Source organism: Abrus precatorius, unplaced genomic scaffold (genome assembly GCF_003935025.1).
Source record: "Abrus precatorius isolate BTA unplaced genomic scaffold, Abrus_2018 Scaffold2, whole genome shotgun sequence".
Lineage (NCBI taxonomy): Eukaryota > Viridiplantae > Streptophyta > Magnoliopsida > Fabales > Fabaceae > Abrus > Abrus precatorius.
This window is the reverse complement of record NW_020874362.1, coordinates 28,248,530-28,358,913: the sequence shown is the minus strand read 5'-3', so window position 1 is coordinate 28,358,913 and position 110,384 is coordinate 28,248,530. Positions and strand designations below refer to the sequence as shown.

At 31.0% G+C, this 110,384-nt stretch overlaps 15 protein-coding genes across 23 annotated transcripts; 5 read left to right on the top strand and 10 right to left on the bottom strand.

Moving 5' to 3' along the window:
* Positions 1–1,176: 1,176 nt before the first annotated feature.
* LOC113858348 lies at positions 1,177–5,405 on the bottom strand. Of its 2 annotated transcripts, XM_027490958.1 has the most exons (7): positions 5,164–5,405; positions 5,037–5,092; positions 4,048–4,961; positions 3,172–3,370; positions 2,875–3,060; positions 2,342–2,718; positions 1,177–2,126 (listed from the first exon to the last, which is right to left on the bottom strand). In XM_027490958.1, exons 1-7 carry the CDS (start codon positions 5,331–5,333, stop codon positions 1,986–1,988), a joined length of 2,043 nt encoding a protein of 680 aa, XP_027346759.1. In that variant the 5' UTR covers positions 5,334–5,405; the 3' UTR covers positions 1,177–1,985. The 2 variants fall into 2 exon arrangements, with proteins under 2 accessions (XP_027346759.1, XP_027346758.1); XM_027490957.1 differs by having other exon boundaries at positions 1,235–2,126; positions 2,875–3,370.
* Positions 5,406–6,357: 952 nt separating this feature from the next.
* Positions 6,358–12,542, top strand: LOC113857785 (isovaleryl-CoA dehydrogenase, mitochondrial). Its single transcript, XM_027489979.1, has 15 exons — positions 6,358–6,672; positions 7,718–7,801; positions 7,887–7,944; positions 8,156–8,280; positions 8,369–8,413; positions 8,644–8,692; positions 8,776–8,885; positions 9,313–9,389; positions 9,964–10,014; positions 10,110–10,174; positions 10,850–11,004; positions 11,119–11,159; positions 11,240–11,294; positions 11,495–11,551; positions 11,636–12,542. The coding sequence occupies exons 1-15, from the start codon at positions 6,553–6,555 to the stop codon at positions 11,780–11,782; spliced, it is 1,239 nt and encodes a 412-aa protein (XP_027345780.1). The 5' UTR covers positions 6,358–6,552; the 3' UTR covers positions 11,783–12,542.
* On the bottom strand, positions 12,501–19,138 carry LOC113857784 (auxin response factor 4-like). 2 transcript variants are annotated; one of them, XM_027489977.1, is made up of 12 exons: positions 18,298–19,138; positions 18,109–18,165; positions 17,709–17,894; positions 17,491–17,575; positions 17,304–17,394; positions 16,392–16,556; positions 15,314–15,433; positions 15,149–15,227; positions 14,027–14,189; positions 13,188–13,921; positions 12,909–13,099; positions 12,501–12,718 (listed from the first exon to the last, which is right to left on the bottom strand). In XM_027489977.1, exons 1-12 carry the CDS (start codon positions 18,631–18,633, stop codon positions 12,535–12,537), a joined length of 2,391 nt encoding a protein of 796 aa, XP_027345778.1. In that variant the 5' UTR covers positions 18,634–19,138; the 3' UTR covers positions 12,501–12,534. The 2 variants fall into 2 exon arrangements, with proteins under 2 accessions (XP_027345778.1, XP_027345779.1); XM_027489978.1 differs by having other exon boundaries at positions 12,535–12,718; positions 13,188–13,915; positions 18,298–18,633.
* A 17,283-nt stretch (positions 19,139–36,421) lies between these two features.
* On the top strand, positions 36,422–44,970 carry LOC113857459 (MLO-like protein 6). 2 transcript variants are annotated; one of them, XM_027489385.1, is made up of 16 exons: positions 36,437–36,726; positions 36,883–36,940; positions 37,094–37,335; positions 37,762–37,764; positions 39,310–39,426; positions 39,511–39,571; positions 39,706–39,794; positions 41,155–41,229; positions 41,388–41,482; positions 42,659–42,708; positions 42,792–42,832; positions 42,925–43,098; positions 43,603–43,638; positions 43,861–43,928; positions 44,030–44,090; positions 44,313–44,959. In XM_027489385.1, the coding sequence occupies exons 1-16, from the start codon at positions 36,604–36,606 to the stop codon at positions 44,727–44,729; spliced, it is 1,710 nt and encodes a 569-aa protein (XP_027345186.1). In that variant the 5' UTR covers positions 36,437–36,603; the 3' UTR covers positions 44,730–44,959. The 2 variants fall into 2 exon arrangements, with proteins under 2 accessions (XP_027345185.1, XP_027345186.1); XM_027489384.1 differs by lacking the exon at positions 37,762–37,764 and having other exon boundaries at positions 36,422–36,726; positions 44,313–44,970.
* Positions 44,971–45,964: 994 nt separating this feature from the next.
* LOC113857461 (protein transport protein Sec61 subunit beta-like) lies at positions 45,965–46,783 on the top strand. The gene has a single exon (XM_027489386.1). It carries the CDS (start codon positions 46,022–46,024, stop codon positions 46,340–46,342), a length of 321 nt encoding a protein of 106 aa, XP_027345187.1. The 5' UTR covers positions 45,965–46,021; the 3' UTR covers positions 46,343–46,783.
* A 7,524-nt stretch (positions 46,784–54,307) lies between these two features.
* Positions 54,308–57,452, top strand: LOC113857854 (zinc finger protein BALDIBIS-like). 2 transcript variants are annotated; one of them, XM_027490098.1, is made up of 4 exons: positions 54,311–54,382; positions 54,680–54,917; positions 55,065–55,464; positions 55,815–57,447. In XM_027490098.1, the coding sequence occupies exons 2-4, from the start codon at positions 54,761–54,763 to the stop codon at positions 56,830–56,832; spliced, it is 1,575 nt and encodes a 524-aa protein (XP_027345899.1). In that variant the 5' UTR covers positions 54,311–54,382; positions 54,680–54,760; the 3' UTR covers positions 56,833–57,447. The 2 variants fall into 2 exon arrangements, with proteins under 2 accessions (XP_027345898.1, XP_027345899.1); XM_027490097.1 differs by having other exon boundaries at positions 54,308–54,917; positions 55,815–57,452.
* Positions 57,453–62,056: 4,604 nt separating this feature from the next.
* Positions 62,057–63,051, bottom strand: LOC113857857 (fasciclin-like arabinogalactan protein 11). The gene has a single exon (XM_027490100.1). The coding sequence runs from the start codon at positions 63,030–63,032 to the stop codon at positions 62,151–62,153; it is 882 nt and encodes a 293-aa protein (XP_027345901.1). The 5' UTR covers positions 63,033–63,051; the 3' UTR covers positions 62,057–62,150.
* A 3,253-nt stretch (positions 63,052–66,304) lies between these two features.
* Positions 66,305–67,422, bottom strand: LOC113857858 (fasciclin-like arabinogalactan protein 12). Its single transcript, XM_027490101.1, has one exon. It carries the CDS (start codon positions 67,353–67,355, stop codon positions 66,477–66,479), a length of 879 nt encoding a protein of 292 aa, XP_027345902.1. The 5' UTR covers positions 67,356–67,422; the 3' UTR covers positions 66,305–66,476.
* A 1,461-nt stretch (positions 67,423–68,883) lies between these two features.
* Positions 68,884–76,879, bottom strand: LOC113857853 (nucleolar complex protein 3 homolog). 3 transcript variants are annotated; one of them, XM_027490094.1, is made up of 13 exons: positions 76,620–76,879; positions 75,816–75,985; positions 75,519–75,712; positions 74,710–74,918; positions 74,468–74,570; positions 74,055–74,218; positions 72,983–73,121; positions 72,520–72,696; positions 72,308–72,444; positions 71,586–71,915; positions 70,741–70,880; positions 70,508–70,605; positions 68,884–69,753 (listed from the first exon to the last, which is right to left on the bottom strand). In XM_027490094.1, exons 1-13 carry the CDS (start codon positions 76,772–76,774, stop codon positions 69,277–69,279), a joined length of 2,493 nt encoding a protein of 830 aa, XP_027345895.1. In that variant the 5' UTR covers positions 76,775–76,879; the 3' UTR covers positions 68,884–69,276. The 3 variants fall into 3 exon arrangements, with proteins under 3 accessions (XP_027345895.1, XP_027345896.1, XP_027345897.1); XM_027490095.1 differs by having other exon boundaries at positions 68,895–69,753; positions 71,586–71,907; positions 72,291–72,444; XM_027490096.1 differs by having other exon boundaries at positions 68,895–69,753; positions 74,055–74,170.
* Positions 76,880–78,157: 1,278 nt separating this feature from the next.
* On the top strand, positions 78,158–83,625 carry LOC113857856 (fasciclin-like arabinogalactan protein 12). Its single transcript, XM_027490099.1, has 2 exons — positions 78,158–79,085; positions 83,393–83,625. The coding sequence occupies exons 1-2, from the start codon at positions 78,231–78,233 to the stop codon at positions 83,399–83,401; spliced, it is 864 nt and encodes a 287-aa protein (XP_027345900.1). The 5' UTR covers positions 78,158–78,230; the 3' UTR covers positions 83,402–83,625.
* Positions 83,626–85,052: 1,427 nt separating this feature from the next.
* LOC113857650 (fasciclin-like arabinogalactan protein 11) lies at positions 85,053–86,200 on the bottom strand. The gene has a single exon (XM_027489746.1). The coding sequence runs from the start codon at positions 86,127–86,129 to the stop codon at positions 85,251–85,253; it is 879 nt and encodes a 292-aa protein (XP_027345547.1). The 5' UTR covers positions 86,130–86,200; the 3' UTR covers positions 85,053–85,250.
* Positions 86,201–89,284: 3,084 nt separating this feature from the next.
* LOC113857717 (fasciclin-like arabinogalactan protein 12) lies at positions 89,285–90,365 on the bottom strand. Its single transcript, XM_027489871.1, has one exon. The coding sequence runs from the start codon at positions 90,291–90,293 to the stop codon at positions 89,439–89,441; it is 855 nt and encodes a 284-aa protein (XP_027345672.1). The 5' UTR covers positions 90,294–90,365; the 3' UTR covers positions 89,285–89,438.
* Positions 90,366–94,201: 3,836 nt separating this feature from the next.
* Positions 94,202–95,180, bottom strand: LOC113858430 (fasciclin-like arabinogalactan protein 12). The gene has a single exon (XM_027491092.1). The coding sequence runs from the start codon at positions 95,097–95,099 to the stop codon at positions 94,305–94,307; it is 795 nt and encodes a 264-aa protein (XP_027346893.1). The 5' UTR covers positions 95,100–95,180; the 3' UTR covers positions 94,202–94,304.
* Positions 95,181–97,626: 2,446 nt separating this feature from the next.
* Positions 97,627–99,143, bottom strand: LOC113858085 (fasciclin-like arabinogalactan protein 12). The gene has a single exon (XM_027490540.1). The coding sequence runs from the start codon at positions 98,652–98,654 to the stop codon at positions 97,869–97,871; it is 786 nt and encodes a 261-aa protein (XP_027346341.1). The 5' UTR covers positions 98,655–99,143; the 3' UTR covers positions 97,627–97,868.
* Positions 99,144–100,854: 1,711 nt separating this feature from the next.
* LOC113858987 (DNA polymerase epsilon subunit C) lies at positions 100,855–103,556 on the bottom strand. 3 transcript variants are annotated; one of them, XM_027491801.1, is made up of 4 exons: positions 103,199–103,556; positions 103,036–103,120; positions 101,265–101,306; positions 100,855–101,158 (listed from the first exon to the last, which is right to left on the bottom strand). In XM_027491801.1, the coding sequence occupies exons 1-4, from the start codon at positions 103,508–103,510 to the stop codon at positions 101,085–101,087; spliced, it is 513 nt and encodes a 170-aa protein (XP_027347602.1). In that variant the 5' UTR covers positions 103,511–103,556; the 3' UTR covers positions 100,855–101,084. The 3 variants fall into 3 exon arrangements, with proteins under 3 accessions (XP_027347602.1, XP_027347601.1, XP_027347603.1); XM_027491800.1 differs by having other exon boundaries at positions 103,036–103,556; XM_027491802.1 differs by lacking the exons at positions 100,855–101,158; positions 101,265–101,306 and adding an exon at positions 101,767–102,118.
* Between the last annotated feature and the right edge of the window lie 6,828 nt (positions 103,557–110,384).

Below are 110,384 nucleotides of genomic sequence, written 5' to 3'. Positions count from 1 at the left end.
TTTAGTGTATTTTTGTTTAAGCGAATTTAATAAAAAATAATTTTGATTTAAGTCAAAAAAAAATTTTTAGGTGAATTTAGTAAAAAATAATTTTTATTTAAGCTAAAAAATTTGTTCAATTTTGCAAAAATTTTTAATATTTTATTTTATTTCCTCTTTAAACTGTAGAAAATTTTAAAAATTTTTGTTTCTCACTAATGACTATCTAATCACTAAAGACTCTTACATATTTTATTTCACTAAATATTTTAAATATATTGTTTAGTATATTATTTGTGTTAAATATTAGTGAGGTAAAATCATTTAAAATCAAGTTAAATTATTGAGAATGATAATAAAAATTATGAAAATGATAACTATAAGAAATTAGTTGAAAAATAATTGTGATATTACATATTTTAAAACACTTAAGCTTTTATTGTATGATCATAAAGTGTGACTATATGATCTTACACAAATGTTTCTTAACTTTTTTGTTGTTTAAAGAAAAAGATGTTTTAAAAATTTTCGTAATTTTGGCTTAAACGAATTTTTTTAACTTAAGCAAAAATTACTTTTTTACTAAATTCGTTTAAACAAATTTTATTGGCTTAAGTCAAAATCACTTTTTGTTAAATTCACTTAAGAGAATTATTTTATTTTGTTTAAGCAAAAACTCACAGCAGAGCGTAGTTCCTGCCAAAATCACAGAGGATCCAAATCTCAGATTTAGTTGGCAATAAGGTAATTTGGACAAAAAATATTCATTAAAGGTGGTTATAATCAGGTATAAGTTTTAAATTTTAAACCCATAAGTATCTGACTTGACTGAATAAATTTTGATTTATTAGTGTGTTCATATTTTTTAATAATTTTTTATAAAATATTATGCTTAAAAATTTAGTAAAATGATAATAAAATATAATTTTATTTACATAAAAATGACTTATTTAAAATACATTTTTATAATAAAAATAATACATTTTTTATAAAAAAAATTATATTCACATGTTTAAAATAAATTTCTTAAATTAAAAATAAACAAATAATATATATACATAGTGATAATAATAAAAATAAACATTTTAATATATAATAAATAAATCATAATCATCTAATTATGCATATATGAGACATTTTTAACTTATTGTCACACTTGCAAAATTTAAGCTTGACTTATTTAAATAATTAAATTTAATTTTTAAACTTAAATTTATTTATCTAATTAAATAAGTAAACCCACCAAGCATTTCACAAATCCAGAATGAATAGTTCAGAAGTACATCGCTAGAAGTGTGTATTTGGTGTGGTTCTAAATTTTTGAGTGTGGTGATGGTGTTGCCAGGTTGGTTGCAATGGCGTCATGGTTTTGGTTGGCTGCAACTTGCAAGGTTCAAGCCATTTCAACACCCACAAAACTTGCAGAATCCACCATCCATTAACTTCAGATCCAAATGGGTCAAAATACTGACCCAGTCAGTTGCGCTCGGATTGGGTGCTTTGGGCTTCAAACCGATTGATGAACAATCTAGTTGTATTTGAAGAAACGATTTGTTTTATAAAAATATGGTATCAATATCATGTTTATATACAGAATAGACATAAATACGTTAAAATATGAATTAACAAAATATGCTCTGCCTTAGTTTCTGTTTTAGTTTTTACTGACCACAATCAAACGCTGTTTTACCAAAGTATTGACTACATTGCAAACTGCATTTGGGAAAGGAGGGTATTCAAACGCTGTTAATCTTTTGGCATGAGCTAATCAAATTGGATTTTTGATAAAGTGTGACCCAGAGACAGTGATATCTTTGAGCTGGGCATCGTAGAGGCTTTTAGAATACAGGATATAGTCATATCAGCCCTTTGAATCAGGGGGAATTCACCTCCAGCTAGATCTTTCCTGAAATGTCTTAACTATGAGGAATGCGATGTATCGCAGAAATTGATGTCAGCATGCTGAATGCTGATAGAAGCAGAATGGTTAATCAATAATACAGAACTTATTCTTCAGATTCTGCTTCCATCACTGGGAGAATGCTTAAAGCTGAAGCACCTAGATGCATCCCCCTAATAACACCTCCATACCCAACCTTAATCTTGTGGCACAGAAGCAAGATGGAATCCCAGAGAGCTGTTCTTCCCTGACATAAATCCAGAGCTGTTAGCAAACCAACAGAACAATAAAATCGTACTGTCCGATAAGAGATCCATTGACAAATCATGAGTAGTAGTAGCATGCAAGTTCACAATGCACATCAAATACATATTGGAAAATAACAGTACTGAAGGTTTAAAAGAAAGGTTCAAAAGTATTTGATATAAGTTCATAAGCTGGGGATAAAAAGACATAACTGACCTGAAGAGAAAACTGCAGCTTCTTATCCCAGTACAAGGCAAAAATTGGGGGACCCTGCTTTCCAACTGCTAATACACATGCTCCTGGGTGCAGCATGGAAGGGACAGCAGACACTACAGCAATGTATTTCTCGGGAAACCTTTCCTTTGGGGGAAGGACTCCCAAGAACAAGGGGTTTTTGCTAGACTGAACTGCAGCATAGGACATAGCATCCACATGTAACATCCACTTTGGATGTTCTAAGAAAGCACAGAACAGATACAAGAGCAAGTGAGAATCAGAAGGTAGCTCAAGTGTCCACTTTTTATTCTTTTTATCATAAACTTCCCCACTTCCAAGATACTCATAATTCTTCAAGCAGGTTCCTTCTGCAAGCTCTGAAAATTAAGACAAGGTAACTCAAGTTTAGATTACATGGGAAAGTGCTGGCCATGAAACCAATCTCAGATAATGAAGTTCCCCTTCAATTTATTACAGGAAATCTGATGAAGGTTAATGACTAATAAGAGCAATATATCCATAAGTCTGCCTACCTCGGATCCTTTGCACTGTGTAATCTGCACGAACACTGCTTTGAGGTAGCAAACCTTTAACCCACTCTCCTTTAACCAAGGATTGAAGTCTTTGGTGTTCAGTGATAGCATCCACACACTCCTGCATAATAGGAACTAAAGAAGTCTGCTGTGGTGACTGTTGCATATTAGATACAAGCATTTTGGCTGTATACAAATTAAACCAAGCAGAATTTGTCAGAACTGAAAAGCTATCAACAAATATAATCAAATTGGGATAGAAAATCACATTTAATGGACTAATATGAAGCAAAGTACATTTGGAAGCCTCAATGGCCTGCAAAAGAGTAGAATGTAACTGATGAAGTAATCCATCTTCATTGAGAGTCAATGCAGGTTGCCAGTCTTGAGTCTTATCAATAGTTGGCAAGGCAGAAGGGCTTCCGGTAGACAGAATATCATTGCCCACTTGACAAATTGTTATTGAAATACCAAGTTTAGCAGCTGCTTGCATAACCTATGAATATGAAAATCTTAGAATCAGGGAAATGGGTTAAATCTTAACTTTCTTCAATAAAGTTCACAACTTCAGAAAATCTATCTACAAACCATTATGAATAGTATGAGTTAGAGTTTGTTCAGACATGAGGCCAAAGTGAGTTTTATGTCTGGTTTTGCTTACTTCCGGTGGCATGTGCAATCATTATTTTGGACTCCTTAGACTTCATGATCTGATGTTTCAGGAAAAATAAAACTTTTTGAATGTTCAGCCTTGATACTGTATTACCAGCCATATTACTCAAATAATGCAAAATATTTTTTATACTCTTTCTTCTTGGAAATTACATACCAAACCATAAGTAACTTTTCCTAATCAACCCAACAAAACTCATTCTTCTTATAATATTTTAAGATAAACACATCCAAATATATAACTCATTCTCTAAAAAGTAACTTGACCCAAAAAATTAATTCTCTGCAAAACCAATCCTACATCAGTTATTTTAACAGAGTAACACACAAATGAGTAGTCCTGAAACCGTCCATGGAAATTTTACATCAACCACAACTTTGTCATCTTGCCATTGAAAAATATTGTTGCCATCGCATATATAGAGTCACGGTCAATATATTTTTTTTTTTTTGTTTAACCTTGATTTGAACATATAAGAAGAAATGAAGAATATAATGAACCTGAATGTGACTTGTCTCAATCTTGCTAAGCAAAGGACTAAGCAAGACCGAAGAAAACCATTGCCTGAGTCGGTCACGCCACTGTTCAATTTGAGGATAAATGCCCAGATGTTCAAAAGCTTCAATAGATTCTTCCATGGACATTGAAGGAGGAAGGTCACCCTCTCCCTTCTTAGGGGGAGTGTTAAACTTTTGGGAACCCGGAGACATCCTCACTGGCCTCAATGGCGTAAGCCTTGTGGTTCCAGAGGTATTAGCCGAGCCTGTAACCGTATTAGGGCTCACCATGCCAAAACCAGGAACCGTAGGGGGCGGGGTAGACAACTTCCCTGCTGATTCATTGATCCTTTCATCCACTTCAGCTAAGAACTGTTCCAGCTTTTCCTCTGATGTGATCTTATTTCCAGAGGAGGCTCGCCTATTAGACCACGGGCTAGAGACTATTGAATCCACTCCAGTTGAACTCCGAGGGGGCGAAACTAAACCAGGTGCAAGATACAACGATGCTGAACCAGGCGACCTCGAGGACGTGCTAACAGAACGAGCAGCAGCACCCTTATTGGAATTTGAACCATCAGCATCAATGCGAGAAGAACGAGTGGGGCTGGGAATTGGCTGATGAAGGGGAACAAGCAAATCTGAAGAAGGCAAATGAGGTTTAGACTTGGGGGGCTTTTTTGATGATTCAGGTTGAGCCAAATCAACCTTTGGCTTCACTCCTAAAAGCTCTAGTTGATGTTTGGTTAGAAAATTCTCATTTTTATTAACATTGTTAGAATTAGGCACAGTCTTAGCAGCAACTACACCTCCTGCAGTATATCTAGCTCTACGCAAAAACACAACTTTGAGGAGTGCAGAAAGAGTTCCAATGAAGATGAGACCCACCAAAGCTTGTAGCGTCTTGGCAAGCCAATCTGAAGTTAAGGAAATTGAATGAAAAATTACCCTAAAAATTAATAAAGGGGAAATTTTGAGGCAGAGATTCTTACAAGCTGTGACAGGGGAGATAGTTTTGATACTCAACATGTGAATAAAGCCATTTTCCCTACAATTTCAAATACAATGAGTGAATTGAAGGTAATGAGGAAGAAGTGTAAAGAGAGTGTAAGTGAGCACCTGAAGATGATAGCGAGAAAGACGAATGCGGATGCAGAGAAGAAGGAGAGGATTGAGAGGAAAGTGAAATTGGAAGGTTGAAGACTGTTGGAAGTGAGAACTGCGGAGAAAGAAGGGTTTTGATAAACGCTGAACTTCGATTTCGATGGCGAGGAAGAAGCCATAACCATGTCACTAGGGTTTTGATTTGAGGTTTATCACTTCAAACCCACTTCTTGCCTCGCATCGCATCTTTTCATTTTAGCTACCATGAAAATGCCGGTTAATATTATACTATACAATTCAAATTTTAATGAATATTTTTAAATATAAACATTTTTCTATTTTTTCATTATTTAATTCATCGATAAGTTCTTTTAATTATAAGTAAATATTTTAATGTTAATAAAAGTATATCGTTAGAATAAAACATTGAGTTAAAATAATAGTTATACTCACATTTAATTATATAGATTATTGTATCAGTAAAAATTATTAATTTTTATAATAATTAATATAAAATTATATTAATAACATATTTTAATTTATTAACATTGTAAAATTTTTTACATATTAAAATTAAACTCAAATTTATAATATATGTGATAATAATAGACGAAAATCTACATTGGTAAGAGATGTTTTTGTATAGAATTTTCAATTAGTTTGTTGGTATTAGTTTATTGTTTTTATGACGTAAATATTTATATTTATCATTTATATCCTAATATAGATGAGAATCAATTTTTTTTTATTTCTTCGTTTAATTATTAAAATTATTATAAAATAAATTTCATTTCAAAATTATTAATATTTTAAAATTTTCAATCATTAAGATTTTGTTTATTTTCGAAAAAATAGAGAGAGATAATATTTTTAAGGAAATTTTTTTTATCTCTTGCTTAAATTAAGTATTTATCTTTGTAATTGAAATATTTATATGATTTGAAAAAATTCATAATGATTTAAAATATAAAAAAAAAGCTGGATATAATTAAATTTATGTTTGATATAAAGAGATATGTTGAAATAAATAAAAAAGTATTTGAACTCAAAATAAATCACCCCTTTGGTGTAATCAGAAAATACAAAAGAAGAAAAAAAGTAGAAAATTGTGCTGGGAAACGTTGCGTAATAAGATAACTATCTAACTCACTTGTCCGAAGATGATCCACTCTCACTACCACCTCAGTCCTTATCTGAATTCCCATGCCATCAATAGTATTATCATTTTCTTTAGAATTTATTTATATTTTAAAATATTATTCATTTTCTTTGGTTAGGCCAATGCAGCAAAAAAGAATATATAAGCCATATAGCAATGAAGAACTGCAACAGCTAAGAGGAGTGAGAGAAAGCAATAATCGATCCAATTTCATTTTGCAAGTGTGACCCATTCTTTTTGCTGTCATGATGCATAGGATCAACACTGCAAGGTCCATTTTTTCAGCGGTTTTCAGAAGCAAGTCTTACCCTCACTCTGCTGCTGCTTTCTCCACCTCCTTGCTTTTCGATGAAACTCAGATACAGGTTCCCTTCAACACCACCCTAATACTTGGCTTTACTTGTTCTTGATATCCATCGCCTTGAATTGTTTCTATCGCAACTTGGTCAAAATGATTGACCTTTTTTATTGTTTTTAAAAAAAATGATTTCTTTTTACTATTTTGTTAGGATTGAGTTTAAACGTCTAAAAATAATATTTTTTATTAAAAAATATATTTATTTTATTAAAGTTACAAGAATATAATTACTGATTCATTTGTTAATAAAATTTTGTTACTTTAAATCACCATTGCTTCAACTTGGTTGCCCTTTATTCTTCTGTAGAAGAAAGCTTGGATGCATATGACATTTTTTTCTTTGAAAAATTTGGTGGGTGAAATAATTGGTCTTGATGGAAATTATTATATTATCAATGAAGTAAGGAAAAAAAAATGAACTAGTTGTTGTTGAAAAAGTATTGCTTTTTTTTCCTCCTGGTTTCCTTTATGTATCTTTCATGAGAGGCAATTTCGCTTGAGACGTGGGTGAGCAATAAATGTGGGCATTTCTACTAGCTGGGAAGAAATTGTTTTTGGTGTTGAATGTGTAGGGCTTGCTCTGTTTAGGCTAGTCATTGTTGTTCTTCTGATTAGTCATTTCAGTTCATTTGTCAATGATGTAGAAAACGAAAATCCAATGACTTTAAGCATGATGGTTTCCTTTGGTATGTGCTATTTGCCTGGATATGCATACTATTGACGTAAGGTTCCGTATTTTGGGAACCTACTGAAGCTGACTTGAGATTTATCATTTTATGGTTGGCTGAAGACTATCCATTTGGTTTACTAAATTTTCAATTGGGTTCAAAATATTGAGAATCTCCCTCAACCCCAATCTGCATCTAATTGTGTTCAGTTTGTAATAATAGTGACTTAAATGTTTGATTTTACAATTTTATAGTGGGTGGAAAATCGTGGGATCTTTTTCACTTTAAAAAATGCTATGCGTCAAAACATTTTGTGTAATGGCTGCTTAAAAGGTGAACTATGTCGTGCTTCTAATGATTTGAAGGTTTTATTGCATGATAAAGTTTAAAGAAAGTGTTGCTCAGTTTGCAACGGAAAATATTGCTCCTCATGCTTCAAAAATAGACCACACGAATTATTTCCCACAGGTGTGTGATGATCTATCTTTGTCATATCCATGAACTTAACACATAGTGCATTGGACATTGTGATTACATTTTGATGTAATTTTAGGAGTTTAACCTATGGAAAAGCATGGGCGAATTTAATCTCCTTGGGATTACTGCACCAGGTAGTCTACTTTTCTTGCTTTGCTGCTTACATTTTCTGATATGTCGAAAGATTTCTTTTTTAGATTTGTAAGCCATTGCTGTTATCTGCCTTTGTGATTTCCATTTGGTAGTTTTTATTTATTCTCCCCTGTATACCTTGGAATCTTTACAATACATGCATGTCTTGTATGCCAAAAAACATTTTACCATTCTATTTTGGCTTATTTGCAGAGGAATATGGAGGACTTGGCCTAGGTTACTTGTATCACTGTATAGCAATGGAAGAGATTAGCCGTGCTTCAGCATCTGTTGGTCTTTCTTATGGTGCTCATTCTAACCTGTGTATCAATCAGCTGGTAATTGAAGAGAACTTAAGTCTCTTTCAACGTATGCTTTATGATCATCCAATTACTCTTCAGGATTGCTACCCTCTGTTTTGTTTAGGTGAGAAATGGAAGCCCTGCTCAGAAACTGAAATATTTGCCAAAGGTTCTAGTTCTATTCTGTCTAGAAAATCTTATTTGTTTGCAGTGAAATATTTGCTGCCTTGCCCTCTTGCTGACAACGTGTAAGGAAAGGATTAACTTTATCTGCCAAAAATGCTCATAGTTAGCTTTCCCCTCATTTCTTGTGCTCATCAGTAGTCTTGTTTTAATTTTTCTGTATTTATCTATCTATCTATACATGGGCTAAGTTGTTTTTCCTCTTAAATTTTGAAGCTTATCTCAGGGGATCATGTGGGCGCTTTGGCAATGAGTGAGCCAAATTGTAAGATATGTGAATTAAAAAGCAGTATCTTGCAGTTTTAGACATTCCAAGGAGTTTGTTAAGTGAATTGAACTTTTCTGCAGCTGGTTCTGATGTTGTCAGCATGAAATGCAAGGCTGATCGTGTAGATGGGGGCTACGTTCTTAATGGGAACAAGATGTGGTGTACTAATGGGCCAGTTGCTGAAACATTAGTATGTTTCGTTAAATTTCATTGCATTCTCTCATGCTCTTTGCATTGACCTTATTTGTGTTTGATTTGTCTTTACAAAATCATGCTGTGGACCTGATAATGCAAAATAATGAAGAAAAAGATCAATGTCATTAGAATTTATTACATCATGAATGGCTAAAAATGTAGGAAAAATTTGCTAAGCATATTTATAATATTGCCTTCCAGGTAAACCATCTTAGTAGATATTTAATGTGGATCACATATTTTTCCATTTAATATCTGGCAGAGCTAAGATAATCAGTCTGTGTTCTTACCTAATTTCCTTACCTATGGCTTATATAGGGAAACAAGATTCCCACTTAGTATAAAACTAAATCTTGTAGTTGGACATATGCTGAGAATGCATAGCAAATATTTGATTTTTATATTGTGTTGAATTGAATTAGGTTGTATATGCAAAAACAGACATAACTGCTGGGTCAAAAGGAATCTCTGCATTCATCATCGAGAAGGGAATGCCTGGGTAATTGCTCTAAACCTTGAGTAAAAGTTTTATGATATTGAGTTGAGTGTACAAACCTCTGTATATTGAGTTAATTAATTCTTTGACAATAATGTGCTTACATGCTGTGGCCAATACAACCATAGGTTGTTAATCTTTACTGGCATCACATGATTTTAGGCACAATTTCACTTTGACAAGTGATGCTGTTCAAACTAATGGATATTAAATTGTAACCTAAACCAATTTTTTCTCATGTATGACCCAAGTCTTGACTCGTATGGGACTTACCATGTGCTATAGCTTGGTAATGCAAAATTTTAGTAAAAAATAGAAGTACTGGAACCTTTTTGCATCAAATAGTTAAAACTTGAATCCTGAGTCCTATAGTCTGCAAAAATCCTTCTCTAAAAATGATGGGGTAAAAAAAAAACGAATTATGAGCTCATAGAAAACATGCATGAAATATAAGGGAGGAAGAAAAAACAATTCTTACTCAGTTGAAAGGATGGGATCTTGATTAAATGATAAATCATGTGATTACTGTGATAAAATTAAAGATGAAAATCTGACATTTATTTTTGTTTGACTGCAGATTCAGTACTGCCCAGAAATTGGATAAACTCGGGATGCGAGGAAGTGATACGTATGTATGCATGTTTTGTGTGAAAGTTTCTATATATAATCCTTTTGCAACCACTTTTCCTTACTTTTACTAATTAAGTGGAATTCTGTGAGCAGATGTGAGCTTGTCTTTGAGAATTGCTTTGTTCCAGAAGAAAATGTTCTTGGGAAAGAAGGGAAAGGTCTTGCAATTGCTTTTGTAGACTTTCTATTATTTTTAAAAAGAAATAATCTTTATGTTATTTGGTAACAGGCTTGTTTGGAATAGACTTATGAAAAAATAACTTAGAAATAACTTGTTAGAGAAAGTTATTTTGCATAAGGATATAATCTTTAGGAGCACTTGTATTGAAAAACTCTAATACTTCCACTTATGTCAGAAGCTGAGGATCATTAGCTTTTAAAACAAGTGGTAACTCCACTTTTTTTTTTCTTCCCAATGCTAAGAATTTATTTATTTATTGAAGTGAATCCAAACTGGTTCAAATTCCAGTCTGCAAAAGCTTGTTATGAGACTGATTATTCTTACGTAATATGCCCACATTGGTCTATCATATCAGCCTCTCTTTTCTTTACTAATGTAAACATTTAAAGAGATCAATAAAAGAGCATATTTATAATGTTCTTATCTTTGTTACTTCTGAACCAGAATTACATTTGTAGTGGCACCATTTTCCAAGCATACTCAACACATAAATCCGTAAATTAAAAGAAGCTCTCTATTGAAGTAGGGTTATTAGTTTTCCATTTAAATTGTACAATGTAAAAGCTGATAAAAGAAACAATCACTTTTGTTATTCATTGCATCTCAAGTGTCAACGATAGTTTGATAATACCACTCATTCTTTTTGTTTCAGGAGTCTATGTCATGATGTCTGGGCTGGATCTGGAAAGACTTGTTTTGGCAGCTGGTCCTCTGGGTATTATGCAGGCATGCCTTGATGTTGTCCTTCCTTATGTTCGACAAAGAGAGCAGTTTGGTCGTCCCATTGGGGAGTTTCAGTTTATACAGGTTCAATATCATGCACAAACACAGCATAACTTATTTTGTGCAATTATCCTGCATATGTATTTTATGTGAATGTGAATCTTACCCATTGTGCTATCAATTGATCTTTGGTTACAGGGGAAAATTGCTGACATATACACTTCTTTACAGTCCTCAAGGTAGAAGATTCTACTATCATGATGCTCTTTTCTCTTTCTAAACAAGTTTGCGTGGCAGTAGATAACGTTCTTCATTTCAGGTCTTATGTATATTCTGTAGCCCGGGATTGTGACAATGGAAAAATTGATCCAAAGGTGCATCCACATATCTTTTTCTTGTGGTTAATATAGTACTATTAAGCTTCAACCTTGGGTTCTTGAAATGGACTTCTCTGTATTTAACACATTGCATGAAAGGATTACCTTTGTTCTTTGATATTTTTTTTTTCTATTTCTCGCCATGGTTCTTTGCCTATTCATTGTATTGTACAACATGCTGTCTTGACTAATTTCAGGATTGTGCTGGAGCTATACTTTGTGCAGCTGAAAGAGCAACCCAGGTTGCTTTGCAGGTAAACTAAGTTGCTTGCATTGGTTATAGTTGCTGGTGTTCTTTTGTTCACATTTTACAGTGCTTATCTCCACCAAATCTGCAGGCTATACAATGTTTAGGTGGGAATGGCTATGTGAATGAGTATCCTACTGGTCGTCTCCTGAGAGATGCTAAGCTCTATGAGATTGGTGCTGGAACTAGTGAGATCAGAAGAATGATTATTGGTCGTGAGCTCTTCAAGGAGCAATGACATGCCACCATACCTTACATGCTAATGTTCATTGGAGATTCCTTTGCAGATGTTATTAAACTAATGTTCATTCATCAAACGAGAATTATAGTCACGAGAATTGATCATGAGTGCAATAAACAAAAGTTTCCATTTTATAATTTCTATGTACTTCAAAAATCTTCAAAGCTATTCATTCCTCTCTGAAAACTATGCTGGAAAAAAAAAATATAATTCAGGTCTTACGTTCAATAATTTTATGCCTAAGGTAATGTGTGTAGATACCTCTAGCATCTATTGAAATCAGGTTTAGCCTTTTAGGGGCGTGCATTATTTTCTCTTGCAGTTTATGAAAAATTATATTAGTTGATTCATAACTAGAGTGCGTTTATCAAGTTTTTACCATAACAATATTTTGACTACTGTCAGAATCTGGGACTGCAAAACCGGATCACGCCTTAAACAGGTTCCTAAAAGTAGTAGTAATATTACACAAGCATGGCAGGAAATTGGGAAACCATCACCATCACCCTTATTCTAGAGTACGGAACTCATAAGTGGTAATGGCTTATTTCATTATGCCAAGACTAGCCCTTATTTAGCTAGTATAGTGCACTTAATTGTCAGTCTTTCTACAGCTGACCATGCAAGTTTAGGCTGGGCCTACAAGCTCAAAGGGTAGTAACCAAACACAGCATGAAAGCATAAGTATATAACTAGTTTTGTACAGAGACAGGACCAACATGATAAACACTTAAAGACAACACTGAAACTTAGACTCTAACTGCAGTTGGAGAATAATCTGGCTGACCCACCGAGGAAGACTTTGAAGCCTCCATAATCACTGGTGCCTGTTCCAAACAGCTGTTAGTATCATCACTTATCATCCCAATTGTCATCTTTTCCACTTCTTCTTGAGTATATATATGGATCTTGGACACCACATCACAAAACTCACTGCAGCCATACCAAACATGCAAATTTTTTAGTGTCATTTTGAAAGTACAACACATTAACTTGACCCTAGATAGCTATATAGTACAAGAGACATCAGGCACTATCCTATCAGTACATGTTGAGACTGGTAATGATCATATTGATAATTGATTAGAACTGTTTATTTGAGTCCATGAAGACGAATACTTACTGCCAAGGGTCATCCCCAACAACCATTATGTCATTCTCACTGTCAGTGTACAGGATCCTCCATCCTTTATCAGGATCTTTTAGAAGGCCTTCCATGCCAAATAGTCTCTCTAGTTCACTCAGCAGATCATTGTAGCCGCTCAATCTTGAGAGATCAATGGCTCTTCCAACTAAGCTGCCTTGCTTGTGAACCTTCATTTAGTGTATGTTATATGGGTGGGTAAAACATCAAAGAGAAAAAGGCATATCATAACATAATTTTGTTGTTACCATCCCTCACCTTTGTGCAACTCCTTTTAGCACTGTTCTGTGAATTTTGATTAGTAGTTTCCCCAGACAAAGGAAACCCGAATAGTTTGCAGGCATTTACCTTTCCCTGAACATTGTTGTCATTTGGAATCGCCATACTTGCAGCCCCTAATGAAGCAGCAGCAGCAGAAATATTGTCCTGCAGCTTATGCTCATTTGGGAGATCTGATCTTCCAACTTCATTTATAATGATCCCTGCCTTAGTAGATGGACTGTTATATGGGACATTCTCTCTTTGGAAACTGGTGCTTTTTGAGCAAAACAAGCTAGCTTGACCAGTTTGGTGAATATCACCATAAGGAAAATATGGTGATTGAAAGTTTGGTTTGGTTGCCTGATGAAGATTGAAAGTTGTGCAACTTAGGTTGGGTTTTCCCCAAGCACCAAGGTTCAAATCAACCTTTCCTGTCAGGGATTTCAATGGACACATTTCTTGACCTTGCAAGACCCTTGGAAACCTGTTAGTTTCCATGAAGCCTGCATAGCTGAAAGGGTGAACACTACTAAGCTCAGAAGACGGAACCTTTCTTACTCCAGCTGATGCAAGATTTGGATGACTTGGAGAACTCATCTCAAAACCTGGCCGGTTGGTTACGGTGTCACATCCATAGTAGAGTGACACAAAACCTGCATTTTCTTGACCTTGCAAGACCTTAGGTGATCTTACAGACTCCTCAAAGCCCACCAATCCACTGCCTCCTGCTGCTACCCCACAAAACAAGCCAAACATGAAACATGGAAGAGGATGATTGGGATATACAAGGTAACAAGCACTAAAGTTTATGCTACATTACTTTTTAGGATTCATACCAGTGATGAGGTGACTCTGTGAGGCAGCTTGTAGACCTGTCCTCAGTTTCTTCAGTCTTGGGGAAGACTGAATGCTCAAGGGAGGCAAAGGAGCAGAAAGATCAATCTCCCATGGAGACACTCGGTCTTGATGATTAGTCTCAATATCCTCATCCCATCTGACCTGTTGAATGTCACAGCATGCTTACATTATTGAAGAAATCACCATGTTGTCATTGACTAAGTTCATGAATACTGTAGCTTTGTAGGTAGATTACTACTGCAACCTTCATATCAAAGATCTTCTCTGGCTATCACTAAGTGTCAAACGATCTAGAATGAAACATGAAGAATGTGTGCAGGCAAATATTACTTAGAAAAGAATGGGATTAGACTTCTATTTGAGGTTCACAAATAAGTTGCTTAACAATAATTCAGTTTGATGTTGAGAAGAATAATGTAAATTCAATCTCTGCTGTCTTTAAGTAGCATTTTTATAAGAAAAATGTTAACATGACCACACTTTTTAGTACATTTTTTTGTAATTAGTGAATTTTTAAGGAGTCAAAAAGCTCACACTGTAAGTTCATCACCTTTCAAAGATTATTTTGACTATTTTAAAAAAATAACCAATCATAAAAAGTGTATTTAAAAGTGTTACTGATATTTCTCATTCTATATTCTTCCTTCGCTACAGAAATTTTGATGTGTCTCGAGCAGGGATGTTTGTGTTGGGGTGGGGGTGACATATGGCGAACTTCTGAAAAAAGTTAATCACAGTTTAGTTTAATTTATTAAAAAATTGTCAATTTTTAAAGAGAATTTTTTAAAAATAATTATTTTCTAAATAATTTATACCTAAAATGTGCTTAAAATTTCCTTATCCTCAGTTCCTCATATGTTTCTCAAAAACTACAAACAACAATAATTTTTTCATGCATTGGAAAAGGAAATAAGCCAACTAACGGCAATTACAATATGTAGAGTTAAAAACAAAATATACGAACTTAGATTTAAGTGCCTCATTAATAAAATCCGGTTGATAGGGATACACAGTTGGGAAAATCAAAGTAAATCCGACTCCAAATGTAAAAAATATGGCAAAATGTATTGCATAGCAACGAAGCAAAATTGAAAATGTACCATCAAGCACCTCCATTTTGATTTAGGCCATCTATAGGGATCCAAATCACTCGTTCCAATCAAAGTGCCACCACTACACCTGCAAGATAGAAAGATTATGATGTGGTGTAAAGCTTTTTGAAGGAAGACATAGGAGTAAGGATTTTAAATTATGTTGTAGTTTACCTTCTTTCTTGAGATTCGTCCATTTCGAATCTCATTTTGAATCTTGTACCAATGGTCATTGGATTCTTGATGCTTTTAACATATTTTTTGTATGGAACAACAAAATCCGCGTGACTTGCTCTGTATTAAATCAAATTCAAACACACAACAAATTTATTAGTAGTCACATACCCATCAAACATTAGTAGAGGGAAGAAATTACACCCATTGTAAATTAAAGATTATGGTGAAAGGTTTTATTTTTAATAAGGCCCATTAGAGGAATAATCATAATTATTTATTTTAACATGCTATGAGTAGAAGAAGAAACGCATTCGTTTCCTGTATAATATGGTCAAAACTAGAAAGTAAGATTTAAAGATATTTTCATTTGAGTTTCTAGAACGGACATGGACCATTTGTGTCAAAATCAAAGTGTTCCCTATTCTTCCATCCACATCATTGGAGTGTTTCACAAGTCCATTCCTATCAATTGTCATAGACATAGTGCTGCTACCTGCGTACACTTATCAGACACACCTCACATCTATAAAGTTTTTACCATGTGATTAGTTGGTCCCACATCATTTTTTTTGCATACTTCCACTTTGATTGGGCCAACTCACACATGTGAATTGATTTGCTAATTATTCTTATTATGGAAGCCTAGTTGGGAGATCCTAACTCCTAAGAACATATTTGGGTCTATGAAATCAACTGTCACTCCTTCAGATAACTTCATCTAAGGATCCATAACTGCCATTTGGTGTCGCAGCCAAACAAACTGAAGCTAATGTAATTTTATGTGCATCTTACTACTCAATCCATGTACAATTGGAAGTAACATAATTATCCGGTAAATACTGTTAATATGTTGTGTTAACTAAAACATAGTTAAAAGAACTTAAAAAATCCTACTATCTTGAGTTAATTTTTTGGATTGAGTTAAAATATGGCAACGAAGCTAGCTTATTCAATATTGATTAGAATAATTGGAAAGTTAATGTTCAATTCACTTAATTTTTTAAAAATTATTTAATAAAATAAAAAAAACAAGCCAATATTTCCTCAAAATAAGCAAATTAAACACACAGAGTACCTTGGACTGTAGAAAACATGAAACATGCTTTTGGTGGATATTGCATTTGCCACAGAAGAAAGGAAATTGGGATAGCAGTTCTGGCTACCAATAATTGATTCAGGAAGACCATTTCTGGGTCGAACAGCTCTTCTGATTCCCAATCTCAATTCACCATTTTCGCCCCTACAAAGGCATTAATAAGTAGTAAAGATCTGAAAGTTACTATAATGATAAATAAACTCTTCTTTTTCATGCTTTCAAAGTTTGAAAAGACTTAAATTCTCATGAACAAAAAGCTAAGGTATGTTTTGTGAGTACGTATTTTCGCGCACTCTCTTTTTGGTACTTTATGGTCACTAAGACAATGAAGCACCTTAATATTAATAATACAACTCCCAAAAAAAGGCAATTAATTATTCAAATAAAGAGACAATTAATAACATCCTTCATATTAAATTGTTGGAGGAACATTATTAAATATCAATAATAGAGAGATCAATCCACGTTCAGAAACCTTGAGATGCTGCTCCTCCTAGCACATAATATAGGAAATTAATGCCAATTAAAATGTCCAGTTAAACATGAAGGATTATTAGGTGAAGCAAGAGATTTTTAGGTACAATATTTATTAAAAATATGGTTAAAGTGGGAGACGGTCACGTCGACATAGCAGAGGTGATAGAGATGCACAAAAGGAAAAACTTGCTGCGAGAGTCACCAAAAATTTCTCCGTACACGAACTCACGCACATATATATTGATATATTGAATTTTTTTTAAGTTATTTCACGAAATAAATAACTTTATCAGACTAATAAAATTAAGAAATTATATTAACTTTTTATTTAATTTTTTATAAGAAAATATCTCATTAATCAACGTAAAACGAAGTTATTTATGTCATGTAATAACTTATAGACAAATGTGTTACCTTAGAAAGAGCACCGCATCACCAGAAACAAGATTCTTTTGGCTTACAAAAATACTCCACCCAGTAGTGAGTAGATGACGCCTTGGCTGACCTGACATATTACGAAACCCATTTTGTGTACCAATTAGTAAATATAATATAATAAATAAACCTATGAAGCCACACCTTGTTTTTCTAATTACACTACCTCTGTAAATGTGACGAAATTTCCACTCCACACCATGCAGGTCTTTTGCAACAAGCTCTTGTGAGGGTCTCTGCTGCTTATAATCCTGAAGTAAAAAAAATGTTACCATAATTAACATAATAGACTCAAAAGTAAAACTAGTAATTCACCAATTTAAGAGAGAGAGACACAACTAATCAAACTTTATAATTAATATTATGCTATGAAAGATGCCACACCAAAGGAGGAAAACAGTCTTCAGCAGCTCTACGAGGAACTGAGAAGCCCCCATGAGTGCTTGTATCAGAAGCAGTTAGTGTTTTGCAGAACATGTGAGGGGTTGATTTTGTTGGTGATCTTTCATCACTCTCTTCTTCTGCTCCCATTTCCTCAACTTCTTTGCCCTCAGAGTTCATCCCTGACAACTGAAAACAATCCAGTGTACTCAGTGCTACTTAATGAGATGTACCAAAGGAACAATTGGTGCTTACAACATTTAACTTTTAAGCTAGTTCCTACATAGTGACAAATTTTCTTTGTCCTCCTAATTAAACAAAGAAAAAAAGCTTAATGTGGTTCAAGTTTCAAATTATTAATTTAAATAGAAAAAGATTCAAATAACTTCAGGTAAAAACCAACCTCAGACTGAGGAAGCAAAGTAACCTGAGTATAAACCTCATCATTCTCCTTGTTGGCCTGTTCCAGGAAGTGGCAATTCAGCAAAACAAAATGAACAATAGAGCCAATAAAAGGGTCAAGGAAATATGAAGCATCTTACATGAAATTCAGTAAACATAAGACAATCTAAGAGGGGAATTCAGTACTCACAAGTAGTTGGACATTGACAACCCTGCAAAAGATCTGTGGCTGAAGATCATAGGTGGGAATCTCCAATGGTGTGAAAGGAGAGAAAGAGGCAACTTGTTCTAAGTGACCTTGTGGAAAATAGACCACCACATTTCCTTTCTTAGGAAGAGAAGTGAGAGGGCCAGCACAAGCATGCCAAAGCTCAAGGTAAGAGGAAGACACAAGAGCTGAAGAGGAACTAGAAGACGAACAAGTTGAAGAGGACCAACATCTGACACAAGCACCTTTCTCACATTCCCTATCACAGAATGCATTCTTCTCAACCTCAGTCACTTCATGGTTCAGATCAATTTCCATGAACAGCTAGTGCAGTAGGTTCTAGTGAGACTCAAGTGGAAGTAAGAGAGGAAGCCACCAAAAGCAAAATTCACAACTTTAAAGGAGGCAAAGAGTGTGTCACTGAGTGAACTTAAAAAAAGCAAAAACCCCCAGAAAGTGGAAGCTATAATATCATGAAGAAGAGGTCAAATTATGAAAAAGAATTGATATTTGGAGGGGCACCATAGAGTTAACACAAGGAAAGAGTGGAACTTGATGAATAGAAAAGAACAAGAAAGTCATGCTCAGGAGGATACCCAGAGAGGATTTAAAGATAAGAAAAGAAGGAAGAGAGTAGAAAGAGAGAAGAATATTAAATAATAACAAGAAATTCAACGTATGATTCCACCCCCATTTGCAGGTACTGAGAAGAGGGAGCAGAAGTAGCAGACATAGACAATTGCATAGGAAGCACATAAACAAAAGGCAAGAAAAGCCAATGTGGTAGTGGCTTTTGGATTTAGACTGTTAAGACTCGTAGAGATAGAGTGAAAAAGAGAGAAAGAGGGAGAGAGAGTGTGTATGTGTTGGGTGGGGGGGACAGGCTAAGACAGTACAGAACCCACCCTCACTCTCCTTTGCTTTGCCATAGCTTTTATTTTATTTTTTCTTTATTAATAATTCTTTCACTGTGGTTGTGGGGATGATTGATTGAGGCCCTCCCCCTAGACAACATAAGTTAATGTATAAGGTAAATAAACAAACAATCATTAACAAGGTTTCTTTCTTTTTTTAATATTTTCCCTCCTTTAGTGAATTTGCTATCATTTCACCAAAAAAAAAAAAAAAAGACAATTCCAAAGAAAAAACAATCTGACAACTCAACCTAATAACCTATAATATAGCCTTGGTGAATTTTAAGGCATGAATTTTAAGGTAAAATAGTTGGGTGTTGGGTGCATATCATACTTCACTACATAAAATGTGAAATATAATAAGTTAGCAGTTGATTTGATATGATTTGGAGAGGTGTAACATGAATATCCGACAAATAGAGCTATAGCTACAGAGGTTCATTTAATAAAAAGAAAGTGAGAGAAATGAGAGGGTTTGGGTGTGCCCTCCATGGGACTCTGAAAATTCAGCGTGGTGTGGGTTTTGGCAGCAACTGTCGTGGACTCAGTTTAGTTGTTAAAAGCCTAAAGCCACTCGTAACCCTCCTTTCCACTCACCACTGCACCCCTTTACAACCCATCTCAATTCTTAAGTCTTATCACTCTTCCCTTCTTCAAACTATACTAGTTGTGTCACCCTAGCAATGTCAAGTTACAACTTGCAACACTATCGCTTGAATTTTCTTTTTCCTTTTTTTTTTGGGACATATGCACTGTCTCTATTCTCTAGAGGTTGTGCCTTTAGAAGTAGCTTAAGCTTGCTTGGAAAGAAATTGTTAAAAGCTTGATATATAATCTTCAAAAGATTAACCGGTGGCTGTTTATAATTTTATTGACAACTTTAACCCTTATACTTTTTGTATTTTGTTTAATAGGTCTTTAAATTTTACTCAGTAATAACTGTTAGTCCTTTTAACCTTGTTCAACAAAAAAAAAAATTGTTAACTTTCTTTAATTATAAGTTTTATGCAAAAATTGAGATAAATTATAGGAACTTAATTACATATAAAAAAGCACAACTGAAAAGTTTCTTTTATGCTTTAATTAACTTTTTATAATCTCATAAAAATTAATTATATCCTAAATGTTAATTTAAACTTTGTTTGAAATTTGATTTTTAGAAAGAAAAAAAAAGAATATCTGTGTGATAATTATTTTTCTTGAGAGTGTTTAGATAAAAGAAAATTTGTTTATGAACCTTTATAATCGCATATTTTTAAGTTTCTTTAGTTCAAAGAATTTTATATTAATCTTCAAATAATTTCTTTTTCTTTCCTTTTGAACTCTCAAATAAAATTTAATGTTTTTATTAATTTGTGGGCATTACAATTTGATTAAATTGGTTTGGATTCAATGGCCTTCATCTGGCCTTTTAAACTTCAGATGGAGGTAAATGGCAGTTGAAATGATATAACACGAAAGAAAGACTGTTTCAGTATGGAGGCTTGGCTAGTTTTGTTTCTCCTTTTTCTAGCTGACTCCTTTCACATAAATATAACAATGAACCACATGAGATATCTCTGAAAGCGATGTTTATGTATAAATTTAAGATACAAGAGATATCAAAATATGAAAAACCAACGTGTGAAATTTCAATGAAATAGAAGGATTTTTGCCAATTGAACCAGTAAGGCATGCTTAAATACAAGCTCAGTTAGTATGAGTTCTACACTCACACCTGAGAGTGAGACACATTATACATATAAATCATCCTTTCTAAATTACTATAATTGTTTTTAATATATGCATTGTTATGACCTTTTTTAACATACATCCATAAACAATATATATATTATCAAAAAAATATAATAATATTTTATACATTAAAAAATACAATAGCAGGATAGATTGCATTTCAAGTCAAACTCCGACTTTGAATTATTAAAAGCAGTGTGAATAGTGCAAGTTTAAGGAATCTTTTGCATGTGACTATGTTAAGTACTTAAGTGACATTCTTTCACTTTTTAAAAAATCTTTCATTATTAAAATTCAGTTTGTAATTTTTTTTTCAACAGTTACTTCATTTTTATCGTGGATTTCTACCTCATTTCAACTTCCATTTTTATATTCTTAATTTTTCAAAAAAGTTTTTGCTTTCTTTTTAATGATTTGGAACATTCTTCATTTTTTAAATTTTTTTAAAAGAAAGAGGATTGCAAGACACGATATCACATAATTTTATTTAGATTCAACTTTTTATAAGAAGACACAGTTGGAAAGATGAAAACAAATTATTAAAAACTCATGATAAAAAATATTCAACACATTTTTAATAATAAATTTATTAAAATAAAATTATTTATTTTATATAATAATAAAATTATATATTATTATATCAATATTAAATATTTAATTTTTTTTCACTTTATACAACTCAAAACTTTCTAAATAAATCATAATTTATTTTGTTGTAAATTCTGAGTCTTGAAAACTTTATTAGATAGAGAAGTGTAGAAACTAAAAGTGTTAAAATAAGGGTGAAAACTAACATTAGTTAGCAAATGAATGGTGCATGGGTGAGTAAACTTAGTTAAATCATTTGATGTAGTATAAAAAGTATAAAAAGTTGATATTTTTTATTAGTAATTTAATAGCAACAGTTTTTATATATTTATGATTTAATTCTCTTTAAATATTTTTAAAATTACTCTTTAAACCTTTCAAGCTTGTTATGTTATATCTTTATTATTGTTATGGTTGTATTCATAGCCATTTTTTAACATTTTCAAACAAATGATGTATGTATCACATATATAGATTGTGATTTTAAAAATATCTGCATTCATATGCATCGATTGAGTTTCAATTTATATTCAAAAATAATTTTTGAATCAATAGAACTTTAAATGTCATTTTAGATTTGTAAGGTTCACCTTAAATTCTATGTAAGAAGTTCATGATTTTCATATTTAAATATTTTCATCTACTCTTGCAGTTTCAATTCATAATTAAAATCTAATTATGTATTAATTAATTATCAAATGTCATTTCAAATCTTCACCATGCACTGATATGCACAATAACTATTATATTTGCTTAAGCTAAATGTTAAATTGCTCAAACAAAAAATCACAGAGAAAACATAGCTTGTTGGATCAATATCACTTTAGCGTGTAAGACTTAGCTTATGTCACAATTTTTTTTTAACATTTGCTTAAGTCAAATATATATGGCTTAAGTAAAACTGTCACAATATTTATTGGTTCATCACCGTCTAAAGTTAATTCAAGCAAATTTAGTAGGGCTTAAGAGAAAATTACAGAGATTGTGTTTTTTGTATTTTTTAATCTTTCAACCACATATTTTGAATCATTACTCCTGTATCGATTTAACAAAATTATTCACTTCTAAGAGAATTAGATGACTATATGTTTATGTATTTAATTTGTGCCATTTACAAATATCACACTTCCAAATATGATATGCAAAAAGAGTATGGTTACTTAAGTTTTATATTTGTGAAACAGATTTACATGTAATTTGAGAATAAAAAATAAAAAAGAATTGAAGTAAGACAAAGAAGAATTCAACAAAACTTACACAATACTATTCTAAATGGAGATTATCTTATTCTATTCAATTTCTTGTCTTGAATATCTCTTTCAAACTTTTATCGCTTAAATTTCAACCACATCCACATAATATATTGAACTAGAAGTTAGAAACACTGTAAAAATACTTAAACTAGCTTTAGAAACAAAGATAAAAAAGAAATGAGTTTGAGATAATAAAATTAAGTCTCACATTAATGAAAAAGAAATTGATTTTAAGAACTCGTTCTCTAGAGAAGATAGATGATTTTAAAAGAAAATTATAAAAGACCTATTTTAAATATTTAATATTTAAATATCTTTAATTTACAAAATTTATCAAAAAAATCAAATTATAGATACTATAACTTTTAAAACCTAATAAAGGTCATTCTACTTACTTATATATAAGTCACATAACACGCTAACTTATCATATCTTTCATTTAAGATAAGATACATCAATTATATACTTTATTGGGTGGATTCTAATATCCTCCCTTCTTTTGTAAAAAGTGTATTTTTTTGGAAAGCATAACTTTTACATAAGTGATTAATAATTGAAAGTGAGTCGTTGATTGTTGCATTTTAAAATTGGATGGCTAAGATTAAATATTGAAAAGGTAAACAAATGCGGATATGAATGAATAGTGAGCAGAATGAAGAGGGTTAATAACGTAAATGTGACAAGTTGTGTACATAAAATTTGATTAACATGATACGTCCTATACAGCCGATGTAGATATGGTTAACACGACACAGTAAGGAAGTAATTGTCAATAAGAGACATGACAACAAACGTATAAATAGAACAGCCAGATAGCAGGAAGAAAAGAGACAATGGACATTAGAATAAAAATACGTTGTCTGCTTGAACTGATAGTTATTGCGAATCAAGTTTGAGAAAAGATAGTGCCTTGTTCACTCAAAGTTCTTTCTGAAACAAAAGAGAATGGAAAGAAGCAAAAATCGCACCAATCACAGCTTCTTCACCAAGACCTGTGAACAGCGCCTTGAGTAGCCTATATGAAGTAGCGAAATCGGTCTTATAATCGGGAATCAGAACAGGCAACTATGAGAAAACTTTCCCATTGTCCAGAGCAAGTTACTGCGTACCTGAGAATGATTTAAACACAGCAGGAGTGGACGGAAAAATCTATAAGGAAGCCATTGAAATATGGGTAAAGTAGAAGGTGGTTGGATAATGACATCTGTTACACCATTATTTCAAATTTGAAAATGGGTTGTCACTTCTACATCGGTTGAATTGGATGACCGATGCAATATTCCTTATCTATATGGGTTCTGTCATATAACAGATGTAAAAAGTGGCACATAAAGCCAACACAAGTGTTGTGACTTCTACATCGGTTGAATTGGATGACCGATGCAATATTCCTTCTATATGGGTTCTGTCATATAACAGATGTAAAAAGTGGCCACATCAGCCAACACAAATGGTTGCCTGATGACATCAGACTTGCCAGAAAATCGATGCAAAAGGAGTCCTTCACGTATATCTACATGGATTCTCTCATATAACCGATGCAAATACAGTCCATCAACATAATCTAAAACGTAGTTACCAGAAAACTGATGTAAATTGATTACGATCGTCACCTAATGATATTTGTTTTATAACAACAGATGCAAATCCCACTCCTATTTCTTTCACGTATATATTCTACTCTTTCATTTTCACAATAAAAATGGTAAACAGATTCTTTATATCACACTAATAAATATCGATTCTTCTATATGTGGGTTATTGCACAAACTGATGTTCATGTTTAACTTTCTGTAATATTGCCTACAATTTCAAATTGAATTATTTTATAACTTCCATCATTTCATCTACAATCTGTATCTTAAAGGTTGATATAGCAAAGAACGTGTCTGCGTTTCACCACAAACACCATCAAATATTATATATGTCTTTCACAAATGAAGGATAAAAGTGCAACTATAATAAAATATATCACTGTTAAATGTAAGCCTGAAGAGATAATTCTGATACAGTTCCACGTTTACCAGAAAATCAAATGGTATATAATGCGACCCAGTTCCATAATTATGTTGCGATGCGAAAAATTAAAATAACAACATGAGCAAGAAGAAGAAGACGTACAAAATAAGAAGAAAGAATAAAAGTATGAAATTACCAATGTATCCTTTCAGAAATCTAACTAGAATAATCGTTATTTTGTAATTCATTCTTAACCATTCGATTAAAATCAACGGTTCATAATACATTATAACTTTTGCAAAAGATTTCTTTTCTTTTCTTTTTACAAAAGAAGGGAGGATATTAGAAGCCGCCACTTTATTGAAGACGGATGCAAATATCCACTACGTGTATAGTTTTGTAGAAGTACAATGCAAGCAAATTAAGAAAAAAAATATTTCTTTATAAAAGTTGATACATAAATTTATTTAATATATAATACATTAATTTAATTATTTAATATCATGTGTGTCTATGAAACATAAGTACAAAATTATAGTATATAATTCCTTTTTTTATAATCTTGATGAATTAGGTATATGTTTTTTATAAATATGATTAAAGGTAGTAAATTATTTTATCATTTTTTTATTTATGAAATATTATACAATATAAAGAATTCATTAATAATTTTTATTGAAATTATAATATTTAATAGTCCTAATGTATTGAATTATACTGAATGCCAATTTTTAATTAAAAAAAACTATATATAAATTTGTATTCTGTAATATTTAAAAAATTATTATATTATTAATTTTGATCAATAATATTTATAAAAATCATTTTATTATTTGTAAATAAACTGAGTTATATCAATGAAGATAAATCAAATAATTAATTGTTAGCGCGTGATTTTTTTTAATTGATGAGATCGACATTCTCTTCCTAGCTTATCTATAGAACAAAAATATAATATTGTAAGACAAGTGTTAATTAATGTTATAAAGGTATCAAGAATTTTAAACATATATAAAAATATTAATATATTTTTAACATATCTTAAAATAGTTTTAAAAAAAATATTTAAAATTTCTAACTCCTCGTGTCTTTAAAACATTGTTTAACAATATTCATATAATTTCAAGAGTTTTATTATATTTGTCTATAATTTTTGATAATTTTTATTATTTATTAAATAAAATAATATTTTGTATCTGATAATTAAAAGTAAGAAAAATAAAAAAATAAAAGAATAAAAGAATAAAAGAAAGGGCAGATAATTACAAAGTTGATTAATGATTTGGTGAACTTTATTTGATTTTTCACGAAAAATAAGGATGTTTGTTGTGAATGGAGATGCACGTGGGAGGAGGGGCAGTAAAATTCCTTTGCTTAGTTGGTTCCACCAATCCCCCGTGGTTTTCTCTGAAGGCTTTTTGGGGTTAGAAACCATAAAAGCTGGTAAGACAATGACATCTATAATCACTTTATTAAAGTCACTCACACAACTCTCTTTTACATCAGAGAAAGCGTTTTGTCTCTCTGTCCGTTTATGTTCTGCATATACACTATCTCTCTTTATTCACATTTTTACTTTTATTCAAAACTTTATTTTTTAAAACCCATTTACTGCAATTTATCTAACCAAATTATATTTGAATAAGAGAAGGTGGGTTAAGAAGTACAAGAATAGGATGGCTTATTTTTTATAGTTGAATAGAAATGTACTTCTAAAAAAGATTATGAAAACTGTAAGTGTATGAAACAAAACGTAGTTGAATTTTGAATGTATAATAATATGTGTATGAGAGAGTAAGGGTAGGATCACCCCACTCTGGAGACTCATGATGGTCACTTTCATCCCCCTTCCACTCACTGCTCGACATACACAACACAATAATCCTTCATCTTTCTCTTTCTCTCTAATCAATGGGACTTTGTCTGCTGAATTGATTTTGTCTTTTGCTTCACAATATGCAGCTTTTCCCTGTTTCATCTTTAGTCTTATTAATCGCCCGCATTCATCGTACCCCTCATCATATGTCTCTGTCTCCCTTCTCACATTGTTGCCCCTTCCATACTCATTTTACGTAAGAAAAACTAATATATACTTATATAATAATCAATATTTTTATATATAGATGCCCTACTTCATCTTTCAACTGGGTACCCAGTCTTAAATTTTCATGTTCATAGACATGTCCCTTTTTTGGAATCAAATTAGGCCCATAAAGCAGTGCCATTTGTCTCGTAATTTATAAATATATTCCGACATATATTTAAATTTAGAATGAATGAATCATAGTATTTTAAACATCTTTAGTTTGACTAAGAGAATAGGTTAACTGATCTGCAGGTCAGCAGGGATGGTTGGGTGAAGTAATATTAGTATTAACTTGATTAAACATGGAATTCATGTAGTTCTAATTAAATACACAAAACTTTACGTGACCATATATGATTGGCTGGCTGAACATAACTTTAGTCATATATTTTGCTGAAAAAATGAAAAATGAAAAAGAAACTAACTTGGGCAAGGATGAGTGGATGCTGCATTAGTGAATGTCTAACAAGGATTGTAAGCCATGAAAAGTTGTCCTATGCTTTGCTTAGTTCCAAAAAACAAAGAGCTGGTGGGTCCATCATGGGAGACAAAGGGTATCCCATGATCACTGACCTGCGATTGGGGCATCACGTACGGCTACAAGCAAGTGCTTTTATCAAAGTTGAGCTTGGGAAAAACATCAAGGGGAAAAAATAAAGGTGCATGTAGTCATTTATCTTTTTGGATATTAAATACTGGTTTTGGGAAGCATAATTATAGATGAGAGATTTTAGTTGAGTTGAGGCTTAGATTTGTTTCAAGATCTTTCATTATCACTAAATCGTGATAAGGTTATCTTAATCAAACTGCCTGGACCTACTTATACGGTTTATTTTGAGCTTAAAAGATGTATTTTAAAGTCTCGAATCCTTATATTAGTAGGGTGGGGCTTAGACATTACATCTATTTACACTAGAATAGTAATTTAAAAGATGGTGGTAGTAAATTTTAACTATATATTACATTTTTTTATGTGCCAATTGATATTAGTTAATTAATTAAAGTATTTTTAAAATTTAAATTATGTAAATATATCTTTTACCAAGATTGTATATATCACAATAATTTTCTCAACTCAGAAAGTCCTTTTTTGAATTTTTCATTAAGAAGATTTAATCCATCTCACCGTAAAGGCCAATGATGATTGAACACTTGCATTTGGCAAGAAGACAAAACAGATTAAGGAGAATTTTTTTGGGATCTGATATTAAGTTGAATTCAAAATTAGGAGTAAAGTGTATTGGTATTTGAGAATAAGAATCAAATAACTGTCTAGTGATCATATTTATAAATACTTTTTTAGATGGATCCTTCACTATGTACAATTTTCCAATAGACAGGTATGCTAATTCTCAAAAGTTGGAGAAATATATTAATAACGATACCTACAATATATTCACTATTTTCCCTAAAAGTCTAACTACGTTCATTGGCTAAAGGTAAGTATAGTTAACAGTGAATTTGTAAAGTAAAATATTGACAATTTTTATATTGATTAAATGTTATTTAACATAGTCAAAAACAGATGTTAAAAGGGTAAAAAGAAAAAAGAATGCATTTAAAGTTGGGTACAAAAGAAAGTAATTAATACTAATAAGAGTTAGTTTAAGTGATACATAATTAAATTTTTATGTTTCATATTCAAATTATATATGTTGTGTGGGGGTCTTTAAAATCACAATAAACTTGCAACGGGTAGTACTTTCTGGATGAAGACCATTAAGTGCTTACTGTCATTGGCCATCATGTGGATGCTCCTGCAATTTCAGAGTACTGCCTTTGCAGATGCATATGTTTAAAGGGCACTAAAAGCATGCAAAATTGGGACTCAAATAAGAGACTATTAATAGATCATGTTAAAATTTTACCAAAGCTAAGAAAAAAAATGTAAATATGAGATTATAATTATTTAGAAGTCCTAAGTATAATCGTGTGGAGGAGCTATGCAAATTTTTAGCATAAGGAAAGCAATGAGATCATGCGTACCTTTTCATGTATTGCTGCCACCCTCCTGCTAAACAAACCTCTATAATGAATTCCCTTAATTCCAGACACAAAAAGGGAAGGTGGCCCTTTTGTGAGAGATAATGAAAGAAATTATAATTTTCTTCAAAATAATAATTCTTACAGTGCAATCGTGAGGTGGTGGTTAAAAAATCAATTTCCTAGCGTTAGACACATCTCAATTTCATGGGCACAAATATGTCCAAGTTCAAATGTTTATCATTGTTCGTTATTGGGTCATAATCTTCTTCAACCATCAAATTGTACGACCTTGAATAGATTGTTTGTTTTTGTTCACCCAATTGTTCATGACTTCAGGGCTTTCCTAATAAGATAAACCCATCCAAATAAAGTAATTTTTTGCTTTTTAGGGTGCCTTTAATTTGTTATAAATTGAAAGATTGGACAGCATAGATTAACCTTTTTATTTTAGTTGGTTTAAATACTTTTTGTTGCTCAATAATTTTTTTTAATACCATCGAAAATTATCACTTATTAACAAATAAAAATTAACAAGACTTAGGCAAGTATTTGTTAGTGTAGTTTTTATCTAACAGAATTTAAATTAGTAATATAGACTTTGAAGGATTATACTGACCAATAATGTGTTACATATATTGATATTTGATATATTACTAACATATGTTAGTATTTGATATTAATAGAACTACTATTTGTTAGTATAATATATCATATTATAATGTTTATACTAATAGCTTAATTTTAAAAATTGGAGGTAAATCTAATATTAAAATATTAATAAATAATAACTTTTTATAATATAAACTATAATCTTTTAAAAATATCAATTACACAAAATAATATGATATTATGATCTTCTTCAACAAAAAATAGTAAATATATATGAGACAACCTTAATTTATTATACACAACTCTATCCAAAAGTAAAAAGATAAAATAAAATGTCCATTAATCTGAGAAAATTTCACCACTGAAAAAAAATGCTAATAAACCAGTTAAACTCATACTCAACATAACCTAACATTCCACTTTGAGTTATTTAAGTTGTGCCTAACCACTAAACAGTGAACAAACCAAATGGTTATAACTCAGCTTCTTATATTATGTTGTTCTATTTGTGTTATATCTCTCATGTGTATCAAACGTATCATTCATTTTTAAATCTTCACCTCTTCCTCAATATATATATATATGTGTGTGTGTGTGTTTCAAGAGGAGTATATTTTCATAAACCCCTAACCCCATTAACGCTCTATTATTTCATTAATAGAAAAGAGACATCAACAGTTAAGGATAAGTTAAAAATGATAAATATTTTCAAATGAATTAAAATCTTTAGAGTGAATTGAAAATGTTGGCGTAGTACGTATACGATCACATTATGTTTACATGTGTTAAGATTGATTTTAAAATCTTTGAACTAAAAAACATCTTACAATCTATAACCTTTAAAAAAAAAAAAACAATTATTGTAGAATTTTTTTTTATGACAAATGTTATATATTCTATCAATGCATCTATATTATTGATATAGAGCTATAAAGCACCATATCATGGACAGTTTAATTTTTATTAAATAAAAAAAAATACCGACGGACATAATCTCAATGTCTAACAATTTTAAATATACTTTTGTAGTGATTTTACAATCAGTGATGGAAGATTACAGCACTAAGTTATATCCAAAGATAGTACTAATTATTATGCACTATATTTTTTCTATTTATTTATAATTTTAAAATGATAAGACAGTACCAATTATTAGCTTTTCAATTATTCCCTTGTCAAAAGAGGAAAATAATAGACTATGAAATTTCATAATCAAATAAAAGAAATAAAATACAAATAAGGAATTTACAAATAAATTTAATATAAATGAAAAGATTAATTACTTTTCTTAAATAAAGGTGTAATTAAGAAATTAATAATTGATACTTTCTTTAAATTTTAAAATGTTAGATAGAAAAATGAAAAGTGTATTTATTTAACTATATTATCCTCAAATTTCATCAATAAAAGTATTTAATACATAAAAAACATTGTATAGCAAACAATAAAGATTATAATTACATGAAAAGAGGTGTTGGGATTTCATTTATTTCCATGGAATTTGGATGAACAAAATAGGGTTGGTAATGTGTCTTTTCTTTTCCATCTTTTGGTTTGGAGCATGAAGGTTAACTAATTATCTGTGAATGTGTTGAGTTACGTCGTAAGCCACAAGTGGATGGGTCGAATGTGTCGGAAGTACCTGTCAAAATGGTGTACAAAACATGGACAGCAAGGTCTGCTTAATGGGCCAAACATGTTCCTTAATCATTTTTGTTTATGGGATGTGATTTGAACCATGAAAAATGCAGGTATATATTGGTAAGGAGTTTGATTTGAAATTTCTGCTTTTTCTACCTTTAAACCACAATTAAGTTGATGCCATCTTTTCATGACTATCTTTCGCAATAGCTTCTTTTGATTTACTTCATTTCGATTACTGTAACTGATTAGTTCTATATTTGCTTCATTTAATAAGACCTCTCAAGATACGAATTTTTCTCCTTTTAACTATATATGTTTGTTTGCATCTTTTATCAGTGTGAAAATTTGTACACCTTTAGTCAATAATTCAATTGAAATATGTTGATAATGTATAATCTGTAAATAATATATATGTATATATAATAAATATTTATAATAATTACTAATATATCATTATTTATATTGCTCTAATAAAGTATGATGCCATCTTTAAACAATAAGTATATGTTTATTATTATATTATATACATTTGAATTATTTGAAACTTGATATTAATAAATATTATGTTAAAAATATTATCCGTTTGTTTCTATAATCATCAAATTATAGTTATTAAGCTTGCATCTACGATTATTCCTCTTTCCTTATATATATATATATATATATATGACCATTCTTTGTAAGACATATATCTTACGTATAACTGGCATCAGGTCACACACATCAACATTTTGTATGAAATCTGAAACCGTTCGGCCAACTTCTGACATAAAAAAAGAGAAAAAATAAAATTCAACACCCAACAACCGGACCTACGGTTTCGGCCCGACGTCCTACAATTTCAAGTCCAAAATTTGTATCCCTATTTGGATCTTTACTAGATTAATTTCTTTTGAAATGGTCTAGTGGTATGATTCTTGCTTAGGGTGCGAGAGGTCCCGAGTTCAATTCTCGGAATGCCCCACTTGTTTCGCCTTTCTATCTTTTTTTTACATCAATGCTTATACATAATGATGATGGAACCATTTTACAAATTGAAAATAACTTGATATATTGTTGTTGTAGATAAAGCTGTCACAAACTACAAATAAAAGCTAAATGAAGGCACTCAACTCCTATCTCTTTCATTTTTATTTCATATGCTGGAAGACTCGGTGGTTGACTCCATTCCACTAGTGTTGCTTTCATCCTTCAATAGCCCATACCTAGCTCCAACTTCTCTCCATTCCTTCTGCTCCGATAGGTACCCATGCCTTAACAAATACCTTTTAAGCTCCATCCGAAGGTTCCTAATTGGCTACCCCACACCCCAAATATTAAATATCACTTCTTACACTTTTTCTCAACCATAACACAAGTTAGACACCAAATATTAACAGCTATAACACTTTTTTGAACCACAAGTTACACTTCAAATATTAAGGATCGGGTACAAAGTATCAGCACTTCTAAATTGGTTTACACTAAGAAAATCAATTGCCATATTTCTAATAAAAATAATGAAAAATATTAATTTTATCACATATCTTTGATTATGATTAATGGATAAAGAAACATTTCTGTTAAAATCAATTCTATTTGAGTTTAAAATAATTGGGCATTATTTATTATACAAGACTGTAATTTTTTATGATTTTCTGACATTGTACTGAGGAAACATTTACTGTAAAGAACATTATGAAAATCCGCTAACCTCAGCCTGAGATTCCAAAGCAAGTCTGAAGAAGTCAGAGGCGACAAAATGCTTGCCCACAGACTCTGCCATTTTGATTTGGGCAACCCAATAAGAGGAAGTCTCGAGCCTATCAAAACGACATTTACTACAATGCAGTGCACTGTAGAATGGTGTAGACGGCACGTTAGACTTTGTTCTAACCTGGGAAGATGCTATTGGGGTTTTGGGCTCTGAAGCAAAATCCTTGTCATGGGTATTGTTCTTTGATGTTTTGTCTGCAAATCCTTCTTGGAATGCATCACTTCTCTTATTCAATCCAAGGTTGACATTTTCTGGGGTCTTTTTATCAGCGTCAATGGGAATTTGAGTTGCCCGAATAGATTTGGAAGGTTGTACTTGTTTCAGTGAAACGTTAATTTTTGTTCTGGTTGGAATAATGTTTGTGCTCTTAGCAGTACCAAAAACCCGGTTTTGTCTGAAACTAAAGATGATGAAAATGTTAAAAGACAAGGTTTTTCTAGCAGTATAAAATGAAAGGAAAAATTTAAGTGTTGCATCTCAGATACTTTTAGTGTTGTTCTATTATCGGAACTGAAGTTTTATCTCCGTAACGTATATCAATTTTTCACGTCTATGTGATATCTTTAATGTTAACCTTTCTTATACTTTTAATTAAAAAACAATACCAAGAGTAACTATAGTTCTTTACTTAAGTTTTGTCCAAAATAAAATTGGTGAGTAAAAAATAAAAAAAGATGAGTTACCTTTGAGTTTCACTGGTGCCCTTTTTGTCCTTTTGGTTGATTTTTGGTTTCAAAGCATTGGCTTTGCCTAGTACCATATAATAAAAGAAAATTCTTTGCATTACTAAACAATAATAATAAAAATGAAAGGGATGATGCAGAATGATATAACATAATTAAATTGAAAAGAATTGGGTTGTTACCTGGAAGTGGCGAGAGAAGAGAATCCATGAAAAAATCACAAGAGTTCAAAGTTTCTGAGATTGTGGCTATTACTGTACCATGTTATTACCAACACCATAATCGTTGAGTTGTAACCGTTGTAGTGTGCATGAGGGCTTGAGCGGGAACAGGTTTTACACCAAGTTTTTTGTTATTGGGGTGAAGAAAGTATGGCTATGGGCCAGGATCACACTGAAAATAAGCCCAGTGGCCCAAACCTTATCATATGTCATTTTCTAAAAATGATGGAAGAAAAAATAATCATGTTCTAGCATTTAATTTGATGCGTTTCGAAATTCATCGCATTTCAATCTAGGTCAACATATTGGGACCAAAAATAAAATAAAGATCTAGGTCAACATTTCATACACACCTTTCTCACTTGTTTGTTTTATTTCATACTGGTTTTTCTCCTTGCAAATTGATTCTGCAGGAAAGTTCATGGATGATGAAATAACACGGCCCGCATTTATTTTATGATGAAAAATGTCACTTCTGTAATAAATTAGTACAATATTTTATAAAAGAAAAGTGTTAGTTGTGCTTTAAGGATATTAGTTAAGAAATACATATATTAAAAATAATTATCAACAAGTTCTTTTTGTAATTTTCAATACAAGTTTAATATTAATTCTAATAAATATTATATTTATTAATTCATTACTCATAGTTTTTAAGCATTTATTAATAAAACTTTTTTACAAAAAAATTATTATTATTTTAAATAGTGTAGTGTTTCGTGATTAATATTATTGATTAATACTGGATCAATAAACAATTATACGGATCAACCAGAAATCCCTAGGCTATCTTTATCGTTTAGGATTTTAAAAAAAAAAACTTTCTGTTAATTATATTTTCGTCTATGGCATGCTCTTGCATGTTTTGTTCATCGAGTAAAATGTTTTTTTTTTAAGTTTTCCATGGGCGTGTTTAAGGACTTTAAACAAGTATATGTAATGTCATATGTCACTTATTGCGACCCGTTTTTTTATTAAGTCGAATTATATGTAAGACTTCTTGACTTTTTTCTTTTTTGGGTTTTTATAATGCTAGTTTGAAATTTATTTTCCTAACTATCTATGTAATATATTATTGATTTATGCATCTATTTATATATAAATTCTTACATCACATAATCATATCTCATGTTTTTGTTTTTTCTTATGGAATTATTTCTCACTTGTCTCTACCCAGTTATCGTCCCTTTGATTCAATGGCTGTGAACATTCCAAATCAAAATTAACTTTTGTGTGTATGTGTGAATGAAATAGATGCCGTACGTGCATTTTCTTGGACACAGGACGATCTTTACGCTGTGCCCGTAGCCGCGAGGTTAGAGGTCGTGCTGTGTTTCGTAATTATAATTATAATAATACGGTGAAGTGACTTCAGCTTTTTAAAGCAAATAGGTTATACATAATTTAAGTTAGCTTCAGCTTTCCACAAGTAAAAGCATTTATACTTATTGATTTTACGATACTAAGATTTTTTATCTTATTTTTTACTTTCTTCTACTCACTTAGTGGAGAAAAATTTCTTTAATTTTTAAATTTTTAGTTTCAAAATAATATAGTTTTACTTTCTTTTTATTTCTTGTCCAAACAAAGCATAAATGTTACAGGGTTCAAAATCCTTTTCAAACATAAAAGCTCTAAGATTTCTAGAATTATAAAGAGATATTCATAAAACGTCACAAAGAAAGAAAATTCGATTATCATCAATTAGTTTCTACCCACACACTGTTTTTCAATGTCATGAGCATAAGAGGGATGTGGAATCAATTTCCAGAAAAACCATCCACACCTTTTAAAAATGTGTTAGTAATTTAATAAGAGATGGAAGTTAGATGTAGTTACTCTAATTGTTAAACAAATGAATATTCATACAACATGTATTTTACCTGATAGAGTTTAAAATCGTGTTCTATGTTACTAGCGATGGCAGTCTCAAGGCAAGGAGTTAGTAGAAAATTTGAAATTATATTCAGCACAAGTCAGCCTACTAAAATTTTATTATTTTTTTATGCCGTTTTTGGCAGCCATTAAATACGTATGCATTATTATTGGTGTGTGAAAGGAGCTAGGTATTTTCGCAGACTAGAAAGATCAAAAAAAGAAGTTGTCAAAATGCCAAGGGACCATAGAAAAATAAAAAAGGACAATAAATTAAAAAAAATGTTTAAGCAGTTATGCAATACGGAACTTGACTTATTAGGACATTGATTAACGGTTAATTAGAATTAAAAGAGAACCATAACTTTCTTTTTATCGTGATAATCCCTGAACCAAGTTGTTAGGTCTTGGGCAGGCATTATTATTAAAGAGGTATTAAATGAATATTAAAGAACCCAAGTAAAAAAAATTTAATTGGATAATGAAACGTGAATCACATATTCCAGCAATTTCCAAGAAAATGAAAAACACAATCGGACTATGTATTATTTGAATTAGCAATCATTCAAGGATTCAGTATTTAGCATACAAAGCAAAATGAATATTCTTCCCTTTCTTCCATTTGAACGTACGTCAAAGTCAAGCGTCAAGACTCTTCTATATAAATTTTCTAAAAAAAGTGTTAGAAACAGTGGATAATTGAATTTTTTTTTATCATAATTAAGTTTTACAAAGCAGGAAGTATAATAATTAATTAATAAGCTATAAAGCGCCTTTGCTTGTCCGAAACCCCAGTTCAATCATTAATAGAAGTTGAACATTAAGTACCGGTTGCATAACTCTTCCTCCACTTTCTCTTATTCCTGAAATTTTCTCTGTTCAATTGCACAACTTTTTCATCTGCTCCTACCTATCCATCATCGTTCATCTATTTATTACCAACGCTTGACACACAGAAATAAAGGTATCAAGAAGAAACCATGGCAGGAGGAAGCGGAGGAAGAAACTTGGAGGAAACGCCAACATGGGCCGTAGCTGCTGTTTGTTTTGTTTTGATCTTAGTATCTATAATGATCGAGCACATCATCCATCTCATTGGAAAGGTATATTATATACATATATGCCATTATTTAGTTAATAATTTTAATTTTTTAGCACAAAAGAAAAGAATACATAACTCTGTATCATATATTATATAAGAAAAACCATATATTATATAATATTTGATTGATTAATAATCAATATGTGCATGCGAGCAGTGGCTGAAGAAGAAGCACAAGAGAGCTTTGTACGAGTCACTTGAGAAGATCAAGTCAGGTTTGAGTTTGACATGGCTCTTAGGCCCTAGCTAATTCATTAACTAGCTACCGTAATTAATTAAAGTTGTTGAACTCTCACATCCTTAATGATGATTAGTATATGAAATGAAAACTTTTATGGTTAAATTGGTATGATTGTTGTTGGGTGCAGAGCTTATGTTGTTGGGGTTCATATCGTTGCTTCTAACGGTAGGACAAGCTCCAATATCAAGAATATGTATATCAGAAAAAGTTGCTGGAACATGGCATCCTTGCAGCGATAAAGAGGAAAATAGTGAAGAATCAGAAAACCAAACGAGTGGCCGCAGATTAATGCAAGCGGCGTTCTCTGGTTCAGACGGAGAAAATCCACGACGCGTTTTAGCGGGAGGAGGAAGCGACAAGTGTGCCGAGGTTGGTATGGAGCAATTATTGTTCTTATCATCAACAATTTTAACTAGATTTTCCTTAGCCAAGTTTCTGTACATGGAATAGCTTTACAAGATCAATTTCCATTTTTATTGTTGTTCTTTTGTTATATATACATGCACGGGGGAATATAAAATTTAAGAAAATTGATGTTTGATATCCTAATGGGGACTCTATGCTTTGTAGGAAAAGAAAGATATATAAGAAAAAGGAAACAAAAAAGTATAAAAGATTATGTGATAAAAAATTGTAAATGCAATCTTGTCTTACTAGAGAATGACTGGTTTATGTTGGCTGCGTTAATAAGCACTACCTGTTGCTTTCCAATTTTTTTACATTTTATGATTGTCAAAAAAGTAATAATAAATTATATGTTGCCTTTTCTTTATAGTTTGTTTTCAAAGTGTGGAGAAGGTCATAGGGTTCATTTAATTAAGTTTTGGAGTCGTTACGTTGAAATGAAATATTGATGAATTATTTATAGTAATGAAAACGATGTGACAAGTTAAAAAACTTATACAAAATAAACTTTATCAATTTATGATAATTGCTTGATTAGAATTATCGTAGTGAAAAAATAGGATGTGAGAAGAATAGTTAAAACTTTAACAAGGGTTGGGGGCGATGCTAATTAATTAAGTCGAAATATATATTGAGTATGCTTTTAATTAACTGTGTTGTTCATTTTTCTATTTTTAATTAACACAAAATATGCTTTAAAAGTTGTAGCAATAAGAATATTTCATACTAACTTTTTGAAATAGAAAAAAAATATTTTTCAATTTTTGTTTAAAATAATTACTATTTGAAGTATGCCTGAATAACTGTTTATTTAAGCACTTATTTAATAAGCAATTTTAAAATATAATTTATGTCATAAATTTAATAATAAAATTTATTAGAAAAAGTTAACAATAGTTTATTTTGATAAATTATAAAAAATTATCGAAATAAATTAAAACTAGTTTATGAAAATAATAAATTATTTATAAGCTCTTCTCTAAATTTTTAATTAAAAAATACAATACAGTTAATCTCTGTCCCATTAAGCCAAGGTTTCTTAGTTGTTTTTTTCAAAAGTCGTTTCTATGTTAGATTACACGACAATGATCCTTATTATAGTTGTGTTACTTCTTCTACTCGGTTATGTGCCTCTTAAAGTCAAAGGTGCAAATGTCTTGGGGGTCCAGTGTGTGAAAAGCTTTTACGTATACCTAGGAAGTATGCACAAAATGCTAACCTAATGTATGGCTTGCGTGCATCTCAAGCACATAAGCCAGTTAGCCAAGAAATTTTACCCTTTTGCAAGTATTGTATACAGTATATAGGATTAGAAAATTCCAATATTATGAATTCTGCATCTTCGTTCTCGTCACCCACTGACGATTTTATTTAGAAAAATATTAGAACATCAATATATAAGAGTTGAAAAGTTGAAGTTTCTGCATATGCCAATATCTTCACGGAAAGCCCCATTTGTAACAGGATTTAAGAAAAGAAAAGATAAGAGATTAAGAACAAACAGGCAAATGCAGTATAAATTTATTGTCATATCCTAACCAAGAAACTCTGTTAGTTATTATTCCTTTTTTATATATATTATTTTGTTATTAATCATTTGGCTTCTTCTCATATTATTTATAATTTTTGTTTGACAAAATTGATTCATTAATATAGGTAGTATTTTTTTTTCTCCCTACAAATTTTCTCTGATGGACCTGGTTAAACCTGAGTGACTGACTTATATCAATTTTTCTTTTTTAGTTTTCAAGTATACGAATATAAAATTGAAATATTGTTAGTATATTATATTATGGATATACAATTTACAATATTTATAAACAATATTTTTATTAATGAGAACAAATATAACATTTAGCATTTTTTGTGTTAGTAAATATATATGACATTTTTGAATTTGTAACGATTTGTTTCTTTTATTATATACAAAACATGCAGGGTAAAGTCCCATTTGTGTCATCTGATGGCATTCATCAACTCCATATATTTATCTTCGTGCTGGCTGTTTTTCATGTCCTTTACTGCATTATCACTATGGCTTTGGGCAGAGCAAAGGTAATTGAAGACTGATACTAAATTCAAAGGTTCCCTCTCTATATATCATTGAGTTACTTACTTGCTTCAATTTTGACTCAATAGATGAAAAGGTGGAAACGATGGGAAGAGGAAACCAAGACACTTGAGTACCAATTTTCACACGGTTAGTCGTTTGAATTATTGAATAATATAATATGATAATATTGAAGAGGAACTTTTTTAATTAAATTTAAATTTTTATTTAATAAAAATTGTTTTTCTTTCTTTAACATGAATATATCTATATATAATTCACAGATCCTGAGCGATTCAGATTTGCCAGGGAGACATCGTTTGGAAGAAGGCACTTGAGCTTCTGGACCAAAAATCCTGTCCTCATGTGGATTGTAAGCCTAATCTATTTTTAATTATATGTTCTTAATGTATGATTGAGAGTGGTTCTGAAAGAAAATGAAATATAGAATATATTTTTATATTTTAAAAAATTCTTTAATTTGAAAATTTTTAAAATTAAAGAAATAAAAATTAATATTTTGATATATTTTTAAATGTTATATAACTCTCTTAATTTAAAAATAAAAAATAACCTTTTTTTTTTCATTTTTATCCAAAACTCCATTAATATACCTTTAAAATACTAGTTTAATGAAAATAATCCTATATGAATTGTTAAACTATTTTAACTAGCATGAATAGATATTGGAAAGATCATATATTAAGGTCTTAAATGTTTTGTATGATATACTATTATGACTTTACTATACAAACACAGTTTAACTATTAAAAGAAAATTTTGTAAGTAAAAGTACTGCATTTGTCTCTCGTTCAAAGTTGGGGGAATAATAATTAATAAATGTATTTCTAATTATTTTATTTTATTTTTATTATCAATATTATAAATTCTTTATTATATTTATATAATAAATAAACAAAGAAGATAAAAAATAAATAAATTTTGGGATGATAATTATCTTAAAGTAAAATTTTAAAAAACCTACTTTAAAATGTAAAATGAAGAAAAATAAAATTCATTAAAAAACTATTTTTCAGAAAAGAATTATTAATTTTTTTTGTTTTTTGGAATACGAAAATCTTAAAATTAATACTCTCTTTGGCCTTGGTGTTTACAAAAATTTTACTCTTGCGTTAATTTTTTATTTTCTATTATTACCGGCTTTACTTGTCTATAAATATTTTGTACTCTCTACTTTAATTTAACTTACAGATAACTTAATTGCTACCATTATATTATAGTGTTGTTTGAAAAAAGTCATTATGAACATTTGGTCTAGAAGAGAGAGTGATAATGAAATAAAATTCACATAGAATAAAATAAAAAATTAATATAAGATTATTTAAATTGAAACTCTCTTATTTAATGGTTTAAAATTTTAGATTGAACTTTTTAAAAATGAGGCAACATCCTCAACTTTAAGATAGAAAAATAACATTCTAAGGAGGCAGGTGGTGGTTGTTCCTGACCTTTCTTTAGCGAATATTCTGCCTAGGGACCACTTGGCCTCTTGACAATGCTATTCTCTTCTCCTGCAAAGTCCCACTTAACAACTAGCACTAGTTTCTATATTCACATATATTTATCTTTATTTGACCAGAGAAAAAGATCCAACATCTTTTATTAACGCTTTTGTATTAAGAAAGATGCAATAAATATGTACATGTTCAAATTAAGAAAACTGTGCTTAATTTACTCACTCTTGTTACCTATTTATTCACGCCTGATTGCAGGTTTGTTTCTTTAGGCAGTTTGTACGGTCAGTTCCTAAGGTGGATTACTTGACCTTGAGACATGGATTTATCATGGTAAAAACAATCTTCCTTAATTGCTTGCTGGTTGAACTTTAATTAAACCACTTGAAATTTTTATAGTACTCAGCATGTTATTGTCTGGTGAGTGCTACATTTTCTTCTTCTCTTTCACATGCAATAAATGACTTGGAATTTAACGTTGATTGATTCAGGCACATTTGGCTCCACAAAGTCACTCCAAGTTTGATTTTCGGAAATATATAAAACGATCATTGGACGAGGACTTCAAAGTTGTTGTAGGAATCAGGTTTTTGTGCATTCTCTTTTCCATTTGTATTTTGGAACTTGTTCGTATGACTGGCTTCTTTTTTTTTATTATTGTTATCAGAAAATAAGAAAAAATAAAAAGGAACGAAAATGAAGAAACAAGTGAGAAAATTATTAATAATTTTTTTGTCTTTTGTTTTAAGTAAGAAGAAAAGTGAGGTAAAAATATAATTATATCAAATGAATTTTATGTTTTTTTTTTAATGTAAGGATTAGTAGTTAGATACATGGATAAATATGCCATGTTAATAAATTTTCTTTCTTTCATTTGCTCATTCTTTGATAGTATTCGAAAGAGAAAATAAAGAAGATATTGAAAAAGTATACTGCTTGATAAATAAAAATGAAAAGTTTCGTTTTATTTTATTTTGATAAGAAGAAAATTTAATAAAATAAATAAATAATGTCTAAAGATGAGTTTCCTTTATGGTTGAAATTTGTTAAATTAAAATTGCAAATAAGTGAGGGTTACATGCAGAATAACATATTTCTTTCTTCTTTTTTTGGCAAGATGAGATCTCCACTATGCATGGAAGACAGATCTTTCTTAGTAGGTCCCAATCCCATCCATTTTCCTTTTATCTCTCATCATTTGTCCTACTATTCAAATGAGTGAAGTTAGACAAATCTTTCCTATCTCTTTATCCTCTATTTTTTTTAATTCAAGATTAACTCATCCAGAAAGTAACAATCATGACCCATTTAGGGAGAGAAAATTCCTTTATACTTTTTTCTATCCTATTTTTTGGCATTAATTTGCTTCTCCAACCATACTAAATATTAATCTTGTGTGTGTATATAATCTACCTTTCTACACCTATTTAATTTTTTTTATATTTTTATCTCTTGAGTAATCTCCTTTATAACAAGAGAATCTACATCCTTGGTAAATGTTTTAGAATACAAATATTAAATCAAAATAACCATTTAATAACTTTGAAACTATGTATCCTTTATCTTGAATACACGAATTTAATTAAAAATATTAAGTATTATGTTAGCCGGGAAGGAGACCATTTTCCCCCCTTGGAATTTTTTACCTCTTGCAACTAACATGGACTCCTAAAATTGTGATTTATATATATATATATATAAATCAGATTTGAATTTACAAGTCTATATTATGATTTTGACCGATCTTGTTCTAATTTTTCAGTCCTCCATTCTGGTTCTTCGCAGTGTTGTTTCTCCTCTTGAACACTCATGGTAAGCAACCAATTAACCACGCTGCCGAAGTATTTGACTCTATCTATATAACTTACCTCTACGTGTCATTTATGCATGGACAGGCTGGTACTCTTATTTGTGGCTGCCATTCATCCCTTTGATCGTAAGCACATGCAATGGTTACTTTAATTAATTTTGGGTTCAAATGATCGATAATGATATCCATCTAATTATTTAATATTTTCATAAATGTAGATTATTCTTTTAGTAGGGACCAAGCTACAAGTGATCATAACCGAGATGGGTCTTAGAATTCAACAAAGAGGAGAGGTTCTTAAGGGTGTGCCATTGGTCCAGCCAGGCGATCACCTCTTCTGGTTTAACCGACCTGGCCTCATTCTCTACCTAATCAATTTCGTGCTCTTTCAGGTGCCTACATAACAATTAGTAAATGAGTAATAATCTACATTGAAGATAATAATTACTTTTGCATGAATAAGGGGTGCATTGTTTTTTTTTTTTTTTTAATTTGTGATTTTAAAGTTCTTACATATAAAAATTAAGATTTTTTTTTCATTTTTGTAAAAAATATTTAATATTTTCTGTCATACTTCTTTATTTCTTTATAATTATTTTTATTTTGAGTTAAGAGTGCAATTAATAAAAATAACTAGTATTGTTTTATATTTTAAAAATGAAGAATAAAAAAGTAAAGGGACTATTATACTTTTAAAATAAAACTTTTTTAATTTTAGAGTTTTTTTAAAACTATTATTATAAGGACAAGTTTTCAAAACTGTTAACATGATATGTATTTAAGTCATGTAAAACTTGTATCTATGAATTGACTTTTTTTAGTGTCCTCTTATCATGGTAATGACTAATTGAAGTCTTCCTGTGTCTCTTGTCTGCCTTTTTTTTTTATCCGAACAGAATGCTTTTCAGCTTGCTTTCTTTGCATGGTCTGCGGTAAGTCATCCAAAATAATTTTTTCTTTTGCTTATATTGTTTCTGCTATGGTCAATAGAATTGAAAATACGATTAATACTTTTTGGTGATTTCTATCTTATAAATGTTTATAATGTATTCCTGTCAGGGGGGCTGAATGAAACTATCTTGGTTTATATTTAGTTTATTTTTATAATCCAATATTAGGTAGCTCTGATTGATTATCATTTTTTTTAACCATAGCTTCAATTTGGGATTAAATCATGTTTCCATTCACATACGGAGGATGTGGTGATCAGAATCTCAATGGGGTGAGTGTCATTCCATTTCTTCTTAACTTGAATACATCTTTACCGGTATTAAAATGTCAAGTTTCATTATTGCAAGCCATTAACGTGGATGACTTCGCCAGGGTCCTCATTCAAATCCTCTGCAGCTATGTTACTCTTCCTCTCTATGCTTTAGTCACACAGGTAATTTATTTAACTAACACTAAAGCCCTATTCCTTGTTTTATTTTACTTTCCTTTCCATTTGTCACAAACATGGAAAAAATGCTGGCTTTGATATATGATCGATTTAAGACAGATGAAAACGAAAAGGTATAATATATATTAAACGAAGATAAAAGTAGTTAAAAAGAGGTAATGTTAAAAGAGTTGGGAGAGTATTAACGTAACGAAAAAATGATAACAGATGGGTTCAACGATGAAGGCAACAATATTCAACGAAAGAGTAGCGGTGGCTCTGCGGAATTGGCACCAAACAGCGAAGAAGCACATAAGACAGAACCGTGTAGGGTCATTATCCTTATCAGGGACACCAGTCTCGAGCAGACCCACAACCCCAAGCCACCACATGTCCCCAGTTCACCTCTTACGATTCTACCGTTCCGAAGTAGACAGTTTCCCCGCATCTCCAAGAAGATCCAACATGGACGCTGCCGATCAGTTTCAACCCTCCGACATCGATTCCCCTTCTCCTTCTTATTCCCACCACCAAATCGAAATGGCTAACATTCCCCGCGATCATCCCACCTCCACCCACCATGAGATTGTTGTTGCGCACAGCAAAGAATTTTCATTTGATAAAAGACCTACCGATAACAAGTAATATTTCTTTTCTGTAACATGTTCAATTTATTGTTAATGTGTACAAATATGATGCATTGTAAATCTTAATGATACCCAGTGTATGGGACGTTTCTCTATTTAATTGAGCTGTGACTCGAGTTCGGTATTTTCAGTGTTGTCATCCTCTTCCTCGCGGAGGTTATTTCTTTTGTACACTGTAACGAACGTTTCATGATAATTACGTGTTTAAGATATGATATTATATTATTTGAACAATCTTTCAATTTCTCTCTTTTTTTAAATTTTTTTTAATGTCGAGATCTTTCAAGATAGATATGCATTTATGACTGTGATACTCGCAATTGTTATGAATTCACGTTTTGGATCCTCAATGCATGCCGACGCTGGATTTGGATTCCATGTTCTCGTCAGGTGCTCCGATTTTGAAATTTTGCGCTATTTGTGAAAAGGTTTTATTACTCGGTGTTTTAGGATATTGATTAAAAAAATTAAATACCTTTCTAAAAAGAATTATGTTAAAAATGTATTAAATTTATGATAATATTTTTATAATAAAAAAACCCTCCAATGCTCCTCCCATTTCCTTCAATTGAGACCCTTTCTTTTCTTTTTCATCTAACCTCACACCATTTTAATTTCCTCTCTATTCTTTAATATTCTCTCGTCTAAAAGAATATATTTTTTTTCTTTCAAATTTCTCTCTTAATTTCCTTCATCCTGAATACGGTCAACTAAGCACAATCATAAAAATGGTGAGTACAACATTAATACAAAAAATTGAGAAAGAAGTGTGGAAATAATCAAAATATAGTATTGGTTAACAAGTGGATAAGCCAGGAAAGATACACGCTTGTTCGACAAGCAAAATATACGATAAAAAATAACAAAATATAAAAATAGATAAAAAGATTATATAGAAAAAAATAATAAAAATAGTTTAATAATAAATTAAATATTTTTAGTTAATTTTTTATAATTTTTTTTTCATATTTATACTAGTTTATGATTAAATAATAGTTTACATCAACAATATATCAAATTTAAATTCAATAAAGTAAGTTAATAAAATAAATTTATTATCTTTTATTATTTAAATAAATTTTAAAATAAGATAAACTAAAAAAAAATGCCATTTTACTCTCTTGTCTCACCTGACGAACGCAGTAAAGAAGAAAAAAAAAATTACTTGTAATCTTTTAGGTAATGGAAATAAATAATTCAATGGTCCATAGATCTCTTTGCAAGTTTCAATTTCTAACTCTGTTCTTTCTCCGACACGACGTTTCCTCGTGATCTTCGCTGGTTTGCGACATGGCGAGAAGTGCCTCTCAATCTCAATCAGCTACTTCTGCCACAAACTCGCGACCGGGGCTCATGGCTCCTCGCGGCTCCGCTGCCGCAACCGCCGGCATGCGTCGTCGCCGTCTCGCCGGTGGAAGCAGCTCCGGCGCTGTTGGAGGTGGCTCCGGCCCCGGAAGCAACATGTTGAGGTTCTACACCGACGACGCCCCCGGCCTGAAGATCTCTCCGACGGTGGTGCTGGTGATGAGTCTCTGCTTCATCGGCTTCGTCACCGCTCTCCACGTGTTTGGCAAGCTCTACCGCTATCGATCTGGTGGTGGTGGCGCTTGATTCCATATCTTGATCGTGGATCTGATTGCTCCGATTCGGATCTCACATGATATTCTCTTCTCCCCTTGGTAATCCAACCGCGCTTTTTCTTTTTCTTCTTCAATTTATTTTGCAGTTTTTTGTCTTTGTAAATTTTGCAAGGGCTTGATTAGGCTTCCTGTTTTTCTAGCTCTGAAATGACTGTATCTTATTACCGTTGATGGAAGTCACTTTTGGCCTTTCCGTGAAAATCGATCTCTGGCGTTCATTTATTACTTTTCATTCGTTCTATTATTTCACTTTTTTGCTTACATTTCCAAAAATTAAACGGTTGCGTTGTCAGCAATTTCTGTTATCCCTGTAGATTGATTTCGTTCGTTTCTTTTCCCCTTCCAACACAAGTTTTCAATGTTTGAACGTTTCCTCCATTATTACTGCCAATTTTTTTGATCTGGTTTTAGTATTAGGTTACGAGCTGCCACATTTATTCCAGAACACTTTTGAGTGACTATAAGCCAAGTAATGATACAATTGATTTTATTGTAGAAGTTACTATACTTTTGCTTGTATGTTGGTATTACTAATAATGATTTATATGCTGCTTTAGTACGAAGTGTGTGTGTGGAAAGGTAATGAAAAGGCTCTGCATACCAATTACAAGTAACCTCAATACATCAATGTGGTTACAAAAGCCATGTAGGTTGGAGGAATATAAATTGAATTTACAACAACTATTGTCTATATCTGCATATAAGGAAAAGAAGTTATAACTTATAAGCCTATAAGGATCGATCGTCTGAATTCAGTTTCCACTTTCGTCTACTTCCTAAGATGTATATGTCTTATCCGTTGACCTTTGAAAAAAGGGATCGGCTGCAAAGGAAATTCGTAACCAAAAGATCGTGTAAATGTGCTTGCCATCCTCTTCTCATTCTATTTTCTTATCAAAGTGAGTGTAATTGCCAAAAAAAGGAATATTGTTATTCGAGAATTCATTCTCCTGAAACCATAAAACATTGAAAACAGAGTGTTGCATCTGCTGCTCTTAATACTCTGACTTGACATGTTTTCAGTGGAGGTTAAGATCTGATAGTTTTTGTATTGATAACCTATGGTCATATCATCCCTCACGCTTTTGTTTGTTGGGCACTTTTCATACCTTGGTAAAGTTTCCCCGATTTTCACATGTATCCCTTAGTCGAGTACCCTTCGAAATCAACGTAGTATCCAGCTATTCAACTGGGATAGCTATAGCAATTCTTGTTGATGTGTCTACTTCAAGTACTTACAGCAAGCAAGGTATTTATAGTTCAAGTAGAAAAGTGACACCGGGGACTTACTTTTGTAATTTTTGACTCTCTTGGCCCCTTTATGAGGCTACTGCACCCAATCCTAACCACAACCCTGCACTGCATTATTTTAAGTTGGCTCCTTTTATTTTGTTCATTGGAGGAAGGAGATGTGAGAATTTTCAAGACCCAGGATTTGAACTCTGCAGTGTTTTGAGCTGGGTCTTAGAACTCCTGTTTTATTTGTTTTGGGCCCTGCAGTATCGCTGCTTCTTTTGGCCCAGTTTGGCCTGGTGTGTCATCTTTGTGACCTTGGGCCTCATCGATAGAAAAAATCCTAACCATAAAATTTACAATAATTTGTTGACAAAAAAATAAAATAATTTTATCATAAGTATAATTCTAAATTTAAAAGTTAAATTAGAACCATTGGATGGAGGAAGTGCAGCTTGTACAGTAAATTTTTAAACTGTGATGTATCCTTTTCAACACCAGAGTTTCTTCACTCCTAAGCGCTTTGATCCACACGTGGAAAGAAGTGGCTTGTCAGCTCCTTGATATCCTGAAGCCGTTGCACTATTCGTCCCTGATCCGTTTGGGAATCTTCTCTCTGAGGCTAAAGAAATACCATCGATCCTCCCCAAACACAGCTTTCTCTGCCCAATCTAAAGAAAAAGTAATGTAAAGCGTATTCAAAATGATAGTGAACATCGTACGCCAAAAACTGATAGAGAAGACTTGGTAAATATTGCGAGTGGATGCCGATGGTCCCGATTTGGGTCGCTTTAAATATTGGTGGAAATTTGCGTGAGTTTTGCCTCTGCAACTTAGAAAATTATATATCAGCATATGCAAGAAAACCAATTTCGACATTTATCCCAATCAACCTGCAAGAATTCCTTAAGTTATTATTAGTTACACTATTACATGTTAGAATATGTTATATCTGTGAATCAATTTTTCGTATGAGGTTGTATACAATATTAATCCCTTATTTCATAATAAATTTAATTAAGGAGTTAGATTAATTAGATTAGAATGTGGAAAAGTTGATGTAGACACCCGCATCATAATATTAAAGTAAATATTGCAAAATATCACAACTATATACATAATGAATTCATCCATCCACTGAAAGTGACTGACACTATTTATTACGATAATTATATGAAGAGGGCTTTACATTTGTGAAAGCCTATGAAAGGATTATTTTTTTATAAGTAACTCGTTGAGTAAATGAAGTTAATATGGTAGAAATTCTAAAGGAAAACTAAACGGATGAATTGGATTATATATTCAATTATTTTATAGGTTAACTAGATTACCATTACTTAACCTCTTTCCAAATCCAACGTATGAAATTGAATAGAACCTTTTTTTCTAAACAAATTCCCCTTTCAGTTTCTTTCTTTTATATAAAAAGAGAGAACATTACAGAAGATGCACGACGGTTCGCTCTTGAACATTTTTCTATACGTTCAAGAATTCCTCATCGAATAATATCATCAACGGTACGGGTTACAGGGTCTGCAGGCACGTGAATCTGCATTATTTGATAACTCATATTCAAGCTCGTGATAAAATTATTTCTTTTTTCTTTTTTAAAACGCGAAGTGTATCACGCACGTATTTCTTCTCTCATATCTTTTGCATAGTTGATGATTAACTGTGATGATGAAAAGAAAGAAAGAAAAATAGGAATAAATAAATAAATGACTATTAATTATATGTTAAAAAATATATAATACTTCCTTTTAGAATTGTTAAATCTTAATTAGTAATTGGGTTTTTCTTTCCTTTTTCTTTTTCAGGTAAACCATTTTCAGCCCGGAATGCAGTGTATTTGGAGAGTCTGGATTCAGGACATCCAACAATTTAGAGTTAACAAAATAAAAAGAATTTTTATGTACTTTTCTTCTGATTCCCAAGAGACATAGGGAAATGAAAAATTATTGTTACTTAACACGCTTGGGAAGAAGAATATTTTTTCCACAATCAAAAAAATAATGGTATTTGTGGCCTTTGAGTGAAAGATATGAACGTTGGAGCCAAAAGTAGTTCAATACAATATATATAGCTATTTGTTCTAAGCAATCTTGTGACTAATGCTAGGAGTCTACCCACAATTACTGGTGGCTCCTTATAAACCAAGCTCACATGCACATCTTTGTCATTGAAGTACTTCAGCTGAGTACATTGTGCATAAATATATTGTAAATTGATTATTCAAGATAAATCTTGAATGGTCTGGTACTGTTAATATTGTATATATTTAATCATATGTTAATTATTTTCAGGACTTTGCGACTTGCAGGCTAACGCAGACATCCGTATCAGGAAGGATACGTTTCTTATATCACATGCCAGAGGGAAGAAACTAGCTTGTGACATGTCCTGGAAAGCAAGGCGTAAAAAATTTAGATTTTATAAGACATGAATAGTAATAATAATAATAATCATCATCATCATCATTTTTGGCATAAAATTTTAAACATGCATACAGTTTTTTTAACCCTCGTTTTTTCAAATGGCTATTCAACGTAAGTTTATGGAATTACTTTAGTCATAAAGATTAAGGATCATTAATCAAAACCAAATAAGAAAAAGCTAATATTATAAAAACAGCGTGAGTGAAATAAGCCACGTATTAAGTAAAATTGGGTAATTGAGTACATAAAAGTGAAAAGAATCTATGACTTAATATTATAAGATTTAAGATTAGAGGTAATATTGAGACTATTTGTATGACCTCATTAATAAAATTTCTCCAACATCTCTATATTCTATTGAAGTTAAGTTAATATGATCACAGGTTATTATCAACACAGACCTTTCGACCTTTGAATTAATACACACACAAAAAAAGGTTACTCCAATTTTGTTTTCAATTCAGAATTTCACTGTGCAACCCTATATGCCAAGAGGGATCTAAATGACTATTCAAATACATATCAACTAGATAGGTAATCTATTATGTTTGTATTCGGACTTATTTACCTATTTATCGTAGTTTTTATTAAATTTCAGTTCTTTCCTTTTAATCAATATTACTTATTAAAGAAGCTAATTTCTTTTCCTTTCTTTTGGATCAGTTTAACCAGAAAATGCTAATCAAGTTAGCATTTTATCGTTCCATTTCAAGAAACAATAAAGGGGAGAAATTGAAGGAAGTGATGAACATATGACTTGACAGGAGAATTCCTAGAGAGAAGTTCTTTGTCTTGTTTAAAATATCACCGCATAAAAGGAATACAATGCTGCTTTTTATATAATTAAATAGAGAATCACAAATGGAAATGAGGGCAGAGTAGCCATTCTCTATAGAAGAGAAAATTCCAAATGATTGAATTGACTTCCAAGTAGAACAGCGTCTTCAAAGAAAGTAAGAGATTAAGTTTACCACTTGCTTATTTTATGTTTACACTCAACAAAATTTTCTTCCTTGGCAAGATCCAACCTTCACCTCTCTCAACCTTTTATTTTATTGTCATGAATTAAAATTATGTTTATTTAACAAAACATGAGCCATCATTTCTATGGAATGATTTTAGCCCATAGCTTTAACCTAAGTCAAAGATAGAAATGCAAAATAATTGAGATAAGAATACTTAATTATTGTAAGAATGAGAGTCATAAAAACAAATCATTAGATTTTAACTGTTTATATATAATCACATGACACAAAGTTAATGTTGATACGTTTCTATAAATATATAATATTGATATAAAGAATGGATTTCTTTCAAATCATGCTCATTGTTTATGAGTTAGGTGGTGACCATATCCTACGCCATCCCTACTAATTAATGCAAACTGTAAAGGCAAGGAGTTAACTTGTTTTTAATTTTTCTATTACTGTAGTCAGTGCTCAAAGTACCCGGCGTTTACTTGTTTAATTTAACAAAAAATATATGTAGATTGAATTAGCCCTATAAAATCGACTTGAGAATATTCAATCTTATTAGTGATTTTGTCAATTTTGTTGTGCCAACGTAGCCGCTGTTTTATCCAAGTTTTACACGAAGAAAACTAAAGTAAACATATAGAAATTAGTATAAATTTTTTTATTATTACAATAAGTAATCTTTTAAGTATATTGAAGACTTGAGTAATTATATATTAGGAGATGATTTATATTTATTTGTGTAAAAATTATAAGAGCAGAGTTTATAATTTTCTCAATACAAAATTTAAAAGATAAAAATTATTATGAGTTCATAAATTAATACAGGTAAATGTGTGACGTTACATTAAATTTGCGTATTTTTTTTTTATACGAGTACTTTTAGAGGAAGAAAAATAATATGAAGATTCATCTCCTCTTTTTCTAACAAAATTTATTATTTTTGTTTAAGAATAAATTAATTAATATTGTTAATCGTTAATTCACTGTCAATAAAATCAATAAGATTATAAAAAATAAAATAAAACAAAAAGTTATATGAGTTTTGCATCCGAAAAAATCCTTAAATTGTCAAAGTAAATTAAAATCATTTTTTTTATTTTACTCTTTTTACATAACATACTCATAAATATTAAAGTGACTATATATCTACATTTCAATTGCATCAAAATTAAAATTCACACCTACACAAATAGAAGAAGCATATATAATCATCAAGTTTTACACATTAACCTCTTTAGCGCAAGTTTTTTCAAAGATAATTTAGGATGAGGGATGAGGCTCACAGCCTCACAGTGCATCAACTTACAGGAAATCACTAATTTAAATTCAATGTTGAGCATATGACATGGTGTCAATTCCGATATTAACCTCTATTCCATTTTATAAGATCTATATTTAGATTAACTTATTAATTTATTTTACCCTTTAAAAAAAATTTGTCAAATTTTTCCTTAAAAATGTTTCAACGATTATTTTAATAAAATAATAATTCAAATATGCATTAAATATTTCACCTTTAAATTATAAGCTCTTGAAAAATTAAAACAATCCCTATGTGTTATTTGTGAGATAAATAGTAAATTACTCTCTTTAGTCTCAAATACGAGATATTATGACTTAAAATATAAGTCAATTTAATTAATTTTATATGATATAATGAAATTATTTTTAAATGTTTTTTATTAATTTAAATTTTATTTTTAATAATTTTTATTCTTAAAATATAACATCGATAGCTACATAGAATTTTTAAAATGAAAAGATAATTATTTTCTTAAAATAAGTTTCCATAATTTAAATCTCTTGTCAAAAATTATTTTTTACCTATTAGCATCTGGCATAGAAACTTAAATCATAAATTAATATCATATAATACTAATTAAAAAATTAAATAATTTTTAAATAATTTATTTTTCTGTAGTAATATTATGAAAGACATCGTAAAAATAGAGTAAAATTAACTAATTTCCTAATAAACATAATTTAATAATTTTTATTTATATTTAAGACAGGAAGAAGTAGATGTTACGTATACGCATTAAGTGAACTTGGAATTCTAACATACTATCAAAGGGTATCGGTATCTAAAATGATTAATATAAAATATAATAATTTAGCTAGATAAGTAATTAAATGTATCATTTTGAATAAATAAATGAATCAGTTATTCAAACAATTATAAATTTATAATATCTATATGTAAGTATGTAGGTGCTTTAGTTTAAAAAAGACTTTCAGTGGTTATGCTCATGCATTGGTGTAGTATTTTTAGTTCTTTTACATGTATAATTTTATATTTGTCACGTCATATACTATTTATTATTTCTATGTCTTTTACTCCAAAAATAAAAAATATAACTTGACATTATTCTTATTTTATTGAAATGAAATGTGGTGGAAGTGGAGTCGAGTTGTGTGGATAGGACCGAGTCAACTCAGTGGAAAAAGGTGTTATTTATTGTTGTATGATTATTGGCAATTGTCATGTTTGAATAGGCAGTGAATCAATTAGTGTGAGTGACAGAGTGGTACAGCAATTCACCCCAAATGAAAATATAATGATTAAATATAAATTAATCATGATTTTTAATTAAATGATTATTGTATGAAGAAAAGAGAGAAGATAGGGAGCGAATTTCTAGAGAAATGTGAAGCACACGAAAGGGACTGACTGAGTGTGTTTGGAAAAGAGAGAGAAATTGGGTGGCTGTTGCCTCGACACATCAAACACTCTTTTCTGACAGTCTTTTTGTGGGCCCCCACTCCCAGCCAGTCAGCCCTCACGGACGGCACCTCCCTCTCTCTCTCTCTCTCTCTCTCATAATACAATTATGCCATAATCATTTTCATACCTTGCTGTAAAGCTCTCTCCCTTTCCCTTCTTGTAAACTCTCCTCTACCTTTCTTATTTAACAATTTCACATTTTTACGTATGGGTAATAAATTTGGAATTTATTATATATAAATATTGTTGTTTATTAATTTTAATGAATTAAAAGACTAGAGAAAACATTGTCTTACTCACTTTGAACCTAGTTAATTATTTGTGTAAAAAATTATTTATGTCACCGATGTTAACTATATGTTATTTTAATTGACATGGTAAAATTATGAGTAATTTTGATTTACATTACATTATCTATCATTTGTTTTAATCGTATTATGATGTCTCTTTTTCATTAGGTGTGTATACCCAACAATTTTCAATTAAAAAATTCACCCTTTCTTAATTGGGTAGATTTAGTACTACACCTGAGTATATAAAGAGTGAGAAAGGGAGAAAGAGAAAAAGTGGTCCAGAGGAGTCTATGGCTGGCTGACCCTGAGAGGCTCCGTGTTAGATAAGCAGAGAAAAAAAGAGATCGAGTGAGAAAGATATTTTAAATATATTATTCTCTCTTCGTTTAACTCTCATTCATTCCAAACTATGACTTGTGCTTTCCGCGCGATTCACATGTAAAACCAATTTCAATTTCTTCCAAGATACATATTCTTTTTCCACTTTTTGTCTCAAATGAGAAAATCAATGGAATGAAAATGAGTATTCAATCTATCTAGCTTTACTTTGAATATGCATAGATATTATTATTATTATCTTTTCCCAGCACAAGCACTGGTAGCAGCTAGCTAAAGCACTTTTGGTTTTATATTTTGTTTTGGCAGTACCTTCATCAATCCACTTTTGGTTTTGGAATTTGCCTTAGGTAGCTAGTTTAGGACACACAATTTTTCTTTGGTTCCAAAATGATGTCCGAAGAAGCCTTTTCTGTTGCTCCCAACACCATCAGAGGCTCCTTGGTTCATGTTCAAGAAGACCCCAACTCAAACTCAAACTCAAACCCTAATCCAAACCCTAATTCAAATCTAGCTAGGAAAAAGAGAAATCTACCCGGAACACCAGGCAAGTCATGATTAACCCACTTCTCATATCTTTCATTCTTATTTATTATTATTATGAACACAATTTTTTGTTAATTAATCGAAAAGTGGTTGATTTAATTATAAGTACTAACCATATATACGTGTGAATGAAATGAATTGTAAGCAGATCCAGATGCAGAAGTGGTAGCTCTGTCACCTAAGTCTCTTATGGCTACCAACCGTTTCATATGTGAAATTTGCAACAAGGGTTTTCAGAGAGACCAGAACTTGCAGCTGCATAGACGTGGACACAACTTGCCGTGGAAGCTGAGGCAGAGAACAAACAAAGATCAAGTGAAGAAGAAGGTGTACGTGTGCCCAGAGAAGAGTTGTGTGCACCATGATCCCTCTAGAGCCCTGGGAGACTTGACAGGGATAAAGAAACACTATAGCCGAAAGCATGGAGAGAAGAAGTGGAAGTGTGACAAGTGCTCCAAGAAATACGCAGTTCAATCGGATTGGAAGGCCCATAGCAAGATTTGTGGGACTAGAGAGTACAAATGTGACTGTGGCACACTTTTCTCCAGGTTAGTATTTTTCACATAAATAATATATATAATTCCCATTAAAATGTCTCATTATCATATATATAACTATTAGGTTTTCCTTTAATTTGCTTCTTATATACGGGTGCCATGCCATGATTGTTAAATAGTTTAATTAATTTGTCCAACAATTTGACATTCAATTAATTAAAATTTGAATACCAATTAAGTGTCTTTAATTCTTTAAATTTAATGGATGACAGATATATAAAAGAAACCAATGTCACGTATGTTCAATGTGCAAGGAGTAATTGAGGGAATATTTGTTTGGAATAATAAATGAGGGTTCTTAATTGATGTTTATGTGTGTTGTATATGTGGTAACAAATCAGGAAGGACAGCTTTATAACGCATAGAGCCTTTTGTGACGCTTTGGCTGAAGAAAGTGCGAGGATAACTACAGTTCCAGCAGCTTTAAGTAACTTCAGAAGCGATCATCATTTGACTAATGCTCAAGCTTCGAGGGTCCCTCAGATTTTTCCCGGGTTTCATTCAGAATATGGTGGTTCAGGGTCAGAACCATTGGGCAATTATGTTGACTCGGATCAAGGACAACAAAAGCTAAGCCTACCACTATGGCTAGACCAAGCCAATTCTCAGCTTCACCCATTTAATTTTCCAAGCAAATCAAGTGCTTTCACTTCAGGAGCAAACTCTGCTAGCACTGTGCCTGATCTAGTGCAAACAATGGACATGTTTGGGTCACAGTGGGTGAATTACCGTTACCCAGAAACATCATTCACAAATGCCAACCTATGTGTGCTACCCCCACATGGACTGAAGCAAGAACAAGAAGAAAACAAAGGAGACTTGTCGCATAGCACAAGCTCTTTGTACTTGAGTAATCACAACCCAACTCACATGTCAGCCACCGCACTGTTACAGAAAGCGGTTCAAATGGGATCTCCAAGGATCAACGACCACATGTTTGGCCTTGTGGGAAGCAACAGGAATAACAACGACAACATTAGCCACATTGTTGAGCTTCGGAAACTGAACGAGTTCGTTAATGGGGAAGGCAATACCAACACCAACACCAACCTTGGTGGTGGGTATTTATTAAATGACTCAAACAACTCGTTTGTAGTACTGACGAACACAAAGGTTTTGAATCACCCGGTGATGCCGGTGGATGAAGAAACAACACCATCAATTGTGGGCAAGCAATTACGTTCAATAAGCTCAAATAACAAAAACATTCAGCTTGGTTTAACTAGAGACTTCTTGGGTGTTGGAGATGATGAATCAATAAGAAGACCCTTCTTGCAACAAGATCTGGTTGAATTTAATGCAATGGGGTCAGGCTCAGCCATGAACCTGCAGAGCCAGTACGGTGGACACTACTGCTAGTGCTAGAGTTGCAATTTAATGACATGTACGTAGCCTTAAAGAAACTAGCGAAATTGTGTCATAGTGATATATATATAGCTACCCACTCTTATTAGCAGGAGCATGTAAACTGAACAATATTGAGAATGGGGATAGTGAGACATGTACCGAGTTAGACCAAGAAAGCAAGTTAACGAGTCGACTCGGTCATGCACAGTGACATTAACTTGAGTGTGAGATTTCACGTGTTATATATTGGATATCATAGAGAGGTCTCGTGAAGAAGGTGGGGGCCATTGCATGTTAGAAGGGACAAAGGAATAGATATGTAGAATATGAGATGAGTCCAAAAACCAAAGGGTGATTTGATTCTCCGTTATGGAAGGTCCCTACCCTCTCTCTATATGGCCATGCATGACGATCGTGGAAGCTATATAGTTGCACTGTTGTAGTTAATTTTCTTTTTTTCTTTTCTCTAACGTTGATGCAACATTACAGTTACAGTGTCGTACCATAACCTGGTGTGTGACCTTTTCACTTTCTTTTCAGTGTGTTCTTTTAAACTGTGCAGACCGTGAAATGCTGCTTTCCATGGTGAAATAATAATAGAAGACTATGTCCAGAGGTCTTTTCCATCCATTTTAAATATGTTTTCATCATCCACAACGCTCTTTTCGTCGTACTTTCACTGTATGATTCTGAAAATTTTTTTTCTGAAAAAATGGAAGTAAGAGATAAATCATATAGTAATAAGAAAAACAGTAGCAGCATGATTCACCAAATTTTATCTTGTCTGCTTGCTGCTTAATTCTCTTTTATCTGAGTACCGATTATAAAACTATAGACAAAGTCATAAATGAAATAATAATAATAAAAATAGATAGATAAATAAATATAAAAAATAAACATGAAAATATAATGGATTGAAAAATGATTATTTTTTATTTTTTTAAGGGTGTATCAATATACCTTTTATTTATATAAAAGAATTGAAAAAAAATGAAGTTTAATTTTGGTACAATGTTATTGTACAAAATATTATACTGTCAATTAATTAGAATATATTATTGATAAAATATTTATATTAATTAATATAACATTAATAATTTTTGCTGATATAATATTTTATGATTGAATGTCAATATATATTTTTAAAATTTATCTATATATTTAAATTAGATTAAAAATAAATATATAAAAATATAATAATAGAAATAAATTATGATATATATTATTAATAATGTGACATAAAAATAAAATGTAAAATTTATGAGTGTACAAATAGAAGTTAATTGAGATGCGCTGATTATTACACAGTGATTTAATCATAAATTGTCATTTCATTGATGATCGTTAATTTTTGTAATTATTATAGTTATCTAATATTATGTGTTAATATTTTTAAATTTTTAAGTTATCGTACATTTTATAAAATTTTAATTTCTTTTAAATTTTATTATTATTTTTTATTTTTGTGAGTATCTTTATATATATATATATAAGTAACATTAATAATGATATATACATATTTGCATATTATTAATTTAATTCAAAAGATACCAAAGTTATTCGGTTAATAAAATACCATTAAAATTACCTTAATTGTATTTTTAAAAGAGAAAAAATCAATTAAAATTAATTAATTTAATTTAGTTTGATTTTATTTTTTATTTAATCTAAACTAAAAAAATAAAAATTTAAATTGTTTGGGTCAAATAACCATGTATTCCTTTTAACTAGAATAACCTCATGTTATGGATATGAAATATATAAGTGATAATCATTATTCTCTTTCATTATCATAAAAATAATTAATACAAATGTTGTTTAATATGTTCAATATTGTATCAGGTTGATTGATTTAGACAAAAAAAAAAAAAAAAAAACATCTGAATTAAAATTACAAAATTGGCATTTAAACTAATACTGATATGATATGATTGATTAAACTCAGTTTTCGAATTTATTGAATTAGTGCACCCGTAAATGACGGGGAGAATAATTTCAGTTCGACAAATTAGCAAATGATATATTTAAAATTTAAAATTGGTTAATTAATTAAAAATATTAAATAAAATTTAGTTATTAAATTAGTTTAAAATATATACATAATTAGAGACATGAATATCATTAATTAATATATTATAATTTAAATTTTAATAATTATAATATTTAAATCTTATAATAAAATAATTTAATTTTTTATTTTACTCTTATTTATAAATAATATTATGAAATGCAACGCTAGCAACACGTGGCTTAATGAGGAATGATTAAGGAAAGTTGTATATTGGGTTTATTTATTAAGAAGTCTGGATGCTATTGAGTTATTAATTTTGAACTGTGGGCTCGGTTATTAGGTTTGAGACTTATTAAAAATCATCTTAAGATTAGAGGTTAAGGGTGTTAGAAATAGACTGTAAACCAACAATTTATTTAATTGGTTTAAATAATTCTACGAGCCACAAGTTTAATGAATTATGCTTTGTATACTTACTAGAATATAAGATTTATTATTTTTAATTGTTTAAGATTAAAGTTAATATTAATTTTTTTAAATTAATTAAACATCTGAAAGTTAAGCACTCAAATATAATTATTCAGTTTGATTTGTGCACAAACATTGATCTTGATTAGTGTACAAAGTTTTAACAAATTATAAAAAATGAATCCTGTTTAGTTTGGGCAGAAAATGAACTTTCAATTCTATTTTTGTTTAATTTAAAAGTTAAATGTTTGTAAAGTTAATTGTTAGAGAGAGATGATGGAGAAGTTGAGATTAGGAGCTTCAAAATGGAAGACATGTGTGAGTTCAGAGGCTTTACTCTTGACCTTAGCAGGAGGTAGAGCAAGAGAAGTAGTCAGTGAAGATAAGAGAGACTTAGAGATAAGTGTGGGTGAAGAAACTGTGAGAAGAGAAGTTACAGATAGTGATAATTAAAGAGGAAAGAAAGGTATAGTTACATTATTTAGTTTTGAGAAAAATCACTCTAACCTACGAATGAAATTAAAGTGGCACATCCATCTAAGGTTAAGGTTAGTGTGTTGTGATTGGAGAGATTTAGATATGAAAGCAGAACAATAACGTATCCAAGTGGGGCATGCCACATCAAATCCCATCCTTTCAGCTTTATTTTCATCCTCTCTGTGTGAATCACATTAAATAAATAAATAAATATATATATATAAAAGTATAAATAATTTTGCTTTTTTTTGTCATTTTCTCACCTAACATAACATTGTAATGTTATTTATTAAAACAAAAATTAGTTTTCAGCATTAATTTTTTGCATTCACTGCAAAATATTTTGTGCATTATAGCATTTCGCGAAAACATACAACAGTCACATGCTTGTTAAGAGCCAAATTGGACCCTATGTTTCAACATCCTCTGATCCACGAGGTAAAATAATGAATGAATTAAGAATTTTATTAACCTCATAAATTAAGATTAAGTTTAAGTATCTATAAATAAATTTTTTTAACACAGTTATTATATTAAAGTTATAAAAATATAGTAAATATTTTTTTAATAACATTTTATTATTATTAACTGCTTATCTTCAATTCTAAGGATTGAAATTAACAAAATCTTTTAATTAAATAAAGAGAAAGTTGTATTACATTTTAGAAAATCTAATTAATTGTAAGAATGGTTTAACTAACAAAAAGTTTTTGGCTAAACAGTTACGTTCTTTAAATAGAATGACAAGTATTTCATTTTTTTATCATAAAAATGAAAATTTTATTTAAATTCTTCTTATATTTTAAAAAAACTTATCTCCAACTATTGATTGCAGAAATGATTCAAGTTAAAAAAAAGAAACAAATGAGTCTTATATAATATTTTTTTATACTCTAAAAAAACTTTATCTTTGATAGTGATTTTACTCAACAAAATAAGATTATAGAATAATCTATTTGGTCTAAAAGATAATTTTTTAATTACTTAAAAAAAAAAACTCTTAAGTGTTGGTTCGCTATTGCCCTTCATAAAATTTAAAGATGAAAACATATAAAAATGGTTAGTTTTTATGTCATGCAATTCACGGCTTTGTTGATAATCAGTATTTACTATAATTAATATTTGATAGATAAATAATAAATGTACTTAAAGGAAAAATCTTATAAAGTATTTATAAATTTCTATCTTGTATGTTCTAATATTCATTTGTACATCACTCTTAAGTTTTCTTACAACATTCGTTACAAATTATATTTTTAACATTTAATTTAATATGTATTAATTTAAAATAATATTAACTACTAGATGATTTTAAGTTGTATATCTAATAAAAATGAATAAAGAATTATGATTACTTAAAAATCGTTAATTGTATGAAGTTTAAAATTTTAAAATATGAGTTTAGACTAAAATTATAGAAATCAGATAGATTACATCTTGAAAGAGACAGTTTTATTATTTATTATAAATTACATTTTAAATATTTAATGTAATATATGTATGGATTTGAACATTAGAATTAAAGTTGATTAAAAGTTTTAAAAAAAAAAAAAAAGTTGATTAAAAGTTTATTTTGAATTATAAGAAAGTTTTATCACTGTATATTGAATTATATCATTCAACAGTTTCAGATTAATTAAATTTTCTATCTAAAATGTATGTAATTTTTTAATAAATTTTCAACAGTGCGCAAAAATGTTGATAGCCACGATAATTCATCACTTGATACAAACACTAAGATAATTGACCGTAAGTAATTTGTCATATCTTATTGAATAATTTGTTTAATAATTTAGCCTATTTTATAATAATTAATCGTTTGAATTTCATATTTTAATTAATTAATTAAAATAATAATATTTTTTACGTGTGCCTAAGTATACACAATAAAAATTTATATATAATAATTTTTTATTAAAAATAACAAAATATCACATTATTAATGGATTAGTAATATTAAATACTATAATTTTTAACCAAATTTTTTTTATTTTTTAATTATGTTTTTGACAATCATAATTCTAACATTTCTTAATGAATTTTTTTTTCATCAACCACTGTAACCTTACCATTTACCAAATTTTAACTGCGCCAAAGAAGTTAGAGATTTTAATTACTAAAGTTAATTACTCGAGGCAAAGTTTCTATTAATTTCTTCTTCCGAAGATATCATAAAGCATGCTAATATATGGAAGCAATCATAACGTAAACACTCTTACATAAATTAATTCATAAATGAATACAAACAATCACAGATCCCCTAATCCAAATTCACCACTAAAACATTCACGCTTTCCCGCAAATCACAATCATAATACTCCAAAGCATGTGAGCTATTATCTAGGACGCTGGTAAATTCAAATCATACACTTGTTCATGATGACAACACAGTCACCAGAACTGCTGCAAGAACAAGGGACATCCACTTTCCATATGCATTCGTTTTCACAGTGCCCGAGTTTTCGTTTGTGGAATTAATCTGAGATGATTCTGAAGAATCTGGGGATAATGGCTTCTCCTTATCAGCTTTTGGCGCATTTGCAGATGGTTCTGGAGCCAAAGACGGTCCCTTTGCAGGTGCCTTGGCCACAGCAAAGAAGTCCATAGGAAGAAGCACCTTACCCACTTTATAGATAGCAAGATGCTTATCAGTATATATAATGCCATTGATGGTGGTGTTTACCTCACCAGTTGAGATGTTCACACTCCCTCCGTAACTAACCACATTCAGTTCCACCTTTCCAGGTTTAGCTCCTGCAAGTGTTTTCACAGGGTTGGTGAGAGTATCAAAGTTAGAGCTGGAGACATAGTCTGGAAGAACGTGGAACTGCAAGAGTTCAAGCTTTTGTCCATCAGAGAGAGTGTTGAGGAAGCCTGCTTTGAGTTCAGAGAAGGCACTGTCATCAGGTGCAAGAATGGTTAAGCCACCTGATTTAGTAGTGAGAAGCTGTGCATTGAGTTGGTTGATCAATTGGGTGGTTTTCATGAGGCGGATTAGGATGTTGAATGACTTTGCTTTTCTCAAGATTCCAACGATGTCAACTGCTGGAGTGTCCGGAGTGGCATCACTTGGGCTTGGTGATTGTGGTAATGAGGGTACCAATGGTTTTGGAGATGCTGCTGGTGGGGTTGGTGTAGGTTTTGCTGGTTGTACTGGTGCACCAACTGGTGCTAACTGTGCTAGAGTCACGGTGGAACACATGAGGGAAAGTAGCATTGCAAGTGAGAAGCACAAGAGTGATTGCTTCTTCAACATGGTTTTAGTTTTGGTGAATGATGGTTAGGATGGTTTTGGAAAGGAATGTAGATGATTGGATTTGTGTTGGGAATTAGCACTTGATGCATTGATGATACGGCTAAGATGGCTTTTATAGAGCAAATTTGAGACAAGGAGACAACGATAGGTAGGTGAAAAACATTGTTTAAAAACTGTGATTTGTGAACATACATTGTTGTTAGCTGGCAGGAGAGATTGAAGCGTTGCATCAAGGATGTAAGATATATGAAAGATGTCATTGTGTTTTTGTGATTGAAGCCTACACCAGTTTCCAGTCACAATCATCTGATTTTTTTGTGAATTGTTGCTGTGACAATTGTAATCAAACAGTTCAAATATTTGCTGTGAAACAAAGAGTTGGGTTACTTTTACTTATCTTTCTTGGTAAGATTTTCTTTTAGTCGGATAGGGTTATGAGAAGGGGAGTTTTGGAGGAGAATGGAGTGGAAGCAAATATATAATTTATTTTTTAAATAAATATATTTAAAATTAATATTTTTCAAATAAAAGATATAAATTGATATAGAATATAAATTTAATATATTAATTATATATTTATTATTGTAAATAATATATAATTTTTTAATTTAAAATTTAAAAATAGTCCTCTTACTTTTCCCATTAAAATTTTTCTACCAAACATACCGTAAAGCACCATTGCTATGAAACAATTATGCCTTTAACTATCATGGAGAGGTGGTGCATCCATCATGAAATGATGGAGTACTGAGTTGGCAGTGAGAAGAGGCTGAACCAAAGCATTGGCTGGTGGATTCAGATGTCAACATATGCAACTATTTTGCTTTCACGTCATAATTCGAATGTTATACATAAACTGCATGCTTTTAAACCAAATAAATTATAAATTTAGAATATATTTGATTTAGAAAAAACAGTTTCTATTTTTAAAAAGAAAATCTAACTTGCTCTTAGTCTTTATGTTTGATATAGTTTTTATTTTAATTTCTTAATTTAAAGTTTTATATTATTTTTTACAAATTAAATTTATTTATTTTTGTATTTAACATCATATTTTATTTTAATTTTTATATAAAATATTTCACTTTATTTGGATCTTTTCATATGAAAAGTTATATTCTTCAATTACTTTACATGACAAGTCATTTTAATTTAAATTTTTACATAAAAATACTTTAACACGGTTTTGATTTTAGTATAAATTTAATGGAAATTACCTCTACCAATATGAGGAGACATATAAAATAAAAGAGGCATATCTTATCCACCGTTAATTTGAATTTAAATATTTTACAAACATTTTCTAATTTCTTACTTTATACATTTCTGTACTTTTTTTACTTCCTTTATAATTAATCTTAAATAAAAAGTATAAGTTAAAAGTTAATTTAAATTTAAATTAGAAATAATATATTATTTTAAAGTGATTTTCCATTTCTTTAATTGATAACCAATTAAAATTATTTATTTTTCATAAAGATATATCTGGTACTTTTCGAAATTAAATCTCTTTCCATTGGGCCGAACGAGGGGTCCTTTACATTTGAGGCCGTGTCCTTATTAGGCTAACCGAATACAATGAAGCTGATGTAGAAGCTTTTAACGTACGGGATCACGGAGAAAACACTAGGCCTTTTGGTAAAATTAATATGGGCCTGATTGATTTGCCCATTATCTGTTTCTATTTTTATTGAAATAATAATAATAATATGTTTGGTGTAAGATTATATTTTTTATTATATTTTTCATTTGTGTCATAGTTTAATTCTAAAATGATAGTATAAAAATATTTATAGCACTGTTAATGTATTTTGATTAAATTCTTGTATAAAAATAAAGAGAGAATAAAAATCTGCTCGAATATCAATTCATATAGTCCATACTATTAAAATCGAAGAAAACTGGTCTAAAACAATCATGAGAAAAATATTTTTTAAATTTTGAATCTTAATATGTTAAAAAATCAATTTTTATCATCTCATAAATGCTAAATTACAGAGATTCATATATGAAGTTTATTTATAAATTTTTATTATGAAAATTATTGTTATTGATATTTTTTAATCTTTTAGGACCAATAATATATATAATCATTTTATATTAATTTATTATTAATATATTAATACTATTCAAAAGTATATATTTAATTATCTTCCATTAATCACCGCTCAATTATAATTGTACCAAAATCAATAAATCATAAATTAATATATTTCAATATAGGATTGCAAATTTAGTTCTCATAGAAATGTCGTATCAGTAAACATAACATTGTTAATTGCTACCTAAGTTTGCAAATTTTTTTTCTTTCTGAACTACAAATCCCTTCCAACTTTGTCACTGTCAGCTTATAATAAAACAGAACTTGCTATAGCGATGCAAATGAAGTATAGATTGACGATGACTCTTGCGATGAGAAATGAGAATGTTTCAAATACACAATAAATTTTCCTATACCCATTATACTGATGCTTATGGCAGATCAACAATTGATGTCTCATTAAAATTTTAAAAAAAAAGTGGTAAAAGTTCTTGTTTTGTTTTAAAGGGTTATTTTCTTCCTTTTGTTTCATTGGTTAAATTTGAAGCATTTAAAGTAGGAGATTATATTAGGATTCCAAATTCAGTTCACAAACAATTTATGCATCCTTAAACATATAACATGATTCATTGCTACCTAAGTTTGTGTATTCATACTTTCCGAACCATGACTCCCTTCAAACTTCATTGATGTTAACTTGTTAAGTTGTGGTACTAGTGCAATGCAACAGAGGTTAAATGGGAAGTCACGTGATGGAATTCAGTTTTCCAAATTATAAATGAATCTTTCCCTTCAAATTGTTGGTGTAAGATTTACATGGTTTGTTTTTATCACCTACTCAGAAAAAGAATTTTGTCAAGGCAAGGATCATATCCTTAATAATATCATACCCACCATACCAAAACAATTTTCAGTATCATATGACCTATTATCCCTTTGCATAACCAATCAAAATTTGATGCGCACCTCATTGGCTTGGGAAAAATATTAATTCAATTATCCAGCTACTTCAAGTAAATGGTTAACGAATGACGGGGGTTTATATCTGAATTTACTCAGAAGAGAAATTTTCAATGTCTTTGTGAAAAGTGGAACACTTTTGTATTGCAATGCAACCTATTAATTGCTTAAGTAGTAAATTCTGGACAAAGTTTCGATGAAAATCTTCTTCAGAATATATCATAAACTTGCAAAATATGGAAACAACCTCCGTTGAAATGTGCATCAGAAAAATAATGAACCAACCATAGCATATCTTAGAATAAATTCATAGATACAACAATCACATATCCTCTGAAAAGTTCACCAATATAGTACTCACTCCTTTCTCGCAATCTTCAATATTAACTGCATGGTAAGTAATGGCTTGGATTTTGGTAAATTCACCCAAGTTCTACTATGGTTTATGACCACAATACAGTCATGAGAACTGCTCCAAGAGCAAGTGACATCCACTTTCCCCACACACTGATCATCACGGTGCCAGAGTTCACTTCAGTGGGATTAACATGTGAAGAATCTGAAGATGATGAAGCATCCTTATCAGGCTTAGGTGCCTTTGCTGCATCACTTGAAGGTTCTGGAGCCAAAGAAGGTGCCTTTGCAGGTGCCTTAGCAACAGCAAAGAAGTCCATAGGAAGAAGCACCTTACCCACTTTATAAATAGCAAGATGTTTATCAGTATATATAATGCCATTGATGGTGGTGTTTACCTCACCAGTTGAGATGTTCACACTCCCTCCGTAGCTCACCACATTCAGTTCCACCTTTCCAGGTTTAGCTCCTGCAAGTGTTCTCACTGGGTTGGTGAGAGTATCAAAGTTAGAGCTGGAGACATAGTCTGGAAGAACGTGGAACTGCAAGAGTTCAAGCTTTTGTCCATCAGAGAGAGTGTTGAGGAAGCCTGCTTTGAGTTCAGAGAAGGCACTGTCATCAGGTGCAAGAATGGTTAAGCCACCCGATTTAGTAGTGAGAAGCTGTGCATTGAGTTGGTTGATCAATTGGGTGGTTTTCATGAGGCGGATTATGATGTTGAATGACTTTGCTTTTCTCAAGATTCCAACGATGTCAACTGCTGGAGTGTCCGGAGTGGCATCACTTGGGCTTGGTGATTGTGGTAATGAGGGTACCAATGGTTTTGGAGATGCTGCTGGTGGGGTTGGTGTAGGTTTTGCTGGTTGTACTGGTGCACCAACTGGTGCTAATTGTGCTAGAGTTACGGTGGAACACAGGAGGGAAACTAGCAATGCAAGTGAGAAGCACAAGAGTGATTGCTTCTTCATGGTTTTAGTTTTGGTGAATGATGGTTTTGGAAAGGAATGCAATTGATGGTGTAGGATTTTGTATGTTATTGAGTGCTTGATGCATTGATGATATGGAGGATATGGCTTTTATATAGAGGCTGGGAGATTGCGACAATTAGGTGAAAGGCCTAAGTTTAAAACCTTATAATCGTGATTTCTGAGCATATACACTCAATTGCTAGCTGGCAAGAATATTGAGGTGTTGCATCAACGATGATAGGTGCATGTAAGTTATAAGCTAAACTGCTAAAGGGTTACTTCAGATGCTTCATGTATTAGAATTGTTTTTCATTTTTCCTTTTTAATAATGTGAGATCGAGTGATTAATAATGTGTCAAAACTGTTTCTGCATAGAGCATTTACTCCTGATCAGATTGTATTTAGGTAAGAGTATGATATTTTCGAGTAATAGGTGCAATGATAAATGTCAAAATATTATCGACTAATAATATCATATAATTATGATTTTTAATTTAGAAACCATATATAAGGCAACATCTAAGGGCATGTTTGATAAAGTATTGCAATCGATTTTGGCAGCAAGGATTTTTTTGTCTATAACCTGTTAACCCCATTCATGTTGCATTGAGATTTGAATATTGATCGTTGATGCTGCATTAGAAATCGTTCATGGTTTTAAGAATGTGGTTCAGCGTGCTAATTTTCTTTTGACTAAAAAATTAATGTCTGTTTACTTCATGGGATTCTTTATGCATTGTTATCATCAGGAATGGCATGGTCAAATATTAACAATACTAAGAAGAAAGCAAATGAACCAAGCCTGATGGAATCTGAGTGAGCTTTAAAACCTCAGATAGTCAGGTTAATTTCGTCACTTCTTTCTACAATTACTAACATTACATCCTACAAATTTATAGCTTTTTTTTTTCAGTTACAGACGAACATAGATATGCTTTAACCTACTGATAGAAGAATACGTTTATTTTTTTTTTGCAATATGTTTTCAGGAAAATATTGATTGCTTTCTTGTTTTGATGGTTTTTGACGATAACGTGCTTAAATATTGTTAAGTAGGGTAATTGTATGTTTATCTTAATTAGCTAGCTAAGTCTCTAGAATCTTTAGTTAGTTAGTTAATCCAATCCAAGGCTTGTCTGTGCTGTAACACTAACAGCTATCACCACCATTGTGAAGCTTGCTCATCATGCTATTCACAATATTAAGAAAGATCACCTGATTGTAGATTTATAAACAACTATTACCGGTGCACATGAAAATTTTCCACAAAAGCTGTTGTAGATTTTTACCCAATTTATCCTCCATTAGCAAATAATCTGAAAAGTTCAATACAAGAAAAGAAAAAGGCAAAGCCTTCTTTATTGCATTTCCAAGGGCTGCAATATGTTATCGATATTTTACCATGGCAAACCGTGAGAATAAGTTTGATAACTTCTGCAGAACCAGGGTGTAGCAAGTACAGATGATTGCAACACTTTCTGAACATTGTTATATATCTCCTAACATAAGTAAATGGGGGCACAATATGAACGGAATTATAAAACATTTTCTTTTATTAAACAATGAAAACTATTTTTAATATAAAGAAAAAGCAGTATTACAAAACTGAATGCACCTTAAACCACCATCGATCTATAAAAAGCAATGAATAACATTACAGGAAAATGTAACACCTAACTCCCAAAGAATGATGGCCTCGAATTCTCTGTGCATTACTTGTACTTCAATTGAAAATGTATCTCCGCCATATTCATGCACTCAAATGAACTTGTTTGAGGGACACCGGCTAGAGGACAAATATCTCCACTGGAATGGAACTGTAACCACATAAGAACTGGAAAAAATAGAGAGATACCATTGAACAATGAAGATAGAAGTGGCTGATAGAACCTCGCCACACACATTAAAAAGCAGTGGCTGATCATCTACTTGGTTTTGATCGTTTCTTTTGTTTCTTATATTGTTCAAATAGCTGTAGTGATAGTGCAGTCCTATCCAATTCCCTTCTCAATTTTTCATTCTCCTTGATGTCATGAAGAAGCATGAAATGAGAACTAAGTTTCATTCGCAACTCATTGTCGTCGAATGAACTCATAACTGTTGAAGAGCCAATGGAAGGTGATGTAGGAGAGCCATTTGTTCGCCTCTTCTTGTTATTTAATTTTATACTGCCACTTTGTCTGAAACATAATTCCTGGTCCAGAGACATTTCCTTGAAAGCTTGTTGAGGAGAGGACTTGGATAAAAGGAGCTGGTTATGTGCAGCACTCATGCTTGAAATGCCCGAGGCTATTGTTGATATAGCTGGATGATAATGCTTTGACAAAAGATTTAGTTCCCAAAGTACTGATGCAAGGGCACCGCTTAAATTGGGGTCTGTCGAATATGGTTGATATTTCTGCATACCAGACAGGGAGACACACATGGGTTAACTAGTTAGTCCATAAAAGCTGACAAAGAATGGTCCTCACTAAAATATTTTGCAATCAAATTTACACGCTAGTGTTTTTGGCATAGACCCTTGTAACCTAGAAATTTATATTCACCCAGTCTTTCATTCAAAAATAAGATCTCTACAAAAAATCCTTTATAGTAAAGAATAGCTTCAGGCTGATAAAGACAACACTTAAAGGTCATAGATCTGAAGACAATTTAATCATTGATACTATGTTAAAGAGGCAAGAAGCACAACCAAAGAACACCCAAATGTATCTTGCCTAGCAGAATATAAATACAACCAATAATATTGGTAAAAAGCACTACATTGAAATAAAAGATTAACTATTTGCACGATATATATATATATATACACTGACAAAGTCACTTCACAATTCATCCTTAACTTCATATGAATTAGGTCCCTGTATTTTAATTTGGCAAACTCTAGTATTGCACCTATATTGGTTGTTTCTCTCACATCTGTTAGCTAATACATGTTCTAAACTTCTCCTTAACATGTTCTTCATTATTTCTTTTATTATGACTCCTTACGAGAATACCCTAATATTTGCACTCTTGTACAATCCTCTCCCTATTTAATTAAACTTCTCAAACTATAAAAAAAAAAGAGGAGAAAACATTAAGCAAGGATTCTGAGGAGATGAACGGACCTTCTATTGCAAACAAATAATACATGAAAGAAGTAAGCTTACAGGAATTGTGCCAGAAACAGAGCCCCCTCCAATGTCATTTTCCAACAAATTTCTGCATTTTATATTCTTCTGAAGGAGATGCTTCACGGTCACCAAGGCTGAAACAGGTTCAAAGAAAACCTAGATGTTAAGCCTGTTTCTCTTTTCTTTTGATTTCATTTTCCCTATGTTCCATTTTCAACGGTAGTAGCATTCATGAAGTTGAAGGTTGATATAAGAATATTAAAACATACCAGCCATGGAATCTGCAGATCCCACGCAAAGTGAAAATGTTGCTAATCGTTTTATAAATGCAGCAGTTTTCTGCATGTCATGTTGCTTATCATCACACAACATTATCTTCAAAGCTTCTGCTAACACCTCCCCTTGATCTCTGTTTCATAAATATGAAACATATAATTTAACTGGAATAAGGTAAAACATATATCCAAGCTCAAAATTTTACTAAGGTACATCTCCTTGTCTAACATTACTCGAAAATTGAAGCAAGGAATAAAAATTAAAAAGACAAAAACAAAATCCAGTAGCACCTTCTGTTTCCATGATTTGGATGCATAAAGATGTATATTGCATAAATATATATCAAAGGAACTTACTGATTCTAAAACCACAAGCCGTAAGGAGAAGACCTGGTAATCATTTTTATTTCTAAGTCCAACATGCTCGCTCATAAAAAGCCCTTGGGGCTTTAAGCGGAAAAAAAAAAAGCCCACTCACCTTGCACTAAAATTATAACTTCAATAGAAAAATGAGGGAAGAAACGACTGAATTCCTAACCATATGATAATGAATAGTTTTATACCTACTTATTCTAAAAGCTTAAGACGTTAGGCAGAAACCCATAGGTTGTATATTATCTCTAACAATACAGTTTGTTATTATAGTTACTAATTTTATATGAATACTTGTGTATGCAAACTAGAATGCAAGACAACACACAAGAACAGGTACATTAATATCAGTATCCACAGAAATGACCTATCCTGCATATCAAGTAGATTTTCAGAAACAGGAAAGAATCAGTCATTTGGACAATTAGAAAAAAAGGAACTTCAGGATATAGTGCTCTAACACAAACCTTCCTGGCCTATATTCAAGTAGAAGATTATAAAGATGGAGAAAGAAGTCCTGTAAATCAACATTCAAGGCATCGAGATTGTTCCTCATCACTTTAAAAGCAACAATGCAACATTGGAGACGCTCGGATACAGTCAAACATTTAGAAGACTTGTCAGAAGTGTTGCCTGAGTTACTACTTCCAGAAGCAAGTACTTTCAGATGGTTCATTAAATCACCCATGAAATCAAGGTCAATCAGATGAGAAAATTTTGCCAGTCCTTTCAGACATGGAGCAAGCAATGGGAGGGATTCTGCTGCAGCAGATAATGCCCCAGGGTTTGCTTCAGAGCTGAGCAAGAAAGTGAGGGAAAATTATCAACCATCAGGAAAGAATGTTCGGTTGCATGTGTAAAATTACAAGTATAGCTTACAAGCAATCATAATTCATAAAGAACAAACCAAGAGCTGTAAAAACTACAGGGCAGATAATAAAATGTATGCTTAAAATTCAGTTTTGTTGGCACATTCATTGCAATTGGAATTTTGCATCAAGAGAGAGTTAGTGGATCAAGCATATGTTTTAGTTGAATGTCATGTTATTGATTTATTTTGGCAGCCTGGTTTTAATTTAATCCAACCATCTATGTCAGTGTTTCAGCTGATTACGTATCTAATTTAATAGACAAGAACATCACTAATGTTTTCCTCTAATATAGTAATACACAAGATATAGAAACATACCTGGCACCAATGGACTGCATTGTATGCTTCAATATGCGGAAGTATGTCTCAAAGACAGCAGATAGTGTTTCAGTTTGCATTTGTCTCTTCTCCCTAACATCTGGGGTAAAGGATGCAGCCTTGTAATCAGCTTCAACCTACAGAAGCATTCAGTACAATATTATTCCCACCAAAAACCAGAAGACAGACTTTTATGGGGAAAAAGTAATAACCTCCTCTCTTGTCTTAGAAATCTGTTCTTGCCTAATTTTCTTTCTATCATTCTCCACCAGCTTATTTGAAGCCTCCAAGTTTTTCCTTTTCTTACTTTTCTTGCTTTTTAATTTCTGATCCTCTTCTATCTTTGCAGACTTCACAAGATCCTCATCAAATGAAAGAGACCAGAAAACCTGAAGCATCATTGAAAAGAACAAATGTCATTTAACAGCTTTGGGTTCAGGGAAACATTCCACATAAAAAAATAGGATTTTACCCAAATAGCTACAAGGCACGTTTGTTTGTGCTGTACCCATGAGCTAAAAATAATAACATTTTTGGGGGGAAAAAGCTCTAAAAATAGCCATATCATAGAATAAATTTTTCTCAGCTTAAACAAACAGGCTCCTTAATTATTTTACCACTCAAAAAAGTAAAATAGAAACTGATGATACAAATACAGGAGGGGGCGGGTCATACATCAACAGAATCTGGGTGCGATTGGCAATTATGAGCTTTAACATGATCAGCAATCAATCTAACAGCCTCCACGGTAGCTTCACCACCATGTTTACCCTCATTCATAAAGAGCGATTTAATTGTCGAACAACAAACTTTCCTGTGGAATAGAAACAAGAAATTATAATCAGATACAGAATAGTGAGAGTAAGTGTCATGAAACAGAAAAATTATTATTCAAATGCATTATCTTAGCAAGAAAATAACTGGTAACCAACAGACCACAGGGTATAGTTTAAGTGTTTAAGCAAAAGATTCAGGGGTCAATGTTAAATAGAAGCTAAGCAAAGGAAACTTTATCTTTCCACTATTTGAGAAATTGAAATTAGAACAGTGGCTGCGTTAGAGAACACAGCCTCCAGAGAAAAGTGAATGATGTTACAAAAAATATAGCTAATAGAAGATCCATCATTACAGTGATTAGATACATGACTTACAATCATTGAATGATACAAGATAATTAAGTTACAAAACTTGGCAACAAGTTCCTGTTGTACAGGTGTGACTACACACCTGAAGCATGTATGTAGTAATTTTATACGGTAACAACAATAGTTGTTTAATTGGAAACATGCACAGTACCGTTTGAAAATTCTAAGCCTTCAATACAACTTCTACAAAATATTCAGTTCCTCCAAAAACATTATTTTTTGTAAGGTATGCTTTCCAAAAGTTGGCAAAATATTCTTTACACTCTCCAACACCACCTTAATCACAAGAAATCAATATGCATATATTCCGTCCCCATCAATAACTCAAAGGTGCTTCCATTAAGAAAGAAAGAAAATGCTTTATCTGTACATTTATAAACCCAAATTGCCAGTAATTTAAAGACAATTTTTATGTTGAATAGAACTAAATAAGGCAGTTAAACATTTTAATCCATCAAGAACCCAATTACTCTAGATTTCTTTTCTGTTGACATATTCTTCACCCTAAAATTTGAACACTTATAAAACACATTTCATGCTCTTTCCTAGGAAATTCCAAAAAATATTGGAGAAAGCTTATTTTAATGAAGAATGGTCAGCACCTAATGGCTTCATTAGTAGAGCTTATGTTTCTGACAGTAGCATCCAACAAGCTTTCCCAAAAGTTGAAATGAGGATTCGCATCAAGCAAAGAACAAATACAACGAACTGCTACAAGCTGAAATAAAGGCTTCTTTTCTAAGGCTATCAGCCTTTGCAAGTATGCCTGACAAAATGACAGATAAAGAGAGAAAAACTTCTTGGTGGCACATATGTAAATAAAATTCATATTTCATAATAATTTCAAACAATATATCATAAAAATTTGACCAATGGACGAAGTAGATTCAAGAAAAAGGTAACAAGCACCATTTCTTGCACAGGAACTGAAGTCATATCTGACAGCATAACATTTTTTCAGCTAAATCAAGTACTAATAGTATAAATTACATAACACTCAAGTATGAATATGAACCTTATATGCTGAAAGCAGAGTTGATTCATAATAACGCATCTTTCTAACAGTCTTTGAAACCTTCATTTCTAGTTCCTTTTCAGTAGGAAGCCTGATCCGATAGCTGCACATTAAATGCATTAACATGAAATATAAAACATTAAAAATAGAACAAATGACAATTGTCAAAGAAAAATAACCAGATTACCGTAATATCACTACATATAAAATGTGCATTATAATAAATAACTATCAGGCAATACCCAGGGACAATATCTTTGAAAACAGCCAAGAGGGATAGAAGTCCAAGTTTAACAATGGTATGATCATTATCTTTAGATATCTGCACCATCTCCTTCAGAAATTTAATATTGGACTCTGGGTCTGTAAGCAAGGCATTCCCCAATTCTGCAAGTTTACACTTCTTACTTTCAAATGCCTCCTCAGCAGTAAGATCTTCTTTTACCTCAGCCTTAACAAAGAAAAGAGAACATATAAAAAATTACACACAACGTTGAGTTCAATAGTTTCTAGTCCAGTCAAAAGGGCAGCAGTTCAAGAGAATATATGAAATAAACTATTAAAATGAAAAAACAATTATTTTACTTTTGAGGAATGCTTGCAACACAATCTTTCCAGCACACTCTCTATTATTAGGTGAATTTATGCGAGTCTTGTTAAATAATCTAAGCCCTCTCTTAATTTATTGAGACTCACATGAAAATCACCTAATAATAGAGTGTGTTGTTTTTCTATTTTTAATGGACAGAATTGTTGATGTGACATGCCATGACAATTAGGAAAAGGAAAAGACGACCTTAGTACCAAAGGCTCACATAAAAAAAATATCAGCAAATTAAATTATCAAATTTACAATTACTAGAGATGTGTGTGATACACGATTCATCAAAACATTCATAAAGCAATTCTGTAATTGCAATTTGCACGCAATCAATTAAACTTGGTTTTACTTTTCGATCATTTCATTTGATCTTTTTATGAAAGCATTCAGAGCATCCAAACCATAAAAAAGAGTTAAATAATATCAAGTGTTAATCTGATTGTTTAATACCAGTACTGCTGCTTGCGGTGTTTCTTCCACTTCTGCTTTAGCCACCTCTTTCCCTTGTTTTTTCCCCTCTTTTTTCATTTTCTTAAGTTTGGCTCTCCGTTCAGCCTTAGTAAGCTTCACTACACCTTTGTCTGCATTGACATCCTCTTCGGCTCCCTCTTCACTTGGATCATTCTCAGATTCTGTCTTTGTACCTGCACAATATGAGAAAAGCATCAGTTACCAAAGCACTTAATAAAAGAGTAATCAGGTGACAAGTGACAACAATGCACAAATTATATATTGAACGCTAGATACCTGTCCGGTAATAGAGTGTTCCATCCAATGTCTTGATTGGAAGAGCATCTACACGATCAACCTGCAAACCAGTTTCTTCTTTTTCTTTGTTGAGAGCATTCTTTCGCATGCGTTTCTCATAAAGTTTTTCCAATGCATCGTCTTTGGCATCAGCAACCCGTGTAACGTGCCTAAGGATGCACAGGAAAGTTATTTCCTAAGTAAGCTCATCACATAAAACTCATAATAACACTGTACGATTACATAGCTAAAGAGTTAAAATTCCAAAGAGAATTTCATGCTGTTCAAGTGACAGAAACCATACTACACATCTGCCCTCAACATTCAAATATAAGGCTCAAAAAGTTTTTTATACAACAACCGTTAAAAATGTTATAATGCAAAATAAAATTAAAAAAAAAAAATCGACAACGTAAGTTCATCGCTATGGAAATTTCAGAGTGATAAGTCTGTAAAAATTTTCCACTTTCATAAATGGTGAAATAAATATTCCAAGTATTTCACCTAATCATGCACATAAACAGTCAAAGCTGACAATCAACATGGATAAGCCAAGTTTCACAATACTAATATAATTTCACTGCCTAGGAAAGCTTTCAAAGAGAAAAAAAAATCCATTTTTTTATTTTCCGTATTTATAAGTTGAGACAAAAATTTCCTAAAACATTCAGAAACAAGGGTACTCGAGCTAAAAATTTACACCAAATGTAGCATTGCAATTAAGGGGAGTATAAATTAATATAAAAACCATTGAAAAGAAAAATAAAATAAAATTAGGAATGGGGTTGGAAGAAAGAATCGAACTTGGTGATTGAATAGGTGTCCAAGCTGGAAAGCAAGGAGGCATAGCCGCGGTTTTCCTTGACGAATTGGAAGTCATCGTCGGAAACCTCAACTTCGTCGTCTGGGATCTCCGGCGGTAGTTCCGGCGGAAGAACTATTTTCGGCTTCTTTCCCATTGAGCAGTTTTGTGGGAAGGGTTTAGTTAGGGTTTATTAAAATTGTTGTTAGGTTTAGACGCTACAGTGATGAAAACGTTGCCCCAATTTAACCGGCATGCAATTTCCTTATTTTGCTATTTCTCCCCCTCCTCGCTAATTATACGATTTATGTAAGATTGAATGATTAAAATAGTTTTCTTATACTCGCATTTAATTTTATATATATATATATCTTATACTCGCATTTAATTTTATATATATATATATATATATATATATATATATATATTACTGCACAATTTTATTTTATTAATATAATTTTTAAAATTATTATATATAGTAAAATATGCATTATTCTTATCTATTAGGACTTAATGTATTTTTTAAAAATATAAAAATTAAGGATGATAGATGAAAGAAATTAAACATATGGAAATTAAAATTGAGGTTCTTTTTTATATTATTTATAATTTTCATAATTTTTAATAAACTTTCATTTTATTTTTTTATTTCTTTCATATATATCATCCTTAACTTCAATTATTTCTTTCACATGACTTTGAACAATCTGGAGCCCATTAAGAACTCCCCAAAGTCTTGCTTAAATACATGTACAAGTTACAAGAAAAATACAAGCACCCCAATGATCTCTTACTATCCCTCCACATGAAGCTTTGGATGATCTACTCAGAGCATCAATTATATTAAATTTGATCCAAAATTTCAAAGGAGTTATCCATCTCACATGTTGAGTGACAGGCAACATATTGAGAGATTTAACCTGACCAAAGATATCGATGTTGTTCTGAATCTCCGACACCATATTCTAAATGTTCCTCATCTTTATGACTTGTTCAAAGAAAAACTTATTCCCTGTTTCCAAAGGAGAGAAGAAGCAACTTAAAAAATATAAGCTCCAATTATATTCCTTTGCAACCAGGGTTGAAGATTCAGAGAGAATAATTAGCCTCTCACAAGTTAGTCCTAGACTTGATGTGCTGCATTATTTTTTGTAAATATGAATTTACTTGTGTATGTCGAATGCTAGATCTTTTTTATGTAAGGTTTAATATATTAACTCATACGATAACCAGAGCAACAATTTATTTCCATCTATAGGAATCCAAAGAAAAAGCTCTTGCATGTTTTATCTGATCGCGAGACAGACCCTTGTAAAAAATGAAATTAACATAAATAATTGAGTATGGTGGAAGTGGCTATTGAAGCAAGAACTTACTTCTCCATCATCCAAATCACTTATTCGATGCAACATCTTAATCTCTTTGCCACACGTTCACAGATCACGATTATATGGTTTTAAATTAGCCTTTCACCTAATTGTCACAATCTCCCAGCCTCTATATAAAAGCCATATCCTCCATATCATCAATGCATCAAGCACTCAACAACATACAAAATCCTACACCATCATTTGCATTCCTTTCCAAAACCATCATTCACCAAAACTAAAACCATGTTGATGAAGCAATCTCTCTTGTGCTTCTTACTTGCACTGATAGTTCCCTTCATGTGTTCCACCACAACAGTAGCACAATTAGCACCAGTTGGTGCACCTGTACAACCAGCAAAACCTACTCCAACCCCACCAGCAGCATCTCCAAAACCATTGGTACCCTCATTACCACAATCACCAAGTCCAAGTGATGCCACTTCCGACACTCCAGCAGTTGACATTGTTGGAATCTTGAGAAAAGCAAAGTCATTCAACATCCTAATCCGCCTCATGAAAACCACCCAATTGATCAACCAACTCAATGCACAGCTTCTCACTACTAAATCAGGTGGCTTAACCATTCTTGCACCTGATGACAGTGCCTTCTCTGAACTCAAAGCAGGCTTCCTCAACACTCTCTCTGATGGACAAAAGCTTGAACTCTTGCAGTTCCACGTTCTTCCAGACTATGTCTCCAGCTCTAACTTTGATACTCTCACCAACCCTGTGAAAACACTTGCAGGTGCTAAACCTGGAAAGGTGGAACTGAATGTGGTGAGCTACGGAGGGAGTGTGAACATCTCAACTGGTGAGGTTAACACCACCATCAATGGCATTATATATACTGATAAGCATCTTGCTATCTATAAAGTGGGTAAGGTGCTTCTTCCTATGGACTTCTTTGCTGTTGCTAAGGCACCTGCAAAGGCACCTTCTTTGGCTCCAGAACCATCTGCAAATGCGCCAAAAGCTGATAAGGGGAAGCCATTATCCCCAGATTCTTCAGAGTCATCTCAGATTAATTCCACAAACGAGAACTCTGGCACTATGAAAATCACTGTTCATGGAAAGTGGGTGTCCCTTGTTCTTGGAGCTGTTCTGGTGACTGTATTGTCATCATAAACCAGAATATGATTTGATGAATTTACCAAAAGGCATGCTATTTTTTATCATGCAGTTAATATTTAAGAGTGCTCTTATTGCGAGAAAGGAGTGAGTACTAGTGTTGTGAGTTTATCAAGAGTGGATTAGAGTATCGGAGACTTTTGTTCCCTCTGTGAATTTATTCTAAGATATGCTATGGTTGCTTCAATTTTTTTTCAGTTCAGATACTATAATAGGTTGCATTGCAATACAAAAGTGCCCCACTTTTCACAAAGACATTGATTATTTCTCTGCTGTGTAAACTTCAGATTTAAACCGCGATCACTCGTTAGCCATTTACTTGAAGTAGCTAGATAATTGAATTCATATTTTATTTTAATGAGACTTCAATTGTTGATCTGCAACAAGTGTCGTCTATCTGTACTTCAGTTGCATCGCAGTAGCATAGCTTCGTCATATTACAAGTTGACATCGACAAAGTTTGGAGAGAGTTGTGGTTCAGAAAGTACAAAAACGCAAACTTAGAGATAGCACTTAACGATGTTACGTTTATAGATACAACGCTTGTTAGAGAACTGAATTTACACTAATAATACGTCCTTCTCTAAATGCTTAAGGCAAAACCAATTGGACAAAAGAAAGAAATTAACCTCCACTAAAGCAAAACCAAATAATTTTTATTCCAAGTCTTTTAAACATATTTGTATTAAACTGAAATAAATTTCTATCGGTTCATCTACATGTTCGGTGATATGGTATAAAATTTTTACTTAATTAAACAAATCTTTATCAAGAAAGTAACTATTAATTTGGCTACATAAAAAATATGTCAACCAATCTACCTATAAAGCTGTCCAGTTAGGTAATTAGGTTTAATAATAAGCTAATCTAACTCAACTCACTTTTATGATGAATTTATAAAATTATAATTCAACGCAACTCACTAATTCCATGGATTAGCTCATGAGTTAACTCAGTAAATTTTAAATATATTTTTTAATAAAAACTTTAAAAAAATCTTAAAAATATATAATTAGTGATAAAAAAACGGTTGGCCTTTATAATAAGAGCGCTTACATCAACCCCATTGTAATGGGTTAGCCTAATAAGGGCATCTCCTATAAATGCATCGGACCCGTTCTTCCGCCGCAATTGCAATACCTTTCAATTTAAAAAGTACCAAGAATAATTATATCCTTACGGAAAATAGTCAATAATTTTATTTTATTTTATCAATAAATGATAATTTCCTTTATAATAATGATCATCTTTTAATTTGAATTTAAAAAAAAAATTATTTTAATTTGACTAAATCTTCATTTTAGTTTTCGAAAAGTTTAAAGTTAGTATTTTAATATTTGACACGTTAGTCTCTAACTTCTTTCTCCGTTATTTATTTTAGTCCTTAATCTCAGACTTTATTAAGAAATAGTAACAAAAAACCTGACTTGTTACATTAAATGTCATGTCAAAAGCATAGTTGACAAAAATAATGTTATTTTTATAAGCTTAGTTGGCAGAGACAACATCAGTTTTAGAAGTCTAAGTGTATATGCAGAATCTCACCCAAGCTCGTCTTTAAATTCATGTTTGGCAACGAAATATTTAGAGATTAAAATTTATTATAGTGTAAGAAATAGAATGAGATAGAGAATTTGGTAACTTTTTTTTTTTTAATCACCCTGTGAGTTATTTTTTATTTTGGGGATGACAAACCCTAACTTTACACTTTTAGGGGACAACGAACAACCTATAACATATTCATTTTCAGCAAATAAGTCTCTAGTTTAGGAATGCTTTTTTCAAGTCACTGAATAATCTTTTAATATCATTCTTATATTCTGAAATTGCAGAATTTTGCTTATGCAAATCAACCTTCAATTGTTTAATCTTTGAATTCTTTTTATTTAGAAGATTTTTTAGATTGCTCCCTATCTTGAACCAACCCCTTTCCTTTCTTAACTGTCATGGACAATTTATCCCTAAGCATGTTAGTCTTTTCCTCTAATCGTTTAAGATCTTACAATAAAGAATTTCTTTTTTCATTTAATGCTATAATACTTTGAAATGCCATTTTCAACTCATTTGATAGCCAAAAACTCTAATAGTGAAAGACTATAGAAACATAAATCTAACACTACTCTAACACCAACTAGGCTTCCAAAATGACATCATTTTTTTGCAAACTAGACTTTTAAAATGACATCGTTTTTGTCAAATAAGTTTCTGACATGATACTTAATATGATAAGTTAACTTTCTGTTACAATTTTTTAATGGAATATAAGTTTAGGAACAAAAATAAATGATAAAAGAGGAAATTAGTGTCTAACGTGACATTTTAAATTTTTCAAGGATGGACTCAAACTTTTTAAGAACTAAATTGAGAATTTAAGTTTTTTAATTTATACATTTTAAATTTTAAGATAAATTATGAAGAAAATAAGAAAAAGTTTAAAAATTTATCTAAATTAAAAATTAGATAATTTGTAATTTTCACTTTATATATCTATAGAAGACAAAACATATTAGATTTTTATAAGGTTAAATTATAATTTTGATTTTATACTGGATTTCATTTCTATTTTTATACTTGCATAAATAAATTTTATATTTTGATTTTTTTTAAAATTTTAAATTAAAGATTGAATTTGATCATTTAATAAAATTACAATAGAGTTAGAGTATTTTGTTTTTTGTCTAAATCATAAGTAATTTTATAGGAGGTAATTATATTTGAGTTAATAGGATTATTATATGTGATAAAGTTTTTAATCTAAATACTCGATTTAATGTTAGAGTATTTTGATATAAAGAATAAAATAAAAAAAATGATATTACGTATATAATCCAATATACATACATATATATATATATATTATATGAAAAGATTAAAATAAAAATATTGCTAAATATATAAAAATAAATAAATTTAACACTCAAAACTTAGAAATTAAAATAAAAAAATATGTCAAACTTATGATCAAATTGCAAGATAGACGCATCGCTATTCGCTAGATGTATGATGATAACATACCAATTATGACGTGAAAGCAAAATAGTTGCATAAGTTCACATCTTAACGCACCAGGTAAGGCAATGCTTTGGTTCAGCCTGTTCTCACTCCCAACTCCCAATCATGATTGATACACCACCTCTCCATGACAGGTAAGTCAAAAACACAATGCCATTTCCCATATATCTTACATCCCTGATGCAACACCTCAATCTCCCTTGCCAGCTAGCAACAATGAATGTTCACAAATCACAGTTTTTAACTATGTTTTTCACCTACCTATCATTGTCTCCCTGCCTGAAATTTGCTCTATAAAACCTATCTCAGCCATATCATCAATGCATCAAGTGCTCATTCCCAACACAAATCCTACCATTTACATTCCTTTCCGAAACCATCCTAACTTTTATTCGCCAATACTAAAATGATTATGAAAAGGCAATCTCTCTTGTGCTTCTCTCTTGCATTGCTAATTTCCCTCGTGTGTTCTACCGTGACTCTGGCACAATTAGCACCAGTTGGTACACCAGTACAACCAGCAAAACCTCCTCCAACCCCACCAGCAGCATCTCCAAAACCATTGGTACCCTCATTACCACAATCACCAAGCCCAAGTGATGCCACTCCTGACACTCCAGCAGTTGACATTGTTGGAATCTTGAGAAAAGCAAAGTCATTCGACATCCTAATCCGTCTCATGAAAACCACCCAGTTGATCAACCAACTCAATGCACAGCTTCTCACTACTAAATCGGGTGGCTTAACCATTCTTGCACCTGATGACAGTGCCTTCTCTGAACTCAAAGCAGGCTTCCTCAACACTCTCTCTGATGGACAAAAGCTTGAACTCTTGCAGTTCCACGTTCTTCCAGACTATGTCTCTAGCTCTAACTTTGATACTCTCACCAACCCTGTGAAAACACTTGCAGGAGCTAAACCTGGAAAGGTGGAACTGAATGTGGTTAGTTACGGAGGGAGTGTGAACATCTCAACTGGTGAGGTTAACACCACCATCAATGGCATTATATATACTGATAAGCATCTTGCTATTTATAAAGTGGGTAAGGTGCTTCTTCCTATGGACTTCTTTGCTGTGGCCAAGGCACCTGCAAAGGGACCATCTTTGGCTCCAGAACCATCTGCAAATGCGCCAAAAGCTGATAAGGGGAAGCCATTATCCCCAGATTCTTCAGAATCATCTCAGATTAATTCCACAAACGAAAACTCGGGCACTGTGATAATCAATGCATGTGGAAAGTGGGTGTCCCTTGTTCTTGCAGCAGTTATGGTGACTGTGTTGTCATCATGAACAAGTATATGATTTGAATTTACCAGCGCCCTAGATAATAGCTCTCGTGCTTTAAGAGTATTATGATTGTGATCTGCAGGAAGGAGTGAATGTTTTAGTGGTGAATTATCAGTGTGGATTAGGGGACCTGAGATTGTTGTATTCCTCTACGGATTTTTTTATTCTAAATATAAGTGTTATGCTATGGTTGTTTGACTTGATTCAATATTTTGCAGGCTATGCTAATTAAAATCTCTAATTTATTGATAAAATTAGGAATGGAAAAAGAAGATTTGCTTAATTTACGAAACCAATAGCTAGGTTGAAATGCAATACAAAAATTAATGTTCCACTTTCTCCAAAGAGATTGATTATTTCTTTTCTAAGCATACTTTAGATTCAAGTCACAGTCATTCGTTAGCCATTTACCTGAATAGCAAAATATAAATAGCAAAAATCGTAATAGTTGATATGAAACTTGATTCGAGGGGAAACGAAGACTGGATATTTATCTCACACGTATTGTTACTCTATCAAAATTTTCACTTACTTAAATGATAAATGTTGGAGTGTTCTTGTAAGATCACACCTTCTACCGTACCGAAACTACATCTCAACCGTGAAAGTTGTTGCTTACTACCACAAAACAGTATTTCAGTCGTTCAAAGTTCATTCGAGGTCAATCAATAGAACAAAATTAAAATCATTGTGTTAAACTTCTGTATTTTAAGAACATCTTTATTCAAGTTATTATGTTAATTAGGGACCTTTCTTTCACAATTTTATTCGCCTTATTTTATAAACCTAGTTCCTTCTTTAAAACAAGTAACATAAGATTTCTCTGTGCTTTCATTTCTGAATGAGCATATATTTTAAAAATTATAAAATCAATTAAGTATATAATTCAACTTTTATATACTTGGTTAAATACTAGGAAAAATACAGTCAATCAATTAAATATAAAATAAAATTAACTTTGCATCAATCAATTAAATATTAGCAATTTTTGTTGTAATTGATTATATAATATAATGAGATATTATCCTTCGTTAAATTATAGAGTATAATTTTAGTACGCTGTCGGGGTAAAAAAACTTACACCGCCAACTAATTAGAATATAACGTAAAGATAATATTTATATTATTTTACAAAAGTTTATTATTCTTCTTTAATATGAGAATTCATAATTATATAACAATGTAAAAAATATTTACATTATTAATTTACTTTAATTAAATTATTTTATCTACTATTATGATAAAAAAATAAATAATCAAGTTTATAATATAAAAAGTTCGCATAACCAAAATGTGTACTAATAATATATCTCCTATCTATAATTTATATCTATTATCTAGCCATAATAAAAAAAATTTAAAACCTCATTTTAAAAAAATAACACGTATCAATTTCTCATACACAGAATTCAATTCATAAATATTATTCCAGTGACTTTCCAAATTTAGTATGTTTTATATTTGTTGCCACAAATTATCAGAATAAATAATATTTTTTTTTACGAAAATCATGTTTGATTTCATTTACAATAAATGAGACTTTCCAAATATGTATAATTTAAAATGTAGTAGATTCATTATTTAATTTGAATTAAAATTTTAATAAACTAACACCCAGATATGTAAAAAATTATAGATTAATGTAAAAAAAATCATTTATAGCTTTATATTTTATGGGAAGAAAACAGCACAATCACACAAACCTTTCACATACTTCTCGGAGTATCCTAGACTACTACATACGAAGTCCAGAAACAAAACAACCATAGATAACACAACAAAACATGCGTATTTTAAAGAACCAAATTCACAGCTTCCTAATACACCTTTCTCCATTAGCCTTGCATCATTGTTGCCACCAATGCAAGTCCAAGTGACACCCACTTTCCACACACACCGATCTTCATGCCAGAGTTCACCGCAGTGGGATTAACTTGTGACGAATCTGAAGATGATGAAGCATCCTTATCAGGCTTAGGTGCCTTTGCTGCATCACTTGAAGGTTCTGGAGCCAAAGAAGGTGCCTTTGCAGGTGCCTTAGCAACAGTAAAGAAGTCCATAGGAAGAAGCACCTTACCCACTTTATAAATAGCAAGATGCTTATCGGTATACACAATGCCATTGATGGTGGTGTTAACCTCACCAGTTGAGATGTTCACACTCCCTCCGTAACTCACCACATTCAGTTCCACCTTTCCAGGTTTAGCCCCTGCAAGTGTTTTCACAGGGTTGGTGAGAGTATCAAAGTTAGAGCTAGAGACATAGTCTGGAAGAACGTGGAACTGCAAGAGTTCAAGCTTTTGTCCATCAGAGAGAGTGTTGAGGAAGCCTGCTTTGAGTTCAGAGAAGGCACTGTCATCAGGTGCAAGAATGGTTAAGCCACCTGATTTAGTAGTGAGAAGCTGTGCATTGAGTTGGTTGATCAATTGGGTGGTTTTCATGAGGCGGATTAGGATGTTGAAAGACTTTGCTTTTCTCAAGATTCCAACAATGTCAACTGCTGGAGTGTCAGGAGTGGCATCACTTGGACTTGGTGATTGTGGTAATGAAGGTACCAATGGTTTTGGAGATGCTGCTGGTGGGGTTGGGGTAGGTTTTGCTGGTTGTACTGGTGCACCAACTGGTGCTAATTGTGCTACTGTGATGGTGGAACACATGAAGGAAACTATCAGTGCAAGTGAGAAGCACAAGAGAGATTGCTTCTTCATCGTCATTTTAGTTTTATTGAATGAGGATCTAATGATATTGGAAAGAAGGAAGTGTACTTGCAATGATGAGCACTTGATGTGTTGATGATATGAAGGAGTGTAGGGTTTTTATTGAGGCTTGGAGAGAATGATAGGTAGGTGAAAGGCTTTGTTGTAGAACCTTAAATTGTGATTTGTGAACGTATCTCTTTGTATCTGGCGAGGAGATTAAGGTGTTGTGTCATTGAAGACAGATATATACAGGTAAAAGAGAATAGGGTGATAATGAAGTGTGTTCTTGCTGGAAAGGAACATGAAAAAGTAGGGATAGAAAGTGAGCATATACAAAAGAATTAGATGCCCGAATGCGTTGTGAGGACCTCATACTCTCATTATGCGACAATGACATTATGGTGGTGCATCAATGAAGAATGAAACGTTGGAAAAGTGAGAGGTTAATTGAATGTGGCCAATTAAAGGAGTTGGATGGATGTGTTGCTTTCAATTAGGATCAGTGTAAAATCCATCCCTTTATAGCTCAAAAGAATTCATTTTCCAATGGATTTGGATCGGAATAGCAATAATTGTGGGTGTCTTAATATGAAAGATATATATGGTTGTCACAGTGTTGTGCCTGTTTTTCGTTTCCTGACATGATCGTTAAGTTTTAGTTAGTAGATAAATCTTTTTTATAAATTAAAATGTATGTGTTATAAAACAAAAGTTATTATTTACTAGTTATTGGGTTAATTTTTAGTTGTCTATATTTTTAATAAAAATTAAATTATTAGTATAAACTTTTTTAGTCATTTTACATCTTATTTCGAAGAAATTAGTTTAATTTTACGTCAACCTTCTGATATTGGGTTGAGTCAATACATAAAATAAATGAGAACCTTGAGAAATATATTTAAATTTTTTAATAATTATAATTTAGTGTTGATGGTGTAAGTGGGTACAAAACTTCAAATTGATTGGCAAATCATCTCATAAACTACATCCGATGAAGAAGAAAAAATCAATTTAAGTTGAGTCATCAATTAAGTTTGAATAAGAAAAATCATCAAACCCAATCTATTTAACACTTTAAAAAAATTAGCTAGCTAGCCCAAACAGATGACATGAATCTATTTGAACCCGATCACAACAGTGCATGTATATATTATTTTGTACTCTGATTTTTCTTATAAAGTACATTTTTTTAGTGCTTTTTTTATAAAGTTTTTTTTTTTTAATGAATGGAGTTGGTGAGAATTTAAATTCAAATTAAGAAGGATAAATATTAATGGTGGAACTAAGTTCAATAATATTAAATGAGGATAAAATTATTATGTTACAATAGTTTTTTAAAATGAAAAAGTTGATTAACTTTAACTGCTTTTATTAATATATATGATTTCATTAAAAATATTTTATAAAAAGAGTCATAGAAAGTATAAGACAGCGGAGGTTGGCCAAAGAGAAATCATTGGCTTAACAAACTAATTACAAGCCAAATGGTCATGTGGATATGACCAGTGATAAGACACATATATGAGGTTGGGTAAATGTCCCTTCATTTTAGGGGAAGTTTTAAATAGATATTATAATTTTTTTTGTAATTTTTATTATGTCTGTAAATTAAAAAACACGTAAAATAATAATACTATTATTATTATTAATTTTAAATTAATATATATAATAGATAATGAGAATGGGTGATATTTAAAATACATATATATATATATATTTTAATTTTTAAAAGATTAAAAAATCACAGCTATCAATTTAAAAAATATTTATAAAATATCTCAAGCTTTTTAATAAACACTAATTTTTTTTTCATTTTACTCTTTATCTTTATGATTTTGAATTCATGCATTCAAGTTTAAACTCATTCATATTCAAGTTCCAAAAGAAATATTTTTTAGGATATTAGTAATTTTACGTAAGTAATGAACTGAAAATCTCAAATCCACTAAATTCAAATTTTGATAATTTTACTAAAAAGTATTTTTTTTTATTCTTCTACTTTTTATTTTACTAAACAAAATATTTTTAATAAATAAACTACGCTAAACCGTATTTGTGGGCAAATATAAAAACTATCCAAGAAAGCCTTTGCTGACGCACTTGTGTATTTTGTCATTTTAGGTTATTTTATAGTTATTTTAAATTTGGTGCGATTTTATACATTTATTTTTCTTTCATAAAAGTAACATTTCTAGTTATGTATGTATTTTATGTATTTATGTGCTTATATATGTGTATGTTTTATATATATATATATATATATGAAAGAAGGATCTTTCATATACTGGTGTAAGTTTAAAAATTTAGTAATAAATTATAACTTATTAGATTTAAATTAAATAAAAAGTTTAGATAAATAAAAAAAATTAAAACTTAAATTAGTATAAAAAGATTTTGTCATATATATATATATATATATATATATATATATATATATATATATATATTTTAATTGTGTAGTTGAAAATTTCACATTTAAATAGAGACTAAAGGAAATTTTCAGAGGAAATTATTATATAGAAAGAACATGTTTAAACGATATATGGTATCAAAAGTTTACTTACAATGTAAAAGTTTAATTTTGTTTCAAGCCATTAAAATTGATGCTTGTTGGTGTGATTTCTTCAACATTATTTTAGTTTTTATTCTATAAAAAAGAATGAGTCGTGTGTGCACTACACAAACGATAAGCCATTATCTCCCTCTACTCTCTCTTCAAGTTGGTGTATTGTAAATTCGTGTCACACCTCTCTTCTTTTCCCGCAATTTCCCCTTTTTTTTTCCGTTTCTTTTTTCTTGTTTTTCTATGTATTTTTTTTATTTAATTAACCCACCTATTGGTTCTATTCCATTTTAATTAAAATTAGCAGCCTCAATTGGACCGGACCGAATTCACATAATAAAATATAAATTTTAAATTATGTGTTGAAATTAGATTTGAACTTTTTTAATCTGATTCAATTAAGTTTGATACATGCTTAATTTATATAAACTTGAAAAACTACAAATAAATAAATAAACTTTTGCCTGACTTGAAATAAGCTAAAATTCGTCACTCTCAGCGGAATAATTCGTCTTTAATTTTTAATTTTAATTGTTTATTAAATTAACATTTCTATCATTTGATTATCAATTAATTAACTCAACTCAAACTTTTTTTTTTTTCACAGGAAAACAACAGAATCATTGAAGGATTGAGGATTCACGTCCTTCTCGTAACACCAAAACACAAGAAACAGACAGCAAAATTTAAATTAAAAAAAAAATTAACGGCGAGTTTGACATAGAAAACTGAAAATGCATTTATGAAATGGATGTTCTTCTTCAACTCCACATAGTTGCAAAGGCCACCAAACACATCCCAAGAGACACCAACGTTGTTCCACGAACGTTAACAAAACCCACAGAACCAGATTTCTGGTGATCGTGGTTTGTTTCATCTTGATCATCCTCAGAAGAGTTCTCTTTAGCAGCTTTAGGAGCCTTAGCAAGAGTGGTTGGAGCCAAAGCTGGAGCCTTAGTTACAAAGAAATCAAGGGGAAGAAGCACCTTATCCACATGGTAAATAGCAAGCTTATTATCCGAGTAAACTACCCCTAAAATGGTGGCATTAACCACCCCAGTTGAAATGTTCACACTGTTTCCTAATGCATTCACGTTCAGTGGAAGCCTTGCGGGATCTTTACCAGCTACGGTTTGAACTGGATTGCTAAGAGAATCGAAGTTTGAGCTTGATACAAACTCGGGTAAGATGTGGAACTGCACAAGTTCGATTTTTTGGCCTTCGTTAAGAGAGTTAAGGAACCCTGCTTTGAGTTGGGAAAAGGCTGAATCATCTGGTGCAAGGATGGTGATGCCTCCACTCTTGGCTGTTATGAGTTGTGAGTTTATGTTGTTCATGATTTCGGTGGTTTTGAGGAGGCGCGTTAGGACTGTGAATGATTTGGCCTTTTTGAGGATTCTTGTGATGTCATCAGGGACTGAGTCTGGGGAATCTGGGGACTCAGGTAATGTTGGGACTAATGGTTTTGGTGATGGTGCTGTGGCTTTTGGGGTAGGGTGAGGTTTTGTTGGGGCTTTTGGTGCTGCTGCTGGTGCTGGTGAAATGGCAAAGGCTAAGGTTAAGGTGGTGAAAAATAAGACTAGGAAGAGAAGGGAGAAAAGGGTAGCTTGTTTCATCTTGTTTTTAAATTGCTAAGATGGCTTTCTGCTTCTAGAAGAATGTGAATGGTTGGAATTAGCGATTCTTGCAATTTGTGTTGAATGTGTGAAGAGTGGAGAGGGTTATATATAGTGGCCAGTGAATGAAGGAAATGATAGGTTGGTGAAATTTTATGGTTGTGAAATTTGTAGTTGTGTAGTGTGAGGGTGTATCCTATCTGTCGTGGAGAATGGGGATTTTTTATCTAATTATTGTTGACATCTTTGCTGAAAATGGACATGTGAGATATCTGCTTTTTGGAGATAGGGAATGGCAATGGATAGAGGAACACTGACATATTAGCAAGGAGTTGTTGCTATTGTTTTGTATATCTAATATCTAATAAGGTGTAAATTAATAATATGGATCAGGAAATGAAGGAGCCATTGATTCAGATCCAGGGTGCAATTGTACAAATCAATTTATGCAATTCAGCAATTTTGGGAGTTAGGACTTGTGTAATTGTGTTGCAATTCTCCAAGAGCCAACCTCAGCTCCTTCTGTTGTGCTGAGCATCCTAGCCTGCCCATTACTTATTGGGCCCTTGGATTCATTTTCCTGATTTTATCTATTATTGGGCTATTAGACCCTAAACTTTTGGGTCCGGTATTCTTACTGGGCCAAATCAAACATTGGGCCTTTTGACTTGTTCTTTTTTCACTGAATTTTTTTTATCATTTTTTCCTATTTGTACCACTTATCTTAGTGTCATTGTCGCTTTCAAAAATTAATTTAAAATTTGAAAGTTATTTAAAAATCAGTGCCAGAATTAAATTTTTATAGATATCAAACACATTTTTAAAAATTAAATTTTATAAGTCATTTACAGATTACTTTTAAATTTTAGTTTTAAAAAATATTCAATATATTTCTAAAATTTAAATTTTGACAATTACAATGTAATTAGTAAAAACGAATTATGTGAATAGCAATCCATATTAAATCTTGTGAGAAAAAAATAGAAGTTGTCGTTCAGAAACTCCAGCAAAGAGTAGTTATTGTCTTTGTGGGTTTTTTTTTTTTTTTTAATTTCTACTCCTCTTTTTTCATTTATTTATGTTGTCTTTTTGTTGATTTTTTTATTTCTACTTCTCTTTTTCTTCTATGTGTCTCCTTCTCTCTGTCTCTTTTTATTACTGTTTTTATCTCCTTTTGTCTCTACTCACTTTTCTTCTAGTATTTTCTTTTTTTTATTTCTACTCCTTTTTCTTTATTTGCTCTTATTCACTCTTTTCATCTCTTCTTTTATTCCTCTTTTGTCACTTTTTTTTTTTACTTTTTTTTCTCCCACAACCTTTTTGGCCTTAACATCTTTATCTCTTTTTTTTCCGTGTTCCCCTCTTCTCGTATCTTGTTGACTAAGGGCCTAAATCATACTTAAATGCATTTTGACGCACAACCACAACAAAATTTATTTTGTCCTATAAAAAAAAGAAAAAATAATATAAAAAAGAAAATGACTTAGCACATAGATTTAAAAGAGATGATAACCAATGCTTTGGAGTTGTGAATTTTTTTAAAAAAATTTTAAAGTTTAGTTTGGTATCTTGTCTAACCTTTAATAAGTGAGCATGTTTTGATTTGCAATATTTTACTTTGTAGCATTATGTAATGATCAAATTACAGTACAAAAATAAAAATGAGAAAAAATGACTTATATAGTATATCATTTTCAGAGAAATAAGAAAACATTCGATACTTTAAAGTCTCATAAAGAAAAATACAAAGAAGCAAAGTGGATAGAAATGCAAAAAAGTACAAATAAAAAAGAGAAGGGAAACAATTCTCAAATCTTCCATGCTATTTTCTTACATCCATGTCACTCTTTATTCCCTAATTCTTATCGATGGCTTCCTAATTTTGTTACTCCTCCTAACAGAAGTAGGATATTGCTGCTGCAAACGGTCCCAAAAGCTCTTAGTTAGAATAGTATTAATGTCATTCCATTGAACTAGCACTTGAGTCTCCAATGTATCATTAAGTTCAATTTGACTCACATCCAAAATACTAAGAGACTGTGTCAATGGGCCTTCAAAGATAAACAACAATGGTAATTGAATATATTGGACTAGAGATTCTCCTACACACAGTTTCGAAAAGGACACATGAAAAAACTGGGTGAATTTTGGACTTCCAAGGAAGAGCCAACTTGTAAGCAACTGAGTGAATCTTTTGAATAACTTGAAACGGTTGAGAGTAACGCATGTCCAGCTTTTGGTTATACAACAATTTGACAAATAACCGGCAAACAAAAGATCACCTATTGAGACTTGCAAATCATGGCAGTTCCTAACTGTATACTTCTTCATTTTGGATTGGGCACGAGCAATGATGCGCTTTAGTTAGTCCAATACCTATTCACGGCATTGTAATTGTTCTTGAACATCTAAAGGAGCATCGCTAGCCCATGAACAAGGAAGGATAGAGGAGAATCACAGCTATAAAGTATCTTAAATGATGTCATGTCAATAAAGGTATGGAAAGCTGAACTGTACCTTAATTCAACCCACTAAAAAAAAAGAGACCTACAACTTTGGATTGAATTCTCTGTAGTGTTGGCGGAAAACTGCAGGGCATATTTTTGTTTAAGCAAAATTTAATAAAATGTAATTTTATCTTAAGCTAAAAAATTTAGTTTAAGCGAATTTAGTTAAAAAGTGAATTTTTGCTTAAGTTAAAAAATTTACTTCAGCCAAAATTGTAAAAAAATTTAAAAATTTATTTTCTTTCTTTTTAAATTACATAAAAGTTGAGAAATATTTATGTAAAAAATATTTATGTAAGATCATATGGTCACACTTTACGATCATATAATAAAAACTTAAGTATTTCAAAACATGTAATATCACAACTATTTCTCAACTAATTTTTCAAAGTTATTATTCCTATCATTCTTATCATCATTTTAATAATTTAACTTCATTTTAAATGGTTCTACCTCACTAATGTTTAGCACAAATAGCACACTAGACAATACATTTAAAAATATTTGTGCAAGTTCATATGGTCACACTTTATAATCATAATACAAAAACTTAAGTGTTTTAAAATATGTAATAATGTAATTATTTTTCAACTAATTTCTAAAAGTTGTTATTCCTATAATTCTTATTACAATTATCAACAATTTAACTTAATTTCAAATGGTTCTATCTCACTAATGTTTAGCACAAGTAGCACACTAGACAATACATTTGAAATATTTTGTGAGATAAAATATGTAAGAGTCTTTAGTAACTAAGTAGTTATTGGTGAGAAACAAATATTTCTTGAATTTTCTGCAATTTAGAGAGGAAGAAGATGAAGTTTTAAAATTTTTTACAATTTTGGCTTAAACGACTTAGATTAAGAACAATTTTATCTTTTAGTATTAATTAATTATTATTATTATAAGTGTGTTTAAACTTTGAAAACTATCTTCAACAAAAATAAATAAATAAATAGCAATTCCCACTTTCCGGGTTCGTAATTAACATATTTAATTAAGCCACCCAATCACCAAGTTACCCTGTGTAAGTGTTCATTATTAAAGGAAACAATTCTAGGCTCTGGCCATGAGAAATATTAAATCTATATTCATATTTTATGGTTAATATATTTTTAGAAAATAAATTAAACCAACAAAAAATAGTATATTAAAAATAAGTTTGTTGAGTTCATCCGGGGTCAAAATATGTGCATCCTTCGTCCAAATTCCCATCAAATAAGCCAGTGAATTAGTCTATTGATTTTTTATTTTTTTTAATCTATTCAATAGATGCAATGTAACCATTTTAAAAATCAAAATCACACAAAAACAATCTTAACTGATCAAAATTAAAACACGTAAACAACTAATAGCAAAAAAAAAGAAAAAGAAAAACACGTAAACAACTCAAGGCTTCACAATTCACATGTCCCTCAGACAAACAACACTCTTCCTACGCAGCTCCGGAAAAAAACATAAAGTCAAAATAATCATCAAATGTTAAGTCTGTTATGGACACCCTTCAACTTGACATAATCAGCAACGCAACCAAAGCAACTCCAATGGACACCAACGTTGTTCCTTGAATGCTTATCAAACTGAATGCTCCAGAACTGTCCTTGGATGTTCCAACTCGATCATCATCGTCACCGGAAGTTTTTGGTGCTGTTGCGAGAGAGGGTGCGGGACTTGGAGGCATAGGTATGAAGAAGTCCAAAGGAAGAAGCACCTTGTCAACATGATATATTGCAAGCACCTTGTCAGAGTAAACAATTCCTGTGACAGTAGCATTAACCACTCCTGTTGAGATATTCACATTGTTGCCAAAAGCTGTCACGTTTAGTTGCAACCTACTTGGGTTATCACCGGCTAGTGTTCTCACGGGGTTGGTCAAAGAATCGAAATTTGAGCTTGAAACATAAATGGGTAGAACATGGAACTGTAAAAATTCTATCTTTTGGTTGTCACCTAGAGAGTTGAGGAACCCTGCTTTTAGCTGTGAAAAGCTACCATCATCAGGTGCAAAGATTGTTAAGCCACCAGATTTTGTGGTCATGATCTGTGCATTGATTTGATTGATCAATTGTGTGGTTTTCAATAGGCGAATTAAGATGTTGAATGATTTGGCCTTTCTCAAAATTGTGATGATGTCATCAGTGGAAGAATCAGAGGGATCAGAAGATGGTGATTGGGGTAGTGTTGGGACAATTGGTTTTGCTGGGGCTTTAGGGGCTGCATCAGGTGCTTGTGCTAATGATGTGGTTGAATGTAATGAAGAAAAAAGCAGGAGTAAGAGGGAGAACAAAACTTGCTTCATTTATCTGAAGGCAATTGCAAGTTGCTATAAAAGTCTCTAGAGTAAGGTTGCTTTGACTCTTTTCAAGGATTGCACCTGATAGGTTAGTAATTGTTGTGTGGAAGATGTGAAGTGGAGTGTTTTTTTATAGGGATAAAAGCTTTGGTTATGAAATTTTCCTATATACTATTGTTCTGTGTGAGGTCTGTGATGGATATTAATAAGGTGGTGCATCAAGGTAGATAAGATAAAGGTGATTGAGAAAGAGATTTGGCCTCATTTTGCTTGGTAATGCAGGAAAATGGGGGGTTTGAAGTTGAAGCTCAATTGGGTGCGAAATGCACATTAATGAAATTGTGATGCTTCTACTCCAGATCCCCATCACTGATGCATTAAGCTAAAACAAAACCTGAGGGTTACCACAAAGTGATCATAAAAACTACCAAAATATTAAAGAATGATTTTATTTAGGTTACCGAATTTCAATTACCATTATATAGGTAAGTTGTTACCATTAGATTAGATGTAATAAAGGTTAAAGACTTTGCCAACTTTCTGTACAATTTCTGAAAAGAAAAGAAGTATACTTTCCCCCTACTTTTATATTTTATTATTTGATGAATAAAACACTTATCATTTCATCACTTTCCCAATTGATTCCAATATAAAGAGGACCTTAAGGATTTGGATCCTTCCAAGTACCATTAATTAATCTGAAGTTGGCTTGGGATGCTGGGGTTCCTGAGGCTTTGGAGTTTGGTTCCAACTTCTTCAGGTTTGATAAGTTTTCTCTCTTTCTTTCTGTTTTATGATTATTTAAGCATTGCTTTTATTAGGGGTTTGCTACTTTGCTCTATCTCTCACTTTTTTTTTCTTTCCACCAGCCAAATTAAGCACGTGCTTTAAGTTTGCTGCTGCTTTTTTTGTCCCCTTCAACAACCATGCGTTACACCCCCTTTTTCAGACGAAAGATCACTTAACAAAATTTCATTTTCCTCAACAATTTTTTTTCACTTACATTGTTAAAAATTGAACCCTAGCTAATAAGCTTGACAGACTAAATTATCTATAATGTTCCATAAAATATTTCATTTTAAAAAATATTAAATACTTTTTATTTTAATGTTAGCATAAAATATCGATTAATAAAAAAATTTCAAAAAAAATCTTCACCTTGTTATTTAATATATTTGTGTTTGGTTATATATGTTCACGTACAATATCGGAACAGCAATAATAATCCTATTAAAGCCACAAATTTGCGAGATTGCCTTCAGAATGCATACTGTATTATTGTATTTTTACTATTTAGCATACTCTCACTTTCAAAATCAAGAAATGCTTTAATAAAAAGGAAAATGATTAAATGGACATCATTAAACCGCGCCAATTCAAGTGATGTAGTTAGATAAATTATCTTAAAAATAATGATTCTACTATTAAAACCAATATTGTAAGTAGTATTTTTTGAAGTTATAATTCACTTTTATCATAGCCAATCACTTTGAGATAATTTATTCTTATATATAATTTAAAAAAAATCTTATTTATTAAATTAAAGTATATAACCCTTTTAAGAATAATAAAATCTCTTAAGTCAGTATCCTTTAAAGAACTATACATATTATTTTTTATTTTATTCTTTAAAGGATAATAATAAATTAAGAGCGCATGTCTAATGTTTATGACATTAAAAAGGATAAAGTAGAAATTATGATTAAATAATGACAATAAAAAAGAAAAAAAATAAAGAGTTTATAAACTTAAATCTTATATATCAAAGCGTTAAAAGGCACTATATAATTAAGTTTGTTTATTAAACATATTTATTTGATCAACTAAATTTTTAAATCAATAACTAACTTAAAAGTCTTGGAAATGCTAATTTATAATATTTTAAGTCACATTATTCGTTGTTAGAGTTTAAATTAATTAAATATAAAAAAATTTAAACTTATATTAGTGTATGAAATTTTATATATATATACTTTCACGCTAAGATAATTACAAATTTTTTTCTTTGAAAAATCCTATGATTATTACTTTTTCCAACAACCCAACTTACTAGAATAGAAGATCATTTTAGTTCAAAGTGTAACCCAACCAAATATATGTGTAACTATATATCAAATCATTGCTTGTACTTAATTATTCGCATCTTTTGGGGAATCACACAGCCAGAACTGCATTATCATTTGGTTCAATTTACTCATGATCAAGCGTAATTATCTTATTGATAATTCAGTCACCTTTTCTCCAGATCTGCCCAAGAAGTTGTTGTAAAAAGAACTTCAAAAATCCTCTTTGACATCTTCCAAATTGTTTTGAATACATAATATTAAATAAAAATAGAAGAATTTATAGTTTCTTGAAAATTTCAAACCTGCCTTTTAATGTTTTTTTTTTCCTTTTGTGATTAAGAGAATTATTAGGATATATTATAAAATTATTGACTGGAAATAGTAGAATAAAAGTAAACAAAACTTGCTGTTTCATTTTTCTATTAAAAGATGTTTGAATGCAACTTATACACAAATTTCTCATATGGAATACACAAGATATGGAATTTTTCTTAGGGAGGAAAGAGAAAGAGAACTAGCAGAACAAATAATGCCTTCACAAATCGAGTATAATTTTCACCACAACGTGAAACATGATTCATTAGAGGGGAAAAGTAATAAAAAAAGAAAGAAAAGGAGAAAACCCAATTATTTTAAAAACACTGTAGTCTGCAAAATGTTGATCATTCACCTTTCAATGCTTCATTCTTCATCCAACCTCTCATAATCGTCACCATGAAAATGTTCCCACAACAACTGTAGCAACTGCAACTGAAACCCACATGACATGCCGTTGTTTCAAACTCATAGCAGCAGATTCAGCATCTGCAGGAGTTGCTTTGCTCTCTGCAGATTTCTTCTTAGACCCTTTAGGCTTTTCTGGCGCTGGAGCTGGTGCAGGAGGCTTAGCTTCAAAGAAGTCTCTAGGAAGAAGAACCTTGTCCACTTGATAAACCGCAAGTTGGTGATCAGTGTACACAGTACCGCCCACTGTGACATTAACAATACCTGTTGTCATGTTAACTTGGTTTCCTGAACCTGTTATGTTCAGTGCCAACCTATCAGGGTTTTCACCAGCTTGTGTTCTCACTGGGTTGCTCAAAGTATCAAAATTTGACATAGAAACGTATGTGGGAAGCAAGTGGAATTGGATGAGCTCGTTCTTTTGTTGATCATTGAGGGAGTTGAGGAATCCAGGTTTGAGGCTGGAGAAGGCATTGTCATTTGGTGCAAAGAAGGTTAAGCCACCGTTTGAATTTAGGAGTTGGGAGTTTATTTGGGTGGACACTTGAGTTGTTTGAAGAAGACGGATTAGAGTGGTAAATCCACCAGCCTTTTTGAGGATTCTAATGATGTCTGTTGGGGGTGTTGAAGGTGCCGGGGCGGGAACTGCCGCGGTGGTAGCTGCGGGGGCGGTTGGTGCCGCCGCAGGTGACTGGGCTAATGTGGTGGTGGAATGGCAAAAGACTAATAGAAGAAGTGGGAGAGAGAAGAGAGAATGCTTCATCATCACCATCTTTTGTTTGTTGTGGGCTTAGATTAGTGGGGATGGGTAATGAGAAAGGAGTGCAAAGTGGAAGTGTGGTCCTTGATGTGGGAGTGTTGGAGGGAGGGAAATATATGGAAACATGAAAGGGGTTTTCTTTTAAGTTTGGTGGAATGTTTCTTTAGAAACTTCAGTTGTTAGCACATCTGCTTATACATCAATGAAAGGTGGTGTGTCAATGAGATGCATTAGTGTGTTAGCCAGTTGGATTTTGCTTGGGAAGGCAGGAAAAACAGTGAGAGAGATCTAAGTGGGGAAAAAAAAAGGGCATATGATAGCGTAGCATTCACTTGTAATTCTTGTGAAGTAGCAAAACAATCAAGTGCTAGCGGCTAACTCAAGGAACAAGTGCCTAATTAACTTAACTTTTGCAAGACAATTTGATGAAACATTGGGTTTATGGAGTACCGTGAGTTTGGATGTTAGCCTCTGACCTGCGATGCATTTTTAGTGATACTTGCTCGGTGCTGGATGCCAGCGGGTTCTTTAATGTTTGATAGGAAGAAACCACGGTTTAAAATATGATCATATGCTCTTAGCTTAAGCCTATAGATAATTCTCTCATTGTCTACCTTCTAAAAAGGAGCTTGTTACCATGTTAAGATGTTTTTTTATCCTTTTCATTAATAATGTTGAACATAGTTGACTACACAAAGTTTTTAACCTGATACATGACATTAAGAATCATATAATATGGGGACACGTACGTGAATAAAGCCATCCACCCATAAGGCCATAAGACCAAGGAAATTGAAAGTTTGAATTTATTTTAAAGTTACCAGGGTTTGTAAGTTGTGAGGTCCACTTCAAGTTAAGAGTTATTCTGCGTCTGGAAATAGGACAGGGATTGACATCGCCTTTACATAACACTCGGGCAATCTAGATCACAGCATGTTTATCTTCTTCTCGGGTTTTGGTCGGATATCAACGTAGCTTTGATTGCTAGGCTTTTTTTTGTCTGAATTGCTAGGCTTGTTTTGAGCCATACTGTAACAAATGAAAGAGTATTAACATGGGAAAATTAGATAAAACGGGCCTGGTCACACGGTTTTGCGTTTTGTGGTTCTTTACAATACATTATTATTATTATGATGGCTTACTAGAGTGCTAATTTTCAACTCTTGAAGAGTAGGTTTACATTGATTCTTTTACCTCCTTGACTAGAGGAAGCCATATTTTGGACATTGTTTTCAAATTTTAATCCATCAAACGAAAATGATATTTTCACACACACGGAAAAAAGAGAAAAGTAAAATAAGTGCATTTTTATCAATGCTGGAAAATTGAGGGTTCCACACAAAGAATAAACATGGTAGAGGATTCTGAAACAGCGAAGAGCTTGTAGCCATTACAGTAGATAAAAATTGGGTTGATTCAACTAACACATTATAGCTCAGATCCGCATCTTCCGTGCTTGCTGGCATTACGAAATGCGGTTGGAGAACTATAAATAAAAAGAATTTGCTCGTTTAACTCATAAACTGATACCCCAAAAAGAAGCAGCAGGTTGCAATGGCATTTTCTCCTACGATGCATTGTGCACAAAGCGATAAGAATTAATAAAATATGGAAGATGTGAGAGTGTATTATTTTGACTCCAAAATGTTTATTGTCTTTCCTCAATTAATTTTTTTAAATTATATTGTTATTATTATGATTAATCTAATCGACAGATAAAGGTATTTTATCTATAAAAAATATCTGAGAAGGAAAGACAATAAACATTTTGAAGTAGAAATAGACTAACCCAAAATGTAAGTGTTTCTGCATAATTGAAGCGTCATATATTGGCATACTAGTCCAAACACTCATCAATAACTTCCTAAGAAACCTCCTCCAAAAGACCGATGTACTAATCCCTGCTAATGCCGTAGTGCAGTGTACACCGGGTGGATGATGCTGATTTATGACATGATTCAAGCAACATACAATCATCCAAGATGCCAATTTGAGGAAGAAAAAGAAAGCCATATATTTTATTCCATGCTCAAATGTAGTTATTCACTGTTACCCTCAATGACCAAATAGCCATCCAAATATTAGCCAGAATAAAGGAATGTATAGCATCCTCAGAGCAACTGAACTCATTTTCTAAATTAGTGGAAGCCAAAAAATTAATGATATGTCTGCATGAGAGGATAAGGAGGAGCAAGGAAGGCAGAATGTGACAAAAAGTCCAAAACTATGGTTTGCAAGTTTTAAGGAGGGGAAAAGAGTGAGAACTATGAAAGATCATCTACAGTTATGGAAATAGGACTATTAAAGAAAAGTGCGAAAATAAATACAATATGGAGATGTAAAGTACAGCACTAATCATCATGATACAGGTTTCCATTACAAAAAGTGACAATATTAAATAGAGTATAATTTAAAATTCTCCTCTAGCTTGCTTTACATTTTCTAACCTCCTCCATTCCCTCCTGAATTTCTCTCTCTTAATGCATCCTCAGCCCTGACTTTCTCAGGAACAAAATCTGAACAAGCAAAAGCAATTTAGAAAACCTTGTAAGTAGAGTAAGGTGAATACAGCAAAAGGTAAACTTAAGAATACGATAGCATCCAACAGGTATAAGATATTACCAGAAAGAAAGTCATATCTCCTTTGCTTACTTACAACACATGCTGAAAGGCAAAGCGGGTAACTAATCAGTGGTTGAAAAATATTTAATTTAATGGTCTCAATGAGCATGCAAGCACACACACAAACAAGTACAAGGATCAATTCCAGTGAGGATAGTAGCCATAGCTCCATATTAATAGCATGTGTAGATCAGCTTCATTTTAGGGAAATGATTGTGTATTTTTCAAAAATACTTTCAGGAAACTGAAAGAAATAAGAGATTATTTCTTAAAAATAAGTTGAGCTATACATGCACTAAATCTTAAGGTGGTAAATATTTTAAATTTTTAATGCCAACCAGATAAAAAAGGGTTTCACAATATTGAGTTGTCAAACTCACTTTCCTTCTTGCATTTGCTCTTATTGAAGAGACTGAAGTAAGAAGTCAATAAAACCAAAGCTTTGCCGTGAATTAAATGTTGCCAATGGGTTAGATTAATGACTTTCCTCTTGACTCTTGTTCTTCGTTTCTTCCAGGATAGATGTTTCCTTCAATATAGCACAGGGAACTAGAAGGCAATTTTCGCAATTGCTTTGAGAGACACAATCAATCCAAAAAAAGAGTAATGGCAGACATTAGAAAAACATGTACCATTTCCCTTTGCTATTCTTCAGCACTAATGAAGTAAATAATCAAGCCTACCTTAATATTAGTTTACTTTCATTACACATAAGTTGAAATACAGGTTTCCACAACCAAGTGATGATGCTAAATCTGTTGTCATGGCCAAATGTAGTTCATCGCGTTACAAGTTGGAGATGTGCAGAATTTGGAGAGAAGATTGATAATATTCATAATTGAACGGGTTGATAGCTGTTCAGAAGTGACAGAATAAATGGTTGAAGAAGAGAGGTTTATCTGAATCATAGTTACTTGGTAAACTTATGGCACGCGGGATATACATAGTTGGTATATTATTTAAATTAGTAATAATATAATTTACTAATTTTACCAATTAAATATTTTAATTTAACATTTTTCCTTCTAAATCCCTCCCCTGGCCTCTTTATAATGTAGACACGTCTGTTTCAACCATTTCTCATCTCCTCTTTCCTTGTCTTCTTCCAATTCGCATTCTTCTCTTCGAGTCCCCTTCCATGCTTCTTCCGAAAGCATCTTTCCCCGGCAGATCTCCATCCACCACACCATCTGCACTCCAACTCCAACTTGGTTGCGTACTAGACCAAAAACATACCACGAACTGGTACACAAGTCCCAATTCTCCATTCACGAAGGGGGTTAAGTGAATTTGGTAACACTGATCTAAATTTTCCCAAATTTGTTACAACTTGCAAGAAGAGAGCTCAATATTTACTAATATAAATTTGATTTGGGACAGTTGCTCGGTGAATCGAAACGAGTACGATATTCCCTATCTTAAGACTAAATCCCTTTCAAAGGCTCACTTTACTCACCTCAAAGTGTAACCCAGAAATGATTAGGAATTCTACTCAAGCAGTTCATCTTCAAATTACATTAAAAAAAGGTAAACTTACAATTATAAGCCTAAAACTTACAATCCTTCTTTTTATATCAAAGAGAAACACAAAACATCTCTTGTTTTCCAAAATGTAGATATTAATGTCAATGTTGAAAAATTAAGCAGGTAGAAAATGTTATATTCTTCATTACAGCAAAAAAGTGACTACAGCACCCAATTTCGAGCCTCATTGAGCTCGCACATTGATAAAATAAAAACTAAAAACACTCAAATACATGAGGGACATTACCTAAATGTTTGTAATTCAGAGATTTCTTACGATCCTGAACAGAACCAGCATAAGCGTCCTGTGTGAATTGTTCAAGAAACTTCTCCTGCAAGGAAAAGGCAAACGATGAAGGAAAAGGCGCAATTGGTAACAGAAACTGAAAACGCAAAGAATAGAAAGCCACCGTTGCTTTGTTAATGGCCAGTAGAGCTTCCTGCGAAGCACGCAGATCTTCGCCCTTAATCATCGTCCTGATACGATTCATCGGAAAAACGTGCGTTTTCGCCTCTTCTTCATCTCCTCCTACTTGCTCTTCCTCTTCTTGTCGTTTCGACTTGCCATTGCTGAGTTTCAGTTTCTTATTATTCTTCTTTTTGTTCTCTTTCTCTTTCTCTAAGTCTCTATCCTTCTTCGTTTTACTTTTGCTTTTGGTTATGGAGATTTCTCGGTTTTTTATTTTCTTCTTTTCTGATTTGGGATTGTTGGAGGAAGCCATTGATAATGGAAGCACTTCCCCCTCCCCCTCTCGGGTCGTTCACTTTTCACCCTTCTGTCTGAAGCGGGTATCCAAGACTGATTCCAATTCCCATGGCTAAACTCGGGCTACAAGATTCGGCCCATTTACTATGCCTTTGGGCTACACCTACAAGATTGGATCCATCCAATTAAATCAACGAGTTTATCTTTAAAAGTGGATCAGCCTCCCATACTTGCCACTTTCTTATGACTTTGCAAACTTATCATAAGTAAGTAACATAATTATAATCATAAATCTGATAATGACTATCAAGATTTATTTCTTTTTTTTATATGATAATAGATCTGCTCTATATGTTAAAATGAAAAGCAATGCTTTTAAGTTTTCACTTTCTCATATTAAAAATTATTATGAAGTATCTTTAGAACTAAATTACTTAAAAGTAATAAACTTTATTTTTAAAGAAATTAAATTAAATTTCTCTTAAAGTGTATTTTATTCTATTTCATATAAAATATTTTTCATGTATTAACATGTTATGTTTACGAGATTTATTAAACTAGCTTTTTTATTTGTTTAAAGAGTTTTTTATATTTCTAAATGTAATTTTAAAATTTTTAATTTCAAATAATTTATAAATCTTGTAATTTTTTTTCTTTTTACTATAATTTTTTTCTCTAGTGATATTATTGTTGAAGAAAACCTTAACCGTTGAAATAAAAAATTTATTTAAAAAATAATAAATATAATAATAGATAGTTAGGATTAATACTAAATTAAGAAATATGCTCGTGCATTGCACGGTTTGCTTTTTTATTAAATTAATTTATTTTAAAATATATAATTTAGTATTTCTTAACATAAAATAAAATAGCATACAAATATCTTATTTTTAAAATATAAAAATAAATTTATATTATTTATGATATCATAAATCATTCGTTATTATAAAATTTTAAATAAATAATTATAGCAATAAATTATTAAATATAATAATTTTTTAATATAAGTTATAAAATTTAAATAAAAAGCTTTATAATTTTTTATTTATGAATTTGTTTATATTTGTTGAATTAAATTATATGATAAATTATCTATTTAAATTATAATTTCAAATTATTAATAAAATTTTACTATATAATTATTAAAACATGACATCATATTTTTTAAAAATAACTTATCAAACTAATGTATAAAAAATAAAGTATTTATTCAACTAATATATGAAATTTTAAAAATTTGCTTTGACTATCAATATACACAAAACTATATGTTAATATTAAAAAGTAAAAATATATTAAAATTTTATATATAAATAAAATTACCACACAAAAATATTGTAAATAAAATTTAATAATAATGTAATATATATACTGAATTTAAAAGTTTACTTTTTGATAAATATATATATATATATATATATATATATAATTGAGCTTTTTTAAATGACTAAATTATTTTATATTTTTTTGATAATTTAATAGAATTAATATTAATTGACATTATAAATAAATTTTTATTTAATAACTCATTAAGTATAATAAAATTATATTATTTGGGTTATAAAATTAAAATAATAAATATATTAATTTTTTATATTTTGTTAATTTTAAAAAATAATTAATACAATTTTTTATTATTTATTGTTTTAATTAAGAATTAATAAAAATAAATATATTTATAAACTAATTTAATGATAAAATAATATTATAAAAATTTATTAAAAGAATAAATATTAATTTAAAAAATAAATTTAAAATACTATATAAAAAAAACATATAGATTGAACTAAAAATAAGTAAAAATATATATATATTATTATTAAGTTTTTAATTATTTTAAAGATATATAAATATAACTTTAATATAAATATATTAAAATACTATATCGTCACTAAAAAAAATAGATGTTTTTTAACTATTTTGACACAGATATAGTGAATTAGAGATTTAATTTTTATTTTTAAACATATTTTTTGTCCATCTATCTGACATACTATCTAATTTTACAAAAAAAGGTCAATATTTAGTAAACTTGATTTAATTTTTTTAAAATAAAAATATGTATAATTTTAATATAACATAATAAATAATTATATTAATAAAAAATATTTGTACTAATTTTATATTTTTATGTATAATATCTATATTTTGATTTATATTTGAAAACTAATTGTAAGTTCACAAAATGACTAAATTTTTTCATTAAGATACACTCTTCTTTGCATTTCTAAATGAATGTTATCAAAAAAAATTTCAAAAATATTAGAATTTATATTCAAGTTTGAAAAATTAATCATATAGTTAGAATATAAAATTTTAATAAATAAATATAATTTGATATGTTAATATAAAAAATATTTTTATAACATTTTAAATACTAACTTCTATCTTTCTTGAAATTAAAGTCTTTTAATAGTTGTAAAGATTTAAACTTCATACTAATAAAATTTTAAAACAAATGATATATATAGAAATTAAATATAACATTTGAACTTAATTTAAAGTTAAAAGGTTATATTTTTTTTACTTATTCATTCATTACGATATAAAATTATTAATTATGAAAATAGAACGGTTAAATCATATTCATTTTCATTATTATGATCTTTAATAATTTTTAATTTATTTTAATTATTATAATTATTTTTTTTAATTGGAGAATTTTGAATTTATCATCATCATTATAGCATTTTATAAAAAAAAATATTGCAACAAAATCATTAAGTATAAATATTGTTAATTTTTTTATTTTAAAAAATAAAATTTATCATCATAATTATTATAATATAAAATATAAATAAAATATTGTCTATGTGAATAGGTTATACATAATTATGATATATCAATTCTTACTAAATTATTTTCTAAAAAAATTAAAATAATAGAAGAAGAGAAAAAAAAAAGTAGTTAAAAATTTTTAATTAAGATTTAAGTAGAAACTAAAAGAGAAGAATGGTTGCATTTAATATAAAAATTAATTTTTATATTAATTAAATTTACAGATGTTGATATAATATAAAATTTATGAATCACATATAAGATTTGTCTAAGAACAAAGTCAATACATAATATATATAATAATAAAGTAAGAAAAATATATATAATAAAATAACAAAATTATTTATAGAAGACCTAAATGTTTTGTGACATTTTACTTTTCAGATTCTACAAAATATTAAAAGTATTTATACAATATTGCAATAAAAATAGTTCAATCTTCTAAATCCTACATTGTTATCTTTTGTTCATCATTTTTTGCTTCGTCTTCCTCAAGTTACAACCTAAAAAAAATATTAAATATAAATTATTAATCTAAAAAATTTGAACAATACATTATAAATTTATAATTTATACATTACTTTTCTCTTTCTTTTTGGTAAATTTGGTGTTTCCATAGTTAGAGATATAGGTGAACAACTTATTATCAAATCATTTTCTTTTGTTTTTACATTTGTATTGTCTAGACCTTCTTTGTTCTTAATATGTAAATATCAAACAATGAAAATAAAGTTATTAATCATTGTATTATAAATATTATAAATGAAAGTAATAAAACTCCAATTTAATATTCTATATTACCTTCACTATTGGCTTCATAATTTTATTTATAGTGAAACTTTATCTTCCACAACTTTTAAAGTAAGTACTCATTTTTTTTTAACAATATGTGAAATGTCAATAATCTTTAAAAGTTGTGGAGACAACTTTAACACTTCACTATTACCTTTAAAAAAAATTATCACATAAAAATAGTTATGTTTTACTATATTTTATTTATATAATCAATTATTTGATTAGATTTTTGAGGAAGTTAGAAATTAACACATTTACTTACAATTTCAAATGTTGCAATATGATCTTTTAACTTTACTTGCGCTAATTGTTTAACAACTTCATCAAATAAGACAAATATAGTTGAATCCGTGAAATCTTTAACATCAAGCTTAAGACGAAACATGTAATGTATATAAATTAAGGTCATAAAATATAATTCAATTTATTTTAATATGAAAATTTAAAATTAGAATACATAGTGATTAATTAATTACCTTGTCATTAGATACTCAACAACTTTATAACATGATTCACATTTAAAATTTGTAGTTGTGAAAGAAACTTTCTTCTTGTAATGGGGGCAAAAAATATAATACCAATAATTTTTAAGCATTACATTGTCACGACCCCTTTTTATAAGGAACCGAGAACATTGTTTCTACATCACAAACTTATTTGAAATAAAGTATAGAAAATATAATTATGAAATTCTCTTCTCATTCAAAATAAAACAGAGTTTCTTACAACAAATATCCAACAGAACAACATAATATTACATTTTGTTCATAATATTCAAAAATACCCAAAATTATACTACGTAGCTCCCTCTACATGAGGTCTTAAAATATAAGGAAAAAGGACTTAGATGCAATATTACTCGACTTCAGCTTCTATCATTTCTCCACTGGCCCCGCAGCCTGTGAAGTAGATGCAACACCTGCTACATCTGCTCACGTACCACCGTACGATCATCGCAGTACACACGCACACAACGACATAAAAAGAAATGCAAGGGTGAGCTTACCAAACTTAAAAAAAAATCATATATATAGAGCAAAATACTTCTCACAGCAATAATCCCATGCATTTCCAGCCCATCTAATGCACAGCATGAAAACGGTTTCCAACTGGTTTCACAGCCTAAGTAATCCAGAAGGAACCGAGCCGGTCCGGGAGCGACCCATTCCGGTATCTGGATCCAGACAGCACAGCACAACAGCTTAGCATGAACTTACCGTTACACGTCTACCCACCTAAACATGTAACTCGGCTCTATAATGATGCAAAACATATATCTCAGCATGATGCACACCGCCAAAATTACTTTAACAGCTCAGCTAAGGCAAGTTTAAGATAGATCAGCCAAAATCTCAGCATTTTAAATCAATTAACAGCAGTTACAGCTTAGAAAATAGTTTTTATTCAATAGATCTAACAAAATCATATCAAAACATCTTAAAATAGCATATTAAACCGTTCAAAACGTAGTTCATAGGTTAAAGTAAACTCCCCTTACCTCAGAAAGATGATTCACACTAGATCTACCGAATATTACTTGTTTTAATGCAAGATTCACCGAAGATTCGGCTTTAGAACGAAGTTTCTCCGAAGAACACCATGAACTTCTATGAGAAAGAGAAGAAGAAGAGAAACGAACGGTAAATCTAGCTTCAAACTTAAAGAAACTTACTTCAAATCCTTCAGAATAGACGTAGAATCTCAGATCTTACAAGAAATCTAAGTTTAGGAAGGTTTAGTATGAGAGAAATGGTGGTATTTGGCCTTAGAACCTTTGAGAACCTTGGATAGGGGTGAAGAAATGAAAATTTCGTGTGAAGCCCCCTTTTAATAGAAAATTTTCAAAATTTACTGTTCACCGCCGGAATTTACTGTTCATCGCCGGAAACATTGTTCACCGCCTTACTGCTCATGCCGGAAACACTGTTCAGGGCACTATTCATGCTGGAAAAAACTGTGCACGCGTACTGTACACGCACTGTACACGTATGTGACGTCATCAATGACGTCATGATGATGTCAGCGGTCACTGTACATACACGGTTTTCACTGTTCATACGCGGTTTGCACTATTCATACACGGTTTGTACGCGGTTTGCACTGTTCATAGGCGGTTTTACTGTTCATCTGACACTGTTCATACGGTACTGTTCACTTTTTTTTTTTTTTTTAAAATAATTTCAAACCTCATCTAAATCTATTCCAGTACCAAATAATCCTTCAATTAACATTGAATAAGTATAAAATATTATAGATTACTCAATAATAAATCTCTAGCCTAACATACATCGTTCACAGTTGTAATACAACCAATAACGGTATTCTGAAAATTAATTAAAAAATCAGTTTAAAAATTAAATAAGAACAAAGTATAAGAGAGATTAAATTTATCATATCACTCTTTAATTTTACCATTGTCAAGAATTCATATATGTTTTTAAAATTTTCTAACTTAAGAAGAATAGTAGATCTTGTATCATCAACATTGTGAGCAATATGCATATCATTAAAATTCATTCAACAAAATGATAATGAATTTTTGAAAATATGGTTAAAATGAAAAGTAAAGAATTAGAAATAATTAACGTAATAAAGAGATTTTAAATAATTTCAATACCTAAATGAATATATAAAATGAGTAACTTCTAGTATGTTAATATTGACATAATTCTTTATTGATCTTGATGTAAAAATATAAATATTACCTATAATATATACATTCATTTTTTATAATTAAATATCACATACATTCACACTTTTATTTTCTATTATTCTGTTGTTGAATTCAGATAATTAAGAAAAGTCCATTTATCTTCGTTGTAACTTGTTGCTCTCCTACAACATTATGGAATACATAAAAGTAAAAAATTACTTGTGATAAATATAAAAAAAAAAGATTTGATACAAATTAATCAATTAAAAATAAGATTCAATACATTATATTATTTAAAAATAATACGACTTTATGCTTACTCAAAAAAATAAATTAAAATATATAACACAATTTAGTGAAACAAAATAAAAAATATCAAATTTGAAAACACATATACTTACATGGATAAAACTACAAAGAAAAAAATATGACAATAAAAAGAAGTTGAGCAAGTTATCAAAAGTTATATAAATATGACTTATATAAGTTGAAAAAAAGTTCTTCCTAAAAATATACGAAAGGTTAGAAAATAAAAAATTAATATAATAAAAGTTATCTTTTCATTCAAAATTTACTTTAATAATATAATATACAATATAAAATAATAATTCACATTCAACGTATATTTTAATTTTTAAAATATATATTAAACTATATTATATTA

Excerpts from the sequence above, each read along its gene's own strand:
- LOC113858348 (XM_027490957.1), bottom strand. The coding sequence starts at position 5,333 with ATGGTTATGGCTTCTTCCTCGCCATCGAAATCGAAGTTCAGCGTTTAT. Across the intron at positions 4,962-5,036 it reads TATCTCCCCTGTCACAGCTT|ATTGGCTTGCCAAGACGCTA; the intron begins GTAAGAATCTCT and ends CCTTAACTTCAG. Across the intron at positions 2,719-2,874 it reads CACAGTGCAAAGGATCCGAG|AGCTTGCAGAAGGAACCTGC; the intron begins GTAGGCAGACTT and ends CTTAATTTTCAG.
- LOC113857785 (XM_027489979.1), top strand. The coding sequence starts at position 6,553 with ATGATGCATAGGATCAACACTGCAAGGTCCATTTTTTCAGCGGTTTTC. Across the intron at positions 8,414-8,643 it reads AACTGAAATATTTGCCAAAG|CTTATCTCAGGGGATCATGT; the intron begins GTTCTAGTTCTA and ends TAAATTTTGAAG. Across the intron at positions 10,015-10,109 it reads GGGATGCGAGGAAGTGATAC|ATGTGAGCTTGTCTTTGAGA; the intron begins GTATGTATGCAT and ends TTCTGTGAGCAG.
- LOC113857784 (XM_027489977.1), bottom strand. The coding sequence starts at position 18,633 with ATGGAAATTGATCTGAACCATGAAGTGACTGAGGTTGAGAAGAATGCA. Across the intron at positions 14,190-15,148 it reads CAAAATGGAGGTGCTTGATG|GTCAGATGGGATGAGGATAT; the intron begins GTACATTTTCAA and ends GACATTCAACAG. Across the intron at positions 13,922-14,026 it reads ACAGAGTCACCTCATCACTG|CAGCAGGAGGCAGTGGATTG; the intron begins GTATGAATCCTA and ends TTTGTGGGGTAG.
- LOC113857459 (XM_027489385.1), top strand. The coding sequence starts at position 36,604 with ATGGCAGGAGGAAGCGGAGGAAGAAACTTGGAGGAAACGCCAACATGG. Across the intron at positions 36,941-37,093 it reads ACTTGAGAAGATCAAGTCAG|AGCTTATGTTGTTGGGGTTC; the intron begins GTTTGAGTTTGA and ends TGTTGGGTGCAG. Across the intron at positions 39,795-41,154 it reads ATCCTGTCCTCATGTGGATT|GTTTGTTTCTTTAGGCAGTT; the intron begins GTAAGCCTAATC and ends GCCTGATTGCAG.
- LOC113857461 (XM_027489386.1), top strand. The coding sequence starts at position 46,022 with ATGGCGAGAAGTGCCTCTCAATCTCAATCAGCTACTTCTGCCACAAAC.
- LOC113857854 (XM_027490097.1), top strand. The coding sequence starts at position 54,761 with ATGATGTCCGAAGAAGCCTTTTCTGTTGCTCCCAACACCATCAGAGGC. Across the intron at positions 54,918-55,064 it reads AAATCTACCCGGAACACCAG|ATCCAGATGCAGAAGTGGTA; the intron begins GCAAGTCATGAT and ends AATTGTAAGCAG. Across the intron at positions 55,465-55,814 it reads TGTGGCACACTTTTCTCCAG|GAAGGACAGCTTTATAACGC; the intron begins GTTAGTATTTTT and ends GTAACAAATCAG.
- LOC113857857 (XM_027490100.1), bottom strand. The coding sequence starts at position 63,032 with ATGTTGAAGAAGCAATCACTCTTGTGCTTCTCACTTGCAATGCTACTT.
- LOC113857858 (XM_027490101.1), bottom strand. The coding sequence starts at position 67,355 with ATGAAGAAGCAATCACTCTTGTGCTTCTCACTTGCATTGCTAGTTTCC.
- LOC113857853 (XM_027490095.1), bottom strand. The coding sequence starts at position 76,774 with ATGGGAAAGAAGCCGAAAATAGTTCTTCCGCCGGAACTACCGCCGGAG. Across the intron at positions 75,986-76,619 it reads GACACCTATTCAATCACCAA|GCACGTTACACGGGTTGCTG; the intron begins GTTCGATTCTTT and ends GTGCATCCTTAG. Across the intron at positions 72,445-72,519 it reads TTTCTAAGACAAGAGAGGAG|GTTGAAGCTGATTACAAGGC; the intron begins GTTATTACTTTT and ends ATGCTTCTGTAG.
- LOC113857856 (XM_027490099.1), top strand. The coding sequence starts at position 78,231 with ATGTTGATGAAGCAATCTCTCTTGTGCTTCTTACTTGCACTGATAGTT.
- LOC113857650 (XM_027489746.1), bottom strand. The coding sequence starts at position 86,129 with ATGACGATGAAGAAGCAATCTCTCTTGTGCTTCTCACTTGCACTGATA.
- LOC113857717 (XM_027489871.1), bottom strand. The coding sequence starts at position 90,293 with ATGAAACAAGCTACCCTTTTCTCCCTTCTCTTCCTAGTCTTATTTTTC.
- LOC113858430 (XM_027491092.1), bottom strand. The coding sequence starts at position 95,099 with ATGAAGCAAGTTTTGTTCTCCCTCTTACTCCTGCTTTTTTCTTCATTA.
- LOC113858085 (XM_027490540.1), bottom strand. The coding sequence starts at position 98,654 with ATGGTGATGATGAAGCATTCTCTCTTCTCTCTCCCACTTCTTCTATTA.
- LOC113858987 (XM_027491800.1), bottom strand. The coding sequence starts at position 103,510 with ATGGCTTCCTCCAACAATCCCAAATCAGAAAAGAAGAAAATAAAAAAC. Across the intron at positions 101,307-103,035 it reads TCTGAATTACAAACATTTAG|CATGTGTTGTAAGTAAGCAA; the intron begins GTAATGTCCCTC and ends TTTGCCTTTCAG. Across the intron at positions 101,159-101,264 it reads GAGATATGACTTTCTTTCTG|ATTTTGTTCCTGAGAAAGTC; the intron begins GTAATATCTTAT and ends TTGCTTGTTCAG.